General features: G+C 49.6%; 2 protein-coding genes across 6 annotated transcripts in view; both read right to left on the reverse strand.

The window, feature by feature from the left end:
* SLC41A3 (solute carrier family 41 member 3) overlaps positions 1-7,574 on the reverse strand; it is a 49,711-nt gene extending 42,137 nt beyond the window's left edge. The window contains exon 1 of the mRNA XM_060180269.1: positions 7,469-7,574. The gene's annotated coding sequence lies outside the window, so the exon portion shown is untranslated. The remainder of the gene's footprint in view (positions 1-7,468) is intronic.
* A 16,847-nt stretch (positions 7,575-24,421) lies between these two features.
* Positions 24,422-94,764, reverse strand: ALDH1L1 (aldehyde dehydrogenase 1 family member L1). 5 transcript variants are annotated; one of them, XR_009547035.1, is made up of 23 exons: positions 94,668-94,764; positions 76,907-77,056; positions 75,087-75,321; positions 74,100-74,265; positions 71,729-71,830; positions 70,640-70,729; positions 69,954-70,091; positions 68,227-68,352; positions 67,093-67,184; positions 64,540-64,687; positions 63,493-63,612; positions 62,256-62,383; positions 58,806-58,956; positions 56,418-56,488; positions 56,058-56,163; positions 52,265-52,352; positions 47,634-47,727; positions 45,657-45,756; positions 43,520-43,618; positions 41,575-41,740; positions 27,722-27,827; positions 26,872-27,099; positions 24,422-24,615 (listed from the first exon to the last, which is right to left on the reverse strand). XR_009547035.1 is itself a non-coding variant. In XM_007526874.3 (23 exons), exons 2-23 carry the CDS (start codon positions 77,031-77,033, stop codon positions 24,560-24,562), a joined length of 2,709 nt encoding a protein of 902 aa, XP_007526936.1. In that variant the 5' UTR covers positions 77,034-77,056; positions 94,668-94,763; the 3' UTR covers positions 24,422-24,559. The 5 variants fall into 5 exon arrangements, 4 of the variants coding, with proteins under 4 accessions (XP_007526936.1, XP_016045392.1, XP_060036245.1 ...); XM_007526874.3 differs by having other exon boundaries at positions 26,872-27,071; positions 94,668-94,763; XM_016189906.2 differs by lacking the exon at positions 94,668-94,764 and adding an exon at positions 94,161-94,220 and having other exon boundaries at positions 26,872-27,071.
* Positions 94,765-125,000: the final 30,236 nt, after the last annotated feature.

The raw sequence follows: 125,000 nt of genomic DNA on the forward strand, positions 1-125,000 counted from the left end.
TGAAATAATCTCTTTTATTTTATTATTATTATTTTTTGTATTGCCAGAGGTTTCTGCAAGCAGGATTCCACCACACTCCCTCTTCTTGCCTCCCATGAATTTTCTTATTCTTTTCATTTCAGATATATGGAGAGAGAGGAAGGGGGGCATAGGAGAGTGACCCCAGCACCACTCCATCTTCTGTGGCACTTTCCCCAGTCCCCGGGCTCACAGCCAGGTCCTCACCTTTGGTAAGGTGCACACTCTGCTGGGCAGTCTATCTCCCAGCCTACTGTTATTTTGTCAGCCACTCTTACCAGTATCTTCCTAATCAAACGTCTGTTTTTGCCGCCACCTTTTCACCAGTGACCCCCAATATCCATCCCATCAATGGAAATAACACCTTAATCTGCTAGAATTATTACAACAGTTACATATATGATAGGGGAAAAAACCGTGACAGGTGGGATTGTTATGGGGAGACCCTGCGGACCCTAAACTCCCAGGTCATTTTGTGGGGCTGGACTGTGCCCTGCTCTCTGTATGTAGGTGAAGGAGGACTTGGCCAGCCCATCACAAGTGTCCCTACCAGGCAGGGCTGCCCCTCGGCTCCGAGTTGGAGGTGAGCCGATGGTGGATGCTGTGCGGACAGAGGGACAGGCTTGAGGAAGATATGTATGTGATCAGGCCCACCTGAGTGACCATGCCAACCCAACGGACAGGGCTCTCTGTGGCCATGAACCTCCTCACAGGGCCCACCTAGGTGCCTGTAAGCTCACTGCTTCCTTTTACAAGAAGCACAGCACTCATTACTATAGACCAGAGTACAGTGCAGACAGGTGCAACGCTCAGGTCTACTGCGCTGTCTCTGTTTCAAGGGTCACTCTGTGTACGAGCAGAAGAAGAGTCTGGAAACTTCTGTCATGTCTATTTCTTCAGCAGTAGGAGTTGGGGGGGGGGGGTCAGGCAGTGGCACACTTGGTTAAACACACACATTACAGAGCACAAGTTCCCAGGTTCGAGCCCCCCTGTCTCCATCTACAGAGGGAAAGCTTCCCAAGTGGGAAGGGCTGCAGGTGACTCTCTGTCTCTCTTCCTCTCTATCTCCCCTTCCCTCTCAGTTTCTGACTGTCTCTAGCCAATAAATAAATACAATAAAATAAAATTTAAAAAATAGTAGGAGTTGGGTTTGGGGATAAACAGGATGGGGTCTTAAAGTCGTGGTATTCTGTGCATTTATTTATTTTATATAGAGATACAGAATGAGAGAGAGAGAAAAAGAGAGAGAGAGAAGGGAACTACAGCACCAAAGTTTCTTTAGTGCAGTGGAGGGGAAGGGAAGGGGTGGGCTGGCTTGAATCTGGGTCATGCACTTGGCAAAGCAATATGCCATCCAAGTATTTCACCAGCCCTACTGAACTTTGATAGTTTGCCCTGAAGGCAAAAGATACTGAGGAACAAAGGGCAGGGGAGTTTCTGCTCACTGTCCTTACTTCTGCTAATTCAGTTTTAGTGTATTTCTGATAAATCAGTTTCTATACACAGAATGTTCTGACTTATTTTATTTTATTTTGCTACCAGGTTTATCACTAGGACTTGGTGCCGGCACTACAAATGAACCACTCCCAGCAGCTCTTTTTCCTTTTTTGTTTGTTTTTTTTGTTCTTTCTTTCAATTTTATTTGATAAGACAGAGAGAAACTGAGAAGTGAAACTAGAGAGGGAGAGAGAAAGACAGACACCTGCAGGCCTGCTTCACTACTCATGAAGTCTCCCCACCTTCCTCACTGAGAACCTCCCAGGATCTTCACCCAAGAGAAGTTGTCCCTTTCTCCTTGTGAACAGAAGCTGCCATTGTGGGAGCCGGGTGGTGGTGCAGTGGGTTAAGTACACATGGCGCAAAGCTCAGGGACCGGCATAATGATCCCGGTTCGAGCCCCCGGCTCCCCACCTGCAGGGGGGTCGCTTCACAGGCGGTGAAGCAGGTCTGCAGGTGTCTGTCTTTCTCTTCCCCTCTCTGCTTCCCCTCCTCTCTAGATTTCTCTCTGTCCTATCCAACAACGACAACAACAACAATGACGATGATGATAAACAACAAGGGCAACAAAAGGGAAAAAAAAAAAAAAAGAAGCTGCCATTGTCACTGTCTCTGTGGACACATCACAGAGTCAGCCTCCACCTTAGGCAGCTAACAGAAAGGCATGTGGTATTGTCATACGGACACCCCTAGCCCCAGAAAGTCATGTTTGTTTTCAATTCTGCACATCTGACTGGAGTCATAAAGTGACACCTGTCCACGTAAAGGTGGCAACAAGCACATGTGGGGTGGAACCTGATAAGCACAGCCCTCAGGTATCTCTTCAGAGGCACCTGTTTGCTGAGCGCTGCCTCCTGTCCAGTTCCTGTGCCTGCAGAGGCTGCACTGTGTGCAATGCCCCACCCCCAGCTTCTGCTGAGGAGTGTCGTCCCCAGGAAATGGCGAGCACACACCTTGGCCTACCGTTTGGAAATCCCCCGATGCCTCTGAACTGTGTCACCGTGCTATATTGGGCCGGATATTTCTGCCTCTCAGGCTATAACTTCCTCAAGGGATCAGACTCTGTCCCTTCATCTCTGGCTTCCAGGCACATTACTCAGTCACTATAGACACTTGCTTTAGCTGTCCCCAAACCCCTGTCCCCCAACAAAGTGACCACCATACCAGGATTTAGTGCAAGTGATATATTTGGAAGATGGTTCCAGAAAACACTGGCAGAAGAGAAAGCAGGTGAGGAGCTTGAAGGAATCATTCTAAGTGAGATCAGCCAGAAAGAGAAGGATGACTGTGGGATGATCTTACACATGGGCAGAAGTTAAGTAACAAAAACAGAAAGGAAAATCACAAAGAAAACATTGGGCCAGGTTTGAAGTATTGAACCAAAGTAAAGGACTCTGGAGAAAGAGGGCAAGGAGAGGGCTGGCGGGGGCGGGGGGGGGGGGGGTGGGGGCCTGGCATCCCTGGTGCATGCTAACAGAAAAGGACCCGAGTTGAAGGGGAGGGTGTTTTGCAGAAACCTGTCATGGTCAGGTGTGAAATTGTACTCGTTTGTCAACAACTGTTCTCTAAACCATTAACCTCTAATAAAATAAGGGAGGAAGAAAGAAATGAAAAAAGAAAGAAAGAAAGAAAGAAAGAAAGGAAGGAAGGGAGGAAGGGAGGAAGGGAGGAAGGTAACCTGCACAGTTCATGGTTAATCATGTGAGCGCGGGGTACCTAGGACTCAGCCCTACAGGAGACTGCTGAGAATCCCTGCTTGCTGGACATTTGGACGTTGGAGAGCCAGGTGGGGAGTAAGGACTGTGGTGGAGCATGGACAGGGTCTGCAGCCCTGGAAAGACATTTGCTGAGAGCAGAAATAAGTGACAGGTGTGGAGCTCAAGTCCAAGTACGACTTCTAGGCATCTGCTCAGAGGACGACTACTCACCCCACTGGCAAGCCTGCAAGGGGACAGCCACGGGACTTCCTGACGGAAGAGGAGGATGTCCCATCCTGATGTCCCATCCCACTTGCCCCAGGTCAATACCTTGAGCGGCAGGGCTGGGATGCCAGGTTCCTCTTGACCTGGTCTCCAGACCATCCTGAAAGTGAAGCCCCAATAGGACAGGCTGCTCTGAAACTGGGGGCAGGGAGCTGGGGTGAGAGTGACAAAGGAGTGAGAGCAAAGCAGTGACTCTGAGTGCCCTGCTTGCAGGGACTTTTCTGCAGATGAGCAGTGAATGTGCCCAAACCAAATCTGGAGGAAAAAAAAAAGACAGCTATTGGAGACTCACACCTCCCCTCCCCCTCCCGCCGCCACTTCAAAAGAATTCAGAATAGCTAAGGGGTCCAGGGAGCCAGATGGAACAGTGGTAGTGCATGGGGTGTGTACACAAGAGATCCGGGTTTGATCCCTGGCACTACCAGGAGTCAGAAATGGGAGGTTGCGCCGCCCCGTCACGACCACCAGAGAGACTGACAAAGTCATCTCCTCTGGACCTGCATTCAGACTTCAAAGAAGCTGGGAATGGGTCGACGCATTCTCCCCCCCGTTATTGCTACAAATAATTATACTGTCACAATTGATTAATAATGCTTTGGCAGTGCCTGGTGGAAATGGAGAGTCAGAAGCACCCCCTCTCCCTTACACAGGAGCATATTTGAAAGTTACATTATGAAAGTGGAGAAGGTGGGTCAGCATAGACGGACAAAACAAGTCATGTTATGACTTGCCCCTCATAGAAACAATACAGAGATTGAGGCCTCCCAGGTACAAGTTGACATATTGAAACAAAGAAAGATTAATAGTTATACTGTACCAGACCTAGATGAGCAGTGGTCCACGACTAGGCAAAGATCTGTACGCCCCCATAGAAGATTAATGGTAGAGATAGCCCTCAGCAAAAGTCTAAAACAATTCTGGGTATGACCTCCCCTGGGAACAGAACGATACAAAGTATTGTACCCATTCTTTACAGTTATGGGGGAATAACATGTAGCCTGCCAAAGTCACAAGACTATTGTTACTTCTTTATGAGCTGGTTGCTTAGACAACCTGAATGTAACCTGAAAAAAGTATAAAAGCTAATGCAGTTTCACTATTAAAACGAGTCCAGATTCACCCTCCAATAGAGTGTGGTGTCTGTCTGTTCTCCCTCGCCGACTCCTGACCCACCTGGGAGGTTGCCTTCAAGACCCCTGACCCTCCTGCTGCTCATCCACTGAGTGGTCCACAGCAGGAGGTGCTCTGGGTTTTTAAAAAATTAGTTAAGACTGACCATAGGCTTTGTTTTAGGAGGACGATGTTAGATGGCGTCATGATCTAAAAGGCAGAAAGATCTGAAATCCCCAAGCCCCTCCCCTCCTACGTAAATATACACCTCTAAATCCAGCTCCTGACTTTCTCTCCCCCCTCCTTCCACCTGTGTCCATGCTCACTTTCCCCAGAGGGCAGTGAGTATGATTGAGTAATAACTTTGGCCTCATAGAATATTTGAGTAATTCCTCAGTCAGTTGAAGCGCAGTGGAAAGGGCTTTTTCCCTCCATGCAGCAGCTGCTGTGACAATGTGTGGATTTCTGGGACATAGGGCAGAGGACCCGAGTTCAGTTTCAATACCTTCTATTCATCAGGCTGCTGCAGGTGAGTCAGTGAATGAGCTGAGGGGTTCAGAACAAGCCTGTCCCCACAGGCGCCACTTTGCCAGAAGGACTATTTTGTGCTTCAAACAATCTAGCCCCAGTAGATGTGAGAAGAAGTCTTTTATTTTTGCCCAAACCACCTAAATGTACATTGAAAAGAGGTTCTGTTCTGGGAAGAAGGTGACCATCAGTGATATTTACAAGGAAGAGGGGCCAGGGTAATAAGTAGGACTGGGAGCCTTGCAAGACTTAACTTGTTTCTATTAAATGTCAGGCACAGGCAAAAACTAGTAGGGTCATGGGCCCCTTGGAATATACCTAAAACAGACCTACTAGCTATTTCTAAAACGGAGACCCCAAATCTCATCTGCTATTTTCCAGCCTTTAGGTTCATGATTAGTCAACAATTTGTTCTGCTTTATATCTTAACTCTTTTTCAGCCACTAGGTTCCAGATGCTACCATGATGCCAACTTGATTCGCTAGGCAGACGACCCCACCAATGTGTATCCTGGAGCCCTGCTTCCCCTAATCCCTGCCCCATTGGGGAAAGAGAGAGACAGGCTGGGAGTATGGATCGACCTGTCAATGCCCATGTTCAGCGGGGAAGCAATGACAGAAGCCAGACCTTCCACCTTCTGCATCCCACAGTGACCCTGGGTCCATACTCCCAGAGGGATAGAGAATGGGAAAGCTATCAGGGGAGGGAATGGGATATGGAGATTGGGAATTGTGTGGAGTTGTAACCCTTCTACCCTATGTTTTTGCTGGTTTTGTTAATTTATCCTTTCTTAAATAAAAAATAAAAATAAATAAACAAATAAATAAAAGAAAAGAAGAGAAGAGCACTAGGAATGGTGGATTTACTGCTCAGGCCTGGACCCTCAGTGCATCGCCACTCAGAGCCGCCAGGAAGGAGCGCACCACCACACTCGGAACCGTCAGCAGTTGACAGCAATGCTGGGCTGCGAGCAGGGAGGTGACCTGAGATGTGCAGCACAGGTGTTGCCTGCATCCGGCTTCAGATCCCCCCCCCCCCCCGGCATTGGATATGCTAGTGACGCATGCTTTCTCTCATAACACACGTAACAAACATCTTTAAAGAACAGTCAGGCCATAATGGAAATAGTACCTTAACGTTTTTTAGGAGGATTTAGGTTTTTATTAAGAATTAGTTTTCACTTGTTTCACAAGAGTTACAGAGAAATAGAGATAGACCACACCCAAGCCTCACTCTTGCATATGCAATACCTGGGATAGAACCTGGGACCTCACGCTTTTAAGTCCAGAATTCTACCGTGGAGCCACCTTCCTGGGCTGTAGCAGCCTGCATTTTATTAACATTTCCTGGAGTTAGCTCACCCGGCAGAGCCTACACTACACCACAACAAGGTACTGGGTATCACGCACAGAAAGGGAGGCTTCACAGGCAGCAGCAGTTCAGTGCTGCAGCTCCCCCTTCTTCATTTCTATCTGTGACTGAAAGCAAGAACAGAAAAAGGTTGCTGGGAAATGCACAGGCACGAAGCCCAGGGTAACCTTGCTGGAGAGAAAGAAAGAAAAAGAGAAAGAAAGAAAGAGAGGGAGGGAGGGAGGGAGGCAGAGAGAAAGAAAGAAAAGGAAAGGATAGAGGGAGGGAAGGAAGGGTGGGATAGAGAGAAGAAGGAAAAGGGAAAAGAGAGAAAGGAAAGAAGGAAGAAAAAAGGAGAGAAGGGAAGGGAAGGGAAGGGAAGGGAAGGGAAGGGATGGATAGAAGCAAAGAAGGGGAGGCAGGTGATAGCACAGCGGGTTAAGTGCACATGACATGAAGTGCAAGGACCCCGGTTCTAAGGATCCCGGTTCCAGCCCCCGGCTCCCCATCTGCAGGGGGGTTGTCTCACAGGCGGTGAGGCAGGTCTGCAGGTGTCTGTCTTTCTCTTCCCTCTCTGTCTTCCCCTCCTCTCTTGATCTCTATCTTGTCCAACAGCAAGAAGAATACTAACAAGGGCAACAAAAATGGGAAAAAAACGGCCTCCAGGAGTAGTGGATTCATGGTGCAGGCACTGAGCCTCAGCGATAACCCTGGGGGCAAAAAAAGGAGGAGGAGGAGGAGAGATTGTGTATCACAGAATCATGACAGGCCTGGGTATGGGCATGGGTGGCATACAGAGCAGGCTCCACTACTCAGATGAGAAAACTGGGACCAGCCCACCAGGCAGCACCAGGCAGTGTCAGTCTGAGGGAGGTCCAGCCTGTGCTCCCTGCCCCCAGCAGACCTAGAAGGTCTTTCCTCCTGTGGGCTGCGGGCAGCAGATGTGGACTTGTGGGAGGGAAGGCACAGCCAGGAGGACTTACAGCGCAGGGTGGGCCAGGGGCTCCAGGAGGCCGTGTGACGCCTGTTCTAGGACCTTCCCAGCCCAGGGTCAGGAGAGAGCAGCTCCGGAAAAATGACAGCGCTCTGGAGTATTCCTGGGACTGCTGGGAGCCCTCTCCTGGAAAAATGACAACGCTCTGGAGTATTCCGGGACTGCTGGGAGCCCTCTCCTGGAAAAATGACAACGCTCTGGAGTATTCCTGGGACTGCTGGGAGCCCTCTCCTGGAAAAATGACAACGCTCTGGAGTATCCCGGGACTGCTGGGAGCCCTCTCCTGGAAAAATGACAGCGCTCTGGAGTATTCCTGGGACTGCTGGGAGCCCTCTCCTGGAAAAATGACAACGCTCTGGAGTATTCCGGGACTGCTGGGAGCCCTCTCCTGGAAAAATGACAGCGCTCTGGAGTATTCCTGGGACTGCTGGGAGCCCTCTCAGGGTCCCAACCTCGGAGGGCTGGAGGGCTGAGGTAGATGAGCCTGCACTAAAAATACCTGCTGACTTTACTGTGAGCAGCAGCTGGCAGAGGAGAGCTGTGGGGTCAGCCTCTCACTGGAAACCAGAGCCTATGTGCTGGTGCTTCTCTCTCTCTCTCTCTCTCTCTCCCTCACCCTCCCCTCTCACTCCTCCTCCACTTCCCCTCCCCCTCTCCCTTTTCTCTTCTCTCTTCTTTCTTTTTCTTTCTTTCTTCTTTTTTTTTTCTTTGCCACAAGTTTATTGCTAGAGCTCTGTGCCTGCATGATGAATCCACTGGTCCCAGCAATCTTTTCTTATTATTTATTTATTTTAATTTCTTTATTGGGGGACTAATGGTTTATAGTTGACAGTAAAATACAATACTTTGTACATGCATAACACTTCTCAATTTTCCATATAACAATACAACCCCCAGTAGGTCCTCTGTCATCCTTCTTGGACCTGTATTCTCCCCCCTGCACCCACCCCAGAGTCTTTTACTTTGGTGCAATACACCAATTCCAGTTCAGGTTCTACTTGTGTTTTCTCTTCTGATCTTGTTGTTCAACTTCTGCCTGAGAGTGAGATCATCCCATATTCATCCTTCCATTTTTGACTTATTTCACTTAACATGATTTCCTCAAGCTCCATCCAAGGTGGGTTGAAAACAGTAAAGTCACTATTTTTAATAGCTGAGTAATATTGTGTATATAGACCACAACTTGCTCAGCCACTCATCTGTTGTTAGGCACCTGGGTTGCTTCCAGGTTTTGGCTATTACAAATTATGCTGCTAAGAATGTATGTGTACACACATCTTTTTAGATGGATATGTTGGGTTCCTTAGGATCTATCCCCAGGAGAGGAATTGCAGGGTCATAGGGTAGGTCCATTTCTAGCCTTCTGAGAGTTCTCCAGACTGTTCTCCACAGAGGTTGGACCCATTGACAGTCCCAACAGCAGTGTAGGAGGGTTCCTTTGACCCCACACCCTCTCCAGCATTTGCTGCTTGTTGGGTAGTTGCCATCTCCCCCTGGCTTCTGCTTAACCATATGCCTATATAGGGATTTTACTGATCCAAAGCTTTGGTCTATTTACATAAATCACTTTTACATAAAGCACTCCAGGGCATTGGTGGTTCTATGATAGGATTCTCTCCTGCTCCACCCCCTCCTTGTCACACACTGATCCCTTCTTTGTCACACTCTGATTTTCACCAGTCACTTTTCTCTCCACCCTCTCTATATCACATCCTGTTTCCACCCTACTTGGAGAGTATAAAAACAGCTGCTCTTCTGATTAAAGACACTTGGAAATTGCTTTCCGGCTCCGAGAGTTCCAGAGTGTATCTCCTGCGGAAGTTGGTGCAGCACGAGTTCCTGATCCCTCTCCCACACAGCAGCCTAGATCAGCTCCAGTTGAGTTCTCTCCAACCCAGAGAGCACTAGCTCGGGAAGAAGTACCCTCAGGCTATCCCAGCATCTGGCGCCCAAACAGGGACCTATAAGCAGCAGATTTACAAGAAGACATCTTAGTTAAGTACACACCTTTTGGGTATCTGCAATATTGTGTTAAGGCACTGTGATTTTTTTTCTTTCTTATTGTTTTCCGGAGATCTTTCCACCATGGAAAATCTTTTCCAAATCCTGCATTCTTTTTCCAGTATACAATTTTTATATATCTGGGACATTTTTCTCGGGGCTTCACCTTATATCCTGTTGATCATCATAGCAGCTTTTAAGGGATATATAGGTCAACCTCTCAAAAGGCTTAAGGACCTAGAGGCTGAGGTCAAAGAGATAAAGGAAGTAATCATAGAACTTAACCAGCACCTTAAAAACAAGAAGAAGCAAAGGCCTGTCGTGATCTTGACCCACCCTAATTCCTCTGCATCTTGCCCTGAGGCCCCTATTTTGGCATCTTGCCCTGAGGCCCCTATTTTGACAGACACGTGTCTGAATTCTCCTTTGGACTCCACAGCCACTTCTTCGGCCACCCCCATTTTGGCAGACACGTGTCTGGAACCTCCTGCTGCCTCCACGGCTGCTTCTTCACCCCACCCTGTTTTGATAGACACATGTCTGAATTCTCCTGTAGCCTCCAAAACCACTTCTTCGGCCACTTGTCCAGAAGCTTCCACTTCGATGACTCCTCCTACCGCTACACACTTATCAGAGCAAGTCCACACATTTCCGGTCAATGTTGCCCCCAATAGACAAAAACCTCAGGCCTGGTATCCATATTCCGCCACAGACCTGAAGGAACTACGCCAGGCTATCAAAGATGACGGTGTTCATGCCCCATGGACCAGGTCCATTTTACAAGGCCTGCTTCAGAACCTTAATACCCCTCAAGATTGGATAGATGTGACTTGTGCTACGCTCCCAGGCCCCCTCTTCCTGCAATGGGAGGCATTCTTTCGTGACGAATGTTTACAACAATCGCGGAAAAATATTCAAAATCAGCCAGAGGGTAATTTTGATGCATTGTTTGGAACAGGCCAATTAGAAACAGGGATTCAACAGGCGGAAGCCAAGTTTCCAGCAGGGTATTTTGATCAAGTACGCCTGTGTGCATTAAAAGCATGGGAGCGATTAACACCACCCATGGGAGCAGCCTCAGCCCCCATTCTCTCCCTGCAACAAGAACCTGATGAATCCCTCGCTAAATTCATTGCCAGGGTCCAGTCGAGTTTGGAAAGGAAGATTTATAATCCTGACGCTCGTTTTCTCCTTCTGCGATCCATAGTCTGGGATGGAATGCTTCCGCATTTTCGACAGGCCTGTATCACTCTTAAAAACGAACACTCAGATACTTGGATTCTAGCTACACAGGATCTCAGATCAAGCTCTTTTCAAGGACCTATGTTACAGGCCTGTGCAGCTACCTTACATAAGCAAAAAGGAGCTAGCTTTCAGTGCGGTCGCCAAGGGCATTGGTGTAACCAATGTCCAGAAAATAGACCGCGACCCCGCCTCCAGTCAGGGCGACCCCACCTCCAGTCAGGGCGACCCCACCTCCAATCAGGGCAACCCCGCCTCCAGACAGGGAATCAGAGACCACGAATGCCTTGTCCCAGATGCCAGAAAGGATTTCACTGGAGGAGAGATTGTTGGTCAAGGTTCCATAGGAACGGCACGCCTCTGCCAAATGTAAACAGGGATTTAAACTAGGTATGGGGCTTCCCTTAGCCCCGCCCCCAAGAGGGAAGGAAGCAGGTCGCCCGCTTGGTGCTGTGCCCTTCTTCCACAAACAGAAGCCCAGCTTGGGACCCAATCCATCGCTACACCCACCACGCCAAGTAACAATAACAGAGGGTGAGCAGAAGGAGGAACCCGTGGTATGTGGGAACTTCCAGCATAGAAATAACCGGCTGGAGCAAGAGAACAGCTCGAATTCAGAGCCTGAGATTTTATGGACCACCCCTGTTTTAGAAAGGGGTCACCCAACTATGACAGTAAAGATTGGTAATATTCCTTTTAAATGTTTGATTGACACGGGAGCAGATAAGACAATATTAAGACAAGCAGAGGTTCCCCAGAGTTGGGAACTCCTCCCAGGACCACGCTTACATGGTGTTGGAGGATTGACTCAGGCATTCCGCACACGAGATTCCCTTGTGTGGGAAGATCCAGAAGGGACTACCGGACGCTTTCAGCCTTTAATAGCTGATATAAGCACCAATTTATTGGGAAGAGACTTGCTGGAATCTTTAGATGTAGTGATATCCTCAGACACCTCTGCAGGACACCACACTCACTCCTGTGAGACTGCTAGACCCAACCAGCACCCCCAATACTAACTGCCACTGTTCGTAACAGAACTCCCCGCTTAGATTGGCTTTCTAATGAGCCTGTCTGGGTGGAACAGTGGCCTTTGCCTAGGGAGAAGCTAGAAATTTAAAAAAAACTCGTCCAAGAGCAGTTATCTTTGGGACACATTCGTTATTCTCGGAGCCCATGGAATACTCCAGTCTTTGTAATTAAAAAGCGCTCAGGAAAATGGCGCCTCCTCCAAGATCTTCGTGCAGTTAATAAAACCATGCAGGTTTGGGGCTCCCCCCAAAGGGGTTTGCCTCTTGCTTCCGCAATTCCCACAGGAATTCCAATCATAGCTATTGATATACAGGATTGTTTTTTCTCTATTCCCTTACACCCACAAGATTGTAAACGTTTTGCTTTCTCTGTTCCTTCTATTAATAATGCCAGCCCTGCCGATAGATTTGAATGGGTGGTACTGCCCCAGGGCATGGCTAATAGTCCTACTATTTGTCAAGAGGTTGTTAAATCTGCCCTTTTCCCATATATTCATAAGGGCCTTAAGGTTTTTCATTATATGGATGACGTGTTAATATGGGGAGAATTAGATACAGATCTCTCCGCCCTACGTGATTTTCTAATCCCTGCCTTAAAGAGAAGTGGACTTAATGTAGCTCCTGAGAAGATACAGCTAATCCCTCCAATATCTTTCTTAGGCTCAGAGATTTCCCTAACGCAGATTCGTCCTTTAAAACCTTGTGTTACTTTTCCTTCTAATCTCACTCTTGCTTCTTTACAAAGTTTTCTTGGAAATTTGAATTGGCTTAGGCAGTATCTTTATCTGCCTACGAGCTGCCTGCAACCACTGTTCGATCTGTTAAAAGGAAACAAACAGCCCTCCTCAAAGCGTATGTTAACCCCCGAAGCATCCTTGGCTCTGGAAAAAGTTAACCAGGCTCTCCAGGACATGCACCTCGTTCGGTTCTCCCCCTCCTCTCCAGTAAATCTTCTAATCTTTAACTCCACCCCCACGGTAGTGCGGGCATTGTGGCAGAAACATGGCGTTCTCGAATGGCTTCATACGCCAGTAGGCGGAGCTCCAAGACTCCTTACCGAGATTGATGCCTTAGCATTTATGGTTCGCCAAGGAAGAAACAGATCGGTTCAGGTCTTAGGAAGGGAACCAGATTCAATCATTCTTCCCTTTTCTCTCACTGATACAGAATGGCTCATACGCCACCATTCTCGTTTTGCCATAAGTTTAATGGGTTTTCCAGGACAATTAGATAATCATTTTCCCTCTAATAATTTGATAGCTTCTTTACCTCTGTTGCCTCTACTAGTACCTAAACTTTTCTCTCGAGATCCCATCCCCTCTGCTCCTACAGTGTTCACTGATGGTGGAAAAAAGGGAGCTGCTGCCCTTATATATTATCCAGACCAGCAATACCCCAAACCTCTCTTTACTGAACTTCCTGATAATTCCCCTCAGTACAAAGAACTTTATGCTGTTTTCCTTGCATTAAAAGCTGTACCAGAATCCTTCAACCTTTTTTCTGACAGTGTGTATACTGTTAACTTACTTCCATGGCTTGCTCAATCTTATGTAAGAATTGATGACAACCCACTTTCTCCTCTTTTAATTCAAATTGCCTCTATGCTCTGTTCTCGAACCCATCCACTGTATGTTCAGCACCTACGTTCCCACAGCCCTCTTCCTGGTCCCCTGTCCGAAGGGAATGCTGCAGCTGACCGCCTTGCCTCCACAGGAATTCTCCTAGCCTCTGTCTCTAATCCTGCTGACTTTCATTCCCTAACCCATGTTAATCTTAAAGGTCTTCGAGCTCGATTTCCTGATATTCCTCTGCCACAGTTAAAACGTATTCTTGCTACATGTTCCTCCTGTGCAGGTCTAATCAAAACACCTGCTATTCAGACTCTGGGGGTTAATCCTCGAGGTTTAAAAGCCAACGCTCTTTGGCAAATTGATGTTACCCACATACCTAACTTTGGCAAACAAAAATATGTGTTCGTCTCAATTGATACCTTCTCTAAGTTTATGTGGGCTACAGCTCAGACTGGAGAAAACTCAAAAAAGCTTATAAGCCATATGCTCTCCTGTTTTGCTGTAATGGGCTTACCTCTTCAACTTAAAACGGATAATGGACCTGCTTTTACCAGCAAACAATTTAAAGATTTTTGTTCCCTCTGGAACATTACTCACACTACAGGCATTCCGTATAATCCACAGGGACAAGGCATTGTTGAGAGGGCCCATCAAACTCTTAAGGCTCAATTAAATAAAGAAAAAGGGGAAATGTACCCCCCTAATATCCAGCTGGCAAAAGCCTTAACTACATTAAATCTCTTTAATATTTACAAAAACTCCGACCAACCTCCTATAATTCTTCATTGGAAAACACCACCCACCCTCCCAGCTATTAAAGTCAAATGGAAAGACCCACTTGATAAAATTTGGAAAGGACCTGACCCCCTGTTGACTATGGGGAGGGGTTTCGCCTTTATTTTTCCACAAAATTACTCCAAGCCTGTTTGGGTTCCTGCCCGCCATGTCCGGCAATACCCACATGATGGCGCTGATATCCCTGAAGAACAAGAAACACTGCAAGAAGACTGGCTGCAAGAGGACTGGCTACAGGATGCACCCCAGGATCCATAATACAGCATGGCAGAATCAAAAAAAAAATCTGATTCACAGAACTTCCCCCCCCCCCCGAATGAATGTCTTATGCTATGACTGGCCAGTTGTGTTTTGTGAGTGAGTGAGTGAGTGAAAAAAAAAAATTGAGTGACCAAAATTTTTGTATGACCCATTGTGCTCAGAGTACTCTGAAAGTTAACTGACTTTATATCAAACGGCTGGACGCAGCCATGGTTTCTGGAGACGTCCAGAAACAGTCCAAAAATTGTTCATTCCCCCTTTTGATTTCTTTTTTAAGTCTTGATACCAATATGAAATGTTTAGTCTTAAACTGTGTGAGTAAAGATGGTTCAACTATGACAGTAGTTCTAAATTCACATTTGAAATGATATATCTTATTTACAAGTTTTTCTCCTCCTGTGTGTTATAAACTATATGTTTAATATGCGTGTTTCAAGTTTGGTAAACGTTAACTTAACAGTTAAATTGTAACTTCGAAGCTACATTTTTATGAGAAGAGGTAAAATCAATTCATTTAAGTAACTGAGTGTTTAAGGTAAAACTCTAAATATTCAATGTGACAATTCATCATCTCCTAAGTTAAAATACAGATTCTCTATACAGGACATTTTTGGAGGGCCCCCAAAAATGTCCTGTAAGCTATCTTGTGGAAATTAATCCACAACAAATTTGGCATCAATCTGATATTGTAAATGTACCAAAAAAAAAATTGTCACTAAAATGTGTTAACTCTAGTAACCTGAGTTTGCTTAAAAACCCAATGTAAAAATAGTCAAGAATCAATATATGTAACTTAAACTCGGTATGAAAACTTTGCTATATAAAGACTGCTACATGAGGTCACGTAAGATGACCTTTACACAAAATTATAAAGATACCTAAACCAGTTATAATCATTGAGTTATCAATTGTAGTAAACTTCTAATTTGTTACAAAGTTTTTTCATAAGTAATTGACTACAGCTATGACAAGCCTTCGCATAAAGAAGCATCTGCTCATATAGAATCCCCAGAAATCCATCTTGGACCCCTGACCTCTGACATCACCCACAATTTCAGCCATCCCCAGAAACCCATGATGTGACCTGACATGATCTGGAGAACCTGATTCACAGACTCCGAAGGACAAGACTTTCCTACTGCCTTTCTCTCAACCATCGGTGTCTGCTCTTCCTGCTTCTGTTTTGCCCATCATGTTTTGGCGGTTCCAGGTCACTCTCTACAGAGAAGAAAAGTTCCGGTGGCCGTCCTCCTCCATCAAGATAGACGTGTGGCATTTATACTGTGTGCCAGGAAATAAACTGAGAGTCTCAAACACACACCATCTTTTTTTCTTTCTTTCCTTTTTTTTTATACTGCTGGACTTCTTGAAGAATGACTGTAGCAGTTCATAGAACTTACCGCCAGCTGACTCGGGATTTTGCAATGCCAGATCACCCCTCTAGCCCCTCGGCTTATCAGGCCCCCACTCCTCCACCCATCAGGCTCACTCTGTCTCTTGATACTCTTACTTATCCCTTCCTGTCTTGTGCTAGTTATTTTTGAAGACACTTACACACTATCATTCTGCTTTCTTCCCAACAGGTTTCCGTTCACCCCTACACTGCTATTCCCCTGACAGAGATGAAGCCTTTTACAGACATTGACCCAGCTATATATGGCCATTAAGTAAGAGGAAGATGTTGGGGAATTGTGAGGATATGGTTGAGCTTGGAAGGGCTTGAGCCTGAGGGGTGTGTCAATCCTGTTAGTCTCTCTCTCCACGGAGAGGTTGAGCAAGGAGGGACAGTAGAACCCCAAAAAAGGTGTGCCTCTTATCAGTCTCCCTGCCTCACAAAGTGCCCTGCACTCCTGATACTATGGCAAAAAGTTAAAAAGAAAGGGGGAGATGTTGGGTAGTTGCCATCTCCCCCTGGCTTCTGCTTAACCATATGCCTATATAGGGATTTTACTGATCCAAAGCTTTGGTCTATTTACATAAATCACTTTTACATAAAGCACTCCAGGGCATTGGTGGTTCTATGATAGGATTCTCTCCTGCTCCACCCCCTCCTTGTCACACACTGATCCCTTCTTTGTCACACTCTGATTTTCACCAGTCACTTTTCTCTCCACCCTCTCTATATCACATTCTGTTTCCACCCTACTTGGAGAGTATAAAAACAGCTGCTCTTCTGATTAAAGACACTTGGAAATTGCTTTCCGGCTCCGAGAGTTCCAGAGTGTATCTCCTGCAGAAGTTGGTGCAGCATGAGTTCCTGATCCCTCTCCCACACAGCAGCCTAGATCAGCTCCAGTTGAGTTCTCTCCAACCCAGAGAGCACTAGCTCGGGAAGAAGTACCCTCAGGCTATCCCGGCAGCTGCTGTTACCTTTTCTGATGTATGACATTCTCACAGGAGTGAAGTGGTATCTCATTGTTGTCTTGATTTGCATTTCTCTGACAATCAGAGACTTGGAGCATTTTTTCATGTGTTTCTCGGCCTTTTGGATCTCTTCTGTGGTGAATATTCTGTCCAAGTCCTCCCCCCATTTTTGGATGGGGTTATTTGTTGTCTTGTTGTTGAGTCTGGCAAGCTCTTTATATATGTTGGTTATTAAACTCTTATCTGATGTATGGCATGTAAAGATCTTCTCCCATTCTGTGAGGGGTCTCTTGGTTTGGGTATTATTTATTTATTATTGGATAGAGACAGAAAGAAATTGAGAGGGGGGGAGAATACAGGTCCATGAAGGATGACAGAGGACCTAGTGGGGGTTGTATTGTTATATGGAAAACTGGCAAATGTTATGCATGTACAAACTATTGTATTTACTGATGAATGTAAAACATTAATTCCCCAATAAAGAAATTAAAAAAAAAGAAAACAAAAGAAAGAAATTGAGAGGGGGAAGAGGTAGAGAGGGAAAGAGACAGAGAGGTGCCTGTAGCCCAGCTTTACCACTTGTGAAGCTTTCCCCCTATAGATGGGGACCAGGGGCTTGAACCTGGGTCCTTGCATGTAGTCATGTGTGTGTTCCACTAGGTACACCACAGCCCAGCCCTCAGGATGATGTTTTCATATATATTTTTTTTCAGATACATACATGTGGGTTGGGGAGGGAGTTCTCCTGGGCGTCATGTACTCCCAGATGGCCTGAACCCAGTCTTTGTGTAACTTATCTTGCAGCTTTGGTTTTGGTTTTTGATTTTTGTTTCCCTCAATGTGGTGCCAGGAAATAAACTGAGAGTCTCAAACACACACCATCTTTTTTTCTTTCTTTCCTTTTTTTTTAATAGAACAGAGATAAATTGAGAGGGGAGGGGGAGATAGAGAGGAAGAGAGACAGAGAGACACCAGCAGATCTGCTTCACTACTTGTGAAGCGACTCCTCTTGTAGGTGAGGAGCCAGGAGCTCAAACCAGGATCCTTGTGTGGGTCCTTATGATTCCTACCATGTGCGCTTAACCCAGTGCGCCACTGCCCAGCCCTCCCACACAGCCATTTCTAAACAGCCTTCCCTGGCCTGTTTTTTCATTATTTTTCTTTTCAGAGGAAGGGAAGAAGGAAGCAAGGGGGGGAGGGAGGTGTCGTGCTGCGACGTGGAGGAGAGAGAGAGAGGAGATCCAGAGCAGAGAAGGAGCACAATTCTTTATTTGCGGGCACCTCAGAGTTGGGTGAGAGCACAGTGGTTCGGGCCACGTGGAGCTAGCCAAAATGGCCGCCTCCCGCTCCGTGCAGCAGCCCTCTGTTCACTGAGGTGAAAAACGGGCAAGAGAGAGGGGCGGAAGAAGAAGGGCTTTATAGGGCAAAAACCGGGAGTGACGAGTGGGACAGGATTGGTTGGGAAGGGCACTTGGAGAATATCGTATTAACTCTCGCGGGAACTGGCACTAGCCTGAGGGGACAACATGGCAAAACAGACGCTCCTAGAATATCCCAACTCTCACGGGAACTGGCACTAGCCTGAGGGGACATCTGCACAGCAGGGGAGGAAGAGAGGGAAAGAGAGAGACAGAGAAGCATTACTCTACCATCCGCTGAGCTCCACAGTGCCATTCAATGTGCTTTCCTGTGTTGGCTGGGCTTGAACCCAGTGTTTCAAATATGAACTATTTCCAGACCTCAGTGCTGATGGTTTTGAAAGAAACAGAGACAGAAGTGTGTGTGTGTCCTTAAAATCAGGAATTGAATTTCTGGTGGTACAGGAGATGAGAGAGACAGCTGTATCAACCCAGACTGAAGTGTGTCAGATCTTTTTTTTTTTTTTTATGTTTATTTTATTTATTCCTTTTTGTTGTCCTTGTTGTTTTATTGTTGTAGTTATTATTGTTGTTGTCATTGTTGGATAGGACAGAGAGAAATGGAGAGAGGGAGGGGAAGACAGAGAGGAGGAGAGAAAGACAGACACCTGCAGACCTGCTTCACCGCCTATGAAGCGACTCCCCTGCAGGTGGGGAGCCGGGGTTCGAACCGGGATCCTTATGCCGGTCCTTGTGCTTTGCGCCACCTGCACTTAGCCCGCTGCACTACAGCCCGACTCCCATGTCAGATCTTTTGTCTCCATATTTGTACGTAGCCTTGCAAAAACACCTTTCTCCTATTTATTTTATTTATTTGTTTTTGGCCTCTGGGTTGTTGCTGGGGCTTTGTGCCTGGACTATGAATCCACTGCTCCTAGAGGCCATCCTTTTCCATTTTGTTGCTGTTGTTATTGTCATTGGATAGGACAGAGAAAGAGAGAGAGGAGGGGAAGACAGAAAGAGGGCCAGACAGACGCCTGCAGATCTGCTTCACCACTTGTGAAGCAATCCCCCTGCAGGAGGTGAGCCGGGGGGCTCAAAATGGGATCCTTAATCCCATCCTTGGGCTTTTCGCCATGTGTGCTTAGCCTGCTGTGCTACCCGCCCAGCCCCCTTCTCTCCTTGTTTTTAAGAATGATATTTATTAATGAAAGAGTGAGAGGATAGAACTTGGGACTTGATGCTGGAAAGCCCAGTTCTTTAGCCCCTGTGCCATCTCCTGGGTAGACTTTGTTTTTTGCTGCTGGGGCTTTGTGCCTATGTGAGTTTACCACTCTTGCTGAGTTTTTTTTTAAATAGAGGTAGGGGCAGGTGGTGAAGCACCCACTTAAGCATACCTGGGATACCTGGGTTCCAGCCCCTGCTCCCCGCCTGCAGCGGGGGAGCCTTGTGAGTGGTGAAGCAAGTACTCCAGGTGTCTCTCTGTCTTTCTCCCTATCTCCCACTTCCCTCTCAATTTCTCTCTGTCCAGTCAACTAAAGTAGACCAAAAAAAAAAAAAAAGAGGAAAATGTGGCTACTGGGAGCAGTGGGTACTGTGTGCAGACATTGCAGTGGATGCCCTCTGTAGAGCCATGTGCTTTCTGATCCTTGTTGAGTTTCCTTGTCCATTTAAAACTTAGAGCAGCAACTGTCTTAGCACAGTACGCAGCGCACCAGTCTCAGAAAATGCAAAGCATTATGCTGGCACATTTAATGCCTCGGGTTGAACTCAGGACCTCAGGCTTGCAAGTCTAGTGCTTTAGCCAGTGCACAGTCTCCCAAGCTATGAAATGCAGTTTCTAAGGCCCAGACCAGTGACTCCCTGTCTTTGGATCCTGAACATCTCCAACATCTCTCCTGAATAAATGCAAGGCTGTCTCTGGAAAGGTTTCTGGAAAATCCCGTTACCTTTGGTTCCTCACATTTGGGTCCAATCAGAGCAATGCAAACTACATCTGGTTGGCATCGGCCAGCCCACCATGCCCTTTGCCCCAGGAGGACTGTGCCCCAGCCTCCCCACGGGCGCACTAGTTTGTCCTGGCTGTGCTTGGTGTGGGCTCGGCCTATCTGGAGCACTGTATAGGAAGCAGGTGCTTTGCAGTCTGGGAGGTGGGGCAGTGAATAAAGGGTTAGACTTGCAAGCACCAAGTCCTGAGTTCAATCCCTGGCATTGCACATGCCAGCATGATGCTTCAATTTTCCTGTTCTCTCTCCCTTTCTTTTGTTCACAGATAAGTTAAAAAAAATCTTTAAGATAGGAGAGGAAGAAGAAGAAGAGGAGGAGGAGAAGGAGGAGGAGAAGAAGCTACCTGCACCGTATTACCTTACTATGAAGTAGCAGTAGTAGACAGTGGGAGGAGAAGACACACTGTAACATGATTTCCCCCCTGGTGACCAGAGAGATTGTTCAGCAGGTAGAGTGCAGGACTTGCATTATGCAAAGGGCCCCGGATTCAATTCCTTGCACCACACGTGGCAGACAGCTCTATTCTGTGTGTACATACAAACCTCTCTTGCATAATACGTACAAATTTTTTAAAATGCCAGAGAACTAGGACTCATAATAAATTCATCTCCACTAGAGAAAACCCAGCTTGTTTCTGTCACAGGGACACTGTGAGTTAGGTCACCAGTCAGGTTTCCCGACATGCTTGGCAGTTAGAAAACTCTGAGCTAAATTGTAGTCCAGCTTGAGATGGGCCTAAGATTTCACAGTTGACGTCTTCATTTTATCTTTCTACCATGTTGCCTGTTGGCTCCTCCCCCATTTGCTCATGGAGATTTCTATTTCCCTGTTAGTTTGAAATGTGGCATCAGGATCTCACTCACAGGTGACACCACTGCCCTGAGGTCACAAAGAGAGACACCACCCCACTGCTCCCATATGATGTGAGGCTTCAAAGCCAGGGTCTCTCACACGTGCTCTGTCAAAACACACAGCCACTGTTTTATTTCTTTAACAGTTTTTTTTTTTTTTTTGCCACCAGGGTTATTGCTGGGCTCGGTGCCTGCACCACAAATCCACGGCTCCTGGAGGCCATTTTCTTTTCCCTTTTTGTTGCCCTTGTTGTTGTAGCCTTGTTGTGGTTATTATTGTTGTTGATGTTGTTTGTTGTTGGATAGGACAGAGAGAAATGGAGAGATGAGGGGAAGACAGAGAGGGGGAGAGAAAGACAGACACCTGCAGACCTGTTTCACCACCTGTGAAGCGACTCCCCTGCAGGTGGGGAGCTGGGGGCGCGAACTGGGATCCTCACTGCAGTCCTTGCACTTTGTGCCACATGCCCTTAACCCGCTGCACTACTGCTCGACCCCCTTCTTTAACAATTTTTTATATTATCTTTATTTATTTATTGGACAGAAACAGCCAGAAATCGAGAGGGAAGGAGGAGAGAGGGAGAGAGAAAGAAAGCTTTCAACCTGCAGGTGGGGACCAGGGGCTTGAACCTGGGTCTTTGAGCATTGCAGCATATGTGCTCAACCAGGTGCACCACCACCTGGCCCCCACCACTATTTTATTTCTTTTTTAAAATATTTATTTATTCTCTTTTATTGCCCTTGTTGTTTTATTGTTGTAGTTACTGTTGTTGATGTCATTGTTGTTGGATAGGACAGAGAGAAATGGAGAGAGGAGGGGAAGACAGAGTGGGGGAGAGAAAGACAGACACCTGCAGACCTGCTTCACCACCTGTGAAGTGACTCCCCTGCAGGTGGGGAGCCGGGGGCTCAAATTGGGATCCTTATGCCGGTCCTTGCGCTTTGCATCATGTGCAATTAACCCACTGTGCTACCGCCCGACTCCCCACTATTTTATTTCTAAATAGCTTTAGAGTCTTCTATGAGAGGGACCACCTATGGTGTTCCCATGTGGTATTAGAACTTGAAGCCTGGATTTTTTTTAATTTAATTTTATTTTATCTGAGTTAGACATGAGACAGAGACATAGAGAAGAGAGAGAGAAGCTAGAGCAGCATTCTGGTACATGCTCTCATGTCCAACGTTCTACTGTTATTCCCCAGTCTTGAGATGTTTTCTTATTACAGGATATCTTTTTTAAAAAAGAAAAATTTATTTATTCCCTTCTTGTTGCCCTTGTTTTATTATTGTAGTTATTATTGTTGTTGTTATTGATGTCATTGTTGTTGGATATGACAGAGAGAAACAGAGACAGGAGGGGAAGACAGAGAGGGGGAGAGAAAGATAGACACCTACAGACCTGCTTCACCACCTGTGAAGCGACGCCCCTGCAGGTGGGGAGCCGGGGGCTCGGACAGGGATCCTTATGCCGGTCCTTGTGCTTTACACCACGTGCGCTTAACCCGCTGCGCCACCGCTCGACTTCCGAAGCCTGGACTTCTTATATGGGAGGGCACATGTGCTATTGGATGAGCTAAGTCCCAGTCAGGAGTTAATAATTGATGCTATCTGGCTGGAGAGAAGCCCAATGGATAGAGCACAGGACGCACGTGCATAAGACTGCAGGTTCCATGTGCCACAACTCAGTGCTTCTTGGGTCTCTGTCTTTTACAGAAATCAGTGAATAGATAGAGCTACAAGAAGCCACTGATCATACCTATGTGGAGAATAAAACCTGCAGTAGCATGGGGTTTGGAAGTTTCCAGAAGCATGACACATCCAACTCCACAGCATTAGAAACTCCCATAGAGAGTGTCAGAGCTGAGGGGACTGTGGGGACATGGGGCCAGTATCAAAGAGAAGGGCCTGGTCTGGGGAAACTCCTCCCCCAGGTTGGGGCCCGGAGGTGTCACCTTCTGCATGAAAGTCACAGGATCCACACAGCACAGAAAAAGAGGGAAGGGAGAACTGTGAGGGTCTTCATACTCCCTGCTTCATAATTTCAGGAATATATATAATGTATATATAATACATATATAATGTATACATACATATATATACATACATACTTCTACACACACACACACACACACACACACACACACACACATATATACCCTCAGCCCATAGTCTCTAAGTTCAAAGGACCTGAGAAATTCCTGTGTGGGAAGAGGGGCGCCTTCCAAAACCCCTTCCCAGGACAAAGTGTGCACCATTCCCACTAGCCCAGTGGCCTTGGGCAAATGCCCCGCTCTGTAAGGTAGGACTGAGGGCCAGTGTGGCAGTTCACTTGGGGAGCAGTCTGCATCATGTGCATGTGACCCAGCTCAAGCCTGCCCCCCTCCCCCCGCGCTGGGGGACAAGCTTTGGTGCTGTGGTGTCTTTTTATGCTCTCTCTCCCTGGAAAAAAAAATCAGTTCAGAGAAGTGAAGCTCCAGCATCGACAATAAATAATAAGTGAATCGGAATAAAAATAGTTGGGAGAGGGCCAGGGAGGTGGCATGCACAGATTTCATTAGGGAGGTCCCAGGCTGAATCCCAGCTGGAGGGAGGGTTGGGGGTGAACTGAATGAGATCGTCTGGAGCCCCATGGGGCAGCTGTGGGGCATTGGGCATGCAGTGACTAGGCACTGTCTGCTGCTGGCTGGCTGGCCCCTTGTAAAAGCACACTCAGGAGATGGGTGGTGGTGATGGAGGTGGTGGCTACAAGTCCCCTGAAAGACAGAATGAAAGGAAGGGGGTGCTTCTAGGCAAGCAAAGACTGGGCAGGGACACTCCCTGCATGTTCAGGGGGATCCTTGGAGAGAGGACCTCCCCCCCCCCCACACACACACAAGGGGTTGTGGGGCCCAGGCGGTGCAGAGCCAGGCCGGGTTGGGGCTTCGCATGACAAGAAGAGAGTGACATGTAGCTGCAGATAAACAGGCTTGTAGAGTTGGGGGGAGGGTGTGGGGCTGGGGTGCAGAAGGAGGGCCCCAGGCTCCCACAAGGACAGAAGGCGCGGGGAAGAGAGAAGTGCAGGGTGGGGGGCAGGTCCCTGGACCTAGGGAGACTCCATGGAGAAGCACAGATGCAGAAAAAGCTGGGAGACAGCGCAGACCACCCTCACCATGTAGCTCAGAACCAGGGCAGCTGGGCTCTGGGGTCCCCTTTGTGAGGCCACAGAAGCTGGGCGAGGTCTGGACGGTCTCCCCCAGGAGGCATCACTACCACAGGCTGCTTTTCTGGGGACACTGGGAGCTTCCCCTGTGCACCCCCCACCTCCCAGAAGCCAGCTCCCCCCGCAACCCCTCCCTCACTCAGCACCTGTTTTCTGAGTGTGGAGCTGTCTCGCCCGCAGCACCCTGCTCTCCTAGGGGGGGTCACCTCACAGGGATCGTTGGGTGCCCAGAGACTGGTAGGGAGAGACACGGGCGCATCTCTAGTTGCTTCAGGACTTTATTTGCCCTACAGTGGCTTTCTCACGGGGTGTGTGTGTGTGGGTTTTGCGGTGGGATGCAGGGCCCAAAGCCCACAGAGAAGGCAGGTCTTGCTGAGGACGTGGCAGAGAGGGGCTGTGCTCAGTACTCGAAGGTGACCGTCTTGATGCGCAGGTACTCGTTCAGGGCCGCCTCTCCTGCAAAACGCCAAGCAGGGCATCGTGGACATGGGGTCCCACAGCAGTGCCCCCTGCATGTGCCCCCTCCCTGGCACCCACCACCCTGCAGATCCCTGCAGCCACCACCAGGGGTCAGCCCTGACTCAGTCCCAGATGTGACCTGGAGAATGGAGAGAGAGGGGGAGAGAGAGAGGGAGAGAAAGAGGGAGAGAGAGAGGGGGAGAAGGGAGGGGGAGGGGGAGAAGGGAGGGGGAGAAGGGAGGGGGAGGGAGAGGGCGAGGGCGAGGGCGAGACGGCTTTGAGCCTGGGCCGAGTTGGAACCCCAGCATTCCAGAAGGTGCTATGGCACTAGGAGAAGTTCTGGTGTTGTGGAGTGTCTCTCCTTCCCCCTCTCCTCCTCCCTCCCTCCATCCCTGCTTCCCTCATCTCTGTCTGAAGGAAAAAGCAGCCCACAGATGTGAAGTCATGTACATACAAGATCCTGGCTCCAAGAAGGAAAGGAAAGAAGGAAAGAAAGAGAAGAATCTCGAGCTGATCTGGGATGTCACTGTTCTGGAAACTTCTCTTGCCGTGGCGGGCAGCCCTACAGATGACGGTTCTCCTGGGCTCCCTATCAGTGAGACTCGACACCCACTGGCTCCCCTCATTGCTGCCCCCAGCAGTTTCCAGATTCCACTGTGGTGGGAAAGAAAGGTGCCTCACAGTTCCTGGGGGCCCAGGACTCAGCCATGCTCTGTGGCCGCTGTGTTCCGGTCCTGGACCAGCACGTGGGCCCTGTTGCTGCTGGGTGACACCCCCTCTCCACTGAGACTGGGCCCAGGCACACACTCACCCACTGGGTCACCTTGGCCACTGGGCCCATCCCAGGTAGGCTGTGAGGAATCTGGGGTTTGTGGGGTTCTCTCTGTGGGTACCAGGGAGGGTGGGGAGGAGCTGAGGGCACAGGGTCTTAAGAGTCATGTCGGGAGTCGGGCTGTAGCACAGCGGGTTAAGCGCATGTGGCACAAAGCACAAGGACCGGCATAAGGATCCCGGTTCAAACCCCGGCTCCCCACCTGCAGGGGAGTCGCTTCCCAGGCGGTGAAGCAGGTCTGCAGGTGTCTGTCTTTCTCTCCTCCTCTCTATCTTCCCCTCCTCTCTCCATTTCTCTCTGTCCTATCCAACAACGACAACAACAATAATAACTACAACAATAAAAAAACAACAAGGGCAACAAAAGGGAATAAATAAAATAAAAATTAAAAAAAAAAAGAGTCATGTCTTGGGGACCCAACACCCATGGGTTTCTGGACACTGTTGGTCACCGTGGGTCCCCAAAGAGGAGGCAGGAAGGAGGCCTGGGGGAGGCAGGAGGAGGTGGCAGACCAGACGGGGGGGGGGGGGGGGGATGACAGTAACCATCAAGTGTGTGTGTGTGGGGGGGAGTGCTGCCTCTGCCAGCACACTGTGCAGTGTCAGCTTACGGGGCTCCTCTCTGCAGGGCCTGAAAGAGGGGCGTGGGAGAAAGAGACCTGGGGGCTCTGAGCTGGGCAGGGGGACAGTTTCCTTCCTTTTTTCTCTTTTCCCTCCTATCATCACTAGGGCTTCGCAGCTCAAGGCTGACTTTCTGATAGTGACAGAGGGACAAGGACAGACACCACAGCACTGAGGCTTCCTCCAGTGGGCGCTGCTGCCGGCTGGGCTGTCTCAGGTCGCGCACACCACACTATTCAGGCGAGCTAGCTTGTAAGATGCATATTCCCCCAGAGACACAGAAGCAGAGTGAAAAGACCTCAGCACTGCAGCTTCTTTCAGTGTGGTGGAAGCTGGGCTCGAACCCGGGTCATGTACGTGGCAAAGCAGCGCTCCCTCCGTGCGAACTATTTTGCCAGTCCATTTCCCCCCTTGTTTTACACATCTGGTGGGGTTGGAGAGGAGGGAGGGAATGTGAGAAGGGGTGGGGGGAGAGAGAGACACCACCCATGATGGTGCATCCCGAGTGCCATCCACAGTGCTCCCATGTGACCAGAGCCTGGGGCATCACTCAGGTGAGGCATGGCCCCTCCTCATGGCATACCCCCAAAAGTCACCTGCTGGTCTCCTTGGCCCAATCGCTTTGTCTTTTCTACTTCCCAAACTACTCCTCACTTTGTAGAAAGTTCTTCATTGCCTTGTGGCTAGTCCCCAGTAAGACATACACACCAACACCCTCCCCTTGGCAGTACCCCAGCCCCTCCACCAGGCTCCTGTGCCCAGTGGCCTCCCAGGCGCACGGGATGGGGGGCACTGGCTTACCCAGGTCTTTGCCGAAGCCCGACTGCTTGAAGCCCCCAAAAGGTGCAGCCACGTCGGTCTTGTTGTAGGTGTTGACGAACACTGTGCCTGCATCCAGCTTGTCACTGATGTACAGGGCCTTGCTGAGGTCCCTGGTGAAGACTCCCGAGGCCAGGCCAAACTCTGTGGCATTGGCCCGAGACAGTACACCATCGATGTCCCTGTGTGTCGGGGGAAATTCCAGGAGGACTACATGGAGGGGACAGAGGGGCAGCCCTGGACATTGGGATGGGGGGGGGACAAAGGGGCCTAATAGAGAGATTAGCACCTTCTCCCTCACAGGGGAGCCTGCCCACTCTAAGTCCCAGTCACATGGGACTTCCAGGGAGAAGCGTGCTGGCCCCCACACGTGCAGGAAGACAGCAGAGAGAAAAGAAGGGAGGAGGGAGGAGCCAGTCAGCCTTTAGGTCCTCATGGGGGAGCCGCTCACTTTACAAACGAGGGGACAGGAGCCCAGTGTGTGCGGGCGTGGGGGTGGGCAGGCTGGTCCCCAGCGCACAGGGACAGACAAGGCGTGAGCTGCCCCACTGGGAGTTGAAGGTTTGGAGGACTTTGCGATCTGCTTCTGGGAGGTCCTGGCAGAGGCCCTGCTGGCTGTGGCAGCTCGGCCCCTGGCGCTCCCAGCTCACCACCACGTGCAGTGCACCGAGAATGACAGGCACATAGAGACACAGAGGACACTCTGCCTGTCCCCTGGGGCACAGCTCCCTTGTGCCTGAGCCCTCCCAGCTGAGTCCTCCCAGCTGCCCAGGGATCTTCCCCAAAGCCACCCAGAGACCCAGGAGAACAAGAGAAGAATGAGGAGCCCTACCCATTGGCAAACCGGGAGATGATCATGACGGGCCCAAAGGACTCCTCCTTGGCAATGAACATATGGTCCTCCACGTCGGTGAAGACCGTGGGCTCGAAGAAGAAGCCTGTGGGGGAGACACAGGCCCATGGCAGGTGTGTGTGTGTGTGTGTGTGGGGGGAAGACAGAGACCCATGGTAGGTGTGTGTGTGTGGGGGGGAGACAGAGGCCCATGGCAGGTGTGTGTGTGTGTGTGTGGGAGGGGAGACAGAGGCCCATGGCAGGTGTGTGTGTGTGTGTGGGAGACAGAGGCCCATGGCAGGTGTGTGTGTGTGTGTGTGGGAGACAGAGGCCCATGGCAGGTGTGTGTGTGTGTGTGGGGGGGGGGGAGACAGAGGCCCAAGGCAGGTGTGTGTGTGTGCGTGGGTGGGGGAGACAGAGGCCCATGGCAGGTGTGTGTGTGGGGGGGAGACAGAGGCCCATGGCAGGTGTGTGTGTGTGTGTGGGAGACAGAGGCCCATGGCAGGTGTGTGTGTGTGTGGGGGGGGGGAGACAGAGGCCCATGGCAGGTGTGTGTGTGTGCGTGGGGGGGGGAGACAGAGGCCCATGGCAGGTATGTGTGTGTGTGGGGGGGGAGACAGAGGCCCATCGCAGGTGTGTGTGTGTGTGTGGGAGACAGAGGCCCATGGCAGGTGTGTGTGTGTGTGGGGGGAGACAGAGGCCCATGGCAGGTGTGTGTGTGTGTGTGTGGGGGGGGAGACAGAGGCCCATGGCAGGTGTGTGTGTGTGTGGGGGGGGGGAGAGAGAGGCCCATGTCAGGTATGTGTGTGTGTGTGGGGGGGAGACAGAGGCCCATGGCAGGTGTGTGTGTGTGGGGGGGGGGAGACAGAGGCCCATGGCAGGTGTGTGTGTGTGGGGGAGACAGAGGCCCATTGCAGGTGTGTGTGTGTGTGTATGTGGGGGGGGGGGGAGACAGAGGCCCATGGCAGGTGTGTGTGTGTGTGGGGGGGGAGACAGAGGCCCATGGTAGGTGTGTGTGTGTGTGGGGGGGAGACAGAGGCCGATAGTAGGTGTGTGTGTGGGGTTGGGGGGAGACAGAGGCCCATGGCAGGTGTGTGTGTGTGTGGGGTTGGGGGGAGACAGAGGCCCATGGCAGGTGTGTGTGTGTGTGGGGGGGGAGACAGAGGCCCATGGCAGGTGAGTGTGTGTGTGTGGGGGGAGACAGAGGCCCATGGCAGGTGTGTGTGTGTGTGTGTGTGTGGGGGAGACAGAGGCCCATGGCAGGTGTGTGTGTGTGGGGGGGAGACAGAGGCCCATGGCAGGTGTGTGTGTGTGTGTGTGTATGGGGAGACAGAGGCCCATGGCAGGTGTGTGTGTGTGTGTGGGGGGGGAGACAGAGGCCCATGGCAGGTGTGTGTGTGTGTGTGTATGGGGAGACAGAGGCCCATGGCAGGTGTGTGTGTGTGTGTGTGGGGCAGACAGAGGCTCATGGCAGGTGTGTGTGTGTGGGGCAGACAGAGGCCCATTGCAGGTGTGTGTGTGTGGGGGGGAGACAGAGGCCCATGGCAGGTGTGTGTGTGTGTGTGGGGGGGAGACAGAGGCCCATGGCAGGTGTGTGTGTGTGTGTGTGGGGGGGAGACAGAGGCCCATGGCAGGTGTGTTTGTGTGGGGGAGACAGAGGCCCATGGCAGGTGTGTGTGTGTGTGTGAGGGGGGAGACAGAGGCCCATGGCAGGTGTGTGTGTGTGTGTGGGGGAGGAGACAGAGGCCCATGGCAGGTGTGTGTGTGGGGGGGAGACAGAGGCCCATGGCAGGTGTGTGTGTGTGTGTGTGGGGGAGACAGAGGCCCATGGCAGGTGTGTGTGTGTGTGTGTGTGGGGAGACAGAGGCCCATGGCAGGTGTGTGTGTGGGGGGGAGACAGAGGCCCATGGCAGGTGTGTGTGTGTGTGGGGGGGGAGACAGAGGCCCATAGTAGGTGTGTGTGTGTGGGGGAGACAGAGGCCCATGGCAGGTGTGTGTGTGTGTGTGGGGGGAGACAGAGGCCCATGGCAGGTGTGTGTGTGTGTGGGGGGGAGACAGAGGCCCATAGTAGGTGTGTGTGTGTGGGGGAGACAGAGAACCATGGCAGGTGTGTGTGTGTGTGTGGGGGGGAGACAGAGGCCCATGGCAGGTGTGTGTGTGTGTGGGGGAGACAGAGGCCCATGGCAGGTGTGTGTGTGTGTGGGGGGAGACAGAGGCCCATGGCAGGTGTGTGTGTGTGTGTGTGTATGGGGAGACAGAGGCCCATGGCAGGTGTGTGTGTGTGTGTGTGGGGGAGACAGAGGCCCATGGCAGGTGTGTGTGTGTGGGGGAGACAGAGGCCCATTGCAGGTGTGTGTGTGTGTGTATGTGGGGGGAGGGGAGACAGAGGCCCATGGCAGGTGTGTGTGTGTGTGGGGGGGGGAGACAGAGGCCCATGGCAGGTGTGTGTGTGTGTGGGGGGGAGACAGAGGCCCATAGTAGGTGTGTGTGTGTGTGTGGGGGAGACAGAGGCCCATGGCAGGTGTGTGTGTGTGTGGGGTTGGGGGGAGACAGAGGCCCATGGCAGGTGTGTGTGTGTGTGTGGGAGGGGAGACAGAGGCCCATGGCAGGTGAGTGTGTGTGTGTGGGGGGAGACAGAGGCCCATGGCAGGTGTGTGTGTGTGTGGGGGGGGGGGAGATAGAGGCCCATGGCAGGTGTGTGTGTGTGGGGGGAGACAGAGGCCCATGGCAGGTGTGTGTGTGTGGGGGGGGGAGACAGAGGCCCATGGCAGGTGTGTGTGTGTGTGTGGGGGGGGAGAGATAGAGGCCCATGGCAGGTGTGTGTGTGGGGGGGAGACAGAGGCCCATGGCAGGTGTGTGTGTGTGTGGGGTGGGGGAGATAGAGGGCCATGGCAGGTGTGTGTGTGGGGGGGAGACAGAGGCCCATGGCAGGTGTGTGTGTGTGTGTGGGGGGAGACAGAGGCCCATAGTAGGTGTGTGTGTGTGGGGGAGACAGAGGCCCATGGCAGGTGTGTGTGTGTGTGGGGGAGACAGAGGCCCATGGCAGGTGAGTGTGTGTGTGGGGGGGAGACAGAGGCCCATGGCATGTGTGTGTGTGTGGGGGGGGAAGACAGAGGCCCATGGCAGGTGTGTGTGTGTGTGTGTGGGGGGAGACAGAGGCCCATGGCAGGTGTGTGTGTGTGTGTGTGTGTGGGGGGGAGACAGAGGCCCATGGCAGGTGTGTGCGTGTGGGGGAGACAGAGGCCCATGGCAGGTGTGTGTGTGTGTGGGGGAGACAGAGGCCCATGGCAGGTGTGTGTGTGTGTGTGGGGGGGGGAGACAGAGGCCCATGGCAGGTGTGTGTGTGTGTGTGGGGGGGAGACAGAGGCCCATGGCAGGTGTGTGTGTGTGGGGGAGACAGAGGCCCATTGCAGGTGTGTGTGTGTGTGTGTATGTGGGGGGAGGGGAGACAGAGGCCCATGGCAGGTGTGTGTGTGTGTGTGTGTGGGGGGGGGAGACAGAGGCCCATGGCAGGTGTGTGTGTGTGTGTGTGGGAGACAGAGGCCCATAGTAGGTGTGTGTGTGTGGGGGGGAGACAGAGGCCCATGGCAGGTGTGTGTGTGTGTGGGGTTGGGGGGAGACAGAGGCCCATGGCAGGTGTGTGTGTGTGTGGGGGGGGGGAGACAGAGGCCCATGGCAGGTGAGTGTGTGTGTGTGGGGGGAGACAGAGGCCCATGGCAGGTGTGTGTGTGTGTGTGGGGGGGGGAGATAGAGGCCCATGGCAGGTGTGTGTGTGTGTGGGGAGACAGAGGCCCATGGCAGGTGTGTGTGTGTGTGTGGGGGAGACAGAGGCCCATGGCAGGTGTGTGTGTGTGTGGGGGGGGGAGAGATAGAGGCCCATGGCAGGTGTGTGTGTGTGGGGAGACAGAGGCCCATGGCAGGTGTGTGTGTGTGTGGGGGGGGGGGGAGATAGAGGCCCATGGCAGGTGTGTGTGTGTGGGGGGAGACAGAGGCCCATAGTAGGTGTGTGTGTGGGGGGGAGACAGAGGCCCATGGCAGGTGTGTGTGTGTGTGGGGGAGACAGAGGCCCATGGCAGGTGTGTGTGTGTGTGTGTGGGGGAGACAGAGGCCCATGGCAGGTGTGTGTGTGTGTGTGTGGGGAAGACAGAGGCCCATGGCAGGTGTGTGTGTGTGTGTGGGGGGGGAGACAGAGGCCGATGGCAGGTGTGTGTGTGTGTGTGTGTGGGGGGGGAGACAGAGGCCCATGGCAGGTGTGTGCGTGTGGGGGAGACAGAGGCCCATGGCAGGTGTGTGTGTGTGTGGGGGAGACAGAGGCCCATGGCAGGTGTGTGTGTGTGTGTGTGGGGGGGGGAGACAGAGGCCCATGGCAGGTGTGTGTGTGTGGGGGGGAGACAGAGGCCCATGGCAGGTGTGTGTGTGTGTGTGTGTGTATGGGGAGACAGAGGCCCATGGCAGGTGTGTGTGTGGGGGGGGCGGGGGGGAGACAGAGGCCCATGGCAGGTGTGTGTGTGTGTGTGTGTATGGGGAGACAGAGGCCCATGGCAGGTGTGTGTGTGTGTGTGTGTGGGGCAGACAGAGGCCCATGGCAGGTGTGTGTGTGTGTGGGGGGGGAGAAAGAGGCCCATAGTAGGGGTGTGTGTGTGGGGGAGACAGAGGCCCATGGCAGGTGTGTGTGTGTGTGTGGGGGAGACAGAGGCCCATAGTAGGTGTGTGTGTGTGGGGGAGACAGAGGCCCATGGCAGGTGTGTGTGTGTGTGTGTGTGGGGGAGACAGAGGCCCATGGCAGGTGTGTGTGTGTGGGGTAGACAGAGGCCCATGGCAGGTGTGTGTGTGTGTGGGGGGAGACAGAGGCCCATGGCAGGTGTGTGTGTGTGTGTGTGTATGGGGAGACAGAGGCCCATGGCAGGTGTGTGTGTGTGGGGGAGACAGAGGCCCATGGCAGGTGTGTGTGTGTGGGGGAGACAGAGGCCCATGGCAGGTGTGTGTGTGTGTTTGGGGAGACAGAGGCCCATGGCAGGTGTGTGTGTGTGTTTTGGGGGGGGAGATAGAGGCCCATGGCAGGTGTGTGTGTGTGTGGGGGAGACAGAGGCCCATGGCAGGTGTGTGTGTGTGTGTGGGGGGGGGGGAGACAGAGGCCCATGGCAGGTGTGTGTGTGTGTGGGGGGGGGAGACAGAGGCCCATGGCAGGTGTGTGTGTGTGTGTGTGTGGGGGGGAGACAGAGGCCCATGGCAGGTGTGTGTGTGTGTGGGGGAGACAGAGGCCCATGGCAGGTGTGTGTGTGTGTGTGTGTATGGGGAGACAGAAGCCCATGGCAGGTGTGTGTGTGTGTGGGGGGCGGGAGACAGAGGCCCATGGCAGGTGTGTGTGTGTGTGTGTATGGGGAGACAGAGGCCCATGGCAGGTGTGTGTGTGTGTGTGTGGGGCAGACAGAGGCTCATGGCAGGTCTGTGTGTGTGTGGGAGACAGAGGCCCATTGCAGGTGTGTGTGTGTGGGGGGGAGACAGAGGCCCATGGCAGGTGTGTGTGTGTGTGGGGGGGGGGAGACAGAGGCCCATGGCAGGTGTGTGTGTGTGTGTGTGGGGGGGAGACAGAGGCCATGGCAGCTGTGTGTGTGTGGGGGAGACAGAGGCCCATGGCAGGTGTGTGTGTGTGTGTGAGGGGGGAGACAGAGGCCCATGGCAGGTGTGTGTGTGTTTGTGTGGGGGGAGACAGAGGCCCATGGCAGGTGTGTGTGTGTGGGGGAGACAGAGGCCCATGGCAGGTGTGTGTGTGTGTGTGGGGGGGGAGACAGAGGCCCATGGCAGGTGTGTGTGTGTGTGTGGGGGGGGAGACAGAGGCCCATGGCAGGTGTGTGTGTGTGGGGGAGACAGAGGCCCATGGCAGGTGTGTGTGTGTGTGTGGGGGGAGACAGAGGCCCATAGTAGGTGTGTGTGTGTGGGGGAGACAGAGGCCCATGGCAGGTGTGTGTGTGTGTGGGGGGGAGACAGAGGCCCATGGCAGGTGTGTGTGTGTGTGGGGGAGACAGAGGCCCATAGTAGGTGTGTGTGTGGGGGGGAGACAGAGGCCCATGGCGGGTGTGTGTGTGGGGGTGGAGACAGAGGCCCATGGCAGGTGTGTGTGTGTGTGGGGGGAGACAGAGGCCCATGGCAGGTGTGTGTGTGTGTGTGTGTATGGGGAGACAGAGGCCCATGGCAGGTGTGTGTGTGTGTGTGGGGGGGAGACAGAGGCCCATGGCAGGTGTGTGTGTGTGGGGGAGACAGAGGCCCATTGCAGGTGTGTGTGTGTGTGTGTATGTGGGGGGAGGGGAGACAGAGGCCCATGGCAGGTGTGTGTGTGTGTGTGGGGGGGAGACAGAGGCCCATGGCAGGTGTGTGTGTGTGTGGGGGAGACAGAGGCCCATAGTAGGTGTGTGTGTGTGTGGGGGAGACAGAGGCCCATGGCAGGTGTGTGTGTGTGTGTGGGGGGGAGACAGAGGCCCATGGCAGGTGTGTGTGTGTGTGGGGTTGGGGGGAGACAGAGGCCCATGGCAGGTGAGTGTGTGTGTGTGTGTGGGGGGGGAGACAGAGGCCCATGGCAGGTCTGTGTGTGTGTGTGTGGGGGGGAGATAGAGGCCCATGGCAGGTGTGTGTGTGTGGGGGGAGACAGAGGCCCATGGCAGGTGTGTCTGTGTGTGTGAGGGGGGAGACAGAGGCCCATGGCAGGTGTGTGTGTGTGTGTGTGGGGGGAGACAGAGGCCCATGGCAGGTGTGTGTGTGTGGGGGAGACAGAGGCCCATGGCAGGTGTGTGTGTGTGTGTGTGTGTGGGGGAGACAGAGGCCCATGGCAGGTGTGTGTGTGTGTGTATGTGGGGGGGCGGGAGACAGAGGCCCATGGCAGGTGTGTGTGTGTGTGGGGGGGGGAGACAGAGGCCCATGGCAGGTGTGTGTGTGTGTGTGTGGGGGGAGACAGAGGCCCATGGCAGGTGTGTGTGTGTGTTTTGGGGGGGGGAGATAGAGGCCCATGGCAGGTGTGTGTGTGTGGGGGAGACAGAGGCCCATGGCAGGTGTGTGTGTGTGTGTGTGGCGGGGGGGGGAGACAGAGGCCCATGGCAGGTGTGTGTGTGTGTGTGGGGGGGGGGAGACAGAGGCCCATGGCAGGTGTGTGTGTGTGTGTGTGGGGGGGAGACAGAGGCCCATGGCAGGTGTGTGTGCGTGTGTGTGTGGGGGGAGACAGAGGTCCATGGCAGGTGTGTGTGTGTGTGTGTGGGGGGAGACAGAGGCCCATGGCAGGTGTGTGTGTGTGTGTGGGGGGAGACAGAGGCCCATGGCAGGTGTGTGTGTGTGTGTGGGGGGGAGACAGAGGCCCATGGCAGGTGTGTGTGTGTGTGTGGGGGGGAGACAGAGGCCCATGGCAGGTGTGTGTGTGGGGGGGAGACAGAGGCCCATGGCAGGTGTGTGTGTGTGTGTGTGTGAGGGGGGAGACAGAGGGCCATGGCAGGTGTGTGTGTGTGTGTGGGGGGGGAGACAGAGGCCCATGGCAGGTGTGTGTGTGTGGGGGAGACAGAGGCCCATGGCAGGTGTGTGTGTGTGGGGGGGGGGGAGACAGAGGCCCATGGCAGGTGTGTGTGTGTGTGTGTGGGGGAGACAGAGGCCCATGGCAGGTGTGTGTGTGTGGGGGAGACAGAGGCCCATGGCAGGTGTGTGTGTGTGGGGGGGAGACAGAGGCCCATGGCAGGTGTGTGTGTGTGTGTGGGGGGGGAGTCAGAGGCCCATGGCAGGTGTGTGTGTGTGTGGGGGAGACAGAGGCCCATGGCAGGTGTGTGTGTGTGTGTGTGTGTGTATGGGGAGACAGAGGCCCATGGCAGGTGTGTGTGTGTGTGTGTGTGTGTGGGAGACAGAGGCCCATGGCAGGTGTGTGTGTGTGTGTGTGTGTATGGGGAGACAGAGGCCCATGGCAGGTGTGTGTGTGTGTGGGGGGGGAGACAGAGGCCCATGGCAGGTGTGTGTGTGTGTGTGTGGGGGAGACAGAGGCCCATGGCAGGTGTGTGTGTGTGTGTGGGGGGAGACAGAGGCCCATGGCAGGTGTGTGTGTGTGTGTGGGGGGGAGACAGAGGCCCATGGCAGGTGTGTGTGTGTGTGGGGGGGGGAGACAGAGGCCCATGGCAGGTGTGTGTGTGTGGGGGAGACAGAGGCCCATGGCAGGTGTGTGTGTGTGTGTGTGAGGGGGGAGACAGAGGGCCATGGCAGGTGTGTGTGTGTGTGTGGGGGGGGAGACAGAGGCCCATGGCAGGTGTGTGTGTGGGGGGGAGACAGAGGCCCATGGCAGGTGTGTGTGTGTGTGTGGGGGGGGAGACAGAGGCCCATGGCAGGTGTGTGTGTGTGTGTGTGGGGGAGACAGAGGCCCATGGCAGGTGTGTGTGTGTGGGGGAGACAGAGGCCCATGGCAGGTGTGTGTGTGTGTGGGGGAGACAGAGGCCCATGGCAGGTGTGTGTGTGTGTGTGTGGGGGGGAGTCAGAGGCCCATGGCAGGTGTGTGTGTGTGTGGGGGAGACAGAGGCCCATGGCAGGTGTGTGTGTGTGTGTGTGTGTATGGGGAGACAGAGGCCCATGTCAGGTGTGTGTGTGTGTGGGGGGGGGAGACAGAGGCCCATGGCAGGTGTGTGTGTGTGTGTGTGTATGGGGAGACAGAGGCCCATGGCAGGTGTGTGTGTGTGGGGGAGACAGAGGCCCATGGCAGGTGTGTATGTGTGTGTGGGGGGAGACAGAGGCCCATAGTAGGTGTGTGTGTGTGGGGGAGACAGAGGCCCATGGCAGGTGTGTGTGTGTGTGGGGGGGGAGACAGAGGCCCATGGCAGGTGTGTGTGTGTGTGGGGGGGAGACAGAGGCCCATAGTAGGTGTGTGTGTGTGGGGGAGACAGAGGCCCATGGCAGGTGTGTGTGTGGGGGTGGAGACAGAGGCCCATGGCAGGTGTGTGTGTGTGTGGGGGGAGACAGAGGCCCATGGCAGGTGTGTGTGTGTGTGTGTGTATGGGGAGACAGAGGCCCATGGCAGGTGTGTGTGTGTGTGTGTGGGGGAGACAGAGGCCCATGGCAGGTGTGTGTGTGTGGGGGAGACAGAGGCCCATTGCAGGTGTGTGTGTGTGTGTGTATGTGGGGGGAGGGGAGACAGAGGCCCATGGCAGGTGTGTGTGTGTGTGTGGGGGGGAGACAGAGGCCCATGGCAGGTGTGTGTGTGTGTGGGGGAGACAGAGGCCCATAGTAGGTGTGTGTGTGTGTGGGGGAGACAGAGGCCCATGGCAGGTGTGTGTGTGTGTGGGGGGGGGAGACAGAGGCCCATGGCAGGTGTGTGTGTGTGTGGGGTTGGGGGGAGACAGAGGCCCATGGCAGGTGAGTGTGTGTGTGTGTGTGTGGGGGGAGACAGAGGCCCATGGCAGGTCTGTGTGTGTGTGTGTGTGGGGAGATAGAGGCCCATGGCAGGTGTGTGTGTGTGGGGGGAGACAGAGGCCCATGGCAGGTGTGTGTGTGTTGTGTGAGGGGGGAGACAGAGGCCCATGGCAGGTGTGTGTGTGTGTGGGGGGGGGGAGACAGAGGCCCATGGCAGGTGTGTGTGTGTGGGGGAGACAGAGGCCCATGGCAGGTGTGTGTGTGTGTGAAGGGGGGGGGGGAGACAGAGGCCCATGGCAGGTGTGTGTGTGTGTGTATGTGGGGGGGCGGGAGACAGAGGCCCATGGCAGGTGTGTGTGTGTGTGTGTGTGGGGGAGACAGAGGCCCATGGCAGGTGTGTGTGTGTGTGTGTGTGGGGAGACAGAGGCCCATGGCAGGTGTGTGTGTGTGTGTTTTGGGGGGGGAGATAGAGGCCCATGGCAGGTGTGTGTGTGTGGGGGAGACAGAGGCCCATGGCAGGTGTGTGTGTGTGTGTGTGTGGCGGGGGGGGGAGACAGAGGCCCATGGCAGGTGTGTGTGTGTGTGTGTGTGGGGGGAGACAGAGGCCCATGGCAGGTGTGTGTGTGTGTGGGGGGGGGGGAGACAGAGGCCCATGGCAGGTGTGTGTGCGTGTGTGTGTGGGGGGAGACAGAGGTCCATGGCAGGTGTGTGTGTGTGTGTGGGGGGGGAGACAGAGGCCCATGGCAGGTGTGTGTGTGTGTGGGGGGGGAGACAGAGGCCCATGGCAGGTGTGTGTGTGTGTGTGGGGGGGAGACAGAGGCCCATGGCAGGTGTGTGTGTGTGTGGGGGGGGGAGACAGAGGCCCATGGCAGGTGTGTGTGTGTGGGGGAGACAGAGGCCCATGGCAGGTGTGTGTGTGTGTGTGTGTGAGGGGGAGACAGAGGGCCATGGCAGGTGTGTGTGTGTGTGTGTGGGGGGAGACAGAGGCCCATGGCAGGTGTGTGTGTGTGGGGGAGACAGAGGCCCATGGCAGGTGTGTGTGTGTGTGTGGGGGGGGGAGACAGAGGCCCATGGCAGGTGTGTGTGTGTGTGTGTGGGGGAGACAGAGGCCCATGGCAGGTGTGTGTGTGTGGGGGAGACAGAGGCCCATGGCAGGTGTGTGTGTGTGGGGGGGAGACAGAGGCCCATGGCAGGTGTGTGTGTGTGTGTGTGGGGGGGAGTCAGAGGCCCATGGCAGGTGTGTGTGTGTGTGGGGGAGACAGAGGCCCATGGCAGGTGTGTGTGTGTGTGTGTGTATGGGGAGACAGAGGCCCATGGCAGGTGTGTGTGTGTGTGTGTGTGTGGGGGAGACAGAGGCCCATGGCAGGTGTGTGTGTGTGTGTGTGTATGGGGAGACAGAGGCCCATGGCAGGTGTGTGTGTGTGGGGGGGGGGAGACAGAGGCCCATGGCAGGTGTGTGTGTGTGTGTGTGGGGGAGACAGAGGCCCATGGCAGGTGTGTGTGTGTGTGGGGGGGAGACAGAGGCCCATGGCAGGTGTGTGTGTGTGTGTGGGGGGGAGACAGAGGCCCATGGCAGGTGTGTGTGTGTGTGTGGGGGGGAGACAGAGGCCCATGGCAGGTGTGTGTGTGTGGGGGAGACAGAGGCCCATGGCAGGTGTGTGTGTGTGTGTGTGAGGGGGGAGACAGAGGGCCATGGCAGGTGTGTGTGTGTGTGTGGGGGGGGAGACAGAGGCCCATGGCAGGTGTGTGTGTGTGGGGGAGACAGAGGCCCATGGCAGGTGTGTGTGTGTGTGTGTGGGGGGAGACAGAGGCCCATGGCAGGTGTGTGTGTGTGTGGGGGGGGGAGACAGAGGCCCATGGCAGGTGTGTGTGTGTGGGGGAGACAGAGGCCCATGGCAGGTGTGTGTGTGTGGGGGGGAGACAGAGGCCCATGGCAGGTGTGTGTGTGTGTGTGGGGGGGGAGTCAGAGGCCCATGGCAGGTGTGTGTGTGTGTGGGGGAGACAGAGGCCCATGGCAGGTGTGTGTGTGTGTGTGTGTGTATGGGGAGACAGAGGCCCATGGCAGGTGTGTGTGTGTGTGTGTGGGGGAGACAGAGGCCCATGGCAGGTGTGTGTGTGTGTGTGTGTATGGGGAGACAGAGGCCCATGCCAGGTGTGTGTGTGTGGGGGAGACCGAGGCCCATGGCAGGTGTGTATGTGTGTGTGGGGGGAGACAGAGGCCCATAGTAGGTGTGTGTGTGTGGGGGAGACAGAGGCCCATGGCAGGTGTGTGTGTGTGTGTGGGGGGAGACAGAGGCCCATGGCAGGTGTGTGTGTGTGTGGGGGGGAGACAGAGGCCCATAGTAGGTGTGTGTGTGTGGGGGAGACAGAGGCCCATGGCAGGTGTGTGTGTGTGTGTGTGGGGGGGAGACAGAGGCCCATGGCAGGTGTGTGTGTGTGTGGGGGAGACAGAGGCCCATGGCAGGTGTGTGTGTGTGTGGGGGGAGACAGAGGCCCATGGCAGGTGTGTGTGTGTGTGTGTGTATGGGGAGACAGAGGCCCATGGCAGGTGTGTGTGTGTGGGGGAGACAGAGGCCCATGGCAGGTGTGTGTGTGTGGGGGAGACAGAGGCCCATGGCAGGTGTGTGTGTGTGTGTGTGGGGAGACAGAGGCCCATGGCAGGTGTGTGTGTGTGGGGGGGAGACAGAGGCCCATGGCAGGTGTGTGTGTGGGGGGGAGACAGAGGCCCATGGCAGGTGTGTGTGTGTGTGTATGTGGGGGGGGGGAGACAGAGGCCCATGGCAGGTGTGTGTGTGTGTGGGGGGGGGAGACAGAGGCCCATGGCAGGTGTGTGTGTGTGTGGGGGTGTGGGGAGACAGAGGCCCATGGCAGGTGTGTGTGTGTGTTTTGGGGGGGGAGATAGAGGCCCATGGCATGTGTGTGTGTGTGGGGGAGACAGAGGCCCATGGCAGGTGTGTGTATGTGTGTGTGTGTGTGTGTGGGGGGAGACAGAGGCCCATGGCAGGTGTGTGTGTGTGTGTGTGGTGGGGGAGACAGAGGCCCATGGCAGGTGTGTGTGTGTGTGGGGGGGGGGGTGTTCCCTGGTGTCTTGCCAGTTTTCAGCTGCATTTCTGGTTCCCACAGAGATTTCTTGATCCCCAAGTTCTGTGGGTAGCTTCCCTGCCCTGGGCCTGTGATTTCTTCTGTTTCTGTTTGTTTGTTTGTTTGTTTTTTGCAAAGCGGTGACCTCATGCGTATGTGACTGCACTGATCCCAGGACACTTTTTCATTCAGAAACACAGAGAAGGAGCGATAAGGGGGGCTGGATGGTAGCACACTCGGTTAAGTGCGCATATTACCAAGTGTAAGGACCCAGGTTCAAGCCCCCACTCCCCACGTGCATGGGGTCCGACTCACAAGTGGTGAAGTAGGTCTGTAGGTGTCTGTTGTTCTCTCCTCTCTATCTCCCTGTTTTCTCTCAATTTCTCACTGTCCTATCGAGTGAAAAATAGGAAAAGGGAAAAAAATGGCTATAGGGAGTGGTGGGTCTGTAGTGCTGGTGCCAAGCCCCAGTAATAATCCTGGTCGCAATAGAGGGGGGGAGGGGGAGGCGTAGAGGAGGGGGTAGGACGAGGGCAGGGAGGAGGGGGAGAGGCAGAGGCAGAGGGAGAGGGAGAGAGAGAGAGAACCGCATCAGAGCCCCCCCCCCCCCCCAGGCACTTCCCATGTGCTGCTGGGGCTCAAACCTGAGCAATGCTCATCGCAAGGCAGACACACTATCTGGTGAACTAGCTCTCTGGGTCTGTGATGCTGCGTGCTTCTCACCACCCTTTCAGTTAAGTGCTACTGAGGAAAAGAGCATTAGCTCACAGAGTAGGCCTGGCGTAGACCTGAGATTCGAGCCCACATGAGTCCCACCCCAGTGTGCCCCAGCGTGTGACCGTGACAAAGTTCTGGGCTTTCCAAGTGATAGTATTTTTTAAGTGCTGAGTCCAGGTCCTGGAACAGCCTCTGCTCCTCTGGTTCAGGAGACCTGGTCAGAGGCAAGATTCTGGGAAGGCAAAAGCCTGCCTGGAGTCAGAGACACTGTGATGATGTGCTGGGGCTGCTGCCTATTGAACTGGAGAGCCTGGAGGACTTCCAGGGAGTGGTGTATGGGAGTCAGAAATTTCATTCAAGGAGGAGCCAGATATTTGACTGGGAGAAATACTCCAAGCTCAAAACAGACTCTGAAAGTCAACTTTATTTAAGGGCAGGTAGAGAGAGAGAGAGTTCAGCCAAGAATAGTTGAGAAGTGTAAGAGGAGGAGAAAAGACAGCCGTCTTGTGACCCGGGGGAGTGAAAAAATTCAAGGATGCAGTGATGACAGCGACTGTGCTGGCACTGGGTCCCCCTCTCAGTCAGATGTCCCCATCCTGCAAGGCCCGCCCTGTGCCTAGCCCCGAGAAACCTGGCCGCTGCTTTGGTTCACCCCAGCCCAGTCCATCTGGGCCGGGAATGCTCTGACCCACCTGGCCTGGGGACCTGCTTTCCGCCACAGACCAGCGTGGCTCCCTCTGTCACGCCGCGCTGGCAGTATTCCAGAAGCTTCCGCAGGTGGGCCTGGTGGTTCTGCGGGCCGTGGTTGGTGTCTCGGTCCAGGGGGTTGCCAATCTTCATCTTCCTCACCTCCTCCACCTGCGGGAATCCCACCATCACATCTGCCCGACAGCCACCCAGGGCTGCACTGAGCTGTGTGACTCAGGGTCCAGGCAGAAGTCCCCATGTGCAGGGAGCTCCCCAGCCCCTACCCCCAGTGCCAGATGGGCCAGGCAAACAGGGGTGCAGGGGCATAGGTGAGTGAGTGCAAAAGAGGCAGGTGAGGTGAGGAACAGCTAGCTTCGTGGCTCCAGAAGCCCAAGGAGGCTGAGCAGTCAGCGCCACCTAGAGCAAGGCAGACTTTCATGCCAGAGGCTCATAGGCTCTGGGTTCAATCCCCAGTATCACCAGGAGCCAGAGCTGAGCAGCAAAGAAACACCTGGCCAGTGGGTCTGGGCAATGGGTTATGGGTGTGTGTGTGGGGTGGGGGTGGAGGGGACACCGTCCCAGCTGCAGACTACCTGCTCACCTTCACTCTGGCCTACTGCTAATTCTAGCTTATTTGTTTCTAAAATGTATTGATGAGGAGACAGAATCAGAGCATCACTCTGCCACATGGAGTGCTGGTGATCATTTGCAGGACCTCATGCTTCAGGGTTCAACACTTTACCCACTGCACCACCTCCCGGGTCACCCACTTTTTAATTTTTTTTTTTTTTACTGCCACCAGGGTTATCACTGGGGCTCAGTGCCTGCACAATGAATCCACTTCTGGTAGCTATTTTTGTTTACCTCTTCATTTCTTATTAGATAGGATGGAGAGAAATTGGGCAGGGGAAGATAGTGAGGGTGGGAAAGGGAGAGGGGGAGAGGGAGAGGGGGAGGGGGAGGGAGAGGGAGAGGGAGAGAGAGAGAGACACCTGCAGCACTGCTTGGCTGTTTGTAAAGCTTCCTTTCTGCACATGAGGACCAGGGGCTTGATCTGGTGTTGGTATGCATGAGACCCCTTCTGTTTCATTTGGTTTAAATCCCCCCTGCTTAACACCATTCTATTTACATAACCACTGCATTCTATTTACATAACCACTGTTAACAAGCACCACCCTCCCTCCAGGGCATTGGTGGTTCAGTGATAGGATTCTCGCCTGCTCCGCCCCCTCCTTGTCACACCCTGATCCTCTCCTTGTCACACTCTGATTTTCACCAGTCACTTTTCTCTCCACCCTCTCTATGTCACATCCTGTTTCCACCCTACTTGGCAAGTATATATAAAGACAGCATTGTGAGTTTTACAGTACTTGAGTTTAGCTTAGCTCCTCTTAGATTGTGCTGCGTCCTGCATGAATAAAGAGATACTGCCTACAGCTCAACCATGAGTCCCTGGTCGTCTGTCTCCTGTCAGTGAAGCTCAGCCCAACAATCTGGAGTCCTTGAGAAGTGCTCAAAGTGGAGCACCACCCCCGGGCTCCTTAAGGAATGTGCCAGAAGATGTTTCCTGGTGGGTCTGGGGTGGGAGAGGGAGAAGGAGCTGTGCTAGGAAAAGCAAGCTGGGTGAGCGCTCCTGGTCTCCAGGGCTCCAGGGCCCCAGGCTGCGGGGTGGTGCCTAAGGTGAGTGCTCCTGGCCACCTAGCAGAGCTTCACCTGCGAGTCCCCTTTACTCAGCCAGGTGCACCCCACGTCCCAGCTCTGGCTCCCCTCTGCTGAGAAAGACTGCTCTTTGAGCTAATCTCCACTTGCACCCGTGTGGCTGTTTTGGCTGCAGTAACATAAAGCAGGATAGCTTTCCCCACAAGGGGCCCCTGAGCTGGCTGCATGACACCCTCCTGAGGAGGTCCCACCCGCCACCCCCAGTCCCTGCAGCCTCGGGAATGTACTCACCACCCTCTGCACAAACTGGTCATGAATGGAGTCCTCCACAAAGAGCCGGCCGGCCGCGATGCAGTTCTCACCTTTGTTGAAGAAGACGGAGCTCACGCCCTTCAGAGAGCAGGCAGGGACCAGGGTCAGGGTGGCCTCCAGGTCCCCACCAGCCATGGCACAGCTTTCTTATAAAGTGGCGAGGAAGGCACTGTCCTCACCCCCAGGCCTGGTGCTGGGCACACATGCTCTGCTCTCTCTCGGTCACTTCTGGATCACGAGGGAGAGGGGACAGTGCAGAAAGTGGGGACACTGAGGCCTTAGGCCATGGTGGGACAGAACTGGGGCCTGGCTTCCATCACTAAATGACAAGGCCCCTGAGCTGCCTCAGGAGACCCAAGCCAAGACTCGTCTTCCTCAGTTTCCCCATTTGAAGTTAAATTATCCACGTGGCGCATCACACTGTCCCTGAAGGCACACAGATGCGGTGGGGGGGTGTTGTGGGGCTCTCAGCTGAATGGGGCTTCCCCGGCTTGCTCTCGCAGGAGTACACAGAGGGGACAGTGACAGGAGGCCTACCATGTGCTGTCATCTACCCCAGCCCTTCAGGCCTGCCGCTCAGTGAAGAGCTGCTTATGCACTCCCAGAAGGAGGTCTCACTTCTCCCCATGGCCAGGGGGAGAGAGAGCAGAGACCAGAGGAACAGTCACTTGCTCAGGCTGCACAGCAAGGGGAGGCATCATCAGGGTGCTACCCTAGTCACCAGGACTCTGCTCTTTTAAAAATATTTAATTATCAGGTGGCACGCCTGGTTAAGTGCTCACATTACAGTGCACAAGGATGCAGGTTCAAGCCCTTGGTCCCCACCTGCAGGGGAGAAAGTTTCACAAGTGGTGAAGCAGGGCTGCAGGTGTCTCTCTGTCTCTCTCCCTCTCTAGCTCCCTCTCCCTTCTCAATTTCTGTCTCTATCCAATAATAAATAAAGATTTAAAATATTTATTTTTAAAATATTTATTTATTTATTTATTTATTGGATAGAGACACAGATTGAGAGGGAAGGAGGGATAGTGAGGGGGGGAGAGAGAGAGAGACCAACCTTCAGCCCTACTTCACCCCTTTGAAGCCTCCCCCTGCAAGTGGGGACCAGGGGCTTGAACCTGGGTCCCCGTGCATGATAATGTGTATGCTTAATTGGTCATGCCACTGCCTGGCCCCTATTTTTTGCGTTTTTTTTTTTTTTTTTTTTTTTTTTTACCAGAGCTCTGCTCAGCTCTGGTTTATGGTGGTGCAGGGGACTGAACCTGGGACTTTGGAGCCTTAGGCATGGGAGTCTGTTTGCATAACCATTATGCTATCTATCCCCTGCAAGGCCCCTATTTTTTAAGCAGATAGGAAGGATGCTATGCCAGTACAGAATAGATGCAACTCAGCCCATAAGGCTGGGTTTCATTTCCTGACGGTGATGAGACTCTGGAAAAGGGATGTTGGGGTACACATGCCAGCCTTGCCCTCAAGACCCCTTCCAGACAGTTAGTGCCTGTTTTTTTTAAGACTTAATTTACTTTTTTAAAAAGCACTATCTCCTTTTTAAAAAATATTTTCTTTGTTTGTAGAGACAGACAGAAATTGAGACGATAGGGAGGGAGAGAGAGAGAGAGAGAGAGAGAGAGAGAGAGAGAGACCTGCAGCCCTGCTTCACTACCCGTGAAGCCTCCCCCTGCAGGTGGGAACTGGGGACCTGAATCTGGGTCCTTGAGCATGGTGACATGTGTGCACTCAGCCAGAAGCTGGGTCCTTGAGCATGGTGACATGTGTGCACTCAGCCAGAAGCTGGGTCCTTGAGCATGGTGACATGTGTGCACTCAGCCAGAAGCTGGGTCCTTGAGCATGGTGACATGTGTGCACTCAACCAGAGGCACCATTGCCTGGTCCCCTAATTAACTTTACGAGACACAGAGAGAGGACCACACAGCTCTGGAATCTGTAGTGCTAGGGATCAAACCCAGGACCTCAAACATGCATGTCCTATGCCCTGATGCTGAGAGAGGCCCTGACCCCAATCTTTTCTTGTTGTAGTCACGTTCTAGTCTAGGCGGTGAGTTTGTGGAATCAGACCCAAGTCCCCAGGGGCGCCACCCCCCACCCCCGACAGCCTCACCATCTGCACAGCCTTGTTGAGGTCACAATCAGCAAAGATGAGCAACGGTGACTTCCCACCCAGCTCCAGGGAAACCTTCTTCACATTGCTCAGGGCGCAGCTGGAAGCAACAGAGGGCTAGTGGGATGGGGGACAGGGAAGCCGGGACACAGGGAGGGGATCCAGGGCCTGATCCCTGGGCATAGCTGCCTGCCCACACCAACCCGCTCCTGGGGCAGCCTCAGAGCTGAAGTTTACACAAGCACTCAGCTGTGACTGTCTGCACACAGCAGAGGAAAGCCCCAGCATTGCATCAAGAGCAGTAAGAGGGCTGTGCTGGCCTCTTCCTACCCATCTGTCCATCCATCCATTAGTCCCTCAACCTTTCCAGCCTTCCTCCCTCCATTATGGGAACTTTTCTGGGACTCTCAAAGTGAACTCCCAATGCCTTATCTTGCTTCTGTTTGGATGGCAGATCAGAACTGACTTAAGCAAAAAGTAGCTACTTTTCCCTGTCAATTAGGTGTCATTTATTATGATTATTATTTATTTTCTTGCTACCAGGGTTATTGTTGGGGCCCCATGCCTATATAATTAATCTACAGTTCCTGACAGCCTTTTTTTTTTTTAACCTTTTTTATTTTTCTCTACTTTGTATGATAGAGACAGAGGAGAATAGAGATATAGGGGTGGGGAAAGAGAGAGAGAGAGAGACACCTGTATCACAGTCCTGCTATGTTGTTAGGCTTCCTTCCCTGCAGGCGGAGATGGGGGGTGGGTTTGAAACTGGGCGCTTTCGCATGGTAATGTGCAACTCTGCTTAGTGTGCCACTACCCAGCCCCATAAGCTGCTTACATTTTTTTTTTTTCAGAGCAAGAGCCTTGTCCAAAAAACTACTATTGCCCAAGGAACAAGCGGCTGGAGCTCTGAACACATAGGAGTCGAAGTCTCTTCTTTCCTCCTCCCAAGATTTATTTACTCACAAATATGTATTTATAAACATATATGTGCACACATGCAAGTATATATAAATGTATACTTATAGAGCGAGAAGAGCGAGGAGAGAGAGAACCCGAGTGTCACTCTGGTCCAGGCAATGCAGGGGACTGAACCTAGGACCTTCTGCTTGCGAGTCCAGTGCTTTGCAGAGGCACTACCCTTCTAACCCCGAAGTCTACCGTGACACGAACTGCCTGGAAGCCCACCCCTATTCACCTTGTCCCCTCATCTTGTGACGTGCACACCCCCAAGCTAAGGGAAGGACTGGAGCCTTGGAGGGCCAGGTAATGGCGCCCCTGGTTAAGTTCACATATTACCATCCACAAGAAACCTGGTTCAAGTCCCCAGCTCCTCACCTACAGAGGGAAGCTTCATGAGTAGTGAAGCAGAGCTATAAGTGTCTCTCTATCTCCACTCCTCCCTCTACTTCCTCCTCTCTCTAAATTTCTCTCTGTTCTAACAAATGAATAAATGAATAAAGATTTTTTTAAAAAAAATTGAAACCTTAAGAAAGAAAAGATTTGAGTCTTGCAGCCTGTGCCCTTTTTGGGTGATAAACTCCCCTCCTGGAAGCGGATGCAGATGTTGTGGCTTCTAGGCATGCCAGGGCCCTCACCTGGTGACACACTGACCCCAGAGACAGGCTCCACCAGCCAGTGGGGGGGGGGGCTAAGGGGGAGCCCCTGTGACCAGCAGGAGCACAGCACCCAATGGAGAAGGGGTGCAGGGCCAGGTGGCAATGGCCAGCTCACAGGGCACGGGAGGGGCTGAGGGCCGAGACCCTACCTCATGGGGCACAGAGAGGTTATGGGGACCAAGAGAAGCTACAGGGGAAGGTGCCAGGGGAGAGAACACAGTTTGGGGCTGGGAGCTCAGTGAAGAGGCGCTGTTTTCACACAAGGAGAGGGACTGAGCGCTCACAGGGTACTGTCCCCATCCAGACACCATGACCACCGGCCACCCACTACTCCACTGTGGCCTCTCTGCCACCCACTCACCTTTTCATGATGTGCTTCCCCACCTCTGTGGAGCCCGTGAATCCAATCTTCCGCACATCGGGGTGATCTGAGAGCCTCTGGCCAACCAGTGAGCCTGCAGCAGAGTGGGTGGGAAAATCAGGGACCCCCAGAGTGCTGGGGGGGAGAGGACACAAGCCTTCCTGGCCCTCACACCTCCTTCCCAGGGCCAGAACTGAGGGCTGCATCTCTACATGCTGAGTGTCCCCAAACCAGGGTCCCCTTGAATTTCTGTGCTGAGGCCCCAGTCACTCAGAGGGGAGTGTACTGGAGAAGGGCCTATTGTGTTGATCTAGGTAAACTGAGGACACAAGGCTGGGCCTTAATCCAATGGGGCTGGGGTCCCCATAAGAAATGGAGATTGGGATAGAAACACAATGAGGGGGCCTTGTGAAGACCCTCTGGGGAGAAGAAACTCCCCTAGTCTCCCCCCCAACCCCCGAGACACACACACATGCCAGGAGAGAGGCCGCAGGTGAAATTCACTTCATGACTGAGGTCCTAGCCTCCCACCCCCAGACTATGGGAAATGAATGAATGAATGCCTGTTACTTATCCCTCCTTGGGGGTGTGGGGTTCCTTACAGCAGTACGGACGGACATACACACACCTCACACAGCTTTTCTACCTGTCAGCGGGGATCCCAAGGTGAAGGCCGGTCTGTGGGGATCATGGTGGTTTCTCAGAATCCCAGAGGCCCAAAGGCCTACACTCCAGGTGCCCTGCCCACACCCCAGGGACTTCCCCACTGCTACCCCTGTTACCCCCACCCCTCAGGTGGCCTTTCCAAAGGCATTTCCAGCACTGCTACACCAACTCTGAGTTCTCTCTCCTCTTTGGGTTTCTGTGTCCCTCCTTCCTCTCTGCCCTCCCTAATTCTTTGTTACTACCTCGAAAAAACTCATATGTACTTCATTTATTTCCTATGAGACACTTAGATGGAAAGAGTGTCAGATGAGAGAGGGGAGAAGAAAGAAGCCAGAGCACCACTCCAGCTCCTGGGGTTGAGCCTGCAGCCTCGGCATGCGCTCTGCCAGCTGAGCTCGTTTCCCCATCTCTACCTCCTTTATTTTAATGCTGTGCAGGGGAGTGAATCCAAGGCCTTGTGCACGAGCGCTACCACCACCGAATGACCTCCATGGCTCAAGCCTTCTTCTGCCTTGAAAGCGAGAAGAATGGTAGATGGTGACGCATCCAGAAGAGCGCACATGGTACAAAGAGCAAGGACCCGGGTTCGAGCCCCAGTCCCCACCTGCAGGGGGAAAGCTTCACAAATGGTGAAGCAGGGCTGCAGGTGTGTGTGTGTGTTTCCCTCTCTATCGTCTCCTTCCCTCTCAATTTCTCTCTGTCTCTATACAACAATAAATAAATAACATTTTATTAACCAGGTATGCCACCCCTTGGCCCCTAAAATAAAATAATTTTAAAAGTAGGGAGAGAGAGAGAGGAGACCAAGAGGAGACAGAAGAAGAGAAACACTAAAACACAGTCCCAGCACCCTTGGAGCTCCCCATCTCCGGAGCTGCCATGTGGTGCTGGGACTCAAACCCAGGGCCTCATGCATGGTGTGCACTCCATTTCCTGTCCCTTCATAGCTTCACATTTTTGTTGTTGCTGTTGTTGTTACTCTCCTCTGCCCAACCTTAAAATACCCAGGGCCTCTGGCCAGGTCCTGGTTTCTTTCCCACCCTGTTCACTCCACAGCCTCACGGCTCACCCTGGCTCGCCTCTCCGCATACCCCTGTGGGTACATCACCTTCTAACTCTGACCTGCAGCCCAGCTCCCTCGGGACCCAGGTCCATTTATCATTCCTCTGACCACTCAGCACCTCCACTTCGATGTCCCAGAGCCTTTACAGTCAGTAGATTTGAGACCGAACTCTTAAGTCCTCTGTAGACCTGGTCCTTCGCAACTTCTCCATTTCAGTAAACAACCTCCCTGACCTCAGCCACTGAAGGAAGCTGAGGACGTGGGAGTCAGCCTCTGCTCCTCCCTTCTCCTGCTTTTAATAGCCCAGACCTGGGCTCCTACAGTGTCTACCCCATCATCACTGCTTCCTTGTCTCTGAGCTTCTCACACTGATTAAGTGCCCAGGTGCATCTGTGAATATTCCGGTTGGGGGACAGCTGCGTCCTCTCTCTGCGGCTGCGTCCTCTCTCTGCATCTGCTTAAAACTCAACCAGTGATTTTGAAAGAAAAACCCACCACTGCCTGGTATTAAAAAAAATTGCTTAATGAGTGGGATTGCGGGAGAAAATATCTGACAATGAACTGCAATCCAAGACACACACACACACACACACACACACACACACACACAACGATCAGGAAATAATTCAATCGACAATGAGCAGAAGATGCAGACACCTCACCAGAGAAGACATACACGAGGCCTAAGGGATTGACACTAAACGTCGTCAAGGACTGCCAGTGAGAGCAATGAGTTAGCGACTGCACTCCTATTAGAATATCAGCGTCCAGAACACTGCCGGCATCAAATGCTGGGGAGGATGGGAGAGCAGCAGGAACTCTCATTCACTGCAGGAGGGGATGCAGAACAGTCCAGAAGCTTCCGAAGACAAGCAGTTTCTTATAAAACCGAAGATACTTTTACCAAATACTCCAGGAGAGCACACTCCTTGGTATTTACCCCTATGAGCTGAGAACTTACGTCGGCAGAAAGTCCCCCTCAAACAAATTTATAGCAGCTTTACTTGCCATTAACCAAAAACCAAGATACCCTTCACTAGATGAATGAGTAAATTCACAAACTACAGTCCAGACAGTTGCATAGATGTGAGATTCCAGAATACAAATAAATAAATATTTTTTAAAAGACTTGGGATGCCCCCAAAGCTCTAAATGCTTTCCTTACATTAAGCTACAAAATTAAAAACAAATAAACTTAACTTTTAAATCAAAAGTTACAAAACATAAACTAAAACAAGCAATGTTGAGGAGTAATACGAAAGGGAATAACAATGATGAATCAAAAAAATTAAAACAGATCAACAATAAAATGAAAAGAAAATTCAAGAGTTCTTATTTTTTGAAGATAGTGTGGGAATACATATGTATTTTTCCCCCATGAATCCAATCAATTTAAGAAGAAAAAAGTATAAAGGAGACTATTATAACAAAGCAAATAAAATGGAAATAATTATTAAGTAGGGGACCAGGCAGTGGTGTACCTGGTTGAGTGCACACATTGCAATGTGCAAGGACCCAGGTTTAAGCCCCATCTCCCTACCTGCAGGGGGGAAAGCTTCATGAGTGGTTAAGTAGGGCTGCAGGCATCTCTCTGTCTCTCTCCCTCTCCCTCTCTCCCTCCCCTCCCAATTTGTCTCAGTCCTATCAAGTAAAGTTTTTTAAAAGTAAGAATTTAAGGGGCCAGGTGGTGGTGCATCTGGTTGAGTGAGCATATTACAGTGCATAAGGACCCAGGTTCGAACCCCCCAGTCCCCATCTGCAGGGGGAATGCTTTGCAAGTGGTGAAGCAATGTTGCCGGTGTCTCTCTGTCTCTCCCTCTCTATCACCCCCTTCCCTCTCGATTTCTGGCTGTCTCTATCCAGTCAATAAAAATAAAGATAATAAAAAAATTTTGATTTAAAAAAAAGAATTAATAGGAAGTACTAGTGCTAAACTAGGATCATGTATTTGTAAATATGTGCAAGAACACATTTTTAGACTACTAACTACAGATGAAAGTGAAGAAAAAAAAAAGTGGTCCGGGAGGTGGCACAGTGGCTAAGGAACTAGACTGTCACACATGAGGTCCTGAGTTCAATCCCCGGCAGCACATGTCCCAGAGTGATGTCTGGTTCTTTCTCTCTCTCTTCCTATTTTTCTCATTAATAAATAAATAAAAATCTTTAAAAAAAAAGTAAAAAAAAAAAAAGCAAGTAAGATACTACCTGAAGTTGGCAGACAAGTGACAGTAACCCCCACTACTCTACGTACAAGGACTGTTTTTGCAAGAAGCAAACAGAATTTCCAAAAGAAAGGGTGACAGTCAGACACACACATCTCCACCCCACTCCTGTCTATACTGTATCAAAAGTCCTGTTACAGACTTTTGTTTTAGGAGGAATGGAAAACCATCCTGTCAGTAGGCTGGATGGCGGAGGACCTTTGGGTTCTATTCTAGAAACTCAGCTCCTGCCTTTCCAGCCCCTTCTACCTATATAAATATTTCCAGGATCAAAAATAACAGGGAGGGAGATCTGAATATTGTTCCTGCCTCCCATGTGCTCAAACTATAATAAAGTACCTTTGCCTTCTTGCTTGGAAAAGGTCCATGTGACCATGTGGCTTTTGGAGGGGTGGGCAACAGGGAGTGGATTTGTGTCTGGTTTCAGTAATGCCCAAGTTTTGTAATTTATTTCTGGGCACATGTAAACATAAAGAAAAATAAGGAAAACCTTTGGGAAGGCATTTGAAAGTTCCACTCCTCAGGCTGGTCTCTTCCTGTAGGAAAGGGACTCCCTCCTCTCCTCAGCCCCCCCAGTATCCCTCTAAGACACATCGCACAACAGGCCCAGGTCTGAACAAGCGCATCTCAGCTGCCTGGAGCCCCAGCTCCCCCAGTATTCATGCCCCCAGGGCCCTTACCAGATCCTGGGAGGATGTTGACCACGCCCTTGGGGATGCCAGCCTTCAGGGTCAGCTCTGCAAACTTCAGGGCTGTGAGTGGGGTGACCTGAATGGGGGCCAGGGAAGAAGAGTGAGCTAAAGGGGTCCGTTCATGGGCTTCTGCTTTCTGCTCCTTAGTAGGAAACAGAGAGGAAGACCCTCCCTGCATGGGACATGGGAAGCCATGTTTGTGTCACACTGGACACAACCCAGACAGCTTGCCCCACATCATCCTGTGGGCCTGCTGCCCTCAAGGGCCCTTCCAGCATCTTCTGGCAGGAGCCCAGACCTGGGTCCATTCCCGCAGTGCCCACTTCTTCTCTTGCTTACACTGAGCCCTTGGGGAGTCCAGAGTCCTGGTACTGCCCAGCAGAGCCTTGAGTTCAAGGCTTCTACCTCATGGACAGCTGCTACCTTAGAAGCTTCTCAGTGGTAGGGCACCAAAGTAAAAACCCTGTGGTGAGGGGTAGACATGCAGCTTCCTGGGCCAGTGGGGGGGTGGGAGTGGGTGGGAGGGATGGGTCACAGTCTTTTGGTGGTGGGAATGGTGTTTATGTACACTCCTAGTAAAATGTAGTCATATAAATCACTAATCAATACAAGAGGGGGAAAATTAATTATATGTCTCGAAGTTTTTTAAAACACAAACTGAATCTTTTTAATATATAGGCTGTGTAATTGATATGCAGACTCTCTCAAAAGCCTAGACCAAGTAGATCAGAAGCAACCAATAGCACAGCTATATATACAAGATACTGGGTACTGTACAGCAAACCATAACAAAAGGACTTTTCAAAGTTAACCCAATTACCAAATAATGTGATGATAACATTAACTATCTTTTTGAACCCTAAGACAGCAGGAACCTCACATCTCCACTATAGAGCCTAAACTTCCCCCAGTCCTGGAACCATAGGGTAGGGCCCACTTTCCCGTATGCCTCTCCCAATCCATATCAAATAATATTGCATCCGCCGATCACAACCTAACCAACACAACGATTGCCACCTCAACATGCTTCACTTCAGACTGTGTCCAGAGACTTCACGTGTGGAATGACAACCCTTGAGCTTCATTACTCGGGTGAGACCTTGCCTTTCATAGTATACTCTAATTCCATCTCAGGTGGCTCACTTTCTAACAAAAGTCCCAAAACCTAGATATACACCAGTTTCTGTGAGAGAGAGCATATGTTCACACGTATCCGTAAACTACTGCAAAATATATACCTGAAAGAAGTACACTAGAGTTTGCAGTGAGTACCCCCCTAATACTTCCTCTCCACTATTCCAAGCTTTGGGTCCATGATTGCCCAACAATTTCTTTGGCTTCGTATGTTAACTCTCTTTTCAGTCACCAGGTTCCAGATGTCATCAGGATGCCGGCCAGGCTTCCCTGGACTGAAGACCCCACCAATATGTCCTGGAGCTCTGCTTCCCCAGAGCCCTGCCCCACTAGGGAAAGAGAGAGGCATTCTGGGAGTATGGACCAACCAGTCAACGCCCATGTTCAGCGGGGAAGCAATTACAGAAGCCAGACCTTCCACCTTCTGCATCCCACAATGACCCTGGGTCCATGCTCCCAGAGGGATAGAGAATGGGAAAGCTGTCAGGGGAGGGGGTGGGATATGGAGATAGGGTGGTGGGAATTGTGTGGAATTGCACCCTTCCTACCCAATGGTTTTGTTAATTAATCCTTTCTTAAATAAAAAAAAAAAAAAAAGAAGCTTCTCAGCGGCCAGGGAGGACCAGATGTGATCTTGACAGCCAGTGGCCTCTGGCCTCAGCCCCATCACACTCTCCTCTGCTGGTGGTAACTTTCCTCATCAAGGTCAGGTTGCTCCCGCCTATGGCAGCCTCAGACTGAGCAGGTGAACGGGGTGGGGGGGGATGGGGGGACTGGCACCTCCTGGAGGTGCTGTGGAAGAGCTGTCTTTCCTTCCCTTCCTCCTTCCTTTCCTCCCATCCTTTCTCACCCCCTTCTTTTTTGTCTTTCTGATCATTAGGGTTTCACCACTGTGGGCTGAATTTTTCAGACAGAAACAGAGAGACTTGGGGGCCAGTTGGTGGGTGGTGCACCTAGTTAAGCACACATAGTAATAATCTCAAGGACCCATGCAAGGATCTGGGTTCAAGCCTCTGGTTCCCCACTTATAGAGGGGACACTTCACAAGTGGTGAAGCAGGTCTACAAGTGTCTATATTTCTCTCTCCCATTCTCTCTTCCTCTCCTCTCTCAATTTCTCTCCATCCTATACAACTAAAACAATAAAAAAAAAATAATGGCCACCAGGAGCAGTGGATTTGTAGTGTCGGCACCAGGCCCCAGCGATAACCGTGGAGGCAATAAAAGAAAAGAAACAGAGAGACAGAGACAAAGGGAGAGAGGGAAAGAGATCACAGCACCAAAACTCCCTCCACATAGTGGGAACCAAGGCTTGAGCCTAGGTCACACACAGGATGAAGACAGCGCACTATCCAGGTAAGCTATGTTGCTGGAACCAGCGTTATTACTCCTTTTGTTAAAAAAACATGTAATTTTTTTTTCCCCTCCCGGGTTATTGCTGGGCTCGGTGCCTGCACCATGAATCCACCGCTCCTGGAGGCCATTTTTTCCCCCTTTTTGTTGCCCTTGTTGTTGTAGCCTCGTTGTGGTTATTATTATTGCCATTGTTGATGTTGTTCTTTGTTGGATAGGACAGAGAGAAATGGAGAGAGGAGGGGAAGACAGAGAGGGGGAGAGAAAGACAGACACCTGCAGACCTGCTTCACCGCCCGTGAAGAGACTCTCCTGCAGGTGGGGAGCCAGGGGCTTGAACTGGGATCCTTACACAGGTCCCTGAGCTTTGCGCCACATGCGCTTAACATGTAATTATTTGTTAATGAAAGACACAGAGAGAAAGATACACAGAGAGCTATAAGTTGCTCAGCTCTGGTTTATGGTGGGACTTTGGAGCCTCAGGCAGGAAAGTCTTTTGCATAACCATAATGCTGTCTCCCCAGCCCGGGTTATTGTTCCTGAGAAGGGAAAACTGAGGCAGGAAGGAAGATTCTCCATGCCCTTTAACCCTGACAGTATAATTTTCTCAAGCCAGACTCACCGCACTGCGTTCCTTCCTTTTAACCCACCTGCTCCCTTTGTAAGCCGTTCACGAGTATATGCACATAACAGCTCCGTAGGCTGCACCCTTTTCAATGCCAAGGACAGCCCAGGTCATCTTTTTATGCCTTCTTGAACATCTCGCAACAGGACGTGAAATCTGAATCTTCCTTACAGCACATGCAACTACCTACCATACTGTCATGGGGCGGGGGGATCGTTTTATACCTGTGTCCTTCCCATTCCTGATGGCTTCCCCATAGGGTACACAGGTCAACACGTGTGAGAACTTGGGTTCAAGTCCCCAGTCCCCACTTGGCAGGAGAAAAGCTTCAGGAGTGGTGGAGCTGTGCTGCAGGTGTCTCTCTTCCTCTCCCTCTCTATCTCGGTGTCTTCCAGCAACGCTGCCTCAGAGAGGTTATTCATCAGACTCCTCCAGCCCCTGCTCACAAACCCTCAGTTGCTTTTCCCTTCAAACTCCCACCCACCCACCCACTGTGCAGTCAGAGATGTTATTTCCAGAACATTCTTTCTGCCTGAAAAGAGGAGGAAAACAGAAATCAGCGTTTGTCTTTCTGCGAGAGGAGGCACAGAACCAGAAGCTGGGAGTAGGTCTGGGGGTGCTGTCACCCGCTGGGGACCCTGCTGGGGCCACCCAGCTTTTGGGCACCGACCTGGGCAGGCTTGATGACCACTGTGTTCCCGGCGGCCAGGCAGGCAGCTGTCTTCCAGGCCAGCATCATCAGGGGGTAGTTCCAGGGGATGACAATGCCACAGACCCTGCCACACAAATGAGGTACCTGCCTGTGTCTCTGCCCCCACAGCTCCCCGCCCCGGGGTCACCTGCCCAGGATCCCTCCTCTGCCCGTACCCAGCCCCACCCTCTGGTCTGGATCAGCTGAAAAGTAACTGGAACTGTTTTTTTCATGGCCCAGGGGAATAGCTGACCAAGAAGCCTGTGCAAAGCGGGTGCTAAGAGCATCTCCCCCAAATCCTCAGCAGGTGGCCACTCTAGGCCCTTTGCTGTGACTCACCCGATGGGCTCCTTCCGGGTCAAGGTCAGGTTGCGGTTGGGTCTGGCCTGGTTGATGGGGATGGTGGAGCCCTGGGAGAGGCATGGGGGTGGGCTGTTGGTGGGAGGAGTTTCCGGCCTCCTGCCCCTTACCCCTCTGGGGGCCCAGAGAGGAGCACCATCTTCTTCTCTTATTGTAATGTGGCGGCAGACAGTGAACTCAGGGCCCTGCACTTGCACCATACCTCTAAGTAGCCTCTCAAATTCTCATGTATTATTATCTTTGTCATTTAAAGAAAGGACAGAGGACCGGGTGGTGGTGCATCTGGCTGAGCGCACGTGTTACAATGGGCGTGGACTTGGGTTCAAGCCTCTGGTCCCCACCTGCCGAGCAGAAGCTTCCCAAGTGGTGAAGCAGCACTGCAGGTGTCTCTCTTCTCTCCCCCGTCTTTTCTTTCTTTTTTAAAAATTATCTTTATTTATTTATTGGCTAGAGACTGTCAGAGACTGAGAGGGAAGGGGATGACAGAGAGGGAGAGAGACAGAGAGACACCTGCAGCCCTGCTTCACCGTCGCAAAGCTTTCCCCCTGCAGGTGGGGACCGGGGGCTTGAACCCCAGTCCTTGTGCACTGTAACATGTGCGCTCAGCCTGGTGCGCCACCACCCGGGTCTCCCCTTCATTCCCTCTCTTACCTGCCCCCATCCTCCTCAATTTATCTCTGTCTCTATCAATAAATACGCACAACAAATGAGTAAAATATTTGAAGAAGAGTGAGGAGAAAAAGGAAAGAGAGAGAGAGAGACATCACTGCGCTGCCCCAGCACCATCTATCTCTCCCAGTTTGTCCATGATGCTCCCATGTGGCACCAGGCCTTGAACCTACCTGGTGACAATGAGGCATGCTCTCCACCCGCTGAGTAAACTCTCCCTGCCTCTGTCTGCATCTTGATGGCCCTCTCCCATACCTAGCTGGGCAGGAGATGCAAACCTCCTGATCTCCATGTGACTGGGCAGTGTCAGTCCTGACAGGCGGCTTTTTTAGTCCTCAATGTCTAGGCACCACCTTCAAGGAGACCAGCTGCAATGGAGACGCGGCAGCTCCTGGGGCAGGGCCGCTGTCCAGGTGAGCTCTTTAGCCAGTTCTCTTCCTGAACTTTTATATTTTCTTTGGTCTCTTCTTCCCTTTCTTCTTCCTCCTCTCCCCTCCCCCCTCCTTCTCCTTCACCTTCTCCTTCTCCTTCTCTTTCACCTTCTCCTTCTCCTTCTCCCTCTTCTTTCCCTTCTGATTCCTCCTCCTCCTCTTCACCTCACGCCCCTCCTCTGCTTCCTTCTATTTCTCTTCTTTTTTTTTTTCCTTTTTTTATTTCTTGTCACCAGGGTTCTTGCTGGGGCTTGGTGCCTGCAGTATGAATACACCTCTCCTGACGGCTACTTCTTCCTCTTCCTTTTTTCTTTTCTTTTTGCTTGATAGGACAGGAAGAAATTGAGAAGGGAAGGGACTATAGGGAGAGGGAGAGGAAAAGAGAGACCTGCAGCACCCCTGAAGCCTCCCACCCTTGCAGGTGGAAACTGAGCTGTTAACCCCCCAATAAAGCGTGAGCACCTGAAACCCTAGCTCCCACCCCAGACCCCAGTGAATAAAAGCAGGGCCAGGCCCACAATCTAACTCCCTTCCTCTAAATCCATGTTGGTGTCAGGACAGGTGGGACTCCTGACTTTGCCTGTGAGGCAAAGAGGGCGAGTCGGGCTGAGGTGCAGGTGCAGGCGCCTCCAGTGGCGGTACTGTCTTGGAGGCTGCACCAACTAGTGGACACTCAGAGCCAGAGCTGTGCAGGCCAGGTCTCGGGGAGATGCTGTGAGCCCCCCAATATGGGTCTCCCAGGTCTCGGGGAGATGCTGTGAGGCCCCCCCAATATGGGTCTCCCTGAGGGCAGAGGGGGGAGGGAAGTCTGCAGCTGCCAAGCCCTAAAAGTGGTCGCCAAGACCAGGCCCTAATCCTGAGGACCTGGGGGATGGTTAGCTGTCCCTATTGTGACACTGTGGAGTGGCACAGGTGACGTTTGGATGTGACAGTAATGCAGGTGCCCAAGAACACCTGAGGAGTTTCATCATCCGCAGTTAGTGGCAGAGCCCCAAGAAAGATGAGCTGCTGGAGGAGGGTGTGTCTGCGGCAGCCACAGCAGCCATGTAGGCCCTGAGGTGCCACCCCGGGGGCTCTGTCCTTGTCTGCACGCACCAGGGAACAGGGTTTCTTCCACAGCCCCAGGTAAGGTCCAGCCCGGCTTGGCCTTGACACTGGCCTTTGGTCTTGGGGGACCCTGACCTAGAGTCCAGCCCAGCCCATCGCCACAGAACCTGACTCAGGGGCAATGGTTGGGGCCATCGAGCCATTGGGGTTTGTCCAACACCTGGATCTTGTCGCACCAGCCTGCAAAGTAGCGGAATGTCTGGATGGACATGCCCACGTGGGTCTTCAGGGCCAGAGTGTAGACAGCGCCCGCGTCCAGGGCCTCGATGGTGGCCAGCTCCTCCTGGTGCTGCTCCATGAGGTCAGCTAGCCTTCAGGGAGGAGGGGAGGCACGGAGGAGTGACGGGAAGAGGGGGATCAGGCCTATGCAGCCACCTCGGTGCATGTTCTCCCTACCCCACTCCCACCATTATTTACCCAGGGTTAACACTGGGGCTTGGTCCTAGAGCTACGAATCCATCACTCTTGGTAACCATTTTTTTCCTCTTTTCTTTCTTAAAAAAATGTTTTATTTATTTTAATGAGAGAGATACAGAGAGAAAGACATACACAGAGAGACCAGAACACTGCTTAGCTTTGGCTTATGGCGGTGCTGGGGATTGAACTTCAGAACCTGAGGCCTCAGTCTTGAAAATCTTTTGTGGAACCATTACACTATCTCCCCAGCCCCTCTTTTATTTTTATTTATTTATTTTTTCCTCTCCAGGGTTATGGCTGGAACTTGGTGCCTGCACTTCAAATCCACTGCTCCTGGAGGCTATTTTTCCCTTTCGTTGCCCTTGTTGTTTATCGTTGCTATTGTTATTATTGTTGTTGTTATTGCTGTCATTATTGTTGAATAGAACAGAGAGAAATCGAGAGAGGAGGGGAAGACAGAGAGGGGAAAGAAAGACAGACACCTGCAGACCTGCTTCACCGCCTGTGAAGAGACCCCCTGCAGGTGGGGAGCCAGGGACTCGAACCGGGATCCTTACGCCGGTCCTTGCGCTTTGTGCCACCTGCATTTAACCTGCTGCACTACCGCCCGCCCCCCCCTCTTTTATTTTTATTTTACTTGATAGGATAGACAGAAATAGAGAGGAGAGAGGGAGATAGATAAGGAAAGAGAAAGACTTGCTTCACTATTGTGAAGTGCCCGCCCCACCCCCACGCAGGTAGGGAGCAGGGGCTTAAACCTGGGTCCTTGCAAATGGTAATGTGTGTGCTCAATCGAATGTGCCACTGTCTGACCCTCAGCTCTTTCTCTCTTAAAAATAAGTGTATGGGGCTTGCAGGTGGCTTAGCCAGTAGGATACTCTTTATCATGCTCAAGGACCTGGTTTCAAACCCTGGATGCCACATGGGAGCACCATGCAAAGGGATCAGGGGCACTGGTGGGGGCTGTCAGCGAAACTCTGGGCTGAATGAGCTTGAGCAAAGTCCAGGCCAAGGAAGTGTCAGCTCTGACGTGGGGACTGACCTTGGGCCCTCTGGAAGAACAGAGGCACTGGTGCGGTCACTGTTTGAGTAAAGTCACGTGCCAAACAGAGAAAATGCCAAGTCATGGCATTTCAGGAACTAAGCTCCTCAAGGACAGACACACTAAGGACACAAACACAAACTACATTCAGTGAGAAAGAGAAACAGAGACAGAAACACACACACAGAGACTAGCCAGAGGACTGCTCAGTCACATGCAGTGCTGGGGACTGAACTTGGAGCCTCAGCGTGCAAGTTCTGCCCTCTACTGCTGAGACCCCCTCTGACCACAGACACAAACTGTGAATGAATGATGTATTGAACCAACTGTTTGATTTTTCAAAACACTTGTTTAATTATGATGGAGACAGAGAAGTGGGGCAAGATCAGGGGAGAGAGGGAGGGAGAAAGAGAGACACCGATAGACCTGCTCCACTGCTCAGGAAGCTGCCCCCGCCCCCCGCCGCAGGTGGGGACTGGAGGCTGGAACCCAGGTCCTTGCGCATGGTGTTGTGTGTGCATTAACATTGTGTCACACACTGCCTGCACCTTAACATTGTTTTAAAATTAATTGTTGGGTTTATTTCATGAGCAAGGGGGACTGAAAGAGGTCAGGGCACTGCTCTGGCATATCCAGTGCCAGGGACTGAACCCAGGACCTCACTCAAGCTATTCCTGAGCTCTGTCCACTGAGCTGCCTCCCAGGCCACTAGGGTTGTTTCTTCCCTTTAGGCTGACAGAGACCCAGGAGCACAGACACCCAGCAGAGCCAATGTCTACAGATGCAGCGGCTCAGAGTGAAAAAATGATGAGCAAACAAGTGCTCAGACCTACTGCATGTCCCCCGAGGGACCTTGCCGGCCAGCTGTGTCCTTGGTGACACAGCTCAGCAGTGACAATGCTGTCCTCTAACCCAGAGACTGCTGAGCCGCACAGCCTGGGCTTCAGAGGCCCCCTAGGGTCCCCTGCTTGCCTCTCACTCCAAGTAGTTGCCCTCCATGGTGACCGCCGGAAGGTCTCCCACCATGGGGACCCCCAGAACCCCCATAAAGTCTGCTATGAACTGTTGACTTGTGATCAAATCATTTTTCCTGGATTACCCCAAATTCCTCCACCCCCCCCCCAAATTTCCTGCATGATACCACATGCATGGGATGGGACTGCATCAAAGCCACCCCCCCCCATCCCCAAGTAGCTGCGGCCTGAGAGAACTCACACTGCACTGGCCACTGGCTGTCTGGATTCCCTGGTCTCCACTTAGAGCAGGGTGCCACCCCTCCTTGTCCACCCTGGTTTGTGAGGCTATTACAACATACGGCAGCAGAGGGCAGCAGAGCACCCTGTCTCCTGGGCCAGCTCCAACCGCTGGGGGTCAGCTCTCCATCCACAGCCTGGGGCTGCAGGCGCCACTGCTCTCCTGCACAGCTCACCTGCAGCTTGGGGTCACTAGCCAGGCAGGGGCTGAAACTAGCTTCAGACAGAGCAGGCTGCCTGGGCAGCTCTCTTGCTCTCCAAAGAGAGCTTCCCCGAGACCCAGGCAGAACTGCCTGCTTTCTGAAACTAGTTCTCCTGCTTCTCAACACTGTTCAGCCATCTGCCCCATGAGCCAACCCCTTCTGGAGGCTTCACCCACTTCTTTAAGGGCGACTGCTCCTACCTCACTGGGGCCAGCTGGTTCTGAGGGGGGAGGGCCTCTATCTGGAGCTCCGTTCTACAGTGTGATCACATCCAGAGCAATCTCCCAAGTCCTTCCTCAAGTTGTGGCACGGGTCCCTCCCTGCCCTTGGTGGCTTCTCTGGAAAGAACCCCACCTCTTCTGCCAGGGCTGCCTCAGGTCAGTGGTGGGCAGCTGTGGTTTGCCCAGGACCAGCTGTTATCTGGTTGTCCTCCTTATGACGCACACCCTCACTCCTGCCCCTCTATGCCTGGGCCCACACTGTCTCTCCACCAGCGACACCTGTGCCGTGAGCATCCAGCGTGTGTGTCTGATGAAGTCCCTCCTGTGTCTCAGGTCACTTCCTCCTAGAGCCTTTTCTGAGCTTCAGGGCCTGATTGCATGACCCTTCTGGATCACCCTCCTCCTGGCAGGGACAGCCCCGTCCAGAGCTGAAGGTGGTGGTGACGCAGGTAAAGGGGTGCGTGGGGCGCTCACCTATACAGGAGCCGTCCCCGATCCCGTGCACTGATTTTCCCCCACTGTCCGTTCTCAAAGGCGTCCTTGGCGGCAGCCACGGCCTTGTCCACATCACTGACCTGGGCCAGGGACACCTGGCAGATGACCTGTGGAAGGGAAGTGTCGTGAAGTCCTCCTGGGCAGGCTGGGGCAAGGGAGGGGGGAAGACTGTCCATATGCGCCAGTACCCTCCCCTTGTCTCACTTCATGATTCCATACAGGCCAGGCTGAGACCCATAATTCAGCAGTGAGTGAGGACCGGCATTAGAGGCCACTGGATGGAGCTCACTGTGCTTCCAACCCTGGCCTGAGGCAGCCAGCAGAGGGAGGGGAGGGGGGCTAAGGCTGGGTGCCTTCCCCAGACCCCCATTCACACAGCACTCCCCCCACCTGCTCCTGGGCTCCCCAAACAAGCCCAGAGGTAGTAACAGCCTCCCAAGTTCTTAGCTGGATTCTGCACCCCATCTCTGTCCTTACGCCTCACCCGTTCCTTTGCTGATTACTTCTTGCTGCCTCAGATTTGAGGCACACAGCTGAGCACGCATGTTATAATGTTCGAGGACTCTGGTTCAAGCCCCTGGTCCCCACTCGCAGAGCAGAAGTTTCACAAGTGGTGAGTAGGTCTTTAGGTGTTTCTCTTCCTCTCTGTCTCCCTCTTCCCTCTCAATTTCTATTTCTATTTCTACCCAATTCAAAAAAAAAGTTTTTTAATCTGTCTAAATAGCCCAATTTTGAGGCTGCTGTTTTCCTTAGGGGCTGGAGTGATGCTGTCAGCTGGGGTAGGCGAGGAAGGGTCCTCGTGCTCCTCTCTGTCGTAGGGGTGTGTGTGGGGGGGGCACAGGGTCAGAGGCCCACCATCAAGGGTAAGACAAATGCTGGATTTAGGGGGGAATCTCCCAACAGTGGGGTGTGTAGAGACCAGAGAAGATGGGGTTTTTATCCACCTAATCCTGCTGGGCTTGAGCTGAAGTGTGGAGGGAGAAGACACAGTCTCTGCTTCCTCTTTGGTTTCCTTAACAACTCTCTTCCCAGTCTGAAACACGCTCAGGACTGTGGACCCTGAAACTCCCCCCTGTCCCTCCCCACTGTTTCTCCCTCTCTGCCTATCTTCTAGGGGGCTCTGGAGACTGACTGCACAACACCACTGCCAACCCAGGGGCAGGACCCTAGAGGCCAGCAGAGACCTTGGGGAGCAGTGGGGACAGGCTTCACTCACACTTCCGTCTGTGGGGTTGATGGTGTCGTAGGTCTTGGCACCCTCGGCATCCACAAATGCACCCCCAATGAAGAGCTGGTGGGGCATCTGGACTGTCATCTTGTTCACACTCTTCTCCACCTGCAGAGAAGTTGCCGTGGTGCTGGCTGTGGGTGGGGTCTTCTTGGACGGACATCAGTGATGGGCATGTGCCCAGAGTCACACAAGACACACACACACACAGAAACACACACAGAAACACACACACACACACACACACTCACACACACACTCACACACACACACACTCACACACACACACTCACACACACACTCACACACACACACACTCACACACACACACTCACACACACACACTCACACACACACACAGAACCATACACACACTCACACACACACGCACACTCACACACACACACTCACACGCACACCCACACACTCACACACACACTCACACACACACTCACACACACACACTCACTCACACACACTCACACACACACACTCACACACTCACACACACACACACACACACTTACACACACACACTCACACACACACACACTCACACACACACACACACTCACACACACACACACACTTACACACACACACTCACACACACACACACACTCACACACACACACTCACACACACACACACACACTCACACACACACATACTCACACACTCACACACACACACACACACAAACACACACACACTCACACACTCACACGGTCACAGCTCAAGGACCCTTGGCCTTCTCTAGCAGCCACTGGAGGCCTGGCCATGACAAGACCCAAAGGACAAACAGAGGAGGTGGTGGGGTCACTCGAGGGAGCTAGAGGGTCTGGCAGGGCCAGAGGCTCAGTGGAGGTGCAGTCAAGGAGAATGAAGGTGAGGGGCACCCTGAAAACTCCTCCTTTCATGTCCTGGCTGCCTGCCTGAGAGCTAGACAGCAGGCTGGGGAGCAGGCCCTGGTGCCCTGGTGTCACCGGGCAGAGCTTGGGACACTGAAGGCCGCCCGAGGGTCCCAGGACTCACGTGGTCGATGACACACTCGCTCTCGCCGTCCTCCCCACGCAGCCTCCGCACCAGCAGCTGGATGAAGTCCCCGAAGGCGGTGGCCATGTAGATATCTTCATTTTCTAACTCCAGGCCGCCACACAGCTCCTTCACCTCCTCTACCAGTCTGCGGGAGACAGGAGATGTGGCTGGGCAGAGTGCCAGGCGCAATGCAGAAGAGACATCTCTGTGCCAGCACCCACCGCTGGGGACACCCTAGAAGAGGCGTGCAGAGACCACCAGCTCATGGAAGCCCTGAGTAGAGCTCTAGACTTGCAAGCTTGAGGTCCCAGGTGCGATCCCAGGCATTGCATATGCCAGAGCGATGCTCTGGGTCTCTCCCTCTCTTGTGGATAAAGACATCTTTAATTTTTTTTTATTATCTTTATTTATTGGACCGACAGCCAAAAATCAAGAGGACAAGGGGATATATAAAGGGAGAGAGACAGAGAGACACCTGCAGCCCTGCTTCATGACTCGCAAAGCTTCCCCCCTGCAAGTGGGGATGGGGGGCTCGAACTCGGTTCCTTGCACATTGTAACATGTGCACTCAACCAGGTGTGCCACCACTCAGCTGGATAAATACATCTTAAAAGACAAGAGAGAGCAGTATGTGGATGTGAAAGGCTCTACAATGTTTCCTGCCGAGTCCTCCACAACAGGTTCAGGCTGTGGCTGACAGAAGTGCCACCCAGGGATATGTGGCTGTGCGCTCGCAGCTCACAGTGACCATCATCCAGAGGTGGGGCAGGGAGAAGCAAGGAGTTGCTGCTCGATAAGCTTCAAGTTTCAGCCATGAAAGAGGAGAAAGTTCCAGATCTATCAAAATTATGCCGGTCATTTCCAAGACTGCAAGACCTTTTTTTCCTTTTTTTTTTTTTTTTTTGAGGGGAGGGGAGCCAAAGCCTCATGTGTATGTGACTCCATCACTCCCAGACTGGCCTTGTCATTCTATCCTTTCATTTCAGAGAGAGGAGAGAGGAGAGAGGAGAGAGAAGGAGACAGACAGAAGGGGAGGCAGAGACAGAGAGAAGGTAGAGATATCATTGCACTGGGCCTTCCCTTGGTGTCTAAGTGTGGTGCCAGGACTCAGACCTGACATTTTGTGCATGGCAAGGCATGTGCTCCACCAGATGAACTGTCTCCTGGCCTTGCAACATGTGTTTACCAATGTATTAAGAGAGTAATCTCCTGGTCTGCATTTTTTTCTTTTTCTTTACTACATTAGTATATATAGCGGGGTATCCTGTGGATATGGGGTGGGGTATATATAGCAGGGTATCCTGTGGATATGGGGGTGGGGCATATATAGCGGGGTATCCTGTGGATATGGGGGTGGGGCATATATAGCGGGGTATCCTGTGGATACGGGGTGGGGTATATACAGCGGGGTATCCTGTGGATACGGGGTGGGGTATATATAGCGGGGTATCCTGTGGATACGGGGTGGGGTATATATAGCGGGGTATCCTGTGGATATGGGGTGGGGTATATATAGCGGGGTATCCTGTGGATATGGGGGTGGGGTATATATAGCGGGGTATCCTGTGGATATGGGGGTGGGGTATATATAGCGGGGTATCCTGTGGATATGGGGTGGGGTATATATAGCTGGGTATCCTGTGGATATGGGGTGGGGTGTATATAGCGGGATATCCTGTGGATATGGGGTGGGGTATATATAGCAGGGTATCCTGTGGATATGGGGTGGGGTATATATAGCAGGGTATCCTGTGGATATGGGGTGGGGTATGTATAGCGGGGTATCCTGTGGATATGGGGTGGGGTGTATATAGCTGGGTATCCTGTGGATATGGGGTGGGGTATATATAGCGGGTATTCTGTGGATATGGGGTGGGGTGTATATAGCGGGGCATCCTGTGGATATGGGGTGGGGTATATATAGCGGGGTATCCTGTGGATATGGGGTGGGGTATATATAGCGGGGTATCCTGTGGATATGGGGTGGGGTATATATAGCGGGTATCCTGTGGATATGGGGTGGGGTGTATATAGCGGGGTATCCTGTGGATATGGGGTGGGGTATATATAGCGGGGTATCCTGTGGATATGGGGTGGGGTATATATAGCGGGGTATCCTGTGGATATGGGGTGGGGTATATATAACGGGGTATCCTGTGATATGGGGTGGGGTATATATAGCGGGGTATCCTGTGGATATGGGGTGGGGTATTTATAGCGGGGTATCCTGTGGATATGGGGTGGGGTATATATAGCGGGGTATCCTGTGGATATGGGGGTGGGGTATATATAGCAGGGTATCCTGTGGATATGGGGTGGGGTATATATAGCAGGGTATCCTGTGGATATGGGGTGGGGTGTATATAGCAGGGTATCCTGTGGATATGGGGTGGGGTATATATAGCAGGGTATCCTATGGAAATGGGGTGGGGGTCTTCACAGAGCCCAGACCTTCTTGATCCATGAGCATGAAAAGTGTTTGTTTCCTCTCACTCCATTTTGAGGTGGCGTGTGTCATGGCCACGGACGCCTGTCCTCTTAGGATCTCACCTCACCACATCCACGGACGCGGCCCCTGATTTGAAGAAGTCGGTGGCATCCTCCACCTCGGGGACATTAGGGAGAATCCGCTTCCAGGCGCTCTGAAAGGTGGATGTGTGGTGAGCCACGGCCAAGGGGGCAGAGGCAGGCCAGGTGAGATGCGGGAGCCCAGATGAGATGGGGCTCCAGGGACACAGGTGAGAGCCAGATATGCAGCTGGACTCCACCCACTCAGCCACAGTGCTCACACTTACCTTGACCTCCACCTCTCTGGGAACCTCACAGCTGTTCAGGGGTGGCAGGAGGACCTGACCCACCCACCCCCACCAACACACCTGACTTCACCTTGAAGCTGTCTCCTAGGTTTGAGTGACCACAGTGTGACACTGGTGTGTGGGTTTTGTGGTGTGGAAGGGACAGCCCAATGGGGGATGCTGTGTGGGTGGGGAAGGCAGGCCGTCTGGCTCTGTGCCCTCTGTGTTGGCCCTGGGCCGGTGTGGAGAGCGCCGGCAAGGCTGAGGGGGCCGTGCCCACTGTCTCCCTAGCAGGCAGGCCAGTGGGCCAAGATGCAGTTCTTAAACTAGTAGCTGAATGTGTGAGTAGTGACTGAAGGACTGCAAATCCATCCAATGCCATGGCTCGTAAACATGGCGTCCAGGGAGAGGGGCGTGGTGGACAGCTCTGGAAAGTGACCGAGGACTGGCCCTCTGGTGAGGGTGCTGAGTTTCAGAACCAGAAGCACCACCTGGCAGTACATGGGGGGGATCTGGACTGTGGCGCCTATGCTCTGTCCCAGGAATTCCTTCTGGAAGGTTCTGTGCACACAGTCTCACTACAGGACCATAGATTAGACACCTGAACCCTTCAAACTACTCCAGGGAATTCTGTTTCATTCATTCACTGTTGCCAAGGAGTCCCCAGAGGAGTCAGAACCAGCTGGGCAAATCCCAGGGTCCTGGTGACAGAGGAAGGGGGGACAAAGGGACATCAGGAAGCCCCCAGAAAGGATGGCACTTGGGGTTGGTACAGATGTCCACAGAGAGGGAGTGAAGCCTGGCTCCAGTGAGCATGGTTCACAAGACACTTGTGCAGTGCATGACCTGCCCCTAGAAGAGGCCCCACCCAGAGGAGGCTCTCACCTACCCGCACAGCCTCCGCGGTGGCCTGCTCAGCCTCGGTCAGCTCCAGGGCGCTGCTGTCTGCTCCCCTGAAGAAGTTCGCAGCTGGGATCATCTTTCCATCCTCCAGCTGGATGTTCTTCACCAGCAACTATAAAAGAAAGGCTTTTCCATGGCCTGGAAAGTCACTCCACACAGGGGCCTGTTTTGGGACACACACACACACATGCACACGCACATGCACAGGTCTCTCTAATCCCCAGCACTGGGAGATGGGGATCTCTGATTAATGCTGAGGTGACACTGATGGAGTGAGGACAGTTCACAGGGGGTGGCTGCTGCTCCAGGGCCACAGAGGAGACAGTTCAGACTTCCCTGTCACCTCCATACTTTCACATATACATATTTTAATATATATACATATATATATATATTCTTAGTATTTTTCAATGGGGCTTGGTGCCTGTATGACTCCACTGCTTTCAGTAGAATTAAAAAAAAATAAAGTGTAGGATACAGAGAGAAAGGGAGAGGGAGAGAGAGAGAAGAGAGACATAGGCAGCACTGTTCCACTCTGCAGGGGCTTGAGTCTTTGCACACAGTAATATGTACACTCAACCAGCCCAGTCCTCAGCCCATGTCTATATCTACATCTTTCTCTCTATCTATCTCTTTTTTGCTGTTTACTTCACATAGAGACATTGAGAGGGAAGGGGAAGATAGAGAGGGAGAGAGACAGAGAAATGCCTGCAGACCTGCTTTACCACTAGTGAAGCTTCCTCCTTGCAGGTGGGGGACCAGGGGCTTGAACGTGGGTCCTCACACATTGTACGTAACCTGGGCCCCTAATCAGGTACACCACCACCTGCCCCCCCCACCTATCTCCCTACATATTAATGTGGTATCAGGGCACAAGTCCAGGACATCACGCATACACATATTACTGTATGCCCACAACCAAGTGTGCCACTAACTGGCTGCTCCCCTATTTCTTAAATGACCTATTTTAACAATAGAGATAACGAGAGAGTATGAGAGGTACCAGGGCACTGCTCCATTCTGGAATATGGCAGTCTCAGACATTGGACTTGGGACCTCTGGAACTTTGGGCATTCAAGTCTGGGGCTCTACTGCTGGCATGTCCCCAGCCCAAATACTTGATTTGTTTGTTAGAGAGAGACAGACAGAACCAGAGCATGACTCTGGCACGTGTGGTACCTGGGCTCAAGCTTGGGATCATACATAAACAAGTCCTGTGCTTTGCCCTCTGAGCCACCGCCCCAGTTGCGGGGATAAACAGACCACTTGCAGACAGCCTGCTCTCTATCGGGGCTGGCACAGGGTGGGTCACAGAGATAAGCTGCTGTCTGAGGTGCACAGCTTGCTAATGGGAACCAGAGTGTGTTATGTGCCCGGCACTGTTCTAAAGGCCTCAGCTGTGGCTTTCTTATTCAAAGAGAAGAAAACTGAGGGACAAAAGTCTAGTGGCCTAAGCCAGGAGTGCTCATACACTCAGACAGACCAAAACAAGACCCTACGTTCACAGCATTCTGGATAGGCTGTCTCCAAGTCAGGGATGGATCAGCCACAGTAGATGATCTGTGCCTAGACCCCCCACCCCAGCAGGAACCTGAGGCCTGGCTCTCTCTAGAGCAGCCTGGGGACAAAGTATGGGGTTGAGCCTCTGGACAGGAGCATGTGTGGCCTTGGTTCTGGGGGCAGACAGGTGACCCAAAGCAGCAACACCGTTACCATTCTGTCATCATTCCCAAAGAGGATGAGGCCGGCTTTGGTGACCACCCCTGGCCGATGGGCTTCCGGGATGGGCAAAGCGTCTCCTTCAGGCATCAGGCCTGCTGTGTTCAGTGTAGAGTTGAAAAATGTCAGCTTCTGCAGAAAGAAAGAAAGAAAGATGGAAGCTGGTGGATGAGAAGACACCCAGACTTCTGGTGGGCTAGGCAGGGTGGAAGGGGGGCCAGGGCCTCTGTGACATGGGCCACAAACAAATCCTGGAGCAGCTCATGAGGGCTGGGGTGGGTGCTAAGGACCAGGCTCCTCCCGCCTTGAGTGACCCCCACCTCTGCATTCGCCCAGCCCCTCCCCAGGGCCTGCTGAGAGTCCTCGAGCCCTGAGGTTCCCCATCTCCAGCACTGGGTCTGTCCACTGTCCACCCCTGGCCTGAGATACCCCATCCCAGGGTCAGTTCAAGATCAAAGCTGGGCCTGGGGTCTCTGAGAGGTGTTTGAGTCAGACATGTGGCAGAAAGATAGCATAAAGGATATGCAAAAAGTCTTTTATGCCTGAGGCTCCAAAATCCCAGGTTTAAACCCTAACAATACCATACACCGGAACTGAGCAATCCTCTGGCTTAAATAAGAATGTATTTTAAATATACCTGTCTCAGCCAGCCACTCCCAGCCCTGCCCGCATGAACACACCTGTCCACAGGCCTCCGTCCAAGCTCCAGGCACCTTGTCATTCCCTCGGATCCAGTTGTGAATGTCCTCCGCAGACTGTGCCCAGTTGATCTGCAGGGGGGTGAGGGGCCAGGGGAGGGCCAGGGTGTGAGTGCTTAGTTATTGCTCTGCACCCAGATCTCCTCTGGCACCCTGAGGCTCTTGGCTGGTGGGTGGAGGAGGCGGTCCAGATCCTCCTGGATGCTGGTCTGCATCCCTGAACCGGGCCAGTCTCTCCCCGGAGCCCCAAATCTGGGTTCTAATATTTCCTGCCTCTATTCCAGGCTGAATACCTGTCAGTGACTGGTTTGGCCAAGGGCCGGGGAGGGTGGTGGCACACCTGGTTGAGCACACGCCACCAAGTGCAAGGACCTGGGTCTGAGCTCCTGTTCTCTTACCTGCCCGGGGAGGGGGGTTGGGGGGGGAACACTTCACAAGTGGTGAAGAAGCAGGACTGCAGGCATCTTTCTCTCTCTCTCCCTCCCCCTCCCCTTTCCATTTCTCTATGTCCTAGCAAATAGAAAAGAGAAAAGAAAATTAAAAAAAAAAAAAAAAAGGCAAAAGTTGGCCACTGGGAGAGGTGGATTTGTCGTGCTGGCACCAAGCCCTGGAGATAAACCTGGTGACGGAAAATAAGAAAGACAGCCAAGGGCCTATGCGGAGTCCACCTATCAGTGCGGGTCAGTGCATGTGTATACCACTCCCAGAAGCTTCTCTTTGGGGTTCACATAGACCCCCCACTTAGGGTTCTGTGACTCCTGAGCAGAGATACCCCATAGACCTCCCTCTCTCCAGGGCTCCCCTACCTGCAGACTGACGGGCTTCTAGCACCACAAAGGACCTTCACACTCCCCCTCCACCCCAGTTCTTCCCCAGGTTCACGCCTGCTGGCTCTCCCTAAATAGAGGGGCAGAGATGATGGCCCTGCTCCCTGCCTGAGCTTGAGACCCTCCTGCCCTTAAGCAACTGCAGCCTGGCCTCCCAGCCTGACGCTGCCCAGGATGCCCGACTCTGCACCCAACCTGTGCCCAGGCAGGCCTCAGGACAGGAGGGAGTGGGGCGGGCACTCACCTTGGCTGTCTCCTTCTTCTGAATGCCCTCATAGGTGGCTCCTTCTTCAGGCTGGGGGTGTCTGGGGGCTTTTCCCTGGGCGATCAGCCTCACGGCCTGCACCTGCAGCCACCCCCCCCAGTGGACACTTAGGGCAGCACTGGCTCCCCTCACCACTTACTGGCCCAAACCCGGGGGACACTCTGAGTTTGGACCCTGCCCTGCCCTGACCAGACAACCTGGCAGCCTATTGACCCTAAGAAATATCTGCCTTCTGAGCAGACACAATGACCATGAACCTGATTCTTGTCTGTGCCAAGGACACAAAACTCTCTACAAGAGATCACACAGGGATTATACAGCAGACCCTTAGAGACCTTCTGAGATCGCAGACGATTCTAATACCTACAAAGTCCTATAGCAGTAGAATACACACATTTCCATGGCCTGCCCATCCTCTCTCCCTTTCTGTCTTTCTTGCAGTAGAATACACACATTTCCATGGCCTGCCCATCCTCTCTCCCTTTCTGTCTTTCTTTTCTTTTTTCCCTTTGGTCACTTCCAGGGACTCATTGCTGCTCCAAGTTGACTTTTTCAGAGTAAGAGAAAGATGAGGGGGTGGGGATGGAGGGAAGCAAGAGGAGGGGGAGGGGAGGAGTAGGAAGGGGAGAGAAGGGGGAGGAGGAGGAAAGTCACCACAGCCCCGAGTCCCCTTCGATGTGTGTGCGTATGACCAGGTTCCAACCTGGGTTGCACACATGGCGAAGCAGGTACACTTCCCAGGTGAACTATTCTGCCTGCTCTCTCTGTTTTCATCTAGAACTTTCTGTCTTCTGTGGAAGGTGAAGCTGGAGGTTTGTGATGTGTTTGCAGAGCTGAGGTGAAGCAGAAAGCAGTTTCTTCGTGAACAGAAGAGGAAGGAGGTAGAGGCAAAGCCAGAGCAGGAGAAGAAGCAAAGTCGGGGCGCAGGGCTCACATGAGTATGTGGGGTGTGTGCCGGAGGGCATCCTCAGAGAAGCAAAGACGAGCGGTGCCGAGAGTGTCAGAGACATCTAACTGGAGTAGGACTGCGTGGTGGAAGTTCCATGTCAGGAAACGTGTTCTGAGTCACCCCAGCCAAATGCAGTGGCTGTCTGCTATGAGCCATTGCCAGGGACCTGAAATGTGACTAGGAGACTAAGGAACTCCGTTTTTAATGAGTATGCATTTAAATTCATTTAATAGCAGCATGTGACAAGTTGCCACAGTCTGGGGCCGTGGAGCCCTGAGGGGCATTTTTAGTTGTTTTTCAAGGTGACCCCCTTCCCTGTCTCTCATAGCAAACTTCCAAAAGGTCTACTTTACCCAGTGCAGAGCACAAAGAACAAAGAGGAAAAACAAAAGGAACAAAAGTTAGATCCAACTTGAAAAACAAAAGATAGTGCAAGGAAACAGGAGCTTACGGCTAAAAAGGTTATTCACTGCTCTGTACAGATAGCTGACACTCTCCCAAGTGAGACCTGTGCCTGGATCACTCACTCCTGCCTGCTGCACGAGGTGCCTAGCAAATTGACGTGTGTCTACCTCTGGGCATCATAGACTGGCCTCCTCCCGCTGGACCTTCAAATGCCTTGCAGACACTGTTCCCTGTGAATCAGGTCCTACAGAACCTGCCTGCCAGCTGACAGGCAAGAATGACACTGGTCAGGCAAGAATGACACTGGTCATTCTTGCCTGTCCCCTCTAGGAATCACCTCTCTGGCAGAAAACTTTGTCCATGTGACTAGGCCTCAGTAGGGAGCACGTGACTGAGATCAGCCAGTCAGAGTAAACTACCATCTTGATCAATGATTGGTTCAGGATGCTCACATGACTCAGAACTATCCGATCAGAGCCTTCCCTAGTTTTGTTTTTTAGGTATGAAACAGAGAGGGGGGAATCCTTCTGGAATCAATGAGTGTAAGCCTTGAAGTACCAATGAGTGACTATTGTTTCAACCATCTGAAAGTAGCCAGCCTGAGGATAAAACAGGTGAAACAGAAAGGCTGAATCACCAAGAGAGAGAGGGAGAGAGACAATCCTAACAACATGGTGAAAGCCTCTGGATCTGTCTATGTTTGATCCCATTGCTATCATTACTTTCTCTATTAAATGAGCTCCAAATATTCCTATGGGGGGGGCTTTGACTGAGGCTTTTAGAGTTTAGGTCCACCCATTGTAAGTAAGAGTCATCTAATACAACCCATTATATGCCCTCCCCTGCCTCTTTAAAACACTGGGATGAGAGCTCAATCTCGGAACTTGGTGGGGGAGATTCTGACCAGCTCCAGAGTAGCAGACTCGATGTAGACAGGGGGTCTTGGATGGAGAGGCCCTGTAAGCACATGTGACGTGGTTAGCTTCCGGCACTTACCATCCCTTTGACACCTTCAGGGAAGAGGAATCGGTTGTACAGGGTGCTCACAGTGTCATCTGGGAGGACCTCACATTCTTTCTGCAGCAGAAGGTCCCCGGTGTCCAGACCATCATCTGCCCAGAAGATGGTAAACCCTCCTTTCTTATCTCCATGAATGAGGGTCCTGGGAAGACATATACAGAACCCTAAGTCTGCAAGGAAGGGTCACAGAGCAAAATGTTTTGGGGCCAGTCCCCAGAGTCCCTGTCACTCTCCAGCAGACCCCCTGTGCCTCCAGGATAGCTGCTCTGGCAAGAGGGAGCAAGAGAAGGAAGATGGCATTTAGTGACATGAATATTGGACCAGGCACTATGCAAAAAGCCGCATGTGCCTGTCATCCCAACTTAATCTTCCCAACAGATAAATCAGACATTTAATGCTTCTTTTTGAGAAATGGAAACTGAGGCCTCAGGAAGTGAAGAGATATGACCTGACGTCAGAGAGTCTGAATTTCAGCTCTGACTATAGCTAGCCCTCTCTCTCTTCCAAGCTCAGACATTTTCCCACCCTAACCACCCATCTAAATCTTGAATCCTACTGAAGTCACCAGTTGATTATCTTCCTAACCCTTCTTGTTATCTCAAACTATACTGTTCAGTGACCCTTTCACTCTGTTTCTCTTTCCAAGTAGAAGGCAGTGCTGAGAGAACCAGAGCAGGAACACCCCCTGGATTGGTGCCCCTCCTGGGTGGCTGCAAATGAGCCCTTTAACCCTCAATGTCCTGGAGACCCCAAAGCAGGCTGGCATGCTCACTTAGGTTTACTTTAAGAGTACAAGTACCTACCACTGGTGCTGCAGAACATTCTAGATTACCGATAAAAATCTACCAGGTTCCTGTGTGGCCCCATCTGGCTCCTGCATGATGCCCATTCCTCAGTCTCTGAGAAAAACTCTGGAGGGTGAGGAATTGGGTAGATTCAGAGGGTGTTTTTGCCCTTTCTCACCAGTTGATGGCAGAGGCCCCTCGGTGCCTTGGGAGCAGACTCGGGTGGTAGATGATGGAGCCGTGGCGGGGGGCATTGATGACCTCCATGGGGATGAACTGGCTGCAGAAGGGCAGGACGTTGAGCTCGGCCCCCAGAGCCTGGTATTTCGCTACCACATCAGGCAGAGCCTGTCCTTTAGCTCTCCAGCGGGGGAACTTGAACACACGCACTCCATCCTTCTCAGCCTCCAGTCCTGGGGGGCAGAGGGTGAGTAACCGGATGTCCCAGCACCCACTCCCACACAGCCATATGTGCCTTCCCAGCAAGGTGCTTCTTGCACCTTGTCTCGGGGCTATCCCTGTCATCCAGGGCACCATCCAGTCAGGATGCTCTGGGCCACCCAAAAAAAAAAAAAAAAAGACAGGTAAGATTCTGATTGGCTAAGGTTGAACCATAGGGTCATCCTGAAGCAATCACTGTTTAGGATGGCAAAGTATGCTGATTGGCCCATCTCGGCCTCATGCTTCCTGCTATGGGGGGAGGGGTTGAGGAAGTGGTCAGCACCTGCCAAGGGTGGGGTTTCAGGGACTGCTCTGCCTGGACTGTCTGCTGCTCCACTGGCAAACCTGGTGTGAAGTTTGGTGAATGATTGGTCTCTAGGTCCTGGGATTAAAGGTGCTGACTGGACTGTGTGTGACTGTGCGTGACCAAGGGAGTACTGCTGCAGGACAAGAACTTCTGTGAGGTCAAGGGCAAATAACAGTCCTAAGCAATCTGGACCTGAGTCCAGACACAAAGGCACTGAGCACTCAGTGCTCACCTAGAGGCTGGGAGCAGGATGTAGGGTGGGGTCAGATGAGTTCACCTGGGCATTGGGCTGGATCTTAAGCCAAGTTTGGGGAAGTTTAGGGATATTTATGACTCCTCGATGCTGGGCTAGCCTCAGGGTGTTTCTTCCCGGGCACATGCTCTCCGGGTTGGAGAAAATTCCACCGGAGCCAAACTAGGCTGCTGCTTACTCAGCGATGCAGGAGAGGAACCAGGAACTCTTGTGGCTGAGCGGGAACGCAATGCAATCTGCTTTTATTGATCTGCATTTTTATATCTTCCAAGGCCGGAGTGGCAGGTCGGAACAGGAAATACATAGGAGAGTGGGTGGAGAGAGCAAGCTTCCATCTAACCAGTGGGATTAAACCAATGCCCTGCAGGCAGGGCGGGTCTCAGACAAAACAATGATTATGTAAGTAGACCACAACGTTAAGCAGTGCAGGGGGTCTGGCGTAATAACCAACACTCATGAACCCAGCCCCTGTGCCTAGCTGGCATCACAATGTCTGCTTCCTACACTACCTCCCTCCTTGGTCCCTGGCCCACACTCTGCACCCTTCACATCTAATGGCTCCGAGGATCCCTGCAGGGTCTGCTCATCTGGGCCTCTGGCACTGCACCTTGCTATGTTGCTGGGGTTCCAGCTGAGTGAGACCCCAGGACTTCTCACACTGCATCTGCAAATCCTCAGCCCTTACTCCACAGCTCTGAACTGAAACTCCCTAGGGGTGGGACATAGCCTCCTCTGTGACAGGCCCCCCAGATGATGGGTGAGGGACAATCTGGTATGTGAGAACACTGCTCTGCAGTGACTCTTCCTGGCTGCTGGGGACCGAGAAGCCCGGAGTGGGTACACGGCAGGCCAGGTGTGAGGGGTCTCCGGTGTGTCCCAATTGGCACCTGAGCAGGACTCAGGGTGGATGCTTCTAGCTCCCCTGGCAAAGGCCACCCAAGGCTCTGCTCCCATCTGCGACAGCCTGTCTTCCTGCCCCTGAAGCACCTCCACTCACCCAGGGGGTCAGCTTTCCCATCCTTGTCAGGGACGGTGAACACGCCTACGATCTCATGGCCATCCTTTCTCAGGTGGCTGTACACCTCCTGGCCAAATAGGCTTTGCCCAATCACTGCGATCTTCATGGCAGCAGGAGCGGTGGAGGGACCTGGGGAGGGAAGAAGGCCGTAGTGTTAGAGCGGACGGGCCCTGAGTGGGACAGCAGCACAGCCTCTCACCACCCTGCCCAGTCCCTCGGGTTCCTCTGGGGCTCTGTGGTTGACAGTAGATTGTGTGCCAGGTGCTGGCTCTGCAGACTGATGGATGGGGAACAGGAAGTGAGACGGGGCACCAGTGGGCTGGCCAAGTGGAATAGCACATGATGATGCAAATGTCTCCAAGGTTTCCGTCCTTCTTGTAAAACCTATTACTCACTTGATGCATTTCTTTAAATTTCCCATTTATTCATTCATTTATTATTTTTTAAATGATCCAAACTTCCTTTCAAAATTTTTTATTTATTTGTTTATTGGAAAGTGATAGAGAGACATTGAGATAGAAGGTGAAGATAGGGAAAGAGAGCGAGAGAGAGAGAGACATCTGGGGGCCAGAAGGTGGTTAAGCATACAGATTGCATTGCTCAAGAACCTGGGTTCAAGCCCCAGCTCCCCACTCACTACAGAGGGAAAGTTTCATGAGTGGTGAAGTAGGGCTGCAGGTGTCTCTCTGTCTCTTTCTCTCTCTACTTCCCTCTCTCCTCTCAGTTTCTCCCTGTATCTATCCAATAATAAACAAATGAAAATATTTTAAAGAGAGAGACACCTGCAGGCAGCACTGCTCTCCCCCTGCTGGTGGGGACTGGGGGCTTGGACTTGGGCCCTTTCACACTGTAACATGTGCACTCAACTAGGTACACCACCGTCTGGTCTTTGGCCCAATAAAAGTGTCCATTTACTGAGACATACCTGCCTGGGGGCGGGTATTAAAGTCGTCTCTCGTGTGTACAGAGACATGTGTACGCAGATATTGGTGCCTTGCAGGCCAGGGGTTCGAACTTGGGTTGTGCTCATGACAAAGCAGAGGCCCTCCCAGGTGAGCTATCTGATTGATGCACACTTTTCTGTTGAATAAGTAGCTGGGAATAGAGTTTCTGGGTCACAGGTAGGACAAGGTCCAGCTAGAGCGGATCCTGCCAGTTTTCCAAAGTGGCCATACCGGTTTCCACCTGCTCCACGGCTTGGCATGGGGTCTGTTTCACCTTAACTACTTTGCTGCTATGAGAGGAGGCTGTGTCACAGGGACTTTAAGCTGCACTTGTTTGGTGACTAGTGAAGTTGAGCACCTTCGATTCGTTTATAGATCACTTGGATATCTTTTTAAAAAATTTTTTATTTATGGGATAGTGGCGTACCTGGTTGAGTGCACATTACAATGCCCAGAGACCTGGGTTCAAGCCCCCCAGCCCCCACCTGCAGGGAGAAAGATTTGAGTGGTGAAGCAGGGCTACAGGTGTCTCTCTGTCTCTCTTCCTCTCTATCTCCCCCTTCCCTCTCGATTTCTGCCTAATTCTATCCAATAAAGATAATACAAGACATTGAAATTCTTTTAAAAGTTATTTATGTATTGTTTTATAAAGACAGAGAGAAATTGAGAAGGGAGTGGCAGATAGAAGAGGGAGAGAAAGAGAGAGAGACCTGTAGCAATATTTCACCACTTGTGAAGCTTTCCCCTGCAGGTGAGGACCAGGGGTTTGCACCAGGGTCTTTGCGCACTGTAGTGTGTGCACTTAACCTGGTGCGCCGCTGCCTGGCTATCATTTGGTTATCTTTATGCATATAGCATCGGAATTACCTTGTAGTCTTTTGCCTATTTTTTCACTTCTGTGGATGGTCTTTTATTTGCTTATTTACAGGGGATTAAACAGTTTGTTGTGTTTTTCTTTAATTATTATCCAGACTATGAGACTAAAGAACGTTAACTCAAAACGCATCACAGATTGAAATGCCAACATAGAGAAGACAGCCGAGGGGACAGGTGGTGGCGCACCTGGCTGAGCGCACATGATACAGGGCTCAAGGACCCGGGTTCTTGGCCCCAGTCCCCACCTGCAAGGGGAAAACTTTGCGAGTGGTGAAGCAGGGCTGCAGGTGTCTCTGTCTCTCTCTGTGTCTCTTCCTATCACCCCCTTCCCTCTCAATTTCTGGCTGTCTCTGTCAAATAAATAAATATTAAAAAAAAAAGACAGCCGAGGAGGCTCAGTGACTTTGAGCATCTGGTGATGTTTTAGATACAGTACTAGAGGCACAAAACATGAGAGAAAGAAAATAAGATGCTGAATGTCACTAAGATTAAAAACTTCTGTTCTAGAGAGGGAAACTCAAAGCAGGATTTGACTGAATTTGGAGAAGGGCACCAAAGTAAAAACCCTGGGTTGAGGGTGAAGATGGATGTTCAGCTTCATGGGGTAGGGGTGGGGAGTGGGAGGGGGTGTGGGATGGGACACAGTCTTTTGGGTGGGAGTGATGTTTATGTATACTCCTATTAATCTGTAGTCATATAAATCACTATTTAATTATTATGAGAAGGGAAAAATTGATTGAATGTCTCAAACTTTTTAATGCACAGACCATAGGCTAAGTCTTTGATATGTTGATTCTCTTAAAAGCTTAGACCAGGGAGTCGGGCTGTAGCGCAGTGGGTTAAGCGCAGGTGGCGCAAAGCACAAGGACCGGCATAAGGATCCCGGTTCGAACCCCAGCTCCCCACCTGCAGGGGAGTCGCTTCACAGGCGGTGAAGCAGGTCTGCAGGTGTCTATCTTTCTCTCCTCCTCTCTGTCTTCCCCTCCTCTCTCTGTCCTATCCAACAACAACGACAACAACAATAATAACTACAACAAAAAAACAAGGGCAATAAAAGGGAATAAATAAATAAAATTAAAAAAAAAAAAGCTTAGACCAGGGAGAATAGAAGCAACCAGTGGCACAGCTATATGCAAATAATGTCAAAGGACATAAATTATGGTGATGTTGTGTATGATACAGCAAATCCTAACAAAGGGATATCTCAAAGTTAACCCAATTGCCAAATAATGTGATTACAGCAATAACTATCTATTGCCTTCTTAAACCCTAAGACAGCAGGAACCTCCCACTTCCTCTATAGAGCCTCTATTTCCCCAGTCCTGGAGCCTTGGCTGGAGAAGCTTCTTGGAGACATGTGCAAGACCCTCAGTTTATTCTCCAATGGTGCCTTAAACAAACAAACAGACAGGACCCAGCAGACAGTCTCCTTCTTAAAGGGTACACTTGCACGTGGGAGCAGCATATGTGAGGCAAACGACACAAATGACAGTCTGAGGTGTCTCTCACCTCTTTGTCTCCTTTTCCTTCTCTTTATCTCACTATCTCAAAAAAAAAAAAGAAAGAAAAAGGGTTATCCACTCTATTTGGAAAAATAAAAACAAAACAAGCAGTCCATTTGGAGTGGTGGAATCGCACAGGTTCAATGTCCAGTGAAGGTCTGGTAGTAAAACATAAAACAAACAAAATAAATAAAAATAACTAAAACAACACAAACCAACACTAAGCTACCAGTACACATACCTATTACAATGGCCAAACTCTGAAACACTGACAGCACTAAATGCTGGTGAGGATGTGGAGGGACAGAATTGTTTGTTTGTTCATTGCAAGTAGAAATGCAAAATGATATAGTCACTTTGGAAGACAGTTTGGCAGTTTCCTATAAAATTAAACACACTCATGCCTACAACCCAGCAATTATGCACCGTAGTAGTTACCCAAATAAGTTGAAAAAATATGTGAGTAACCCACAAAATTATGTTCATGGGATTTATAGTAACAGTATTCATCATTGTCAAAAGGTGCAGGCAACCAGGGTATGCTTCAGGGGATTAGTGGAGAGGTAAACTATATCCAGTGGTCTGTTATCTCCAGATAACGGATGATTGTTTAGAACTTTAAAATACTGAGGATCAGAAAAGTAACTCACTTGAGTTGGTCGATGCTGGCCCCCACCAGATTGAAGTTTAAAAAAAAATGCGTTTACTTATCTATTGATTCATTATGAAAGAGAAAATGAGCTGTCGAGGACCACTCAGCTCTGGCACGTGGAAGTGCTACGGACTGGGTGTAGGTCCCTGGGGCCTCAGGCTGACAAGCTCTCTGCTGTCTCCCTAGTCCCGGCCGCCGTTTCCTTGTTTCCTGAGGTCCCGGGAAAGTCGCTCCTGGCAGTCTCCAGGAGTCTCCACATGCTTTTCAATGATTTTTATGGTGGGAAGAGGGAGCAAGAACTTGACTTTGCCTAGTTAGTCATTTTGTGGACATCACTTTCTCAAGCTTTTCATTAATCTCAGTATGTGGTAGTTCCAGCCCTCTATTTTGCTTTTTTGCTTAATTTTTTTAAAAAATATTTATTTATTTCCCTTTGTTGCCCTTGTTTTTTTTATTGTTGTAGTTATTATTGTTGTTGTTGATGTCATTGTTGTTGGATAGGAAAGAGAGAAGTGGAGAGAGGAGGGGAAGACAGAGTGAGGGAGAGAAAGACAGACACCTGCAGACCTGCTTCACCGCCTGGGAAGCGACTCCCCTGCAGGTGGGGAGCCGGGGCTGGAACCGGGATCTTCTCTCCAGTCCTTGTCTTCGCGTCACGTGTGCTTAACCCGCTGCGCTACTGCCCGACTCCCTTTTGCTTAATTTTTATTTAATATACTTTAATGTGAGAGCACACATGTACGAGAGAGAGAGAGGAGAGAAACACTACTCAGTTCTGGCTTATGGTGGTGCAGGAGTCTGAACCTGGTACCTCAGAGTTTCAGATATGAAAGTCTTTCTGTATAACCACTATGTTATCTCCCCAGCACTGTGACCGATTTTATCAGTTCAACACTCCCGCAAAAATCATGTCCAATTTCTCCTCAAATACATTTTCTGTTTTTTTTTTTTGGAATGGTTTATAATATAGTTCTTTTTTTATTTTTATTTTCCCTTTTGTTGCCCTTGTTGTCTTTTTATTGTTGTTGTAGTTATTATTATGGTTGTTGTGATAGGAACAGAGAAAAATGGCGAGAGGAGGGGAAGACAGAGGGGGAGAAAAAGACACCTGCACACCTGCTTCACCACCTGTGAAGCAACTGCCCTGCAACTGGGGAGCCGGGGGCTCGAACCGGGATCCTTGAGCTTTGTGCCACATGCGCTTAACCCGCTGCGCTACCACCCGACTCCCTATAATATAGTTCTTTTTTTCCCTCACCACTTCCATCACCGTAGGGTTGCAGCCCCACCCCCACCCCCCGAGATAGCTCTATAGTTCTCCCACAGTCTTAGATAGAGGGTGACTTTGATCACATCAGCATGTCCAGCCCACAGTCTTAGATAGAGGGTGACTTTGATCACATCAGCCTGTCCAATTCTCTTTATTCCACATAGGAGTGAAACCATTCTGTAGCTGTCCGTTACCTCCTTCCTTGCTTCACTACGCATAATCTTTAATTCCATCCACTTTATCCCTAGAGACACAATGTCATCTTTTTATTGCCGAGTAGTACTCCACTGTGTGTATAAACCATAAACTTTTATCCCGCCATCTGTCAAAGGGCATTTTGGTTGTCTACAAGTTTTTGCTATTGTGAATAAATTCACTCTGAACATGGGGGTGCCTACGTCCCTCCAGATCAGTATTGTATCTTTTGGGTAAGCACCTAGCAGTGGAATCACTGGATCCTAAGGTATTTCCATTTGTATTTCTTTAAGGCTTCTCCACACTGTTCTCCGTAACGGCTGCACCAACTTGCATCCCACCAGAAATATAGTAGAGTTGCTCTCTCTGCACATCCTCTCCAACGCTGAGCTTCTCTTGTTTTATGACTAGAAACCTTTTCACAGGTGTGAGGTGGAATCTCATTGTGGTTTTAATTTGCATTTCTCTAAGGATGAGTGACCTGGAGCATTTCTGCACATGTCTGTGGGGCACGTGTATCTCTTCTTAATAGACATATTCCTATCTTCTGCCCACTTTTTTATCGGGCTGTTCTTTTTCTTTTTGTTGAGCTGTATGAGTTCTTTAGAGATGTTGTTGTCAACCACTTGTTGAGGTATACAGTATGCAAATGTCTTTCTCCGCTTGTTAGGTTTCTTGTTTATTCTTATGAAAGTTTCTTTTGATGTGTAGCAGCTTTTCAGTTTGATACAGTCCCATTTGTTCATGTTTGGTTTTGTTTCCCTTGCCCATGGGGTGGAGTCTCTAAATACGTCTATAATGCTAAGGTTCTGAACTATTTCACCCGTGTATTACTCTTTGGTCCATTTTGAGTTAATTTTGGTGCATAGTGTTAGGTGGTGGTCTACTTTCATTTTTTTCTACATGTCCAGTTCAAATACATTTTCTTTATTTATATATAACTTATATATAAATTACATGTCTATAATTTATTTATTTATTTATGAGAAAGCTAGGAAGAGAGAGAAAGAAGCAGACATCACTCTGGCACACGTGCTGCCAGAGATCAAACTCAGGACCTCATGCGTGAGAGCCCAAAGCTTTACCACTGCGCCACCTCCTGGACCACCAAATACATTTTCTTCTTTTTCATTCTTTTGGAGACTCCAAACGCCTTTATTTTAGGCAATTTAACTATGTGACATATGTGTTTTAAGTTCCTTTCCTTTTTCTCTTTCCTCTTCTTGTTTCTCTGTTTGTTACCATCGGATTGTCTTGAAGTTTACTAGTACTTCCTTCGGACAGATCTAGTTTGCCATGAAACCCATCCAAGCTGGGCAGTAGCGCAGTGGGTTAAGCGCATGTGGCGCAAAGCACAAGGACCAGCATAAGGATCCCGGTTCAAGCCCCCGGCTCCCCACCTGCAGGGGGGTCACTTCACAGGCGGTGAAGCAGGTCTGCAGGTGTCTGTCTTTCTCTCCCTCTCTCTGTCTTCCCCTCCTCTCTCCATGTCTCTCTGTCCTATCCAACAATGACATCAATAACAACAATAATATCTACAACAATAAAACAACAAGGGCAACAAAAAGGAATAAATAAATATTAAAAAAGAGAAATGCATCCAAGTAAATTATTCATTTTGAATAGTGTTTTTAGTCATAGTGTGTCCAAAGGATTATTTTATTTTATTTTATTTTATTTTATTTTATTATTTGATATAGACAGAGAGAAATTGAGAGGGAGGGAGATAGAGAAGGAGAGAGACAGACACCTGTAGTTCTACTTCACCACTTGTGAAGCTTTCCCCCTGCAGGCGGGGACCAGGGGCTTGAACCCAGGTCCTTACGCACTGTCACATGTGCACTCAACCAGGTGCACCACCGCCTGCCCCCCGCAAGGGTTATTTTAATATGAATTATAAAGATACGACAAAAACACAATCTTCTCTATTTTTTTGAATCCACTAATGTTAGTTAATATCCTTACTGAGTAATTTGAGAGTCTAGAAAATCTGCTAGTCTGTTTTTGTTTGTTTTTTCTCTTTGTTATTGTTCATATCTTTGCAAATATTTCAGAGTTTTTCTGTCGACTACCATATATTGTGTATTTAAAAGATAGAGTCATAGGGTAGATAGCATAATGATTATGCAAGCAGACTCTTATGCCTGAGGCTCCAAAGTCCTAGGTTTAATGCCCCGAACCACCATAAATCAAAGCTGAGCAGTGCTCTGGAAAAAAATAATAATAAAAGAGATTCTACTGAGAGCATTATATTCTGGGCAAACATAGAGTGAGGAGTGGCAAGTGCCTTAATCCAGTCCTGTGTTGATTTGGATTATGCTTTGCTGCAGTTCTAGTAGACTTTAGTTTACCTCTGATCTATCCTGTTTCCTAGCTCTAAGTTTTCTAAAACTTCTAAATTTAAATTTGGTCAACGCTTTTGTTTCCATAGCACTGAGGACAGTAGGGATTTCTGTTCTGCTTTTCAGAGACTCTTGGCTTAACTCAGCCACCCTCCTCCTGAAGCTGGGGAACTCACCAACTAACCTGGAGAAGCAGCCTGGGGGCAGCAAGGTTGTCACTTTATTCTTGAGTGCCCAGAGAAACCTCTGCCAGTTCCTCTGTCCCCCGCAGCAGTCCTGGCCTGAAACCAAGCCAAGACTCCCAGGCTCCACTCCTTTTCTTCCACATGTCAGGCATATATATATTTGGATAGAGAGAGAAAAATTGAGAGGAGAGGGGGAGGGAGGCAGAGGAGGAGAGAGGGAGAGAAGAGAGAGAGAAAGAGAGAGAGAGAGACCTGTAACACTGTTCCTCCATTCATGAAGCATTCTCCTTGCAGGCAGGGACTTGCACACTGTAATATGCAGGCTGCACCAGGTCTGCCACAGTCCAGCTCTCATATGCTAGTTCCTAAGTGCCCGCACGGTAAAAGAGACATTGCCCTAGCTTTTTCTCTGAAAGCTCCTATTCCTCTCAAGTTTCATTTCCTCTGGCCCTCACTGCAGATGAGGGTCCTTCCTGTCTGGAGATGGACAGCTACAGATAAAAAATGCACCCCACTTTCCCAGTTGTTCTAAGTGGGGGGGTATCGGCCTTCCTTGGAATACTCTATGCCATTCATTCAAAATGCATAAAAAAAATTTGTAGAAAACAAACTTAGAGAAGGATAAAAGCACTTTTCTTTCTTTCTTTCTTTCTTTCTTTCTTTCTTTCTTTCTTTCTTTCTTTTCTTTGTATTCTATTTGTTCTTTTAGTTCTCTTGCTTTTATCTGGTACCAGGGATTGAACTCAGAGCCTCATACATACAAAGAATGGGCTCTATCTCTGATCACGCCCCCCAATCAAATAAATAAAATTTATAAGGAAATTTTGAGCACCTTGAAATAATGTGGCTGTGTTACCCCCCACACACACACACACACACACACACAGACAATGAAAGCTCTAAAGTAAGTGATTGTACTCCTACCCATTCTTACAGACATTTACAAAGCCATGATATCTGAGTTCTACTTACAAATGACCTCGAGTGCTAGTGGGAATGCAAAGTGTGGAAAGCACCCTAGAGATATCTCAGAATGCTAGGAATGGATTTACCCTTTGAGCAGGTAATTCTACTCCTCGGTATATATTCAAAGGAAGCAAATACACCCATCCAAAGAGAATAGTGTACCCTTATGTTCGTAGCAGCACAGTTTATAATAATCCAAACATGGAAGGAAACAACCCAGATGCCCAAAGACTGATGAGTGGCTAGAAAAGTTGTGGTATGTGTATATACACGATGGAATACTACTCAGTTGTTAAAATCTCCTTCCTCTCATCCTGGATACAGCTTAAAGGAATCATGCTAAACCCATGCACTCTACCAGGTGCGCCACCAGTCAACCCTGGTCCCAAGTTAGTCCTACTTGAGACATTATATCGTCCCCACCTGCAGGGGGAAAGCTTCATGAGTGGTGAAGCAGGGCTGCAGGTGTCTCTTTATGCCTCTCCCCCTATCTCCCCTCCCCTCTCAACCTCTGTGTCTATCCAATAATAAATTAATACAAATGAAAAACAAATTTAAAACAATGCCATGTGATAACACTTGCACAAAAGCCTTATGGGTATGAGTATGTATGATCATTACAATACGCATATACATTCTTCTTCCCACACATAAATGTACACAGACATAACTTCAGGTTATGGCAACCCTAACATGCCACTCTACACACACATCTGTACAGATCACATTTAGACTCACTTTGATCACAAAATAGGGAGGAGAGCAGAACATTAAAAGGTTGGCTGAGTGGGACAGGGATGATTTTGTTTGACTGCACTGCGATAACTCATTTTCGTCAGGAGTAGCTCCGTGAGGGGCTGGCTCCCTCTGGTCTCGTGTGGAGACTTTGTGATGGGTCACCCACAAATGATCATGCTAAGGGAGTAGCTTTCATTCAGAAAAGGGTTTAAGAAACGTTCTCCCCCTTTTCTATGCCTCCCTTTGGCGCATGCCTGGCTGACTCCTCCAGCTTATAGTGTCGGGAGGATTCTTGGAAATACTGTCTGTGTCTCCCGAGCATTGGGCCTGTTAGGCCCAAGAGATACGGTGCTCATTAAGGTGCCCATGTAGTCTTCAGAACTGACTGAGACTGCTGGGAGAGGGATGGTGGGTGTTTCTGGTGACCCATTACATCACATAGGAAGACCTTTATAATTCCCAGGAGATGCTGAGGCGTATATGACTATTTGTTGTGTTTGACCAAGTTGTCCCACCACCTGGACCCATGTACATTCATTCTAGGCATCCCAGGGCCACCTAAAGCTTAGGGAGGGGGTGTCTCATTACACCTCCATACTTTGATAGACTTAAGGGTGCCATTCTTATGGGGGGGTCACTCTCTGCATTGACTTCCTCCTCTGTATTTGCATGTCCTTGTCAAGTTGGATCCAATCTGCTGGAAATGTAATGGCTGACTTCCTGGGTCACCTCCCAATACCTGGCTATGTATTTTCTTTGCCTCCAGGGTTATCGCTGGGGCTCAGTGCTTGCACTACTAATCCACTGCTCCTGGAGGCCATTTACCCATTTTTGTCGTCCTTGTTGCTATTGCCGGATAGGACAGGGAGAAGTCAAGAGAGGGGATGAGAGAAAGATAGATATCTGCAGACCTGCTTCACCGCTTGTGAAGTGACCTCCCCTGCAGAGAGCCGGGGGCTCGAACTGGGATCCTTATGACAGAAAGGAAGGATGACTAGGGGATGATCCCACTCATAGACAGAAGTTGAAAAATAAGAACAAAAGGGAAAACAGAGCAGAACTTGGACTGGATTTGGTATATTCCACCAAAGTAAAAGACTCTGGGGGTGGGAGTGGAAGGAAGGGTTCAAATCCTAGAATGTGATGGCGGAGGAGCACCTAGAGATGGTTAGATTATGTGGAAAACTGAGAAATGTCACACATGTATGAACTACTGTATTTTACTATCAATCTCCCCAATAAAGAAAAAATAAGTGAGATAAGCCAGAAAGAGAAGGATAGATATGGGATGATCTCACTCACATCGAGAAGTTGAGAAATAAGAACAGAAGGGGAAACACAAAGCAGAACTTAATTGGATTTGGTGTATTGCAGCAAAGTCAAGGACTCTGGGGGTGGGGATGGGGTCTTTCAGATCCTGGTGCAAGATAGGGAAGGGGACCTGGGGGGGGGCTTAGAATGCAGAAAACTGAGAAATTGTACACATGTACCAACAACTGCATTTACTGCTGACTAAAAACCATTAATCCCCGAAATAAAAAAATAAAAACAAAAAAAGAAGATCTCTTGGTCTAACTTTAGTTTCTCACTTTAGATAAGAAATAGGGGTACACCCCCCAATAAATAAACAACTTTTTAAAAATAGAGGTACAAAAGAACACTAACTTCTTTCTCAATGCATTTGTAAGCAAAGCAGCAGTCTTCTAGGATAATAAATGATGGCATTAGATGTCTTAGAAGACAAAGGGGACTGATAAGCATTTTCTAGCAAGAATGTTCCATGATTAGCATGAGCCAATCTGCAGAGGGAGAGCTCCGCACGCAGCAGAGAGTCCTAACAGCTGTGCCAGTCATCTAGAGGGGAAAGGCTGGAGGGGACAGGGGACGGGGGACAGGGGTGGACAAGGCAGGAGCCTATCCATGTAACCTAGCCTTCGCCATTTTTACTGTCTTCCATCTTGGGTGAGAGCTAGAGAAGTAGACAGCTACACAGAGTGAAAATGTGGTCTTTCCCAAAAAAGACTGGCTTATCTTGACACAAAGAAGCATTTCTCTAAGAGAGTAAGATCAGCCTAGTGTGAAAAGTGCATTTACTGAAAGCAAATTAAATCCAGAGTCTCAGGGCCAGCCTGTGAAGTCACACTGTAGTCATGGTAGTCATGGCAACTGCTTTCACAGAAAAGAAATGTGGGGGGGGGGGGGGGCGGGGAGGGGGTTGAACTGCAAGAAAAGACACCAATAGCCCTAGAATCACCAGGAAAACATCACGAAAGAGCAGTGTTGGGGGGCTGGTGGTGACTCACCTGGTGGACGGCACCTGCTATTATGCCGGAAGACCTGAGTTTGAGCTCTGGGCCAGCACATGACAGCACTTATGGGGGATGAGGGGAGAGTGTCACAAATAGTGCACCCGTCTGCAGTGTCTCTGCTTTTCTCTCCCTGTTACCCCCTCTCTTTCTGTCCCTCACCATCTATCTAGAGGAAAGAAAAGACATGGCCACCAGGAGCAGCAGAGTCATGGAGGGACTGAGCTCCAGTAATAACCCTGGTGGCAGAACTAACTACATCGTCTCAATAAAAGCACTGCTGATTTTACTGAGAAATCACGCAACGTCACAAATGAATTATAAAAGTAAATCAAAATACGGTGGAGCGCTATGATCAGAACACTCCGACTCAATGGTGACAAGCTAGGAACTGCACTGAGACCAGCAAAATGGCAATGGCATCTCTTCTTATCACTCTTACCCAACACCCCACTGGGAATTCTACTTACACTGAGATAAGAACAGAAAAGCAGGCTGGGAAAGGACATTTTAGTCTCCTTGTTCAGAAATGACATAATTGTCCATGCAGAAAATGTCAAAGAATCAACAACAAACAACAGAACTAATAAGTAATCATGGAAAGGCTACAGGATACAAAGTTAACATACAAGAGCTAAGTGCAGCTTAGGAAGATAGCTTAGTGATTATGCAAAAGACTTCCATGCCCCAAAGTCTCAGGTTCAATCCCCAGCTTCACCAGAAGCCAGAGCTGAGCCGTGCTCTGGTAGCTCTGTGTGCATCTATCTTTCTGTCATTAAAAATAAATAATATATATATTATATATATATTTTTTAAAAAGAGCCAATCACTTTTTACATACTGGGAAAAAGGGGGGGCCATGGAATCTGAGATTTAAAACACTACACACTTACAGTAGAACCATAGATGTCATTATTTAGGTATAAATAAATAGAACAAAATACATAGATCTGTGTGAGGAGAGTCACAAAATTCTGATGACAGAAACCAAATAAAGCCTAAGTTAGTGAAGAGATCTTCCATATACATAGAGGAGACTCAATTTTTGTGATGATGTCAGTTCTTTCCAGTTTTAATACAGTCAAACATATTTTAATATATACAAATGTAGCCGACTAATCTTTGACAAATAGCAATGGCAAAAGGATAGACGTTAAAATAAGTGGTTCTTGAACAACTGAAACCAATACGGAAAAAAAAACCCAAAACCTAAAAACGTATCTGGTAAATCTAATCATAAAGTACAGAACTGCAAAACTCCTAGAAAAGATTTAGATACCACAGCAAAAATGCAGTCCATGAAAAATAAAAAGTGATAAATTGGACTTGGTTTGCATTTGAAAATCAGGGGTGTGGACACAGCATAATGGCTGTGTAAAAAGTCTCTCCTGCCTGAGGCTCCTAGGTTTTTCCTGAGTGTTCTGGTTTCTCTTTGTCTCTGTAGTTATTTGTCAAATAAATACAACATTTAAAAATACATTTTGAAATCATTCTGCAAAAGGCAGTATTAGAAGAATGAACAGAAGAAGCTGGGTGGTGACGCCCCTGGCTAAGCGTGAGTTATAGTACACAAGGACCCAGGTCTGAGCCCCCCTAATCCTCACCGGCAGGGGGAAAGCTTCGCAAGTGGTGAAGCAGGGCTGCAGGTGTCTCTTGTCTCTCTCCCTCTCTAACTTCCCCTCCTCTCAAATTTCTAGCTGTTTCTATTCATAAATAAAGACAGTAATTTGTTAAGAATGAAAAAGGTTGTCAAGCCAAAGAGGCATGGAAGAATCTTACATACAGGTCACGAAGTGAAAGAAGCCAGACTGAACAGGTTAGAATATACCCATGTGTACATACATACTCGATTTCAGTGGTATGACATTTTGGAAACACAGAGACAGTGAGATACAGAAATATATGGACATATAGAGACAGTGAAAAGTTCAGTGGTTGCTGGAGGCTAAGGAGTAGGGAGGGAGGGGTGAACAGATGGGTCGCAGGGGAGTTTTTAATATATAGTAGATATACCACCACTCGTTGGGACGCGGCATCATCTAAGTTCATTTCCCACGTCTACGCTCGACCGGACCTGCCAATATTCGCGGATATCTTCGCCCACCCTGTCCAACGCTTGACGTCTCGTCACCCAATCTGGTCCCCTACGCCTACACTGAACTTCTCTGTTCCAGTCTCTTGGAAACAGAGCTGGCAGTCAGCTGAGGTAAAGAACAAACACCTCATCACAGACCCCTGCAAGCGTCCACCCGGCTTTGATCTAGCACGTTATGATCGGGCCCTCCTCCATCGCTATGGAACAGGCCATGGCCGGTGCGCTGCTATGTTCCATCGCTGGGGAGCCAGAGACGACCCGAACTGCCCCTGCGGCTCCAGACAGACTATGACCCACATAGTCAACGACTGCCACCTCTCCAGATTCAAAGGAGGTCTCGAAACTTGACATCAGGCTCAACCTGATGCTGTTGACTGGCTACGGAAGAAGGGCAAACGCTAGAAGAAGAACTGGTCATTCTACATTCACCCAGGAGGGAGACTAGTACTGGGGTGGTAACACATACTGTGAAGAGGTATGATACTGGACCTCTAAAACATACAGCCATGTAAACCAAAGTTACCTCAATGATCTAAAAAAAAAAGAAAGAAAGAAAGAAAGACAGAAATCACACACAGTATACAACACAAAGTTAAGTCTTGTGAACTTTAGTTAATGCTGTTGATTCATGCGTATTGACTTTAGCTAGCACTGTCCACTTGGCAGGAATAAAAAAATGTATCGAGAGGAAAGTGGGCAGGGAGCTGTGGGGGTGCGAGGGAACTCTGTCCTCTCTGCTTAACTTACCTGCAAACTTAAAACCAGCGACAGACATGTAGTGGCCAGGGAGACAGCTCTATGGTAGAGCACAGGACTTGCATGCATGAGGTCCCAGGGTTGATCTCCCGCACCGCTTATGCCACAGCAGTGGAGTATTTCTAGTGTCTCTCTCACATTGAGAAATTAATTACTTAACCACCACAGGTAACACTGACGCAGGGCATTTTTTTTTAAAAGTCATGTAAGAAGAATGGCAAAATAGCTCACTTGGATAGCATGCCTGCTTTGCTATGCTCACAACCTAGCTTCAAGTCTGACGCCCTCAACACACTGGAAGAAGCTTTGGTGCTGTAGTCTTTTTTTCCTCTCCCCTTCCCCTTGAAAAAGTCAGCCTGGAGCAATGAAGCCTCAGCAATGGGGGGGGGGGGGCAGGGAGTGATTTATGCGTTTGAATACAGGAATAAATATATCTAGATCCTTAGTTCACATTTTTACTCCAAAATACAGCTTAATGGGTTTAACACTGAATATTAGAAAAATTTCTTCTTCTAGCGTTTGCCCCTCTTCCGTAGCCAGTCAACAGCGTCAGGTTGAGCCTGATGTAAAGTTAGACACTGACAAGTATTGGGCTTTAAAAAGTCTCACACTAAATATCACATGAACTATATGATAGATACTCCATCCATGAAGCTTTCACATGTGTCTGAAGCAATTTGCCGAAGGGGAAAACACTGATTGCCAAAAGGTGGGTGAAAATATGTTCAAATCACAAGTAATCAAAGAAGTGCTGAACCACACACAAAAGGTAGCTCGTTAAGACAATTTAATCAGCCCACATTATGAGGAAATGGACAGGCCTCTTTTGCCATGGCTGGAAAAATAAGTTGGTGCAAACTTTCTAGAGGAATACGTGGCAATAAATATGCCAAACCCTCACAATGGTTCTTTTTTCTCTTGAACTGAGCAATTTCACTTCTTAATTGTGTTTGGACAAGCATATCAATATATGAGTATGATACATTCACACTGGTGTAAACCAGGCAACTGTTAAGAAATCGTAACATACTTTCTGCTTCATCCACAGGGATGGATAGATAATCCCAAACACTCTCAACAGATAGCAGGGCTGAAGGATGTGTGTGTGTGTGTGTGTGTGTGTGTGTGTGCGCGTATGTGTGAAGGGATCTACAAAGGAATACTGAATGGCTGGCTAGAACTTTATGGATTGGGAGCTTTTTTCTGATGGCCTGTCCTTATCTTTTTCTTACCAGAACGGGTTTTGCTACTGTTGTTCTGCACTGAATACAATGTACTGCTTGTGAGGAAATTTAAGGGGTGCAAAAAAGACCTCTTTGGAAGCAGGAAGGTAGAAGGACTGTTGTGACAGCTCAGCCAGCCTTGGTCTTTGACCCAGAAATACCAGGTGTGGCGATGGGTGAGAAGCAGGAAGGAGACCACAGAGCCCACGAGGGTGGGGGCCGCCACCTCCTTTCCCATTTGGTGCTATTTCTTGGGTGTCTGGGGACATTGTGGGGTCGCCAAGGCATTGGTGGGATCTGGCCTCCTCCCCCAGGACCCAGGCTGTTGACTGCCCCAGTGGAGAGGGACAGTCCTGGGCCACTTGGGCTAAAGGGATAGTCCCCCGGGGCTCTGGGAAGGGACCCAGACTCAGCCCAGGTGACCAGCATTCAGCTTTCATTCAGAAACCAGGTTCCTCCAGCTGCCCTTAGAGGGTACCAAGCAGAGGTCTTTTCTGTCCTCTGTCTTTTCCACGATCCTGGATACTGGGGTCACCTGGACCCCCAGAACCTGCAGACCCGTTCTCACCCCTGGGAAATCCGTCCCTCACCCCAAGCCTCAGGTCCCTTGTCTCTGAAAAGGACCTTTCAGAGCGAATGTCTGACCCCAGTCAGTGCAGGAAGGGCCCCAGCAGCCAGGCACCAGGGCCGCTGAGGCCCAGACGGGGGTGCACGGGCTCCGGAGGTCCCCAAGCAACCTTGGCAGCCAGGGGTCTCTAATCATCACCTCTCCAGCCTCAGCCCAAGACACGGACCCGAGCCAAGATACCTGTCCGAAGTCGCCAGGTTCCAGAGCCCACTCCTCTTAGGCTCCCCCAGTCTGCATCTAGGGGCGTCCCTGTCCCCTGACTCTCCAGGAGGGGCCGAGGGGGTGCTGGCTCTGGGTAGACCGCCCCCCCACCACCAAGCACCACGTAGTGGGGACCGTCTGGAAGCCAGAGTCCATGACAAGAAGCGGGGTTCTCTGGTTCTCTTTCCTGTGCGCCAGGCCCCATGGGCGGCTCCAAGGCGCCCCCAGACCCGGCCCCGCGTCCCCGCGGCCAGCAGAGCGCCCTGAGCCTTCCCAGCCGGGAAGCCGGCGCGCAGGAGCCCCCAGAGGAGAGGGCATTCTGCCCTCGGTGTTCGGAGACCCGCGGGGACTCACCAAGCGCGGAGGGACTGGGGCGGCGAGGGCCTGGAGGGACCTGCAGAGCCGACGGCCGGGAGGTGGGAGCCCGCAGCCCAGCGCAGCCCAGCCCAAGGCCGAGCGAGGGAGGGAGCGAGGGAGGGGCGCGGCGGGGCGGGCCTGCGCTCACATCCCGGGGACGCGGGCCTCTGCGCTGGGTGAGGCTGCGCTCATCCTCCGGGGAGGACTGACTCTGCCATGATCCTTGCAGAGTTCACAGGGCTTCGAAAGGTCCTAAGCGCCCCTGCGTATGTGCGCCTGCCAGGCTGCATGGCTCAGAGGAAACTGTTTTCAATCCTGGTGACTTCACTCAGTCATGTTACCAACTCACTCATGTGCCAAGTCCCCGTTCTCCTTTTTTAATTAATTAATTAATTAATTAATTAATTAGTTTATTTTAGATAGTGACAAAGAAAACTTGAGAGGGAAGGGGGAGATAGGGAGGGCGAGAGAGAGAGAGAGAGAGAGAGAGAGAGAGAGATGGACCTGCAGCCCTGCTTTAGCACTCATGAGGCTTCTCTCCTGCAGGTGGGGGACCGGGTGCCTGGTCCTAGATCCTTATGCACCGTAATGTGTGCACTCAGTCAGATGTGCAGCCACTTGACCCTCCCACGCTTAAAGAAGAAACAACTGAGGGGGTCGGGCGGTAGCGCAGCGGGTTAAGCGCACGTGGTGCAAAGCGCAAGGACCCGCATAAGGATCCGGGTTCGAGCCCCTGGCTCCCCACCTGCAGGGAGGATGGCTTCACAAGCGGTAAAGCAGGTCTGCAGGTGTCTGTCTTTCTCTCCCTCTCTCTGTCTTTCCCTCCTCTCTCCATTTCTCTCTGCCCTATCCAACAACAACAACATCAATGGCAACAATAACGACAACAACAGGGGCAACAAAATGGAAAATGTAGCCTCCAGGAGCAGTGGAGCACCTAGCCCCAGAGATAATCCTGGAGGCAAAAGAAAGAAAGAAAGAAAGAAAGAAAGAAAGAAAGAAAGAAAGAAAACTAGCAAATGTTATGCATGTACAAACTATTGTATTTACTAAAAAAGAAGAAGAAACAAGTGGGTCAGGAGATAGCTCAACCTGTTAGAAAACCAACTTGCAGGCCAGGAGCCCCTGAGGTTGGTAGGTTCAATCCTCAACACTGGCTAATGTGAGTGCTGCGCTGATCCAGCCTGTCTCTCTCTCGTCATACTAAATAAAAAAAAATTTATTGTGTGTGCTTGGGGGAGGGGGTCCTGCAGGGCATCACTGCTCCAGCCAAATTTTTCAGATAGGAGAAAGACACACACAGAGAGAGACAGAGACAGAGACAGAGAGAGGGAGAGAAAGAGAGAGAGAGAAACAGAGACAGAGAGACAGAGACAGAGAGAGACAGACAGAGACAGAGAGAGACAGAGAGACAGACACAGAGAGAGACAGAGACAGAGAGAGACAGAGAGAGATAGAGAGACAGAGACAGAGTACAAAGCTTCCTGCTGTGCTGTGGGAACCAGGCTCAAACCTACATCTCTTCATGACAGACTTGACAACTTCCCAAGTGAACTTTCTCTCCAGCCTGTAAATGAATCTTTTTTTTTCTTTAATAAACAAGTGTAGCTTTTTGTTTTTTAATGTCAAGACCCAAGACTTAATACCTAACTTATCTGTATTTTCCTTCCCTCTCCAAAGTGAAACATTAAACTGTGTATTCACTTAACAGTAGGACTTTCAAAAATGTTTAAAGTTGCCTTCATTTTTTTTTAATCTTTTTTTTTTTTTTGCCTTCCCTTTAAAAAAAATTTTATGGATCAACTGTCAACGTCCATGTTCAGCGGGGAAGCAATTACAGAAGCCAGACCTTCCACCTTCTGCACCCCACAATCACCTTGGGTCCATACTCCCAGAGGGATAAAGAATAGCAAAGCTATCAAGGGAGGAGATGGGATACGGGCTTCTGATGGTGAGAATTGTGTGGAGTTGTACCCCTCTTATCCTATGATTTTGTCAGTGTTTCATATATATATAATGCAGAGACACCTTCGCACAAACACCTCAACGAATGCTTGGACATAGACCTGGGTACTTCATGGCTAAGACAAAATGACCAGTAGGATTGGCCCTCACAAGTCCGCTCCTGTCACCTTGGTGGCCTGTACATTTTGTTAGAGGATGCCTGATAAATCTGTTAGAACACACTGCCTCCCACAACCATCAAGCGGTGTTTACTTTTGATATCCCGTATTATAGACTGTGATTTAGCACTAGCAATGCTTAAATGTGATCAGACAAAGTTGGGAGCTGGGTGGCATCCATCTGTGCAAGGACCCAGATTCAAGCCTCTGGTCCCCACTTGCTGAGGGAGGGGGGGAGCTTCAGGAGCAGCAGAATAGTGCTGCATGTTTCTCTCTTTCTCTTCCATTCTCTAGTCCTGTTTCTCTTTAAAAAAAAAAAAAGAAGAAGAAGAAGAACAATAAAGTAGCCACTGGGAACTCTGGAATCATCATGTAAGTGCCAAGCCCAGTAATAACTCTGGTGGAAAAAAAAAAGTCCATTAATCTTATGGCTACATGATAAGGGAGTGAGAGAAGGAAAAGGTCACATACACATATGCTCATATATGCACACACCTCTTTGTTACACATGAAGGAAAATTACTCTTGACAAATTCTGTCCTGGCTCCTGTCATTGGTCATGTGGCCCCAGCTGGTGTTGATAGCTGCATTCCTTTTTTTTTTTCTTTTTAAAGATTTTATTTATTTATTAATGAGAAAGATAGGAGGAGAGAGGGAAAGAACCAGACATCACTCTGGTACATGTGCTGCCAGGGATTGAACTCAGGACCTCCTGCTTTAGAGTCCAGTGCCATAGCCACTGTGCCACCTCCTGGACCATGATAGCTGCATTCTTCCAAAAGCTTTTCTGAAATCTTTTTTTAAATATATATATATATATATATATATATATGTATATTTCCTTATTTTTTATTTTAATGAACAGAGATACAGAGGAAAGGATAGACTAAGAGATCAGAGCTCTGCTCAGCTCTGGTTTATGGTGGTGCTAAGGATTAAACCTGGAACCTCAGAGCCTCAGACATGATAGTCTTTTGCAGAACCATTATGCTGTCTCTCCAGGCTGCCATTCTGAATTCTATTTGCACTCAGCAAGCACTTCAAATGGCCTAAATCCTGTTTGTCATGGTGGGGTGACCTGCTCCACTTCCCTCCTACAGACAGGTACCAGGGACTTGAACCTAGGTCCTTGCTCACTATAATGTGCGCACTTAACCAGGTGCTCCACCACCTGGCCCCAGAAGCCAACGCTTCATCCCACACTGCTTGATGATGCCCTCTGGGGAGTCAGGAACATGCCTCTGCCAGCTCTGTCGGTCGTGCAGAGAATGACTGTTCATCTCGTCTAATTCATCTGCATTATTTCTTTGCTTGTTTATTTTTGCAAAGCGTGGACCTTGTGGACACTTGATTTCACCACTCCCCGGCCATGTTTCCCCACTGCGATAGATAGATAGATAGACAGACAGACAGATAGATAAAGAAACACATTATTAATATTAGAATTTGCCCCAGTGCCATAATTCTTCCCAGTGTAGTGCGATGGCTCAAGGAACATATCCCTCTGGCTCCTGGATACACAAGGCTTCAAGCTTCACTCTTTTGGGGAACTTTCCCCAACCTTCCTCCCTTGTAAATTCCCAAATGCATAGCACAGAACACCCTGTGATATCACTATCCTTCTCTCAACTGTAGCTCTTTGAGGCCTGGGGCAGGGGGCATCTGTGCTCCCCAGATCCCCACATGGTATCTATGTGGCTGGAGGGTAGCAGGGGCTTGCACAGCCCTCAGTGAAGGGGTTTCCTGGCTCAGGGCCACATGGACCATGGGTGACCGATGGCTGCAGAGATGACTGTCTTTCTGTTGTTTAAGGGTAATCAGCATGTCCTCTGGGAACTCAGGTGCCCTGTGTACACTGCAGGGGAAACATTAACCTGACAGGGTCTATGGCCTCTAGGAAATCAAAGTGAGCGACTGAACTTGCTTTTCTGACCTGGGGCTGGTGTTCCCTTTTGTTCAACTGCTGAGGGTTCCTGTTGTAATGCAAAGTGAGCCCTCCCCACACTGCTACCATAACGACAGGAGCTATTTGCACTGTGAAGTGTCACCCTTAGAGCTGTTTCCCGGTGGGAAGCCACCGTTCCACCCGTTTTTCTTCAACCTTCCTCTTAAACTAGCGAACAGGTGAGTTTATAATCTGCTGTAGCCCATTTGGCCTGCTACAGCACAATGCTGATGAAACTGGAAATTGGAGAAGAAAAGACAGAGAAAACCAGAGTTTCTTCACACCAGACCCAGAGTAGCTCACGCTATAACATTTTCTGGGCCTCAACTCTCAGTGAAATTTCTCTTTCATGCCATAACACTACACAATCTGGGCCTCAACTCTCAGTGAAATTTCCCTTTCATGCCATAACACTACACAATCTGGGCCTCAACTCTCAGTGAAATTTCCCTTTCATGCCATAACACTACACAATCTGGGCCTCAACTCTCAGTGAAATTTCCCTTTCATGCCATAACACTACACAATCTGGGCCTCAACTCTCAGTGAAATTTCCCTTTCATGCCATAACACTACACAATCTGGGCCTCAACTCTCAGTGAAATTTCTCTTTCATGCCATAACACTACACAATCTGGGCCTCAACTCTCAGTGAAATTTCTCTTTCATGCCATAACACTACACAAAGAAATATTGGGTAATGATTCACAGTTTAGGGTTGAGTATGTGTGGATCATGAGAGAGAGTTAGTGAAAAGCTTAAAATCCCTCAAGGCCATGCAAACATTAGAAATGGAGAGGGGTTAAGCTTAGAATTTATAGATCCCCTAAAGCTCTGGTACAAATATTTACAATTATTATGCAAAAGACTTTCATCCCTGAGGTGCCAAAGATCTCAGGTTCAATCCCCACACTGGCAGAAGTCAGAGGCAAGCAGTACTCTGGTAAAAGGAAAAAAAAAAAAAGTTTAGCCTGTTGGGGAGATACCATAATGGTTAAGCAAATATTTGCAATTATTTTTATACCCTAGATCACCAAAGACTGGAAACTTAAAAAAAAAAAAGTGTTCATTCTTTCTTACTAACAAAAGGTCAAGAGGGAGAGGACCAGTGTGTCACCCTGATGATTGAACTCAGGACCTCATTCATGCCAGTCAAGTATTATACCTTCTTCCTAGCTCTCTGGGCTGCTGGGTATCTTATAAACAACAGAAAATGATTTTTCATAGTCTAGAGACTGAGGTGCAAAGTTCAGGACTTTCACAGGGCTGAATGAGGACCTTATTCTGGGTGACACATTTCTGTGTCCACACATAGTAGAAGGGGCCACACTGTTCAGTGAGGTCTCTTTGTAAGGATACTAATTCCTTTCATGAGAGTCCCATCCTCATCCCATAATCCTAAAGACCCCCTTCTATTAATACCATCATCTTTGGAGATTAAGGCCTTCAGACAAGTAAAATAAGAGCTAGTCTTCCTAGATCAGATGGGACCAGGTGTGTTTAGAGTGCTGTGCTGTAGACTAGAGTTAGTCTTTTTTTTTTTTTTTTAATTGCCACCAGAGTTGTTGCTGGGGCTCAGCCATTTTTTCCTTTTTTTTTTCTTTTTAATTTTTTTTTTCTTTTATTAGATAGAACAAAGAGAAATTGAGAGAGGATGGGGAGACAGAGAGGGAGAGAGAAAGACAGACACCTGCAGACCAGCTTCACATGAGTATCTGAAGTCTCCCCACCTTCCTCACTGAGAACCTCTCAGGAAGTATGGGGGATTGAACCTGGGACTTTGGAGCCCCAGGCAGGAGAGTCTCTTTGAATAACCATTATGCTATCTACCCCTCCCCAATAGTATTTTTTAAAATCAATTTCAAGCTAGCTCTGGGAGAGTGCTTCAGTGAGTATAGTCCATTTCTTGCATACACAGGGCTCAGGGTTTGATTCTCGGCATTGTCTATGATTGAGGAGTGCTCTGGTCCCTCTCATTATATAAATAAATAATATTTTTAGTTCAGTTTCCAGGGGCTAGGTGGCCGCATGCACCCAGTTGAGTGGATATGTTACCATGCTTAAGGGATCTGTGTTCAAGTCCCTACTCCCCACATGCAGGGAGAAAGCTTCAGGTCTCTCTCTCTCTCTCTCTTTCTCTTCTTCTCCCCTCTCACTTTCTCTCTGTCCTATCAAAGAAAATAAGTGATGAACTTTGCAGATGCCAAGCCCCAGGGAACCCAGGTGGCAGTGAAAATTAAAATAAAAACAAAAAGTCAAGTTTCTAAACTATTATTCAATTCTGGCAAGGGACTGTACCTGGGACCTGTGAGCCTCAGGAGTGAAAGTCTGTTGAATGGACTACAACACTGTTTCCAAGGCTGAGAGTTAGTGTCTAATGGGAAGAGAGCTGCAGCCTAGGGAGGTGAGAAAGTTCTGGAAGTGGAAAATGGATGGTGAGGGTTCAACACCAATGTGGATACCACTCACCTGCATACTTCAACAGTGGTTAGGGATGTTCATTTTTTGTCACAATTCATTAAAAATACATGTCCACTGACCATCATCACAGTTCCATTTTAAAAAGGCTTAAAACCAGCAATAGGCCTTGCTGAAAACCGTCTCCTTGCTGGCCCTGAGATGGGGTAGGGAGGCATTGCCCCAGGCTCAGAGGAACTCCAGGGTCTGCATTTGAGAGACGAGAAAGAGAGGGAAGGAATGGGGTGCTGCTGTCCTGTGGGTGGTACCTGAGGCCAGAGATAACAAAGTGGCTACAACTCTAAAACCCTGAGGGGTCCGGTCCTTTCCCACATGCAGAAAAGGGGGATGTGGAGAAGACAGACTTGGCCACGAGGGGGAGCCAGGAGCATAACTACCAGGCCTTCCCGTGCTTCCTGTGCCTCTTTCTAGGACTCTCTAGAGGCTAAACCCAACTGAAGGCAGAAGTTCAGAGGCCAGCAAATACAGCCCTGCCACCGGCAAGCACTTTCTTCTCTGTCCTGAAGTGTTCTTGCTGGGGCTTCGTGCCAGCACTACCAATCCACTGCTCCTGGCGGCCGTTTTTTTTTTTTTTTTTTAAATTTTATTGGATCGAAAGAGAGAAAATGAGAGAGGAGGGAAAGATAGAGAGGGAGGGGAAGAGACAGACACCTGCAGACCTGCTTCACCACTTGTATCCAAGTAGGAATCCGGGGACTTGAACCCAGATCCTCATGCAGGTCCTTGCTCTTAGTACTGTGTGCCTAACAGGGCGTACCACCCACCGTTATCTTCAGCTGTGTTCCACGCGGGTACAAGATGACAGACCTAGCATCTTGACTTTTTCTCTCTCTAAACAAGGTGCGATTACCTTCTGAGGCGGACAGAGGACAGGCAGTCGGTCTGAGGAAGTGTGAGCAGCCTGAGCTGAGATTAGTGCTGATGAGTAGGGGCACTCTGCCCTACTGGTCTAGTCTCTCTCCCAGCAGTATTGCGATACTCGAAATAAAGACAAACAAACAAACTAGCCCCAATAAAAGGAAGGAAGGAAGGAAGGAAGGAAGGAAGGAAGAAAGAAAGAAAGAAAGAAAGAAAGAAAGAAAGAAAGAAAGAGGTCTTTGAGTTGGTCAGAGGCTGGCCATATGCCCTGATTTTTTTCTATGAAAAGCAAAGAGCAGCAATGAATTTCAGAACCTCAGTTGGATCAGAAAATGCTGATGGGTGAGGGAAATGCTGCGATCAATGAACCAGAGTCCTCTGAAGGTCAGCCAGTGACTCTGAAGGTCGAAACAGATTTGGGGGGAGATATGGTGTGAACAGAGAGTGGGAAGGGAGAGGGGTGCCTGCACTGGTGATTTTAAAATGAAAGGGTCTCGGAGGCTAAACATGTGAAGAGCTGTGTGTCCAAGTTATAAATGGGTTAAAAATTAATTATAAAATGAGTATGGGGGCTGAGTGGTGGCACACCTGGTAGAGTGAACATGTTATAATGCTCAGGTCACCTCCAGTGAAATGCTGCTCCAGGGTCACAGAACTGTCCCCCCCCCCCAATCTATGGGAGAATCTTCCTTGTCCCTAAGAATCAAAAGCAGAGGGCCACTGAGTTCAGCCCACATTTAAACAGGCCCCTACTGTGTGCAGGTCCTGATGAGGAAAGCTAGGGTTCAAAGTCTGGGGAGAATGATGGATAAGTCAACATCCTCTCTCTCTCTCTCTCTCTCTTTCTCTCTCTAGCCTGAGAGTTTATTCCTTGTCAGATGCTGGTGTGGAGCAAAGTGTACCATGCCTTTAAAGAGTGCTCTATAGTGCTTGGGGGTGGTGCACAGTAAGCAAAATAAAAAAGGGGTTTCAGGCTCTGTGCAAGAGGGAACATGAGGGGAGGGGGGGAAGGAAGGAGAACGTGACATTTTTTTAAAAAAAATTTAATATTTATTTATTCCCTTTTGTTGCCCTTGTTTTTTTTATTGTTCTGGTTATTATTGTTGTTGTTATTGATGTCGTTGTTGGATAAGACAGAAATGGAGAGAGGAGGGGAAGACAGAGGGGGGAGAGAAAGACAGACACCTGCAGACCTGCTTCACTGCTTATGAAGCGACTCCCCTGCAGGTGGGGAGCCGGGGACTCAAACCGGGATCCTCACGCTTCAAGCCATTAACGCGCTGCACTACTGCCTGACTCCTGAGAAGGTCACATTTTCAGCAGAGCAGCAAGAGGAACAGTTGGGTAAAGAGGAGTGGAGACTGAAAGAAGGTGGAGGATCCAAGAGTCTGGGCAGGGCACACCTGGAGGGAGGGAGGAAGACACATGTGGGAGGAGTATGCTTGGGGGCAGGCAGCAGGTATTTAGGGGAAACCGTGACTGTGGGGTGGCATAGCTGAAGGAAAGGGACACCTGGGGTGCCCATAGGGGCGGCATAGGTAGGACATGGTATAGGCAGAGCTGGGGAAGGCACATCTGGAGGGAGCTACACCTGGGGGAAGGCCTCACAGGGGGAGGGTGCACCCTAAGAGATGCCTCTGATCTCCTAGATGTATGTCCCCCCTAGACCTGGGCTGGGGCGCTGGAAAGAGGGCGGGCCCAGCATTGTCACCTGACTTTGTAGAGCTGCCACCCAGACAGGATGGCGCCAGAACATACTGCTGACCTCATGCTTTTCCACATCAGCTCATCCTATCCTCAATGGAATTCCTCAGCCAGTCCCATCAGACCAGCCGCTAGGCCTGCCCACTTTGATCCCTGCTTTAGCACACGCTGAGTAAACTTTCAACAGTGGAGAAGCATGTTGTTATGCATCTGGCAGAAGTGATGTGTTGATCTGCAACTTTGGGAGGACATTTCCCAACTTGTAATTTTGACAAATAAGCTCATTACAAAACCACTCTGCAAACTCCCTGGGGTGTCATGCCAGGAACTGGATATTTCCAAGGCATTCATTTTAAAAAAACATATTTATTTATTTATGTATTATTGCATAGAGACAGAGAGAAATTGAGAGGGGGATGGGGAGATAGAGGGGGAAAGAGACAGAGAGACACCTGCAAACATGTTCCACCATTCATGAAGCCCCTCCACACACAGATGGGGACCAGGGACTTGAAATAGGGTCTTTGCATACTATAGTGTGTACGCTTAACCAGCTATACCACCACCAGGTCCTGCACTCATTTTGTTTCTAGCTAGCTTATTTCTGTGGCTATGACTGCACTGGGATCCTTATTCACTTCATTTTGTAAAGGATTATTCCTTGTGCATATAAGTTGCTGTGTTTTCTTGCATCGAGTCAATTTCCTTTATTCTACTGTTAGTCTTGAACACTTGCTGCCTTCTTTGAAGAAGGGCTATACTTCTTTTCGCTGTGGAGGTCAGTTGCTTGTTAATAAATTGGGGATTCACTGCTGGATCCTGAAAAGAGCTGTGGTGTGTGACCCTTCTAAGCTGAGGCCCTAAATATCTATTGCTACTTTAAAACTACTCCAAGAAATTCAAATCAAAACAACCGTGAGATGGTCTCCTCCCACTTTTGAGGGTGGCTATTATTCAAGGGGCAAGAGTCAACAAATGTTAGCGTGGACCTTGGAGAGAAGGGGCCCCTTGTTCATTGTCAGTAGGAAAGTAAACTGGTACAACCATTATGGAAAACAGTATGCAAAGTCCTCCAAAGTTAAACATAGAGATTCTATATAATCCTGTACAATCCACTCATCCCACATTGTGTATCTACCCATACCCCTCCCTCAAAACAGAAACATTCATTAAAAATGTATATATGCTTCCCAAACAGGGGAGATAGCTCAGTGGTTTCCACACACTAGTTTAATCCATGGTGCTATCATAAACCAGAGCTGAGCAGAGCTGTATAAATAAATGTGTGTGTGCAATTTCATGTTAAATGCAGCAATATCCACAATAACCAAGAACTAGAAAAAACATAAGTGCCCATAGACTGATGTGATTTATTGATACATACACAATGGAAGACTCCTTAGCTGCAAAAAAAGAAAGAAAGAAAGAAAGAAAGAAAGAGAGAAAGAAAGAAAAAAAGAAAGAAAGGAAGGAGGAATCCCACCATTTGCAAACATGGGTGAATGCAGAGGGTGCAGAGTAATAAGTCAGGTGCGGAAGGACAAAACCTGCATCATTTCACTCACATGCAGCAGCCGGAGAAATCAAATGAATTAGCTGAATAAGACAACGAGAAACTCTGGTATCGTCAGACCAGTTAGTGGGCACCACAGAGGAAGACAGAAAGGCCAAAGGTCTTGGGGATATACATCAGGAAACACACATGCTTGTGACGCACATATGAAATCAATATTTCAAGTAACAATGGTTCAAGTAGACAAATAAATAAATAAATATTCCCCCAATCATACAGCCTGGAAAACAATTATGTATATAATTATCTAGTGGCCATGGGGACTGACAGAGCTCAAGAGTTCTTGGAGTTTCTTAAAGGTTATAGTCAATTATTGGCTGGGACTCAGGTCCGCTGAAGGCTTGGCATCGGCAGGGCTGGCCGTACAAGGGGCCTCTGTCCATAGCCGGCAGTGAATGCTAATAGCCACTGGGAACCTCAGTGGTACTAGCTACTGGATCACAGCTCCTCCATATGGTGTAGGCTTCTCACAAAAGGCTGAGTCCTCCAGGGAGCATTCCAAGGTCGAACATTCCAGGAGTGAAGGTATCAGCTGTTCTGGGTGGAGGTTGCAAGGCTCTTCATTGGTCTAGCTTCACAAGTGCCACAATGACAATGCTACTTCTCTATTGGTCACTGAAGCTAGTTCAGATTCCAAGTGTGAGGAGGAGTTTCTGGTTGAACAGCATCAAGTGCACATGTCAGGGATGCATTGATTCTGCCCTCTTCCTCAAGATAAGGACCATCTCACGGTTCTTCTATGATTTTTTCCCTGCCCTCGTGAGATGTTTATGTTCTTGCGAAGAGCTGATGGAATTCCTGCAACTGGTTCTTTCAGTCATGCATTTTCACCCGGTAACTATTCAATGAGTCCCCATTCCATGAGCATAAATGATTGAGCCAAGCCTTTGGTCTTGTAACCCAAAGTACTTTTAAAACAAACAAATAAACAACAACAACAAAAAAACCAATGACAACAAAAAAGGCTCTTTTTTTTTTTTGCTGAAGTTTATAAAATCAGATTTATTAGGTTCTTAGAAACCACGTGGGGAAATAGGCAAGAAAAAAGACTAGCCAGCCATGTGGCCTGGGTCATGAGTCCTTAAGTGGGAAAAGATGAGAAGACCCTTCCTTAAATAACCGCCAGTTCCCACAGTTCCTTGCAAGTTTACAGCCTATGCTACATCTGCCATATGCTGATGATGTCAGCACTATGCTAATCACATGCGAATGGAACATCCCTCCTTTTGTTTACAGTCAATAAAGTATAGCTTATTCCCAACACAAGATCCTCTTCAGTTTCACCACCTAGCCTAGAGCATGGAAGGGGTGAGGGAAAATGGGTTGAGCACCTGAGGCAAATGGGCACAGAACTACAGAGAATTAGTGCTAACTGTCCTGAGAGGCACACACGGCACTTACTGCATGTTGAAGAGTGCTGTGAGCTCTTACTGTGCACAGCAACCAACACCATGCACAGGGGCAGAACTGGGCAGACTCGCTCATTCAGTTTAGGAAATTCACAGAGGTGGGGCCAGAGAAGTGGTGCAGAAATAGAGCAAAGGGCTTACATACAAGATGTCCCAATTTGATTCCCTGTAAGGCAGAATGGTGCTCTGGCTCTCTCTTAAATAATTAAACAAATCATTTGAGACAAGGATGTCAGTCATCTTTTTCCTTGCACCATTTTAGGGCAGTGGGACAAAATGCAAGCAAAACAAAATGCAGAATTGTTAGTAGAGACCAAATATTGGAGTTGGCCCTTGAATAACGCAGGGCTTTGAACTTGCAATTGGAAATCTGTGCAGAGCTTTTGACAAACCCTACACCACCCCCAAGATAGCTACTATAAACTAATAACCTGCTGCTGAGTGGAAACCCTTAATAACATCCAATCGCTTAAGACCTACTTTATTTGCTCTATGTATTATATGCTGTAGTCTTACAATAAAGTAAAAAGGAGAAAAGAAAGTGTTATCTAGAAAGTCATAGGTAGGGGTCGGGTGGTGGCGCAGCGGGTTAAGCGCACATGGCGTGAAGCACACGGACAGGAGTAAGGATCCCGGTTTGAGCCCCCAGATCCCCACCTGCAGGGGAGCTTCAAAGGCGGTGAAGCAGGTCTGCAGGTGTCTGTCTTACTCTCCCCCTCTCTGTCTTCCCCTCCTCTCTCCATTTCTCTCTGTCCTATCCAACAACGACAACAAGGGCAACAAAAATGGGAAAAAGGCCTCCAGGAGCAGTGGATTCCTAGTGCAGGCACCAAGCCCCAGTGATAATCCTGGAGCCAAAAGAAATGGTAAAAATAATAAAATAAATGAGTGAAAGTCATAAGCAGCTGAGCCTACAGATCTCTGTCCTTGTTTGATTTCATGCAGCGTAGACTGAGGAGGAGATGGAGAAGTGAAAAACACTCATATTCGTGTATTAGTGGACCTCTGTAGTCAAACCCAGGGTGTTCAAGGAGCAACCTTTGCACTTCCCACATACAGTTCCCCTTATGGTCCTGGGAGCCCAGGACCTCACACACAGAGTGAGGCACACTCTGCTGAGTGAGCAAACTCCTAACCCCCAGTCCCAGTCACACACACATTGATGTCTCTGTCTCTGGGCTTTTTTGGGTCTCTGGCTCCATGTCACCTTCATTCCAGAATCTAAGTAGACACATCAGGCTCCAGTGGCCAACGGTGGAGGAAGGGCCAAAGGCAGTAATGCAACTGTGTAATAGCATTTTGGTTTTGATGCCATTCCACTGGTGAGACTGAGCTCACAAAGCAGAGAATTCTGGCCCTTCCACAGACAGCTTGGGGATAAGAACAACCTACCGTGGTCCGGGAGGTGGCACAGTGGATAAAGCATTAGAGTCTCAAGCATGAAGTCCCAAGTTCAGCAACACATGTACCAGAGTGATGACTGGTTCTTTCTCTCCTCCTATCTTTCTCATTAATAAATAAAATCTTAAACAAACAAAAAAAAAGAACAACCTACCACTAGGTTTGAGAAATTGTTGCAAACTAACTCAGAATAGTCTCCCAGGCTGTTTCAGCCATGTGTCTAGAAGCTGCATTTCACATGCCACTTAGAAAAAGGGCTTCAGGGCCAGAAAGTGGAGCACTCAGTAAAATCTACACATTACAGCATGTGAGGACCTGAGTTCAAGCCCTTGCTCCTCACCTGCAGGGCGAAAAGCATCATGAGTGGGGGAGCAGTGCTTCAGATGTTCCTTTTCACTTCTCCCTCTCTGTTTCTCTCTGTCTCCATAAAAAAAAGGAAGAAAGAAAGAAAGGAGGAAGGAAAGAAAGAAAGAAAGAAAGAAAGAAAGAAAGAAAGAAAGAAAGAAAGAAAGAAAGACAGACAGACAAGAGAGGGTGGGGTAGAGAAATGACTGCCAGGGACAGTGGAGCCTTACTGCAGGACCTGAGTACCAGAGATAATAACCCTGAGGGAAAAAAAAAAAAAAAAAGACAGGTTTCCTGCCTGGGTCTCAGATATGCTTTTGGGACACAGAGTTTACCTGATAATCTTGGGGATTATCTTCTTAAATGGGCAGGAGGCCTGGCCTTGCCTACAGGCTCCAGGAAGACTCACCTGTGGGCCTGAGCCCTGATGTTCAGGGTCAAGGTGATGATCATCACAGGATGGGTCTCATCTTCTCCATGTTCATTACCACCCTTCCCACAGGCCTCTTGGCTTCCTTCTCTAACCCGTAGGAAAGGTCCCTAGGTTGCTTTGATGCTCTGTCCTGATCCCTGGGCCTAACGTGCCCACCTCTCCTACCTCTTGGAGGCTGCCCACCTCCATGCTCAGGTATGCTTGGGAGCCAGAATCACTCTGTTCCCTGAAATGGCTCTCTGCCCCCACCTGGCTGCCACAGGTGTGTGTCCTCTTCCACCCAGTCCCAGGGCCTCCGGCATACAGCACCCCAAGCCCTGGGGTCTGCCAGGAGTGATGTGTAGGGCTTAACTGAGCCCACCCCATCCTCAGGATCACTGCCCAGGAATCTGAAACTCAGGGTTCCTGGTGTCAATAGGAGTGAAAGTGTCACTCTCTGTTTTAGGACTTGGGAATCACAGGCTCACATAGGGACCAGTGCAGCAAACTCTGGGTCCACAGCTCAAGGTGAGTGGGGGGTGAAGTCTGTAATAAATATATATGGCTTCTTTTGGCATTTGGGGTATTTCCAATTGGCAGTTTTATGAGGTGATGGAAAATGGGGTAAAGGCTGGACTTCCAAGTCCCCTGGAAATGGTGCAAGAGGAGAAACCTAAGCCAGTTGAGCTACTTTCTGCCCTAGGTCCATTCTCCATGCATCAGCTTCCAAGACCCATAGGTCCTGGGAGACGAAGGGGCAAGAACGAGACAGTCTAATATCAAGACAGCAAGAGAGGATGTTTAAGCCAAACGTCCACATAAACCACTTTCTGTTCTCACACTGTTATGCCCTGTGCTGAAATGACGGCTGCTAATCACACCCCCACGTGGCCCCACTTACTCTTTATTTATTGGCTCTGACAAGTCACGTATTCCTGACAGCCCGCATGATGCAAACAGACAAGATGCCTGCAGACTCACAAGCATGCGTGTAAAATGACAGGCAAGCAACGCAAATGCCCGTGCAGTGGGTTCTGGTGAAAACGACATCAGAGCAGGCTGGGAAGACTGCACGATGGTTCTGCAAAAGACTCATTTCTGAGCCTCTGAGCGGATTCCAGGTTCATTCCCCAGCACCACCATAAAGCAGAGTTGAACAGAGCTGTGATGGTCTGTGCTCTCACTCTCTCATTAAAATGAAAAAAATGTCTTCTAAGAAAGGCAGAAAATGATGCAGGAGCACCACACACAGCGGCCCATACACAGGAAAGGAGAGGTTTCCAGACCTGTGATAGTTTTTGTTGGTTTGTTTTGTTTTTGTTTTTTCAGTCAAGGCACAGAGCAGTGAGAAAGCTGTGGAGTGGATGAAGTTTACCATTGGTCTGCACTTCCTGCTAGCTGAAAGCTGTACAGGAAATACTAAGCTTCCATAAAAGTGCTCCATGGGTTATGGGGACAGAAAGCACGGTAAGGCCGGGTGGTGGCGCACCTGGTTGAACGCATGCATTACAATGCGCAAGGACCCTGGTTCGAGGCCCCTGTCCCCACCTGCGGGGGGGGGGGGCTTTATGAGTGGTGAAGCAGGGCTGCAGATGTCTCTCTGTCTCTCGCCCTCTCTATCACCCCCTTCCCTCTTGATTTCTGCTGTCTCTATCCAATAAATAAAGATAGTAAAAAGAAAAAAAAAGAAAGAAAAGCATGGTAGATGGGAACGGGGAGCAAGACTTCTACTTGAAAAACATTTTTTAGGGGCCAGGTGGTGGCGCACCTGGTTGAGCACACATGTTACAGTGTGCAAGGACCTGGGTTCAAGCCCCTGGTCCCCACCTGCAGAGGGAAAGCTTCACAAGTGGTGAAGCAGGGCTGCATCTCTCTCTCTCTCTCTCTCTCTCTCTCTCCCTCTCCCTCTCTCTCTCCCTCTCCCTCTCCCTCTCCCTCTCTCTCTCCCTCTCCCTCTCCCTCTCTCTCCCACTCAATCATCCCCTCTCCTCTCAATTTCTGGCTGTCTCTATAAAATAAAAGATAAAAATAAAGATAATAAAAATATTTAAATTTCTTTAGAATTTATATATATTAACTCATGTATTTGAGTGAGACACAGAGAAACCAAAGCTCTGTTCAGTTCTAGCATACAGTGGTGCCTAGGATTAAATCTGGGACCTCCAAGCCCCACCCAGGAAACTCTGGTGCCCTACCAATAGACCATCTTCTCAGATTAGAAACAACCTTTAGGGGGAATATATATATATATAATTTTCTTTACTAGTTTGAGTTCTGAACTATATGAACTCAAATTAATTGACAAAAGAGAGCAGAGTCATACTTCTCTTCTGATCTGGAAACTTTTCTTCTTCCTTCCTTCCTTCCTTCCTTCCTTCCTTCCTTCCTTCCTTCATTTCTTTTTTTTTTTAGATAGAGAGAAAGAGACCACAGCACCAAAGCTGGCTTGTGCACATAGCAAAGCAGTGCACTAACCCAGTGAACTCTTCTGCCGGTCCAGTCTGGAATCCTGAAGCCACCAGTCAGTCAGTCCCTGCCGTGTGACTCCAGATCCCAGCTGTCCTCCCACTGCTCCGGAAAGCCTCACCAAGCAACCCCCGTCTCACTTTCCCAGCCTGGAGTGTCACAGAAGTGTGGGAGTTTGAGGCCTCAGGGAACTGGACTTGGCCCAGTGGCCTCAACTAATTTGCATGGCAAAAGTGTCCTGCTGTCCTGGCGGAAGTCCTGGTCTGGGGCAGCCCCCACCCCTTGCCCCCTCCAGGGGAGCTCAGTGAGCTTGGTCTCTATGCAAATGGGGGCAGAGAGGTCTGGAAACCCAAGGTTTGGCTCCAGGGAGGGGCTCAGCCACTACCCCAAGTGTCCAAAAGGTCCTGGAGGTCCAGTTTCCCCATCAGTCATGCAGGGGCTGCTGGGACTGAGGGACCTGCGTGCTCTCCCGCGCCCCCCGCCCAGGGCTGCATTCCTGCGCCCACGTTCTTCTCTCTCAGACTACGGTTTCTGCTTGGTCCCTGTGTGCTGCCTGCTTACAATGCAGCCAGGCTGCTCCAGGGACTCTCTGGGACCACGGCCAAAAGTACTTTATCCAGAGCTCAAAAAGGCTGTCTCCAAGGAAGTTCCTTCCTGCCCAGGAGTTCCAGAGTCTTTAGCCCTCAGGCACTAGGGAGGGGGGAGCTTTTGTGGTTCTTAGAAAGATTCCATGCCCCCTCCCCTTGCCCCCTTCTGTGTGCGACTGCATGATGAAGGAGTGAGAGCACTGCTGTGCACATAACTTTTGAGTCTCCCTCTCCTCTCCCAGCAGCCTCCCCAGGCCCCATCTGCCACTGTGCACATTGAAATCTTACATATCACAGCTTGACAAGTCTTGCTATGTGCCCATCAGATCAAGAAATCCAACATTCTCACAAGTCCAGTCCCTGAATGTGGAATGTGGACATCCATCTGCTTCCTCCAGATTCAAAGTCACAGTAAGGCTAGGAGGTGGTGCACCTGGTTAAACTCATGTCACCATGCACAAAGATCTGGGTTCAAGTCACCAGTCCCCCACCTGCGGCAGGGGGGGGGGAGAGCTTTACGAGTGATGAAGCAGTGCCACAGGTATTTTCTCTCTCCTTTATTTTCTCCATCACCACCCCTCTGCCTCTCAATTTCTCTCTGTTCTGATAATAATAATAATAATAATAAAATATATATATCTAATATCTAATAGGAGTGGTGGGTTCATCATGCAGGCACCAAGCCCCAGTAATAACTCGGGTGGCAAAAATAAATGAGTAAATAAATAAGTAAATCTCAACAAGATGGCGGCAAAGTGCTGGAAAGCAGTGATTTCACTCCTGGGCTAAAAGCCAAGGAGCGTGGCGGCATGCTGATGGAAAAGTGAGCGCTAAACTGATATTCGGGAGGCTTTGGTTACTGTTTCGCTTTCTTCACTGATGATTGGCGTGTTAAGTTTATTTACTTCCTCTTTTGTCAGGATTGGCAGTTGGTATGACTCTAAGAATGTGTCCATTTCTTCTAAGTTGTTGAATTTATTTCCATGTGGATGTCCATAATAGTCTTGCATCATTCTCTGTATCTCTGCCTTGTCTGTTGTAATATCTCCTGATTTGCTTGAGTGATTTGCCCATAGCTTGCTTCCTTTTTCTCCTAGTGAGTGTAACTAGTGGTTTATCTATTTTATCTTTTCAAAGAAACTGCTCTTGGTTTCATTAGTTTTCCTGATGATCTTCTTGTTTTATATTTTATTGATTTCTGCTCTGATTCTCTTTCCTGTGTCTTGCTGACCTTTGCATCTCTGCTTCTAGTTGGCTCAGTTGGGTTGTTAGATGGTTTACTAGTGATTTATCTTCTTTATTAATGTGGATTTGCATTGCTATAAACTTCCCTCAAAACTGCTTTCACTGTATCTTGTAGGGTCTGACTCCAGGGTATAAATATCCCACTTCTGTTCAGCTCAAGCTTTGCTTCTCAGTGAGTGTGTCACAAAGCTCTGAAAGAGATTTTAAACCTCAGATATATGGCCTTCAGGAACTGTGGATGAGATACCAAAGGCCTGGCCAATTCCACTGTCCACAGATGTTCTAGGCAATGCAGTGAAACAAATGGGGCAGTCACAGGAAAGAGACAAAATCATGGTAGTCATCATCGTTACCATTGTCCTCCTCCTCCTCCTCCTCCTCCTCCTCCTCCTTCTCGTCCTCATCATGGTTGCACTGAATATCCATTGCAGACAATAAAAGAAAATGTTACGGTCACTGAATTTTAGTGCTGCGGTGTATTGTGTGTGTGTGTGTGTGTGTGTGTTTTGTCAGTGTTTATGTAGGGATGTGTGTGTCTGTAAGAGCAGGCAGCGTCTTCTCTCTTCACCCATTTGGGGACCAAGGACAGTAGCTAACTGTGGCTAATAATCCCACCAGACCTTTCCGGGCCATTCATTTCTAAGGCTCTGATTGTGTTGCCGGGGAGCTGCCTTTAAAGGAAAGGGTCCTTTGTCTGTTCTCTAATCCTGCTAAGCCTGAAAGGGAAGCAGGGAAAGAACAGAAGACCAAATGCCACTCTGGATAATAGTGTGAGTGGCTGGCTTTGTGGAAGGGGGTGTGTCCTTCCCTTATTAAGAGGCAGTTAGGAGACTTTTTCTTCCTCCCCTGTGACAAAAAGAAATGTCTATAAGCACATGTTTTGCTTTATTTAAGAGATGTTTCTGTATCATGCTCAGATTAATTTCTTTTCTCTCTCTCTCTCTTTTAAATATTTATTTATTATTTATTCCCTTTTTGTTGCCTTTGTTGTTTTATTGTTGTAGTTATTATTGATGTCGTTGTTGTTGGATAGGACAGAGAGAAGTGGAGAGAGGAAGGGAAGACAGAGAGGGGGAGAGAAAGACAGACACCTGCAGACCTGCTTCACCGCTTGTGAAGTGACTTCCCCGCAGGTGGGGAGCTGGGGCTTGAACTGGGATCCTTTATGCCGGTACTTGCAATTTGTGCCACGTGTGCTTAACCCGCTGCACCACTGCCTGACCCCCATCTCCCTCTCTTTTTTAAACTAAGGCACTGCTCAGCTTTGGTTTATGGTGGTACTGTTGAATGAAACTGCAACTTCAGTGCCTCAGGCATGAAAGTCTTTTGCATAACCAGCTTGTTGTCTCCCAAGGCCATATAGATTAATGTCTTTTATCTTGGCATTTGTCCTGGTTCATTTCTCCAATGTTTCTTCTTGGCTTAACCATTGTATATACTGTGTTATGAGGGCCCACTCTTAGTACTTTTCAATCCACTAATCATGCTTGCCTAGGCTGACTTGCGTCTAAGTAAGGTACTTAGAGAGTTCACAGCTGTGGAAATTAACAACTGCTTCAATGTTATCTCAATCCCTGAGATGGATCCCAGTAGCTCTTATGTTCTGTATCTTCCCTGCAGGCTATGGGAACCTGAGGGCTTTTTAACTATAAGTAGATATTTTTTATCTTAATCACTTACTGTGACCAAGAGATAAAACAGGGTGGGGGAGATGATAGCACAGTGGTTATGCAAAGAGAGGGCCCAAAGTCTTGGACCCAGTTCAGATGCTCTGCAAAGCCCTACAGCACTCCTTGGCCCTGTGAGTTTCTCAACAAATCCTGTGTTTACTCCTTGGGTTCTAAGGCACTATTCATCGCGTCTCCCAATTCATCAGGAGAGCAATGTGTAAAGGCTTCTTCTTCTTCTAGCGTTTGCCCTTCTTCCGTAGCCAGTCAACAGCGTCAGGTTGAGCCTGATGTCAAGTTTCGAGAGCTCCTTTGAATCTGGGGAGGTGGCAGTCGTTGACTATGTGGGTCATAGTCTGTCTGGAGCCGCAGGGGCAGTTCGGGTCGTCTCTGGCTCCCCAGCGATGGAACATAGCGGCGCACCGGCCATGGCCCGTTTGATAGCGATTGAGGAGGGCCCAGTCATGACGTGCTAGGTCAAAGCCGGGTTGACGCTTGCAGGGGTCTGTGCAAAGGCTCCCACAATACAGCTCCACCTCCAGACCACCAGCGTGTAGATCTCCTGGGTTGCCCAGTCAGTTCTCTTCCCCCGATGATGTCAGCACAAGGCCTCCCAGATGCTGCTCCAGCCTCCAAGGGACAGTAGCAATGGAGACTCACAGTAATTGGTGAGCCTTAGAGAGTGCTCTCCTCCCTTCAGCAGTCTTTGTTGATAAAATTCAGACTGGAGGTGGCACCTCAACTGGCAAACTGCCGGGCTGTTACCAGCAGCTTCAGAGTAGATAAGAACTTCTAGGCCCCAGAATCTCTCCTTAGGCCCCTCTCTGTCCACGAGTCACACGTGTTGGCACTCACTCATGCCTTGGTGGATTTCCAAAGTAGTCCCAGTCTTATCTTGTTGCATTCTCAGGTGATCTTCTTTGCTAGTCCTAGTTGATCCAGATTAATGTCTTAATGGATACATAAACATGAACACATTCACGAAGGGGAAAGGACTTCAGTAAGGCATGAACAACAGTTCTAAACACTTGGAGTAGAAGGGGCCAGGCAGTAGCACATACCTGGTTGAGCACACACATTACGGTAAGCAAGGACCCTTATTCAAAGCCCTGGTCCCCACCTGCAAGGGGAGAAGACTTCACAGTGAAACAGGGCTACAGGTCTCTCTCTCTCTCTCTTTCTCTCCCTGTCTATCTCCCACTCTCAACTTCTCTTTGCCTCTATCTAAAATAAAATAAAATAAAATAAAATCTTGGACTAGAAAGTAAATAAATCCTCAGAGGTCTGAATGATGAAATCATTGAAATGAAATCACTACTGAAATGACCATCAGTGAGTATTGTGAACTAGACTGCAGACCGCCATAGGGTGCTCTAAATGCCTTCTTTTCCAGTCAGGACTGGGGGCTCCTGTGAATGGTCTTGCCAGGAAAGGCTCTGGGAAGAGCTCAAGTCATTAAGGCTTCATTAGCAAGCACTCACATTAATCCAATGAGACTTCAAGATGTTGAGACTGTAAGATGGTGTCCATTTCTTTTTCTTTTGGGATGAAACTCCTTCTCATTTCCTGATCCTATAAAGTGCCTTCTATTGGTCTTCTCCAGTAGAAAGGGATTTGCAAGACTTTCTTGTCCTGTTTTTGCTGTCCCTCTCCTCTCTCTCTCTCTCTCTCTCTCTCTCACACACACACACACACACACACACACTGGCACAGGTGCTATTGTCTTTGATTTCAACTGTATTACAGGTGTACGAGCATAAACTGGGACCATTAGTAATAATCCCATTTCAGGACAGCACATTATACTCTTCTCTCTAGGTGTTCTTTGTTTTTTGTTTTTGTTTTTTTTCATTAGTCACAGTTTTTGTGGTTCCATTCCAAAAACCTCTAGATTCTTGTTTGAGAGGCTTGGTCCACGTTCTAATAATCTGGTATATATATATATATATATATATATATATATATATATATATATATATATATATGTTAACTTAAACCTAAATATTGCATTGCTTTTGGGCATAATAGATGTGATATTTTTATAATCCCCAGACCCAGCTGTTCATTGGTAGGCCACAGGCAGTGATTGACTTTTAGCGGAAACTTTGTGTTCTGCAGCTTTGCAATCACTACTTTGGAGTCTTCCATTTAATTGATTGGCATTTCCTTTTTCATTTTTTTTATTGGGTAGGACAATGAGAAATTGAGAGGGGAGGGGGAGATAGAGAGGGAGAGAGACCGAAAGATACCTGCAGACCTGCTTCACTGCTTGTGAAGCAACCCTTTGCACGTGGGGAGCTGGGGGCTTGAACTGGGATCCTTGTGCCAGTCCTTGCTCTTCCTACTATGTGTGCTTAACCTGGTGCACCACCACCCAGCCCCCAATTTTTTGACATTTTCTACATAGATACGTATAATGTCATCTGTAAGCACCACACTTCTTTCTTTCTTTCTTTCAATGGTCTGTGTGGTTTCCATTACTTGCCTTATTACATGGCCCATGAATTCTAGGATGTCGGCAACTAGCAGTGGTGAGAGGGAACTTCCTTGCTCTGTTCCTGATCTTATACGGAAGTCATCTAGTTTCATTATAGGTAATGTTCACGTGTAGAGTTTTGTTTTTAATGTTCTTTATCAAGTTGAGAACATTTCCCTTATTTCTGCTTAACTGGGAACTTTTTTTTAAATATTTGTATTATTGTTACTATTATTATTTTATAAATCCTGAGTGACTATTGGATTTCACCAAGTGCTTTTTCTGCATCTGTTGACATGATCACATGAGTTTTCTTCTTTAGCTTGCTGATGTGAAGTGTTCTGTTAACTGATTTTTGGACATTGTACCAGTTTCACAACTGGAAATAGTCTGAATTCTATTGTTCCATGTAGTTTCTTTTATACACACATGCATTTTGGGTTTTGATTCCTTAACATCTTGTCGAAGTTTTTACTCTTCTTTATGAACAGTGTTAGCGTGTGTTTCCCCAGTGGTTTCTGTCTGGTTTAGTTTTAGAATGATGGTGGCCTTAGAGAAGGAGTGAGGTTATTCCTAGGTTTCTCTATTCTGGACATGCTTACATGTTCCTTATATATTTTAGAGAATTCACCAGCGAAGTTATCTGAGTCTGGCACTTGCTGTTGAATTGGATTACTAAGTACAAACTTAACTTAGTTACTATTGATGCATTTCTTCTTATATGAGTTTTACTAGGTTGTGTCTTTCAATAATATATGTATATGTATATGTATATAGCCTAAGCTAGTAAATCTGTGGGCAGAGTCCCTCGAATTATTTATATATTTATTTGTATAATAAATATGTATATATTTATTTGAAACTCATACATCAGTAGTGATGTTTCATTTCTGCTATTTCTGCTATTATTGCATCTCATGCCTTTTCTTATTACTTAGCCAACTAACATCACTTGTACTGAATTTTTCAAAGAGCCAGCTTTTGACTTTGATGACTTTTTTTTTCTCTTTTTTTCCTTAAATTTTAGTTTTTTTCCCCCTTCGTCCTCTGCTTCTTTTTTTTTTATTATTAAATTTTTTATTTATAAAAAGGAAACATTGAAAAAAATCATAGGATAAGAGGGGTACAACTTTACACAATTCCCACCACCAGAACTCTGTATCCCATCCCCTCCCCTGATAGCTTTCCTGTTCTTTAACCTTCTGGGAGTATGGACCCAAGGTCATTGTGGGGTGCAGAAGGTGGAAGGTCTGGCTTCTGTAATTGCTTCCCCGCTGAACATGGGCGTTGACAGGTGGATCCACACTCCCAGCCTGCCTCTCTCTTTCCCTAGTGGGGCAGGGCTCTGGGGAAGCAGAGCTCCAGGACACATTGGTGGGGTTGTCTGTCCAGGGAAGTCTGTTTGGCATCATGTTAGCATCTGGAACCTGGTGGCTGAAAAGAGAGTTAACATACAAAGCCAAGCAAATTGTTGGTCAACCATGGACCTAAGGGCTGGAATAGTGCAGATGAAGAACTGGGGGGGGGGGGGGTGTCCTCCATTCTGTAGACAGCTAGTAGGCAGATTTTAGTTAAATTCCAAAGGGCCTGTGGCTAGACTCGTTTTTGTTTGTTTTTTCCTTTTTCTTTTTGCCCCTGAGCCTGACATCTGATATGCCAGTGGATCCAAGTTATTGTCTGGGGAGATGGTGTCATGGCTGGGAAAAGGACCTGAAAGCTGGATCAGGGAAGAGAGTAGCTCCCTAATATAGGAAAGGGGTATAAATATTGTTGACTGTAAACCCCATCGATCTGATGTGATCTGGGGCCCATATTCAGCTTAGGAGCCTGTGTGGCCTCTGCATCCCTGTAGCTCTGAGCTCACATTCTGTGGTCATGAGCAGGAACATTCCAAGCTGCCCCAATATCAGGATCCATCTTCCTCAGGTGTAGCATAGAGTATGTGGTCCAGCCTCCCTTTGGAGAAGGGAACATTCTCTACCATTGTTGATCCAAGTTGAGGACAAGGTCCTATGGGGGCCCACAAAGGGGTCTATTGTGTTGTTCCTGATAGAAATGACCAGTAGCAATGGAGAGAGGGATTTATTCGAGGTCTAGGCCCATCAAGTCTGTCTGGGAATCTAGGGGCTCCCCGACTAGGGCCCCAAATTTTATTTTTTAATCAATTTTGGTTAGACTATATGATTTCCCTTCTTTTGTTTGGTTTGAATTTAATGTGCTCTTCTTTTCCAACAGTTAAAAACTTTCCTACAACCTCACCAATGAGTCTTGGAACCGCAGCTCCCCCAGAGCTCTACCTCAATAGGGAAAGATGGGAACAGGCTGGGGGTATGAATCAGTCTTCCAATGCTCATGTTCAGCAGAGAAACAATTAGAGAAGCCAGACCTTCCAACCTTCTAAACCCCATAAAGATCTTTGTTTTGGTCCACAGTCCTAGAGGGATAAAGAATAGGGAAATTCCAATGAAGGGATGGGATATGGAACTCTTGTGGTGGTAATTTTATGGAATTGTTCTCCTCTTGTCCCACAATCTTGTCGATCATTATTAAATCACTAATTAAAAAAAAAAACTTTCCTACCATTAAAACTTTATTGTTTTCAGGCCTTACTTGATTTCTGTTATTTCTATTCAGTACTATACATTTGTTTGTGAACCTCTGTTGTAAATGTTCATTTCAGTTACTGGACTTTTCAATTTCAAAATTTCTAGTTGCTTTCCTTATCTGACTTTTATCTTTTTCAATCAATATTCTCTATTTAACGAGGCACTATAGTCTCATGGTTTTAGTTATTTGCACATGGTTTCCATTAGGTCTTGGAGAATGCACAAAATCGCTGAGGGAATATCTGTCGCATCAGTACAATGCCTGCACTTCCTTGAGGACACTATTCACTTCTCTTTTTTTTTTTTCTCACAAATGGGTCACATTTGACCCTGTGTGTGCCTCATTCTCTCATTATTGTTGAAAAGTGGATGTTGTGAACATTGTAAGGTGGCAGTTTTGGAAATCAGACCTTTCTCCTTTGCCCTGTGTTGCTGCTTTCTATAGTTGCCGTTTGTTTATTTGTTTAATGACTCTTCTGAATTTATTTTACAAAGTTTATATTCTTTGTCTTCTGTGGTCACTAAAGTCTTGCCTAGTGGCTGACTGGAGACTCAATACTCTCTTCAGTATAGTGGGTGGGGCTGGAAGGGTAGTCTTCCATCTTTGCAGGCTGCCTCTGGGGGATGTTGGTACATGCCTTCAGTACTCTGACACGTAGTTTATGCTCGGGTGAGAGGCTGGTCAGACGTTAAGGAGAGCCTTGTGAGCAGACAGAATAATTCACTTGGGTAGCGTGCTGCTTTGCCATGTGCAGGACCCAGCTTCTAGCTTCCTCTCGCTCCCATCACACTGAAGGAAGCTTCAGTACTGTGGTCTCTCTCTCCCTCCCTCCCTCTCCCCTCGCTGCCTATCTCTTTACAAAAGAAGAGAAGGAGATTTTCATTTCTGTTCTAAACATGTGCCTTCCTTCCAGATTCCTGGGACTTTCCAAGCTCTTCTGTTGCCCTAAATATCTCACTCCCTAGCCTTTCCTCTCAAGTGTAATGGTCAGTCTTTGTTCCAATTGTTGTCCTGATCCCAAAAAACAATGAATCGACATTTGCCTTCAAATGCCTTTGAAAGCACTGGTGGGGATCTGAATTGGGAAAATAAAGCCAAACTCTTTGATCCATTTCTTTAGAGATTCACTGGACAGGTGTGCCAGTCCCAGTTCAGGCGCCAGTTGCCGGTCTAGCTTTGCGGGCGGGAGACAGACGACCAGGGACTCATGGCTGAGCTGGGAAGCAGTATCTCCTTTATTAATCAGATACATCGCCTTTTATGCATCTCTTCACCGGAAGTGACAAGGGAAAGGAAATGACTAGGAGAAGGGGCGGAGCAAAAAAAAAGAGCATGAACAGAACATAGACAACTTCCATCTAACCAGTGGGGATGAAACCAGTACCCTGCAGGCAGGGCGGGACCCGGGTAAAACACTGATTCTGTAAATAAACCACATCGTAAGGAATACAAGCGAACCTAATGTGATGCTCAAAACAGAAGGTCTTAGAAGCAGAATTTAGAAGCAGACCAACATTGGTGGCCCAAACAAACAAAAACAGGCCTTCTTCTCGTCTTCCAGTACAAGGCACGGGCTGCTGCCTCAGGCCACCCCCTAGCGGGTTCTTCTTCTGCTAGCGTTTGCCCTTCTTCCGTAGCCAGTCAACAGCGTCAGGTTGAGCCTGATGTCAAGTTTCGAGACCTCCTTTGAATCTGGAGAGGTGGCAGTCGTTGACTATGTGGGTCATAGTCTGTCTGGAGCCGCAGGGGCAGTTCGGGTCGTCTCTGGCTCCCCAGCGATGGAACATAGCGGCGCACCGGCCATGGCCTGTTCGATAGCGAGTGAGGAGGGCCCGATCATAACGTGCCAGGTCAAAGCCGGGTGGACGCTTGCAGGGGTCTGTGATGAGGTGTTTGTTCTTTACCTCAGCTGACTGCCAACTCTGTTTCCAAGAGTCTGGAACAGAGAAGTTCAGTGTAGGCGTAGGGGACCAGATTGGGTGACGAGACGTCAAGCGTTGGACAGGGTGGGCGAAGATATCTGCGTATATTGGCAGGTCCGGTCGAGCGTAGACGTGGGAAATGAACTTAGATGATGCCGCGTCCCGACGAATATCTGGCGGGGCGATGTTGCTAAGAACTGGCAGCCATGGAACCGGGGTGGAACGGATGGTTCCAGAAATTATCCTCATGGAGGAATATAAGAGAGACCAGGTATCAGAAAGCCACAGAGGCCTTTTGCTGAGATCGGCAGAGCTGGTTTTCCTCGGCTGAGCATTCTCTGGCTGCAGTCAGCTTTTGATGAACCATCATCACTCCTAAGTGACCCTTCCAGGTTATTCACTGTTTGTGTAGAGGCACACATCTGGGGGTTTCCTAAAACATCATTTTAATTTTTCTTTCCCTTCACTATTAGCTCAATGATGATTTTACATTTAAGAGGATTTGCTTATTAAAAACAATTCTTTTACAAAAGAGGAAAAAAAATTGATCCCCAAATCAGGTGGTATTATAGTCAAATGAAGCAGTAATTCCTATTTTTCTAATGGATTTCAGCATTTTCAACCGATATAAGAATATGGGGCATGGGAGCAGCACACCTAGTTAAGTGCACACATTACAGTCAGTACAAGGAACCAGGTTCAAGCCCCCAGTCCCCACCTGCAAGGGGGAAGCTTCACGAATGGTGAAGCAGTAGTGCAGGTGTCTCTCTGTCTCTCTCCCTATTTCCCACTCCTCCCTCAATCTCTATCTGCCCCTATCCAAAATAAACCAATACCTAAAGTATTTTTTTTAAAAGAAAGTATGCTTTAAGAAAATAAAAGAAATTAAAAAACAAGAATATTAGGGAGGGGCAATACCTTTAATATAAATAGCAAGGCTTAGAGATAGCCTACCCAGCAGAGCACTTGTTTCACCATGTGTTGGGACCCAGGTCCCTATTTCGGCCTCACATGGGGACACCAGGCACGGCCAGAGGAAGCTCCACTGATGGCAAGCAGTACTGTGGTTCCTCTGTTCCCCAGTTTGTCTCTTGCTCTCTGTCTAAAAGAAAAAGTATAGGGGGAAAAATTGGACCAGGAATAGCAAAACCGAGCTAGCATGTGGTCCCAGTGTAAGAATAAGCAAACAACAGAGCAAATAAATAAGCATTCAGAAGAACTCCAACACCCAAATTAGATAAGAATAATAAAATTAATCTATGCACTATTTAAAAAAATTATCTTTATTTATTTATTGGACAGAGACAGCCAGAAATCAAGAGGGAAGGGGGTGATAGAGGAGAGAGACAGAGAGACACCGGCAGCCCTGCTTTACCACTTGTGAAGCTTTTCCCCTGAAGGTGGGGACCGGGGTCTCGAACCCGAGTCCTTGAGCACTGTAACCTGTGTGTTCACCCAGGTGTGCCACCACTCGGCCCCTGTACTAACTTTACTTGTAAATATAACATGCAAATATTCTAAGCAACCGTTAGCTATACAAATCAGTATTGCTTCAGAGGGATAATATAAGACCAGGCATGATTTATTCAAGGAATGAAAAAAAAAAAAAATGGTCTAGACCAAACAGGTAGCTTGGTGGTGGTGGTGGTGGGGGACAGACATGCTTTTTCATGCACATGATTCAGGTACTGTCCTAGAACTCCATGGGAATGACACAGCACTGGGGAAAACTCTGATGCTGTGAGCTCTCTCTCTCTCTCTCTCTCTCTCTGTCTCTATCTGTCTGAATAAAAATGTCAGCCCAAAAGCCATGAGACTGTGCATATTTGAGGTTTCAAGTCCTCAATTAAAAACACTGCTGGGGGGGGGGGTAGATAGCATAATGGTTATACAAACAGACTTTCATGCCTGAGGCTCTGAAGTTTCAGTTTCAATCCCCTACACCGCCATAAACCAGAGCTGATCAGTGCACTGGTAAAAAAAAATAATAATAATAAAAAAAGAGAAAAAGAAAGAGAGAGAGAAATACCAAATGACAACAACAAACATTCAATGTTGGGGGGAAGGTCTATGTGACACATTTTACAAACCAAAAGAGCAGTTATCCAAAGTTCTCAGTTGTTTTTATAAAAAATAAAAAGTCTAGGAACCAAGGGAAATTACTTAATAAAGTTTGCACACCAACATTAAAATTAACACAAAAGACATGAGCATAGTTTTTATTGAAATTACTCACTAAAGAGGATGCCAAGCCTCATTGTTAAACACTGGATTGGAGGGTGTGTGAACGCACTAAAAGAAGACACGGATGATTTAGAGAGACACAGGGCACAAAAATACACACTGGTCTGTGTTTAGGCGGTACAGTTACATATGCAATATAACACAATCACATACCCGAAACTCCAGAGACTGTTTAGAAGCAAACCTACAGAGACACAAGACAGATTGTTGTTTGCCTTGGGAGTTCATGGGAGTGAATGCAAACTGAATTGTGCTAATAGTTGTGATTCTTAAACTTACAATTCTGTAAGTTTACTAAGAATCATTTCATTTCAATTTTATATTTAAAATTTTGGTATTAAAATTATATTTTGAATTTTAAAATGTGGAGGGGGGTAGGGTGGAGGTATGTGTGCAGAGGCAAAGTCCAGGAGTTTTATCCTTTAGTTCTTCGTATTCAAGGATTCTTTATGCTATAGTTTATGTCTGTTACTAAATGACCTGCGTTTCTCTGAAAGATGACTACCAGATGGTTTTGTTCATATGTGCAATGTAAAGACTCGAACATATGAACTTGTAAAAATAAATAAATAAAAAATAAAAAGGAAAGAAAAGAAGAGGAAAAAAAAAAAAGAAGAAGAAGAGGTAAAGGGGCCAGGTGGTGACACCTGGTTGAGCGCACATGTTACAGTGCACAGGGACCAGGGCTCAAACCCCCAGTCCCCACCTGCAGGGGCAAAGTTTTTCGAGTGATGAAGCAGGACTGCAACTGTTTCTCTGTCTCTCTTTCTCTCCTATCTCCCCCTTCCCTCTCAATTTCTGTGTGTCTCTAGCCAATAAATAAATAAAGATAATTAAAAAAAAATTTTAAAGAAGAGGAAACAAAAGGGAGCCAGCTAGTGGTACACCTGGTTAAGTGCACATAATACTATATGCAAGGACCCAGGTTCCAGTCCCCACCTATAGCAGGGAGGCTTCATGAGTGGTAAAGCAGGTGTCTATCTTTTTCTCTCCTTCTCTGTTTCCCCCTCCCCTCTCAATTTCTCTCTGTCCTTTTTTGAATAAAATATAAAGGAAAAAAAAAGTCCACTAGGAGCAATGGATTTTTAGTGCTGGTAACAAGCCCCAGTGATCACCCTGGAGGCAAAATAAATAAATAAGGGGAAAAATAACCAAACTGTTAGTAATATTTTGGGGAAACCATGGTGGTTATCCTGGTATATGTGTGTGTGTGGGGGGGAGGGAGTGTGCAGAACTGTGGTGACAGGTTCAGTGTCGAGAAATACCCTGTAAGTCGCGATTAGATCACTAATAAAAAATATTTTCCCATGAGATAGAGCACATGTGCACATGTATCCATAAGTTGGGGGAAATGTATATATTCCTTAAAGTAAAA

The sequence above is a fragment of the Erinaceus europaeus genome, chromosome 21, assembly GCF_950295315.1.
Source record: "Erinaceus europaeus chromosome 21, mEriEur2.1, whole genome shotgun sequence".
NCBI classification, from domain to species: Eukaryota; Metazoa; Chordata; class Mammalia; order Eulipotyphla; family Erinaceidae; genus Erinaceus; species Erinaceus europaeus.

Excerpts from the sequence above, each read along its gene's own strand:
- ALDH1L1 (XM_007526874.3), bottom strand. The coding sequence starts at position 77,033 with ATGAAGATCGCAGTGATTGGGCAAAGCCTATTTGGCCAGGAGGTGTAC. Across the intron at positions 71,831-74,099 it reads CTGAAGGTGTCAAAGGGATG|GTGCAGGCCGTGAGGCTGAT; the intron begins GTAAGTGCCGGA and ends GGGTGGCTGCAG. Across the intron at positions 27,828-41,574 it reads AAAGCAGGTCCCCAGGCCAG|GCTTCTTCTTCGAGCCCACG; the intron begins GTGGGTCAGAGC and ends TCTCCCCCACAG.